Source organism: Carcharodon carcharias, chromosome 8 (genome assembly GCF_017639515.1).
Source record: "Carcharodon carcharias isolate sCarCar2 chromosome 8, sCarCar2.pri, whole genome shotgun sequence".
NCBI lineage: Eukaryota > Metazoa > Chordata > Chondrichthyes > Lamniformes > Lamnidae > Carcharodon > Carcharodon carcharias.
In genome coordinates, this window is record NC_054474.1 from 84,123,887 (window position 1) to 84,267,251 (window position 143,365).

Genomic DNA, 143,365 nt, shown 5'->3' on the forward strand with positions numbered 1-143,365 from the left:
TTAGAGGTGAATATGAAATTAGCTTAAAGATAGGAAGCAGTGGGTGATGTTCAGATGGGGAGATGTACTCAGTGGTGTACCTCGAGGATTGCTGCTGTTGACCTACATAAATGACAAACAAATCTCAAAATTCTATCCATTGCTTAGAAAGTGAACTTATGGCATTGTGAAAATAAAGAAGTCAATGTGTTTTAAATACTTGAAATGCATTTAGAATTGTGCCCAATAATTTTGAACATTGTAATCTTGGGTTGTTTCTATGTAGATTGTGAGCAGTGGTTTACTTCAGCTGAACCTGCGCTTTCAGCAGGGAAATAAATTGTCGCTGTAATATGATGCTCATGTGGTTTTGTTTGCAGCGGAATATGCTATATAAAGATTACCTTGACCAATACAAAACCATACTAAGCAGCAAACAAATTCCTCCATTTCTGTTTGCAATGAAGAAGCTCCATTCCTTTAAGCCAATTCTAGCAGTATGTCTAAATACACAAGTGACTTGCATTTATATAGAGATCACCACAGATTAGCATTATAAGTCTCTAATTGCCATTTGAAACTTGTTTTTAAAAAGAAACAGAAAATCCTTTGCAGATAATGTATAATAAAGTGTGTAAGTGGTATTTTTAAGACACTGGCACAGTTAAGTCATGAAATTAAACCATGAAGCTTCTGCGAGAGCTCTTGAGGATCTGTATCGGTTAGTGGTGCAATTACAATTAATTTCCTTTTAGAACAACAAACAAGTCCTCCAAAATAGCTTGTGTGATGCATGGCTACGGAAATGAGGATGCTGTGGTGTTATGGTGGATATCCTGTACTATATGCCCTGTTTGGTAGTGTTTGGTTCTATGGTACTGGTAGTAATGCCAGGGCTGACAAAATAATTGTACAACCAAGCCTTAGTTCTAACTTACCCAAACCCTGGTTTACTTGGCATGGATAACACATTGTCAGAAATCAAGACCTTGCTGCCTGACTCCTTACTTATAACTCCAACCACTCTTATGCCTCTTCTTCCACCAACCCTGTCTACAGTCTTATTGTAGTTCAGCTACTTAATGGATTAGCTCTTAATAAAAGCTTTGAACTGTTGCACAATACTCGACGTGTCCTGACTTGGGCCATTACTTTTCATAAGTAATGGTAAAGTAGTTTGTATATAAAATGTTGCTATGGACATTGATTCATAACTACTTATTTGTATAGAATGTTGCCGCTGGGTCTTCAGTAGTGGTTCCTGGTTTAACTTACTTCACAGTACTTCACAGTAAGTTCAGTCAACTTATGTAGGTGGGCTATTACAACTTGATCTTCCCATGCACCAGCTGCCCTTGTCCTTCCCTCAGTGAATTGCATCATCTCCCAAGTTCTCCAAATCATACACCATCCAACTTAGGAATATACCCCTGGCCCTTCATCGTAACATCACTTGGTCGAAATCCTGAAACTCGCTAGTTAACAGCAGTATTATGGGTGTACCTTCATTATCACCACCATCTTCTCATGGACCATTAAGGATAGGCAGTTAATACTGGCCTTGCCTTTGATGCCCACACCCTGAAGAATTTCTTTTAAAATACGATTCTTGGGATAATGATTCAGATTCCCAATCTCAACAACTTGCATTTATATAGCACGTTTAACATAGTAAAGCATCCCAAGGCACTTCACAGGAGCATTGACAAACAAAATATATCAAGCCACATAAGGAATTATTAGGGCAAATGATGTGTCAGCTGTTGCTCAGTTGGTAGCACTCTTGCCTCTGAGTCATAAGATATGGATTCAAGTCCATTCCAGTGCTGGAGCACAAAAATCAAGACTAATACTCTAGTGTGGTACTGAGGGAATGCTGCACTGCTAGTGATAATGACTTTAAACGAAGTCCCCATTTGCCTGCTGCAGTGGATCTAAAAGGACCCTTGGCACTATTTTGAAGAAGAGCAGGGGAGTTATCCCCAGTATCCTGGCCAATATTTATCTCTCAATCAATGTCACAAAGACAGATCATCATCTGATCGCAAACTGAGAATTAGCGCGATTAGGCCATTTGGCCCCTCAGTGGTCATTATCACATTGCTGCTTGTGGGAGTTTGATGCATATTTGCTGCTGCATTTCCTACCTTACAATGATAATGACAACGCTTCAAAAAGTACTTCTTTGGCTGTAAAGCACTTTGAGATGCCCAATGATTGTGAAAAGTGCTATATAACACAAGACTTCTTTTTCTATCCTTTTGATAACCAAAAGCTTGATCAAAGAGGTAGGTTGTAAAGAGCGGCTTAAAGAGGAAATGGAGGCAGAGTTTAGGGAGGGAATTCCAGAGCTTAAGAGTCTTGCCAGCTGAAGGTACCATTAAGACCAGGGAAGCTTCAGAGGTGTGAATTGTAGGAGTGCAGATATCTCTGAAGGTTGTACGGCTGGAGGAGATTGCAGAGAGGGGGAGTGGTGAGGACATCAAGAAATTTTAATTTTAAAATTAAGCTATTGCTTAACCAGGAGTCTCTGTATAATCATTGAAAAGGCTAATGGATGACCATCACACAAGCAACTTATTGTGATTATTCATTTTATGAAATGTTGCTGTTCTCTCAGAGTCTGAGTTGCTGTGGCAGCATGCATTTTTACATTTTGTAGTCTGGAGCTATGGACAATGATGATAGAGGCTCCAACTTTCTTTCCACATAGCTGACCAGGAACCTCTCCTGCTGTTACCGCCTGCCATTGGCTTGTGTTGGGTATGATTTTCAGGTGGATTATCAACCTGTTTGGCCATGTTATGAATGCACCTTCCTTGGCCATCAAGTCCTGAGGTGGGGCTTGAACCTGGAGCTTCTGGTTCAAAGGTAGGGATGCTACCCACTGCGCCACAAGACCACCTCATTATTAAATGGGAGATACTGAAAATGTAAAGTGTGCAGATGGGGATGCATATTAAAGGGGCAGCCTACTCACAAAAGTAGGAGCACCCTGGACTTCAGTGCATGAGGTGAAATGAATCAGGGCTCCAAGGGGACCGGGCCAACTTTGCCCTCTAATTTGAGAAAATGACTTGCACCTGGAAAATCTGCTGATTTGGTCCAGTGCAAAGGCATGCCACTACTTTTGGAGGAGGAAATGGAAATACCAGCATACCACAGCTCCTGTCTCCTAGCCTACATGTGGGCAGCCACTACTTGCATGTCTAATCATAGTGCTATGATCATCTGTGATTGAGGCTTGGTGCTCTCCCAGCTGGAAGTAGGTAAATGGCAAGTATTACCAATGGTGAGTAGCTGTAGCCAGAAGAACCATTCACATTCTTGTTGAAAGGAAGTGTGTACCCAGTCTATGTTTTTAAATTGAGATGAGTTTTCTCGTTCAGCCACATTATTAATTTTTTGAATATTTTTGTAATCTCTTTTTAATCTAATTTTATAAGTGGTTCTTTGCATGCTATTTCCACCCACCCTCTCTGATAATGCCAAATATATTTAAAAGTTACAAACAGGAAGCCAATGCCTCTCTGTTTCATGCACCCACTTCCCTTAATTAGAAGAGAACTTATTCTACTCGTCACTTTTTTTTTCCATTATCATAAATTTTGACTTGTATATTATGTAAGGTGCCAGAATTGCAGTATGAAAAGCCAGCAGCTTGGTGACAACTGAGCTGAAACCACAGGTCTTCAACGCTTGTGAGAAAGCGATGAGCTTCACTGGGTTATTCACAAACCCACAGACTTGAGTCTTCTGAGTTGAAGCTCACTTCCGAACCATTTTGTCATATGAGAGGCTGTGTTTAGGCAATTCTGTATGATCATATTGTATCATGATGGTATATTCAAAATTCTATTAATGAGAAGAAAACTTCTGTCTACGTAGATGTTGAGATCAGAATACCACCTGTATCGCTGGTCACACATGATGATTAATGTGCTGTGTTCCGTTATGTAAACAGCTTTGAACTAAACACAGGTTGTTTAAAAGATATCACATTCCTTCTCAAATCCCACCTTCTTCTTCCCTCCCACCACACCAAAAAAACCCGGTTTCTAATGTGTTATTATTATCCTGAGAGGTCTTGACAGGGTGGATGTGGAGAGTGTTTCCTCTTTTGGGAGAATCTAGAACTAAGGGTCATTGATTAAAAATAAAGGCTCGCCCATTTAAGACAGAGATTGGAGAATTTTTTCTGAGAGTTGTGAGTCTTTAGAACTCTTTCGCAAAAGGTGGTTGAGGCAGAGTCTTTGAATATCTTTAAGGTAGAAGTAGATAGATTCTTGATAAGCAAGGGGGTGAAAGGTTATTGGGGTGGACAGGAATGTGGAGTTGAGGTTAATCTTATGATCTTATTGAATGGTGGAGTGGGCTTGAGGGACCAAGTGGCCAACTTATGCTGCGAATTCGTATGTTTGTATTATTGTAGCTGAATCGGGGTGGAGACTTTTATTTTGAAGTATAAAAGATAAACTAAAAGCAATATTTTCTCTTTGTTGATTTTTTTTCATTTTAACTCTGACAAAACACCAAATCTGTGCCTAGTGCACAAAGCTTCAAATTGAAGCTAAGTCTTAATGCTGAACGTGAGTTGAAGTAGGGGAGCGCTGAATTATACAGGACTGAAAGGTGCTCAAGAGAAGAGGCATAGAGTTTGCTTGCAAAGGCACGTTCCTTTCAAAAACAGCTAAAAGATGGTCAAGAGGCAAAAGAAATTGGGAAACTGCATTTTTTTTGATTTGGACACCTTTTTAAAAAAAAACTTCAGGAATGCAGCCATCTGCTTAAAAAGCCCAAAATATTATTGTGTCTGTCCTGACTGGAACAGTTTATTTCAGTCTGAACCTGATCTGAACAAACATCACAAAATCCCTAAATAAATCAGAAGATAAACCTGGGAGATGGCTGGAAACAGTCATGATATGTGAAGGTTGGCCAATAATTGAAGGATACCAATCCAAAGAATGAAGACTGCACAAGGTGGATAATCTGTTTTCCCTATCATGGGAGTGAGTGGGAGGTGATTTGCTTCAACTGCTTTGCACAGTACTTGATTTAGTATCTAAGTTCTGATAAGGGCTTTGGCATTATTTAGCTTGGAAGAAACCAGATTCTTTCATAATTTTTGTGGTTGTGGTTCACTGTTCTTAAACTGCTGATTCAGTCTGCAATAATGACTCTAAAGACAAAATTACTTGTACTAATTATTCCAAAAATATACAAACAATTTTAGAACCTGGCCTGAATCTCAGTGTGACACGCTGGGCTGTAGTATGGCTTCTGTAGAGTAGACTTTCTTGTTTTTCTTGAGATATTAGAAAAGTGTCACCCTCTCATTAACCCATGGATGCTTTGAAATCTGGTGATGCACCAATGTGCAGAATTCAGCCCTCCTTTCAGAAACACAAGCTCATGATTCCACTTATTGCAAGGTGGGTGAATATGGTGGATAACTGGAACTTAGGTGTGCTTGTACTCTTACTGGCTCCTGTGATTTCCTGAAAGTTGCTGATTTTAGTTATGCCGGCAGGAAGGGGCAAATGGAAGAAGAAACTTGGGTGAATGCTGTGGTGAATGCCTTGATGCTGTATGTCTATAACTTGCACTTTGGACTGTGTGTGGCTCCGGAAGGAAAGGGAGAAAGTTAACTGATCCGCCTTTGGGCAGTGTGCCTGTTAATAAATACCATTGTTGTTCTTCATTCTTCCCTGAAGAATCCTCTGTCTTCGCTGCTGTTTCTGAATCAGCACTTTGACACTCTTGTATGAGGAAAAAATTTAGAAATGGTACTCTCACTCCGATGGGCCAGATCAATTTACTGTATTCTCTCTTTTGCATGCTCTCTCGCGTGCTGTCTCTCACACACATTCACACATACATATGTACGTTCTCATTTCATTCATGCTTTTTGGTTATTTTGAGTTGCTAAAAGAATTTACATTAAAGGATTAAATTCAAAGAGTCAGGAGCGGCCTTTCCTCAGTGAGCCATACGGTCTCAACTTGGCTCTGGTCTCTGAGTTTGATGCTAATCGAATGTCTTGACAGTAAAAGTACCACAGTTAGCTTCTGTCCCTAGTTTGGTAAGGAAAATTCTGCCAGGGTTTCCAATTTATTGCTCATCTCTAATTGTGCTTGAGAAGGTGGTGGTGAGACTCTTCCTTGAAGCGCTGCAGTCTATATGGCATAACTACACCCACAGCGCTGTTAGGGAGGGAGTTCCAGGATTTTGACCCAGTGATAATCATTCCAAATCAGGATGGCATGTGACTTGGAAGAGAACTTGAAGCTGCCCTTATTCTTCTCAGTGTAGAGGTTGCAGGTTTGACAGATGCTGTCGAAGGAGCCTTGGAGTTGCTGCCGTGCATTTTATAGATTTTGTTGATGGAGTATACTGCTGGCACTATGTTGGTGATGGAGGGAGCAAATGTTTAAAGTCGTGGATGGGGTGCCAATCGGGTGTGCTGCTTTGTCTTGGACAGTGTCGACCTTGAGTGTTGTTAAAGCTGCACTCGTCCAGGCAAGAGGCTGGATGTACCTGCTGATTCGTCCAGGCAAGAGGCTGGATGTATCTGCTGACTCGTGCTTTGCAGAATGTTGGACGGTCTCTGAGGAGTCAGAAGCTGAGTCCCTCAAAACAGCATTCCAATCCTCTGACCAGCTCTTGTAGCTAGTCCATTTAATGGTGACTTCCCAGGATGGCGATGGTAAATTCGTTGAATGTTGAGGGGAAAGTGGTTAGACTCTCTCATTTCATTGTCTGGCTCTGATGTAGTGCAAATGTTACTTGTTATTTATCAACCCAAGCCCGAATGTTGTCAAGTCTTGCTGCATGTGGGCACAGATGCTTCATTATGTGAGAAATTGCAAATGGAACTGAACTCTGCAATCATCAGCAAACATTCCCACTTAGGACCTTATGATGAAGGCAACCTCATTGATGAAGTATCTGAAGATGGTTGAGCTTAGGACAATGCGCTGAGGAACTCCTACAGCGATATCCTGGGGCTGAGATGATTGGCCTCCAACAACTGGGTATAATTCCAACCAGTGAAGAGTATTCCCCTAATTTCTGCTGACTTCAAATTTATGATGGCTCCTTGATGCCACACTTCGTCAAATATCAAATGCCATCTTGAGTCATGGGCAGTCATTGGCACCATACCTCACTTAGGCTGTGCCACTGGAATTCCTGTTCTAAACCTCTCCGTCTCTCAACTTCCCTTCTTCTTTAAGACACTCCTTAAAACTTATCTATTTGTCCAAGTTTTTGGTCATCTGTTCTAATGTCTCATTATGTAGGTCAGTGAGGAATTTTGTTTTATAATGTTCCTGTGAATCATCTTGGGAAATTTTATTATGTTAAAATACAAATTGATGTTGTTGAATTCAGCTCATTAGTCCATGTTTGGACCAAGGCTGGCATAAGGCCTGGAGCCTAGTAGTCCTGACGGAACCCAAACTTAGCAACTTTAAATCTGTGTCCTCTGGTTCTCAACCCTTCTGCAAATGGGAAAAGTTTCTCTCTAGTCTGTCTAAATCTCTCATGATTTTGGACGCCTCTATCAAATCTCCTTCCAACCTTCTCAGCTCTAAGGAAAATGGCCACTGCTTCTCCAATCTATCCAAATAACTCAAGTCTCCCATTCCTGGAGCCATTCCAGTAAATTTCTCCTGCACCCTCTCTAGAAACCTTTACATTCTTACCATTGGTTCAACACTCCATTTGTTGCCGAACCAGTTTTGTAAAAATTCATCATAACTCCCTTGCTTTTGTACTTTGCACCTCTATTTATAAAGTCTGGGATTCTATATGCTTTTTTAGGGGGAGGTGATGGTGTAGTGGTATTGTCGCTGGGCTAGTAATCCAGAGACCTGGGGTAATGCTCTGGCGACCCGGGTTTGAATCCCGCCCCAGCAGATGGTGGAATTTGAATTCAACAAAAATCTGGAATTAAAAGTCTAATGATGACCAAGAAACCATTGTCAATTGTTGCAACAACCCATCTGGTTCACTAATGTCCTTTAGGGAAGGAAATCTGTCGTCCTTACTTGGCCTGGCTTACACGCGACTCCAGGCCCACAGCAATGTGGTTGAATCTTAAATGCCCTCTGAGTGGCCTAGCGAGCCACTCAGTTGTAACAAACCGCTACTGACAGAAAAGACCACCCGACATTGCCCTTTGTCTTTTCCGGTGCCTAGGTCAATCTCAGCCCTGTTGACCCTGTAAAGTCCTCCTTACTAACATCTGGGGGCTAGTGCCAAAATTGGGAGAGCTGTCTCACAGACAAGTCAAGCAACAGCCTGACATAGTCATCCTCACAGAATCATACCTTACAGTCGGGAGAGAGTTGCTCAGAGAGTCCTCAACATTGACTCTGGAGCCCATGAAGTCTCATGGCATCAGGTCAAACATGGGCAAGGAAACCTCCTGCTGATTGCCACCAACGCCCTCCCTCAGCTGATGGATCAGTGCTCCTCCATGTTGAACATCACTTGGAGAAAGCACTGAGGGTGGCAAGGGGGCAGAATGTACTTGGCTAGGTAGCACCACTACTGATTGAGCTGGCTGAGTCCTAAATGATTAGCTGCTAGGCTGGGTCTGTGGCAGGTGGTGAGCGAACCAACAAGAGGGAAAAACATACTTGATCTCATCCTCACCAACCTGCCTGCCACAGATGCACCAGTCTGTGACAGTATCGGTAGGAGTGACCACCGCACTGTCATTGTGGAGACGAAATCCTGCCTTCACATTGAGGATACCTTGCATCGTGTTTTGTGGCACTACCACGGTGCTAAATGAGATAGATTTCGAACAGATCCAGCAGCTCAAGACTGGGCATCCATGAGGCACTGTGGGCCATCAGCAGCAGAATTGTACTCGAACGCAATCTGTAACCTCGTGGTCTGGCATATCCCTCACTGCCATCACAATCAAACCAGGGGATCAACCTTGGTTCAATGAAGAGTGCAGGAAGGCATGCCAGGAGCAACACTAGGCATACCAAAAAATTAGGTGTCAACCTGGTGAAGCTATGACACAGGACTACTTGTGTGCCAAACAGCATAAGCAACAAGTGATAGAGCTAAGCAATCCCACAACCAACAGATCAGGTCTAAGTTCTGCAGTCCTGCCACATCCAGTCATGAATGGTGGTGGACAATTAAACAACTCACTGGAGGAGGAGGCTCCACAAATATCCCCATCCTCAATGACGGAGGAGCCGTTAATGCAAAAGATAAGGCTGAAGCATACACAAAAATCTTCAGCCAGAAGTGCCAAGTGGATGAACCATCTCTGCCTCCTCCAGAGGTCCCCAGCATCACAGATGCCAGTCCACTCTTCAGCCAATTTGATTCACTCCATGTGATATCAAGAAACAGCTGAAGGCACTGGATACTGCAAAGGTTATGGGCCCTGATAATATTCTGGCAATAGCACTGAAGACTTGTGCTCCAGAACTTGCCGCGGCCCTAGCTAAGCTGTCCCAGCACAGCTACAACCCTGGCATCTACCCAGCTATGTGGAAAATTGCCCAGGTATGTCCTGTACACAAAAAGCAGGACAAATCCAACGTGGCCAATTACCGCCCCATCAGTCTACTCTCTATCATCAGTAAAGAAATGGATGGGGTCATCAACAATGCTATCAAGCGGCACTTGCTTAGCAATAACCTAATGATGCCCAGTTTTGGTTCCGCCAGGGCCACTCAGCTCCTGACCTCATTACAGCCTTGGTACAAAAGAGCTGAACTCCCGAGGTGAGGTGAGAGTGACTGGCCTTGACATCAAGGCAGCATTTGACCAAGTGTGGCATCAAGGAGCCCGAGCAAAACTGGAGTCATTGGGAATCAGGGGGAAGACTCTGCTGGTTGGAGTCATACCTAGCACAAAGGAAGATGGTTGTGATTGTTGGAGGTCAGTCATCTCAGCTCTAGGACGTCACTGCAGGAGTTCCTCGGGGTAGTGTCCTAGACCCAACCATCTTCAGCTACTTCATCAAAGACCTTCCTTCCATAATAAGGTCAGAAGTGGGGATAGTCGCTGATGATTGCACGATGTTCACCACTTGCAACTCCTCAGATACTGAAGCAGTCCAATATCCAAACTTGGGCTGAAAAGTGGCAAGTAATATTCGTGCAACACAAGTGTCAGGCAATGACCATCTCCAACAAGAGAGAATCCAACCATCGCCCCTTCATGTTCAGTGGCATTACCATCAGTGAATTCCCCCACTATCAACATCCTGGGGGTTACCATTGACCAAAAACTGAACTGGACTAGCCACAAATCTACTGTGGTTACAAGAATAGGTCAGAGGCTAGGAATCGTGCGACAAGTAACTCAACTCCTGACTCCCCAAAGCTGGTCCACCATCTACAAGGCACAAGTCAGGAGTGTGATGGAATACTCCCCACTTGCCTGGATGAGTGCAGCTCCCACAACACTGAAGAAGCTGGACACTGTCCAGGAAAAAGCAGTCTGCTTCATTGGCACCACATCCACAAACATTCTTTCCCTCCACTACCGACGCACAGTAGCAGCAGTGTATACCATCTACAAGATGCACTGCAGGAATTCACCAAGGTTCCTTAGACAGCACTTTCCAAACCCACGACCATCACCACCGAGAAGGACAAGGGCAGCAGGTGGATGGGAATGCCACCGCCTGGAAGTTCCCCTCCAAGTCACTCACCATCCTGACTTGGAAATATATCAATGTTCCTTCACTGTCGCTGGGTCTAAATCCTGGAACTCTCTTCCTAACAGCACCATGGGTGTACCTACACCATATGGTCTGCAGCGGTTCAAGAAGGCAGCTCACCACCACCTTTTCAAGGGCAACTAGGGATGGGCAATAAATGCTGGCCCAACCAGTGAAGCCCACATCCCATGAATGATTTTTTTAAAAAACTGCTTTCTCAATCTACCCTACCACCTTCATTGACTTGTTCACATATACCCCCACATCGGTCTGTTCCTGTATATAATGCGCTGTATAGCCAAATCAGTTATTAATATATATCATAAAAAGCTGTGGTTCTAGCACCGACCCCTGGGGGACCCCACTGCTTATTTATCCAGTCTGAAAACAACTGTCCGCCACTACCCTCTGTTTCCTGTCACCCAATTTTGTATCCAAGGTCCAGTTGTCTCTTTTATTCCATGGGCTTCAACTTTGTTGACAAGCCTGTTATATGGCGTTTTATCAAACGCTTTTGGAAGTCCACATCAACCACATTGCTCTCATCAACCGCTTTTGCCTCAGCAAAAAACTCAAGCTGGTTAACTACTATTTGCATTCAATGAATTCTTGCTGACCTCCATTAATCCACATTTGTCCCAGATTATCATTTCCAAAAGCCTTCCCAGGAACAAGGTTAAATTTGTAAAGTGTCTGTAGTTGCTGGATTTATTCTTATTCCCTTTTTTGGACAAGGGCATAACATTTCCAATTTTCCAATCCTCAGGCATTACTCTTGTAATTAAACAGGATTGGAAGATTATGGCCAGTACCTCTGCAATTTCCAACCTTCCCCCAGCAACCTTCCATGCACCCCATCTGGACCTAGTGACTTATCTACTTTTAAGTACAGGTAGTCTCTCTAATATCTCTTATCAATTTTTAGCCCATGCAGTATCTCAACTACCTCCTTGAACTTTGACTTTAGTAGCATGTTCCTTGGAAAAGACAGATGCGAAGCGCTCATTTATTATCTCAGCAATGCCTCCATGTGAAGGTCTTTTTGGCTCCTAATTAATTCACTCTCCTCTTACTAACCATCTCTTACCCGTATGCCTATTAATAGTTCTGTATCCCATGCACCCAGCTGTTCCTTGATGTCACATGGAACTGCATGAAAACTGGCTTCTTTGATGGTGGGCATCTCAGGTGGAGATAGATCATCCACTTGATACTTGAGACTGATGACAGTTGTAAATCTTTCAGTCTTGTCTACTGTACTCTGAACCCACCTGCCCCCACCACATCCTCATTGATTTCAATGAGGTTCCTCCTCAGATTACTTGGTTAATTGTCCACCATCATTCATGTCTGGATGTGGTATGGTTACAGACTTTGATCTGATGATTGTGGAATCACTTAGCTCTGTGCATAGCATGCTGCTTCTGCTGTTTAGCATCCATGTTGGCCTGTGTTGTAGCTTCATCTGGTTGGCACCTCATTTTTCAGTGTGCCTGGTGTAACTTCTGACATGATCTTCTGCACCCCCTGCATTAAACCAGGGTTGATTTACTGGCTTGATGATAAGGATAGAGTGAGGGCTATGCTGGGCCATGAGATTACAGATTGTGGTTGAATACAGTTCTACTATTGATAGTCCACAGTACCTCATGGCTGCCCAGATTTGAGCTTTTAGATCTATTGTTGGGTTAAAATCCAAAAGGACTGCCATTAGAGTGCAGGCAGATATAAAGTGAAATTTCAATTTCACTCCTCACAAGCTTTGGCTCATCACTCCATGTGAGGCTGTGGTAGTTAGCTCGGTGTAATTTGGGATTTTTTGATAGTATTTTGGTACTTGGTATTTGGCACTTTTTGGAAACTCTTTCCCAGTATTTTCCCCCCTCGTCCCCTGAAGCAATTGACTGGCTGGGTTGCAGAATCATAGGCACCAATAGTCCTCAATCTCTTACTCCAAGTTGCTATTGTGTGCAGACACTGAATGTCAGTGAACTGATTCATCATGAGCGATAGCACAACAAAACTTGTCCTCGCCTGATTTAGGCAAAGCACTCTCACAGGGCAACAATCAGAAGTGGTGAACTTGGCTATTCCATGATTTCCCATTCTGAGCTCTAGCACTAAATTGTAGCACTTCAGTTGGTGCATCCTGAATGAGATCAGCTATCACGGTCCAGTGATATCCAGCATGATCTTATTTTTTTTAACAGCCCAGGGGGTCTAGTATTTAGGTTGAGGAGTCGTTGGGAGAGATTGGATAAGCAATGGAACTGCTCTCAGGCTCTCATTTGGTCTGTTTTCCAATTGAAATGAAAAGCAATGTGACAACCAAACAGTCGGGATTGTTTGAGGACAAGATGCGGAGAAACAACAGGAGACTGTGCAGGGCTTCTCATGCCATCACAGCATTTGTGATAAATGGTAAAATGAACAGAAGAACTGGAAATGCATAGCATCAGTGAAGAGCAAAGACAAAGTGTGATGTTTTGACTGTGTAACCTTGAACAGTACACAGCTGTCAGAACATGCCTTTTGTCTTTATCGATACTGACTGACCTGTTACGTATTTCCAGCTTTCTTGTTTTTACATAAGACAACATCATCAGTAGTCTACCAGGTTTCACATTCTGGCTCAATTCTCTTTGCAAATTGCTGTGTCTTATGCTTCCCTTTCCAGATCTCCACATGATCTCCCATTCTTCAGGGAGTCCGGAAGCCTCGTTCTTTTTCTCTATCATTTTCTTACAGAGAATCTAAGATATATGGTCCTCATCTAGCCAACTTGATGGGGTGACCTCTACTGGCATTCAAATATAGCACTGTCCAGCTGAGCTACCCATAGCAGAAAACCCATGTTTACTGTGTTAAGTGCAATCTGCCCCACAAGCCTACTATACTTACCTCTCAAGTCAATCTGAGCATTGTATTTTCTATCTGAGGACCAGCAATTGAAGGACTATTTGAATGAAATCCATTATCATAGTTCCTGTCCGAGCACAAATCCAGAAAGGCCTGATGAGTGAGCAACTCTAGTTTTTGAAAGTTACTTTGCTGATCCTGGTTTAATATTCAACTGGCTGCACTGAAGAAAACAGGTTTCCTGACATCTTGTTTCAGTGATAGCTGTATGCGTTTTTTTTGGCAGCCCTTTCAGTTTGCCCACAATCAACATGCAGTGTGCACGCAACACACTGGACTAGTTACATAAGCTTTTGGTGCTGCTGGGCTGCTGCCATGGATGGAATATGCTTGAAAAATCAGGCAGCAAGTAACAATCTACTAGCCTCATTCTTCAAGGATATTTGGGACAGCACAGCTGTTTTAGTCTGTTACCAATGTACTGGCACCACAATAAAGGACTGATTGCAAAATGCCTATGCAGCCCCACAAATTTGCAGAAAGTAATTGATTCCTGTTTGTGGAAATTTGGATGCAAGTAGAAGATTACGCAAGTGGCTATCAGTGTGAATGCCTGTGGCATGTTAGTTTACTGAAACTATGTAGCACAAGTTTTCACTTATAGTGACCAAGGATCAAACTGAGGCATAACTTTGGGATGAATGACCTTGAGCCATTCTTTGGCCACCATTTTTATCTTCCATATACCACGTAGATTCATTAACAATGGCACCTTACCCAGCATGGGAAATCAAACCATTTCCCCCCATTGATGGTGTGCAGCGCATTGGTATTGCATTTGTAGCATATCATCCTTAATTCCCCAACTCCTTCACTCCATTAGGTAGAAGCCTCGGAAGCAATTAACTCCTTGGAGCAGATGTTCTCAGAAAGACCACTTGATCCTCATACATCACTTTGCACAGACAACAAAGGCTGGGCATCATTTAGACAGAGGATCCTCCATGACGTCCTGTTCCATTAAGCAATATGTCGACACATATGCAGTGGTTCAAGAAGGCAACTCACCACCACCTTCTCAAGGGCAACTAGGGATGGGCAATAAATGCTGGCCTAGCCAACAAAGCCCACATACCGTGAATGAATTTTTAAAAAAATTTCCCCAAACCAAATATTAAAATTTGCATGAAAGCTAGTTGTCTCCTCCTCAAATTCCTTTCATTCTGAACCCTTTTACTAATGATAATGGAAAATCTTCCACATGCTCACTTTCAAAAACCAAAATGCTGTTTAAAATCTCAAGCAGATAAAATTTTAACCTTTGAGCAGCTCAGCTAATTTGAATTGCTTACCACAAAGATCTTTGACAAACACTTCTGTTGTATTCAGCCTGTATATAAAGTTTCATTGAAATATTCTTCGTGTGTCTGTCTTTTCCCTCCTTTCCCTCCCCCTCCCCACCACCAAGACTCTTTCTTTCCATAGTTATCATTTCAGCATTGAACAACCCCTTTGTAATATAGGACACTAATTACAGATTTTTTTGATGCTGCTTTCTCTGGAGAAACAGCAGGCTAATTATCGGTCCCTCTCACTAAGAACATTGCTTTTGTAAAGCTTCGAGTATCTGCAGTCTTTTGGAGACATCTGCTTGCAATGCTTAAGTTGAAAAGCCTTATGAATTCAGCGAGTCTGTTTCTGCACCATGTGTAATTAGAATTTGAAAACTTGCCACAGAAGCAATGAGCCAAGAGATATTTCTACACAACGCAGGATTCCTCCTTGTGAACAGGTTCTGGGATCCTATTCAGATGCTTATTTATATTGTCGCAATCGGGCCTGAAGATATGCATTTTTCTTTATGTTCAATTTTACTTTCCATCTGGTCTTCATATACATAGGAATATTGACTGAAAGTGTTGGTACCCTTACTGTCTTACTATACCCCACTCGATGTTAATACTAAAACAGCTACGTTGAGTTTAAAGCTACTCTTCTCCTTTCAACCACAGTAATGTTTTGGGGCCATGAAAGTTGTAAAATGCGCATACTCTGATATCATTCTTTCTTCCTTGCCCAGTTTAAATCTTTTGAATCTAAAGGATCAGTCTTTTTTGATGATCTCATTTACAGTTTTCCCCAATTAACCAGGAGCAACCAGTGTTCTGCTGTGGAGAGATCATCAGCAGCCTACTCCCGTACTCTGCTTAAAGTTGAGGGGATAGCAGTTCCATTGGGAGGTGCTTCCCTTGCTATGATGCCAGTTACTTTGGATCTGCAGCCCTTGTTTTGAGAGAAGTCCTCCTTTTTAAGCATTACCCAATATGTGTTCAATTAGTTTAAAGGTGTGTATTTTGATATCAAAGAATAAATTGAAGGCTTGTGATCTCCTTAGTTTTCATCAGACTGGCAGGTTTAGATCTAGACTGTATCTAAAGACTCTGGGGAGAGCCTTTCCTCTGGGTGCCAGATGTTGTGATATTGTGCCATGTCATTTGGGGTTCCTTTACTGTGTAGCGGTATGTTTTGAATGTGCCATTCAAGTCCTGGAATTTGCCATGATCCCAAGTAAGATCTATCTGTGCACAAAATATGTGCACATCCAGACTTAGATAGTCATAAAACCATAGAAATTTCAGCACAGGAGGAGGTGATTAGTCCATTGTGTTGCTGCCAGTATGGATTTTCATAAATTTTCATACTGTTCAAAATTGGGATGGAAAATCATTTCTAATGTGAACATCAGTTAACCTGTTTCTTGTGACACATTCTGTGTGAATGTAAACCTCTGTATGCATTTTATTTAAACAGTTTCTAACCTTTACATGGTGGTTCAGACTAAGTGATTTTTCTGAAGTGAAACTACTTTATCTGTACTGCTGCAACCAGGTGGGCGATGTACCTGGAGGAAATTGTATCCCCTCTACAGCAAATGATTTCTATCTAAAAAGCAGCAACTGTCATGCAGATTTTCTCATCTCAAGGCAGTGCTTGACTGAATGTTTCGCCCTCCAGCACTCAAAGCATTCATTTTCATTATTTTTGAACGCTTTTATCTATAATTTTTTCCCCAATATGTATTTTTTAATGAGGTAATGGGAAGATGGTCTGTGCTGTCTAAATGCTTGTAGCATTTGAGTTTCAGATCAAACCCATGTATTAATTAATAGGTTATGTTCTGAATTTGCTTAGCTTCAGTTAGCAGGCTGAGCAATAGATGTTGTTAAATTGCACTGTTGCAACTCCTAACTGGAATGAGAGGGGGACATTGCCGTTAAAATCTATTTTGCATATTGTGATTTAATGTCAGCTTTCACCGTGGTAATGAACTTGTGTAAATGCCTGCCTGAAATAATCCTGTACTTGGCAAATGCGCATAATGTTATTAGATAGTGAAGGTTTCACAAAGCGTCCCCCACCCCCCACAACCACCATCTTGGAGCTTGTTAGCCCGGGATTTTTACAGATAAATGGACTCTGGTTGAGTAGAGAAGAGCTTTGCTACATCTCTAAGCGCTCAGTATGTGTGTGTGTAAAACCCTTGACCTTCTGAGTTGCAAAGAGCAGCCTTCTCCTCATGAGATCCATGGGAGCAATGACCCAGTCCCAGCCTGCTGTCAAACCACATTCAAAGGGTTCAAAGAGCTCATCAAAGCTCAGGCGCTGCTGGTTTGATGGTTTGAAGTGCAAATTTTTTTACGTTGTATTCAGGCTAACAGCCATGTTGCTGTAGCTGGGGGTCTCTGATTGAATGCTAACTATGCCTGGCAATTATTCGACAGGAGTACCAAAACATTGGAACCCTACACCAGTTGGCTATGTTGCCAAACGATTTACATGCTGCTTTCATTCTATGTTTGTGCATTACAGTGGGGGAGAATGAGGAGATGTAGGAGGTGGGGGTTGCAGCAAGAAAGCAATATCTTGTTCACTCATTTATTGTCTCCTTTCTTTTCTCTTGATCATTCGTTCTCTTTCTCGTTTTATTTATTTTTTTAGCCTATGCATTGCCATGTTAGGGATTGCCAAAGTTCAGAGATGGACTCTTCTTCGACATGTACCGGAGATACTAATCTTGCATTTCTATCTGCTGGACAAAATGGTGGGAAGGAGTAATAGTTGGAGTCGTTCCCTGTACTCCTGAGGCAGTTACAGATTAAAATTGTAAGGCAGTTAATAGAAAAAAGAAATACTTGCATTTTAAGGACATAGAGCACAGCCATTTAACCCCACAAACCTGTTCCACTATTCAATTAGATCATGGTTGATCTGTGGCCTAATTCCATTTACTTTCCTTTGCCCCACATCCCTTAATACTTCTAACAAATTATCAGTCTCATTTACCATTAACAATTGGTCTAACCGTTTGCAGAAAAGAGTTCCAAACTTCTAGCACCCTTCATTGTAGAAGTGTTTCCTAGTTTTACTCCCGAACAGCCTGGCCCTAATTTTTAGGTAGGCAGCATTGTAGGCAATCTTTATGTCATTGGCAACTTCGGATACGTGGTTTTCCATCCCATCATCCAAGTCATTAATAGATGACTAAGTAAGTCCCCAACACAGACCTTTGCGGGACACCAGTAGTCACATCCTGCCAATTAAAGTACCTGCCCATTGTCCCATAGAAACACAGAAAATAGGAGCAGGAGTAGGCCATTCGGCCCTTCGAGCATGCTCCACCATTCATTATGATCATGGCTGATCATCCAACTCGAAACGTCAACTCTTTTCTTCTCCGCCGATGCTGCCAGACCTGCTGAGTTTTTCCAGGTAATTCTGTTTTTGTTTTGGATTTCCAGCATCCGCAGTTTTTTTTTTGTTTTTATCAATAGCCTGCTCCCGCTTTCTCCCCATATCCTTTGATCCCTTTCTCCCCGGAGCTATATCTAATTCCTTCTTGAAAACATACAATGTTTTGGCCTCAACTACTTTCTGTGGTAGCGAATTCCACGGGCTCACCACTCTCTGGGTGAAGAAATGTCTCCTCATCTCAGTCCTAAATGGGCTACCCTGTATCCTCAGACTGTGATCCCTGGTTCTGGACTCCCACCATTGGGAACATCCTTCCTACATCTACCCTGTCTAGTCCTGTTAGAATTTTATAGGTTTCTTTGAGATCCCCCCTCATTCTTTTGAATTCCAGCAAATATAATCCTAACCGACTCAATCTCCCCTCATATGTCAGTCCTGCCATCCCAGGACCAATCTGGTAAACCTTCACTGCACTCCCTCTATGGCAAGAACATCCTTCCTCAGATAAGGAGACCAAAACTACACACACTATTCCAAGTATGGTCTCACCAAGGCCCTGTATAATTGCAGCAAGACATCCCTGCTCCTGTACTCAAATCCTCTTGCTATGAAGGCCAACATACCATTTGCCTTCTTTACCATCTGCTGTACCTGCATGCTTACCTTCAGCGACTGGTATGAGGATACCCAGATCTCATTGCACATTCCCCTCTCAATTTATAGCCATTCAGATAATAATCTGCCTCCCTGTTTTTGCTACCAAAGTGGATAACCTCACATTTATCCATATTATACTGCATCTGCTATGCATTTGCCCACTCACTCAGCTTGTCTAAATCGCACCGAAGCATCTCTGCTCCTCCTCACAGTTCACCCTCCCACCCAGTTTTGTGTCATCTTTTAGTTCTGTCATCAAAATCATTAATATATATTGTGAATAGCTGGGGTCCCAGCAACGATCCCTGCAATATCCCACTAGTCACTGCCTGCCATTTGGAAAAAGACCTGTTTATTCCTACTCTTTGTTTCCTGTCTGCCAACCAGTTTTCTATCCATCTCAAAAGACTACCCCCAATCCCATGCACTTTAATTTTACACACTAATCTCTTCCGTGGGACTTTGGCGAAAGCCTTCTGAAAGTCCAAATAAACCACATCCACTGACTCCCCCTCATCAACTCTACTAGTTACATTCTTTCAAAATTCAGTCGATTTGTCAAGCATGATTTCCCTTTCGTAAAGCCATGTTGACTCTGTCCGATTCTGCCACTGTTTTCCAAGTGCTCAGCTATTAAATCTTTTATAATGGACTGTAGAATTTTCCCCACTATTGAGGTCAGGCTGACTGGTCTATAATTCCCTGTTTTCTCTCTACCTCCCTTTTTAAATAGTGGGGTTACATTAGCTACCCTCCAATCTGTAGGAACTGTTCCAGAGTCTACAGAATCTCGGAAGATGACCACCAATGCATCCACTATTTCTAGGGCTACTTTCTTAAGCACTCTGGGATGTAGATTATCAGGCCTTGAGGATTTATCGGCCTGCAATCCCATCAATTTCTCCAACACCATTTCCCTACTAATACTGATTTCTTTCAGATCCTCCCTCTCACTAAACCCAGTGTTCCCCAACATTTCTGGTATGTTATTTATGTCCTCCTTTGTGAATACAGTTGGTCAGCCACTTCTTCATTCCCCATTATAAATTCCCCTGTTTCAGACTGTAAGGGACCTACATTTGTCTTCACCACTTATTTTTCTCTTCATATACCCATAGAAAATTTTACAGTCAGTTTTTATGTTCCCCACAAGCTTACTCTTGTACTCTATTTTCCCCTTCTTAATCAATCCCTTGGTCCTCCTTTGCTGAATTCTAAAGTGCTCCCAATCCTCAGGTCTGTTGTTTTTCTGGACAATTTGTATGCCTCTTCCTTGGATCTAATACTATCTCTAATTTCTCTTGCAAGCCCTGGTTTGGCTGCCTTTCCTATTTTACTTTTGCGCCCGACAGAAATAAACATTTGTTGCAGTTCACCCATGCGCTCTTTGAACTTTTGCCATTGCCTCCCCACCGTTATCCCTTTAAGTAACGTTTCCAATCCATCATAGCCAACTCGCGTCTCATACCATTGTAGTTTCCTTTATTAAGATTCAGGACCCTAGTCTCAGAATCAACTACGTCACTCTCCATCTTGATGAAGATGAAGAGTCCCTACTCTCTGTCTCCTGCTGTTCAGCCAAATTCCTAACAAGGTCAATAATTTCCTTTCAATTCCATGGTCTCTAACTTTGGCTCTTATGACGGACTGATTTATATAGCACCTTTCACTATCTCAGGGCTTCCCACAGTGCTTTACAGCCAATTAAGTACTTTATTTTGAAGAGTAGTCATTGGTGTATTGTCGGTAACCCAGCACCCAATCCTGCACACGGCAAGGACCCACAAACAACAATGAAATCTAGGTGTTGGTCAAGGGATAAACATTGGTCAGGACATCAGGAGAACTCCTGTGCTAATACAGGATGTCTACGTTTAAGGTTGTCCTGCGCAATGTTGTTTTGCATCAATTTCGCTGTCCACTTAAAACCCTGCATATGCATTACATTGCTGCTGTTTTGCATTAATGTAGCATACACCTGGACGTTCCTGCATAGCTCCTACATTGAGCCTGCAGAGTGCCAAAGCATTTTTTTATGTCCGCTCAAGAGGGCAGATGGAACCTCGATTTAATGATTTTCCCAAAAAGAGACACCTCCGACAGGGAAGGGAGTGCTGCATTGAATCACAGAATTGTTACAGCACAGAAGGAGGTCATTTGGTCCATCGTGTCTGCATAGGCTCCCTGAATGCCCAATTTACCTACTGCCGTTCCCCACCTTCTCTCCATAACACTGCGCATTCTTCCTTTTCAGATGACAATCTAACTTGCTTTTGAATGCCTCAGTTGAACTTGTCTCCACCATGCTCTCAGGCATTGCATTCCAGACCTTAGTGCAAGCTTGGATAATGCACTCAAGCCAGGTTGTATAAATTGAAAATGCCTTGCAGAGGGGGATTCACCTTCCAGTTTTTACTGCTCACACTGATATGTCATTGTGCATTGAACTTCCACATTATCTAGAAATGAAATAGTAGCAATGGAATTACTACAAGTACATCTTGGATAAATGTTCAAATAAAATGATCAGAGGAATAGGATTTAGCAATATCATTGTGCGCTCCATAAAGGTGCTTTGCAAGCCTCTTATTCAGGGAAGGATGTAGAAAAAGGGATGGGAGTTGCTGGTCATGGTGAAATGTATCTTTTACTGCAGATAGTTAAGAGAAAAATGACAGTGTGCTTCATCTTCAAAGAGGTTTGTTGTTGCAAAGACCTTTTCAAGACGATTGTCTTTTGAAATGATGGAACAGCTTAGAATGCCCCTGCATCAGGCAAATAGCAGGTGATGTAGTTTAGCAACATTTTTGCTTTTCAAGAAAACCAACCTTTGTCCCTGTCCTGATTAGGTACTAACCAGAGCATGTAAAACTCTTCCTTCACCATTTAGGATCGCATGGAAGTCCCTCTGTAATCTATTCTGATGTTATTTCAAAAGACAGTGGTCTTGAAAAGGACCTTGCCAGACAGCTTTGTGAAGATGAAAGGTGCTGTGCTATTTTTCTACTACTAGTAGTAGAAGTACTTACTACTTCTGCAGGTAGTAAACTGATGCATTTCAACATGACCAGCATCTCTCACCCTTATTCTACAGTAAGAAGGTTACCAAGCATCTTTGTGGAGAGCACACTGATGTTGCAAAATCCTATTGCTCTGATGTTGCTTGGACATTATAATCAACCTTTTTTTAAAATGGTTATTTTGTCTCCCTTGGTGTTGCAGGAAAATATCATGTCTGTTTTTCCAAAAAAAATCTATTCCTTAGCCCACTTGGTTTATTCCATTTTACCATTTACTGAATTCTTACTAATGTCAGCTGGATGAAGTGGCAATATGATGATGCCCATATTTTCCTCCACAGCTTTTATCTTAGCTATGTTGTTGTGATGATAGGTTGAGTAGAAGTCAGGTGCTTCTGTGCTTTCCCATGTTGAAGGAGAAATGAAGGCCTGATTCTGCCCCTTTTTTAAAAATGAAGAGAGCTGTTTTCATATCCCACAACATCCCTTACTACGAAGGTGATGCTTTATTCTGAAATACAACCACGGGCAATTAATGGGGGGAGCAACAGACTTAACATTTCGGTTTAATGACCTTGCTTCAGAGCTCTGGTGCAAGGCCCTAATTGTTGGGAGAATCGTCCCAGATTTGCACTAACTGGTGTAGTTGGCATAAAAAAAGGCTTTTTACTTGCCGGCTGCAATGGGCAGATTTTTGTGCCATTTCATTCCCTTCCTGCCTCATAAATTATGCAGTCATGGGAAACACACCGGATTGTTGATGGCCGGCCTCCAGTTTGCCCACCACGCTGTTACATCAGCACTTCCTCACTCTGGGCACCAATTTAAACTACAGCTGCATGTATGCTTCTCAATGCTTGCAGCCCAGGACTGTTCCAGTGAAGACATATTACCAAAAGCCAAGAAGCGTGCAACCCTCCGATTCAGTGACACATCCCTGTGCAGTGGAGCCCGCCGCGATGTCCTCTACCCCTGCTCTGACTGCAGGATGCATCAGTTTCACCGGCTTGGGAGGCAGTGGCCATGGCAAAGGTGATCAGTGCCAACACTGCACACAAGAGGTCGGCCATCCAGTACAGAAAAAGGATGAATGAGCTCATCTGTGCCATCAGGGTAAGTCAACCATCTCATCACACTCAACTTTCCCACTCACAAGCGCATCACACATTCACTAGCATGTCACTCACTGTCAGCTCAAGGGACATCACCACTTACTTCTCTGACACACACCCTCACATCTCCATCTGGCCTCAGCTCCTCTGGAGACTGCCACCTCAACCTGACCATGGCTCCCAATCAGCACACAAGTCTGGCATCCTCCTCATTTGTCCTGGCATGCGCCTTGCTCACACACTCCATCTGTCTTTATGCAGGACTAGATCGTGCACAATCAATGGGAGAGATTGCAGACTGGGGGTGGAGTGTCACACATCAAGGTCCTCACTGCGTTTGAGAGTCACGTGTTGGAGCTGATAAGAGACGGCGTGGACTGTTCCTGCAGCGACGGTGAGGTGGGCGGCAAGCATCCACGTGAGGATCCTGCACCACGTCATCCCTCTCGCAGCGCTACTTTTGAGTCCACTCCTGTGTTCAATGCGGCTGCCAAGCACTAACAATCTCCACTTTCACTCCTGGGCACATCCGCCTTCAATGACCTCCATCACCGTCATCCCCTTCGATGCCCTCATCGGAGGAGGTGTGCAGTTCTTCCATTTCCTCTTTAGCAAAGTCCTTCTCCCGTTGCAGCGCCAGGTTGTGTAGTTTGCAGCAAACTATTATGATGCATGGCACCTTCTGGGGACTGTATTGCAGTGCTCCACCAGACCTGTCAAGGCACAGGAACCTTGTTTGCAAATGCCTATTGTTTGCTTCACAAGTCTGGGTTGCGGCATGAACCTGATTATACTGTTGCTCAGCTGCAGCCTGAGGCCATCGCACGGGTATCATCAGCCATGTCCTCCGAGGGTAACCCTTGTCCCCAAGGAGCCAACCCTGCAGACTCTATGGACCCTGGAAGATGTCAGAGATCTGAGACCTGCTAAGGATGTAGGAGTCGTGGATGCTCCCTGGGAATCATGCGCAGGCAGGATGCATTTGTGGTGGTCGCGGACCAGCTGAACATTCAGCAAGTGGACGTTCTTGCAGTTGACATAGTTGACTGTTTGTTGCCACATGAGCACCACATGAGTGCAGTAAATGGCACCATGCACCTGTGGAAAACCTGAGATCTGTACAAATTCCAGCACTCTTAGTTCCTGGCTTTCCTGATCCTGGCAAAATGCACAAAATTCTGTGCCTTCATGAATATGGCATCCATGACCTCCTGGGTGCACTTGTGCATGAAGGCTTGCGAGATCCTGGAAGGAGCCACTGGCGTAAAAATTGAGCTTTGCAGTCACTTTCACGGCCACTGGCAGTGGATGCCCTCCATATCCCTGTGGTGCCAAATCCTGCAGCAGGTGGCAGATGTGACTGACCAGTTGCCTAGACATGCACAGTCTTCGGTGACACGGTTCTCAGTCATCTGCAGGAATGACAGGCATCATCTATAGACCCTGGTCTAGTGAAGCGCCTACGTGTGACGACTCTGTGGACCTTCTGCTGCATACGCAGCAGGCCCTGCCTCTCCTTCATCTTGTGGGTGGTGGTGCTCCCTTTCCTGAGCCTGGCACCTCTGCCGCACACTTCTTTTTCTCTGCTCCCTGTAAGCCCTGAGGAATACTGCTAAATCACCAGGCTCCATGTTCTTCATGTTCTGCTCCTGCAGGGATTAAAGAGAGAGATGCATGTGTCCTAAGGAGCCCTCTTGGTTAAGTCTGTAGGCCCCTCCATGCATGCCGGAGAGTGGCCACCACTTGGATGGCCAGTGTGTAGTGCGCTTCGTGGCTGTCTGAAACCCTGCCCATCTCTGACTCACTCGACTTGACCGATTGGCAGCAGCTTTGGCCACTGACCTGCATGCTATGCTCTCAGCTCAGGCACAGGCATTCTCCTAACCTGCACTGCAAGGCTGCACTGTTAGCTTGAATCATGAGGGTTACTGGTCCAAAGCTGAATAAAGACATTGCAAGGAGGTCTGGTTGCCTCCTCCAGTGACTGCGCCATGGCTACCTTTCACAAGGGCATTCTACAACTTGCCCAGTCGTCCAATTGTTCTGTCCCCTAAAATGCACATTAATTTGCAGTCTGTGCCCGAGGAGTGAAATGTTCTGGAGCATTTGGTGGCACATTTATGCTTTTGCATTGCTTGAGTGGGCAGAAAAGCTTCAGAGGCCCGACTCCACGCATGTCATTGGAGCTGCTGCTCAACAGCCTCAGCTGTGGAAGAATGCTTACTTTTTGACAAACGTTTTCCTTTACCCTCCCGCTCACCCGACCCCTCCCTCACCAAATCACAACCACCAGCATATGATCGTGCACTTCCTTCGGTCTGTGCTGCCTTGCCCCCTTCCCCGCGCCCCCCAGCCCCACCCACACCGGAGCCCCTGCTCTGGCACTGCACTGAAAGCCAGCTGGGAAAAAGTGACTTGCCTGTGCCCCGCCCACCCACACCGGGGGGTGCACAGTGCCTCTTGATGTCCAATGGGCGATTCTCGCAAGTGTTGTGCAAGGTTGTGTGCACTCACCACTGAATTCCCCTCGAATTTCAACTTGCCCCGTGCACACCTTTTAAAAACAGTCATGAATCATGCTGTTCTAAAGTCACGCTGACAGGGGCGGTAAATTTGACGTGGGGGGATAATTCCGGAGGCCACATTAATGGGATGCAAGTGCATTAAATTAAGTTCCCAATGTTGGACCGCTGTTGCCTGGCAAAGCAGACAATCACAAACTAGCTTCACGAAGGTGTAAAACCGATTTAAAGCCTTCTCGCCATATTGTCCGCTCACATGTGCCATGACACCTGCCGATTCTGGCTGTTAACTCTGTTTCACGCTCCACAGCTGCTACCTGACCTGAGTATTTCTAGAATTTTCTGTTTTTATTTCAGATTTCCAGCTTCTTTGCCCTTGTATGAGGTGCTAGTAGCCATCTTCAACCTTGTTTCAAGCAGAGCTTCAGCTCCTTTAAAGTAGACAGTGATTGTCAGGAATAATTTTGATTGTGGCGGTAGGGGAGGAAGATCCTTTGGGAATTCTGATTTGCTGTGTGTGCACCTTTTTCAGTAGAGGCTCTGGGACAGCAATCTGTAATGGATTCCCTGACTTTTGTCATCCCTATCCCAGTGGTGCTGAAGCGACTTACGCTCCACTCAACTTGGCTGAGATCTGTTCTACGTTAGCACAGGAACCAGGCCCATTTCTACTCTGCATTGTGTGGTTCTATTCACTGATTTCAATCCTAGTTTGTCATCTTGCTGTGTTCAGTGTTGGTCTGATCTGCTCCTGTTAATAGTTAACTGTTTGAAGAGTTAGCAGTGAGCACTTGGAGAAAGGAGAATACACAGTACCATTACTGTAACATGGACTGTGAGGTTCATTCCACCTGAAACTTCCCAAATTGGGCTTTGTAGAAAATACACCTAGTTTTACTGGCTGATATTGCTAATTCCCACATGCAGGAGAAAATCCCACACCAAGTGCCAAATGCTGCCCTGAGAAGCCCCACAAATCTCTCGATGTACTTGGGAGGTTTGTGCATCATTGTGGTTGGTTTGTCCAACAGCTGTGCAGGCAGACCTTTTTTTCCCCTTGCATAGCTACTGCACTATGAAGTCTGGAGTTTTGGTGTCAGGAACATCACAGGTGATTCACAATGGCTGGTAGCTACAAAATTAGCAGGTTAAAACACTTATTGCAGCCACAGCAAATGACGGCTGAACCATGACTTTGTTTTTTTAATCTTTCTCTGCTGCATTACCTTAATTGTCAATAATTCCATATCATTTCATTCCCATTCTAAACTATTTGGATATCCAATATCATGTAGTTTTGGGAATCCTCGGAACTCCTGTCAATCCATTTTTTTTGAAAAATATACTTTATTCATGAAATATCTGAAAGAACATTACGAAACATTTCAACATGGCCATCACAAGAAGTGCAATTATATTCAAGTTTTTCACATAGATCATGAGGTGCTTCAATACAATCAATGAGCATTATAGACATTTCAGCAAGGTCATTACAGACAGACCGTGATATTCAAGTTATCTATGTAGATCATGTTGCACCCTGAGAAGCTTCAATACAATTGTGATACATGTATTCACTGCATACATTCAATGTGAGTCATACAGCCCGAGGGGCCAATACAATTCCCAACCCTTCAGTGCCCTATGGCTGAAAGGTCTTAGACAGTGACCTTTCCCCATTGTGCCTTTGTGGCAACTGCCCCAAGCTTTAGTGCGTCCCTCAGCACATGGTCCCTGGACCTTGGAATGTGCCAGTCTGCAACACTCGGGGACAACTCTTTGCACTGGAAGACCAACAAGTTTCGGGCAAACCAGAGCACGTCATTCACCGAGTTGATGGTCCTCCAGTTGCAGTCGATGTTTGTCTCAGTGTGCGTCCTTGAGAACAGCCCATAGAGCACAGAGTCCTGTGTCACAGAACTGCTCGGGATGAACCTCAACAAAAACCAGTGCATCTTTCTCCAGACCTTCTTTGCAAAGACATATTTCACAAAAAGGTGAACAAGGGTCTCATCCCTACCACAGCCACCTCGAGGGCAACGTACAGAGAGGGTGAGACTCCTGGCATGTAGGAAAGTTCTGACCAGGAGGGCCTTTCTCACCACCAGCCAAGCTACATCTTGGCTTGTTGGAAAATTCTGGCGATGGGGCATTCTGCCAAGTGATTTTGTCAAAATCACAGTCTGCTCGGAGAGTTATCCGACAGGACCTTCATCTCCTTTTCCCACAGGGCTTCTAGGACGATAAGTGATGACCGCTGCCTGATGGACTTGTGGTCAAAGGCGTTTCTCTGCATAAATTTTTCCACAAGGGCTAGGTGGTACGGCATGGTCCAACTACTTGGAGCATTCCATGGCAGCACGACCAGACCCATCCTTTGCAACACGGGGGATAGGTAGAACCTCAGCACAGAGTGACACTTGGTCTTTGTGTACCAAGGGTCTCTTGATGCAGCCACACACAAGAGTGGCCATCAGGATGAAGGCAACGTTGGGCACGTTTTTTCTCCTTTTATCTAGAGGCTTGTACATCGTACCCCTGCGAACATGATCCATTTTCGGCCTCCAGATAAAGCGAAAGATGGCTCACGTGATCGCCACCGAGCAGGAGTGAGGAATGAGCCAGACCTACACCAGGTACAGCAACACAGAGTACCTCACACCTGATGACCAGATTCTTACCCACAATGGAGAGGGAGTGTCACTCCCACATGCCCACTTTCCTTTTCACCATAGCCACTTGCCCTTCCAATTTCTAACACATGCCCCAAACCATATCCCCAGCACCTTCAGGCAGTCTGACCCATCAATCCAATTGGCATACCAAGCTTTACGGAGTGAACCTAATGAATAAACATTGACTTTGATCAGCTTTTGTTATGTGCCCTCTGTGGGACCCCTGTGATAGTGCTCCTAGACCTGATTGAATTTGGGACGTGGTTCAGCTCAAAATGACCAACCATTCCGATTTTATTTCCCTTCAGAAGGCGATTCTGTCCGCAATATATTCAGCATTTCGATCTCTGATTTTATAGATTCAAACCTGACCTGGAGTTGTTTCAACTGGAGTTTCTTAACCTTGTTTGGGTCATTGGCTCAATCATGGGTCAGGAGGTTCAAAGCATACTGACCACACTCCTGCTGGGCCTAAATAAGTCACTATTTCTTTCAAGCTGTGTCAGTAGGAAGTGGTTTGGATTTTTATCCATTACAAACAAGGTTTGTCTTCCAAAGGCGCTTTTAATGTGCCCTAGTTTTGCACAAGCTCCAGACTTGCCTGCCAACTTTCAAAAAATACGTTCCTGTACATATTTCTTTTAAAATTGGCAGGAAAGGCTGATGGGATGGAAAAATGCTCACTAAAGCCCAGAGACGCTCCTCTCTTGCTCTACAGTAATATCATTGTCAGCCATCCCTCTTTGTGGTGTGTAACGGCAGTAGGGGTGGTTTCATTAGAGTTTTATTTCAATCTTCTTTCCTGAAAAGTTTCAATCCTGAAAGCTTCACTGAGCAAGCCGAAGGGCAGTTGCTATCAGTAGGAATGTTTTAATTTATTTCACCATTCCCTGCTTAATCTGATGGTAGCATCTGCTAAACTGAAGCCTATTTGTTGTTTTTGTTTTTGATGCTCTTTTTTTTTAAATACCATGTCCTACAGTAAAATATATCGCTGGGTTGAGCTGAGAGTGAAGTGGGTGGTGGAGGATTCAGGAGATGAGTTTTAAAAGCAGGCAGAGTAAACTATTCGGATCCGAGCCTGAAATTCCAATGTGCTAAACAGCTTCCTGTTAACTCCTATTTAATTTTTCTGCTTCAAGTACAGCATTTAAATGCAAAATCTCAATCCAGGCATAAAACACTTCCCAATTATTTGGTTATTAACGCTTGCCACATTAAAGGCCATCATCTTGCTGCCAGGCTTCACCTGGAGGCAGCTGCACATTTTCAGAAGCGAGGTTTTGTTCAGTGGTTTTCACTTGTTTCAGTGCAAGTTGAATTACTGAATTACGGAATGAATAGGCTGTCAGACAAAGATCTGTTAATTGGCACATTTAAATCTACACTTTATGGTAATCCTTAATAGACACAACTAGTTTAACAAGAACTGTACTTTGTGAATAAGGGTTCAGCTGCTTCTGTGCCCAGACGTGAACTTTCTCTCTTTTGGGTGGGAGGAGGATGAGGGGTGCAAGAAAACATCATCCTGATCACCTTTTAGGCCCTTCCTTTCATTATCTTTCTGTGTTGCTCTCATGCTCTCTCTCTTCTAGCACTTGTGTGCTCGCTCTCATTCTTCCCCCCCCGCCCCCGCCAATTCCCCCGCCTCTTAATTCTTTTTCTGTATTTTTTTATTCTCTGGATGCAGCCATCACTGGCAAGGCCAGCTTCTATTGCCCATCCTTGTTGCCCTTGAGAATGTGGGTGAATCCTCTTGAACTGCTGCAGTCTATGCAGTGAAGGTGCTCAGACAGTGTTGGTAAGTAGGGAGCCCTAGGACTTCACGTTTCAGAATTACTTTGGGCAGTTTTAATGCAGTTCCTAATAGGTGTGAGTTCACAACATAAATTACCAAAATTTGATCCATTTGGATGGCAGCTGCAGAACTGATGTCTCCCTAGAACAGAAGGGGGTTGCTCTTTGAGATAGTGGTTAAGGCATATTGTCAGGGAACCATAGAGGGAGCTTCACTCTGTACCTAACTAGCGTTGCGCCTATCCTGGAGTACTTGAAAGGCCAGTATGGTGGCAGCCGCTGCTGTACCTTATCTGGGAGCTTATCACTGAACATCACTGACATTCCTCATTGTGTGACGTGCACAGAAATTCAGCAGATACAAGCAATGAAAACTTTGAATGTTAGGTTGCGCAATAAACCCTTAATGTAAAGGGTTAACTTTCATAATTCAAATTGATGGCTCATGGGGTAGATTTTCTAATTAAATGTAATTCAGATTTGTGTTATTAACTCATGCACGAGCCATCTGTTCATTGATACAACCTGGTGTCCCTCCCATTCCACCTGCCCCCCCCCCCCCCCCCACGCCCCTTTCCAAAAAAGAATGGAGAACTCGTCGTCCAGTAGCACAGACATAGTGAAAAGTAGCAATGGCTAAACACCTTGGCACAATCACTGTGATCAACTAAGCAAAAATGGGGGCAGAAGGAGGGGGAATGGCAACAAAGAATGGCTCAGAACGCTGTTGCAAATCTACCAGGGTGATCCTGTAATCCACTTCCATAAACAATAAAATCACAAACAACCCTCCCTCTAGACCCACTCCCCCTCCACCCCCCCCCACCCCCCCAACCAAACAGGCTGCTAATTCTATACCAGCACAGAACCAATCGGGAAGTTGAAAGGGCTGTGAAGTGAGTGGTCATCCAGCAACTCTTTTTTCTCCCCAGTTGGTTGTGGCCCTTCATCAGGTTTAAGCAAGTTGAATGTGTATTCTAATTCTCATTCAATGCCTGTTCTAGTTTGCTTTTAAAGGTCTCTAAGTAATGCACAAGCATGGTCACACCTGTGTTAAATCAGCCCCTTGCTACAAGAGGAAGACCTGTCATCTCCAGCAGCTGTTAAACTTATTGTCTGTTTGTGGTCGTGACTGTCTGTTGCCTGCTTCTTTTGATGACTTGTGCATGCAGTTAGTATGAGCTGGATTTGGGGATGGGGGGTTGGTGGGGGGAATAGAGTGAAACGTGTGGTGGTTGAATCTCTGAATTGAAAGGCTGATCTCTGAGCTTGTGGTCAACCCAGCTTTTGCTCAAGTTTGCCACAAGCACTAAGCTTGTGACCAGTAAGATTGCTGCTGTCCGTGACATTGCTGGAGTTCAGTTGCTGCAGCCAACAGCATTTTGAGTGCTGTTCCATTGCAACTGGAGGGTAACTGCACACTGTGAAACGTATATTGGAACCTGGACCCTGTTGAATACTTCCTTGCTTTTACTTCAGTTTTTTTTTTGTCTCTTTTTCCTCTCCCTCCAATGCAGGGTATCCTCACTAATCTTCTCCTTAATGTACTTGCACGGCTGGGCTTGACAACCTTTTCTCCAGTAACTTTATAAACTCTTTCATACATATAGGCCAAACCCAGACTTCAGAAGCTGTGCACTGCATCAGACTGTTTTGTGTCTTTTTTTTTGTCTTTGCCCTTACTGGTGTTACAGAGGAAACTTCTATCATAACAGCCGGGATTGATTTGAATGCTGCTTCAGAGGAATGTTACATTTTGAATAGGGAGGAAGCTAGGTGAAACAGAGCTTTAAAGCCCAGCCCTTTCAATAGTTTAAAAAAACATTCTTTGTTTCTCATGCCAACCTCACTGAAAAGGAAAATTGTGAACATCATGGGCCTAGATCAATTATCAAGCCAACTCACAGGAAAGGCTCAGACAAGGAGCCAAATACAGTTGGACTTTGTTAAATGTTGCTTCAAAATTGTATGTCATTGCTCACAATAAGGTGAAGTCAATACCTATACGTGAGAAAGTGAACTAGTAACTAGTGGATAACTTGTGGTCAGCACTGTAGTTACAGAAGTTTGCAATGGATCCTGATGGCCGTGACCCATCCCTTACACTTGGTCAGATTCTATTGTGTCAAAAGTATTGAAAAGGAAAGGAAAATGGAAAAACTTGTATTGACCATAGCAGAAACCTCTCAAAACACTTGACCTACTATGAGTTACTTTGAAGTGTGTTATTGTGCAGCCAAGCCAAACACTATACTCATTTTAACTAGATTGTACTAGCAAAATTAGAAGATGATGTGTAATTTTGAGATTAGTCGAGCAGTGGGAGAACTCCCTGCACTTTCAATAGTGCCACAGTCTCAATTTGCATGCCACTCAACTATTAGAAATTACCTCTGGGACCTTAGTTCAATATCGCACCTTAGGGATAGTAGCTCCAACAATGCGCTACTTCCTCAGCACTGCCATGAGATATCCGCTTGTTGATGCATTCGACTCTTGACTTGGGGCTTGAACCTGCAACTTTCTGACTTGAGAATTGAGACTCAACCAACCAGAGAGAAAATGCAGAAATCCTGTATGTATTTTAAACCAAATTGCAATGTGACACAATGTGTGTTTCTCAGTCTTTATTGAAATAAATGTGTGAAGAGGTGGGTAACTAGTTAAGCACAGATGATGAGAACATGTTTTTTCCTGAATTAGCATGTTTTACATGTAAATGTTTCACTGTGGCTGCATTTGTAGTGTAATATTTCCTGTTAAATTACATAAGCTGTCAGTCTCTTAACTTTTTGTAAATCCAAACTGCCTAATGGACCATTTTATTTGCATGAGACTTTGCTCTGGAGTTGGATTTCCTCCCTCCCTGAACACTGTTTTCCTCTTTCTGATCAAATTTCTTTATATCTTCTAGCTATTGTAGGGAGTGTACAAGCTACCTTACACTGTGCACTGGGTGTGCCAGTTTGTCATATACTAAAAAGTCTGCAAATAAATATTTAATTTATAGTGTTTATTTCTCATTTAGTGGCTGTCCAAACTCAAAGCTGTTGGCTTTAGAAAGCAGTAGCACTGTGTGTGTGTCTGTGTGTGCAGTCACTTACTGTCATTGCTGGTTTCTGCTCAGTAAAGTACTGCTCTGAGATCTGATGTATATCTTAACAATTGTAATATTTAACTGTGACAAATGAGGACATATTATAATTAACATACAAGCTTATGAATTTGGGTGGGGGAGCAGAGAAAGATCTCTTTTAAGTGGTTGTCACTATTATGTCTGTTTTTCCTGTGATACAGGATTCAAAATGCCCAGTGGCGAAACATCGTGGGAAAGTGAATTCAGGGGAATCAGAGCAAGAATTCCCTTAAATAAACAGCATCTTGCACTGCAGAGTGTATTATACTTGTCTGGACATGCTGAGAAAATTGAACTAGCATTGCAGTGTAAAGAAAGCTGCTTTATTATGACAGTGTAATGGCTAAATATAAGTAGGACATGTTGCATCAACATGGTTTGTGAAGATTAAGTTATCAATCCAGACCATTTTGTGTTATGATGTCTCCTGTTCAGAACACGCTCAGTACTGGTTTTCTACCTAATGGCTTCTATGTTTTCCACAAAAAAACTGCACCACAAAATATATATATACAAAACAAATATGAAATTGGTGTGCAAAATTTCTTTCCGATCAAGCTATTTTCTTTTTTATAAACAGTTAGTTATGTACTTGCAGACTGAACCTGGGTTAGACCTATAGAGTAATATTTCATGGTAAAGGCTGAACAGGCTGCTGTAGCAAATGTTACATTATTTTGTGATCAACTCAACAATAACTTGCATTTATAAAGCACCTTTAATGTGGAGCCATCTGTAGGCATCTTGAAGCCAAAAATAGGTCAAGACAAAGAAGATATGTGAGGAGGGAGTGATCAAAAGCTTGGATGAAGAGCTGGGTTTAGAATAGGAGAGGATAATGGAAATACAGAAAGCTGTAGAGAGGGATAGTCAGAATATAGGACCTAGACACTTAAAGGCACAGCCACCAATGGCAACAGTTAGGGAGGGGGTATGCACAAAAGGTCAGTGTCAGAGAAGAACAGAAACATAGCAAGGGGTTAGATCATAAAGAGATTTAAACATCAGGATGAAATTTGAGGCTTTGGGGAAGCCAGAACCAACGCCAGCCAGAAATTCAGGAATTAATGTGGGATAAGATATAGGAAGGAGTGATTTGAATGAACTGAAGTTCACAGTGTATGATAGAATGGCCAGGAGAAAATTGGAATTGTTATTTCTGGTGACAATGACATGGATAGGAGTTTCAGCAGCAGACAAGCTGTGTTCATGTACTGTACTGTGGGCTTGTGTGGAATTCCAGTGTGCTGTGTTGGAGGTTGGCAGAAATATACATTCAACCTGCAGGTCCCCCACAGTGGTGGTCTTTTACCAGAGGCAGCTTCAAGCAGAGGCAAAGTGCTCCACCAACATGGTTTGAAGCAGAAACTGAGAATTATTGATTCCTTTGTATCACCCTACTATCAGCGCAGCGTGACACCAATTGAATGCTGGGGATCATGGCATCTGCCCACCCTTGTGGATAAAGGTTAACAGCCTAAGATGGTGATGTCTGATCTTTCCCTTTCCTGGTGAATCTGACCCATTTGCCTTGTTCTAAGCTGGTCTGGTGTTGTCCTTGGGTGATAGCCTTGAGCTATCATCCTTTAAAAATGTATTGGCATTAGTTCATTGTGCATTTTCTAAATACTCATGGTGTGTGAGTGAGAAAGGGAGGACAGACAGTGAAGATTTCAGTGGCATTGACAAGTTAACATGTTGCCCAAAACCGGACTTTTAAGAGGTCTGATAGCAAAAACTACCAGTCTGCTCCTCTCAGCCTCCATGTCCAATAGAAGTATTATTGTCAGCTTGCAGGCAGAACATCCCGACTGCTGACCTTTTCGCGATGACCATGCCCTTAATATTCGTGTAATCTTCCCCCACTCTCGTGTGCGTAGGCTATTGTTCTGTGTCACAACCTCCTCAACAGATCTGCCTCAGACAGCAGAGAAAGTTTAAAATTGCAATTGATCACTGTTGGTTAGAAAAGACTATTCCAGCTTCCATACAGCGAGTGAGAGGGACTTATTGATAGGATTATTGGTCCTATTGCTTTTTGTTTCCCTGTGAGGAAGTACCTGGCTGCCACTTGGCAGTTTATCCACAGTGGTGCCTTTGAAACCAGAAGCTCGCTGTGTAGGGAATCTCAGGCCTAAACTACAACGTCATGGCCAAGCTTGATTCCCTTCTCATCCAACATCCATGAATGCAGCAGCTACTGGAGAGGGATCCCTGGTTGTTATTTCTCTTCCCTGTCTCTTACTTTACCTCTTTAGCCCAGAGAGACTGCAGCCACTAATTGTTAGATGGACTGAGATTAGCTAACTATTGATAGTTTTCCTCATCTTGTGAAAGCAATCACGGCAGCAGATAAAACAGCTCTTTATTTAAAATGCATTACCCTGGGGCTGTAAATATTAAGCCTGCCCACAACGTATTAGTAGACACTGCATCATTATGATGAAGCTGTTCAAAATGCCAATGCTGTGCCCCATTGGTTACGTCCTTTGTCATGCAATGATAGCAGTTTCATGCTGTGACTGATGTTGAAACTGATACCCAAAGGTATCCATATGAATGGAAACTTTACCAACTATTCTTCATATTGTTGCAACAACTACTCCAGTGTTAAATCAACTGATACTAAAGGAGCTATAACCAGAAATTTTTGAAGGGCTGAAGACACCAGGCAGGAGAAGTGATGCCTCAAGGTACCTGTGGTGCTTAGTGGGGCCCTGGTCCAGGAGAGATACACCTTAATTTTGGAATTGTCGATTCTGGTGTCGCAGTCTGCCAAGATATTAGCATGTTCCAAGCTTTGGAGTCTGGGTGGTGAGACTGGGTTTGACACCAATCCTTAGCTGAGGCCTACACTTGCATGCTTAGGTGTAGCAAAAGTGGGGAACCCTTAATGGCCTTTTCTTTCTCTATCCTCTGAATGCTCAAGGGGTCCTGAGGCTAGCTGTAGTACACAAACTGCTGTCCTGTATGAGATCTACCAACTCCAGTATAGAATCAGTGGATGACTTGGAGATGGATCTAGCAACCAGCTATCGAGCCCTCCTTTCTCCTGCCCTCCTTAAGAATATGTGAGTGTTGCTAGGAATTGACTGTGCACTAGTATCTTAGTTCCCAATATACCTGCGATCTATTCAGCTCCAATACTTTGGTGTGGAGAGAAAATACTAGTACAGTGAATGGTGGTGGGCAGTTAAACAACTAATCAGAGGAGGAGGCTCCACAAATATCCTCATCCTCAATGATGGAGGAGTTCAGTATGTCAGTGTAAAAGACCAGGCTGAAGCATTTGCATTCATCTTCAGCCAGAGGTGCTGAGTGGATGATACATCTCATCTCCTGAGGTCCCCAGCATTACAGATGTCAGTCTCAGCCAATTCGATTCACTTCGTGTGATATCAAGAAACTGTTGAAGGCATGGGATACTGCAAAGACTATCAGCCCTGACAACATTGGCAGCAGGATGAAGACATGCTCCAGACTTAGCTGTGCCCCTAGCTTAGCTGTTCCAGTACAGCTACAACATTGGCATCTACACAACAGTGTGGAAACAAGATAAATTCAATCCGGCTAATTACTGCCCCATCAGTTTACTCTTAGTCATCAGCAAAACGATGGAAAGCGTCATTCACAGTGTTATCAAGTGGCACTTGCTCATCAGAAATTTGCTCACTGGCACTCAGCTTGGGCAACATCAGGGCCAGCTGACTCCTGACCTCATTACAATCCTAGTCCAAAAATGCACAAAAGAGCTGAATTCCAGAGGTGAGATGAGAGTGATTGCCCTTGACAACATGGCAGCAATTGATCAAGTGTAGCTTCAGGGAGCCTTATCAAAATTGAAGTTAATAGGAACCAGGGGAAATTTCTCTATTGATTGTCACCAAGCACAAAGGAAGATTGCTGTGGCTGTTGGATGTCAATCATCTCAGTTCCAAGACATCACCGCAGGAGTTCCTCAGGGTAGTGTCCTAGGCTCAGCCATCTTCAGCTGCTTCATCAGAGACCTTCCTTCCATCAAAAGGTCAGAAGTGGGGATGTTCACTGGGCAACGTCCAGTATCATTCACAACTCCTCAGATACTGAAACAGTTCGTGTCCATATGCAGCAGGACCTGGACAACACTTAAGCTTGGGCTGATAAGTGGCAAGTAACACTTGTGTCACACAAGAGCCAGACATGACTATCTCCAACAAGAGAGCATCTAACCGCCTCCCCATGACATTCAATGTCATTACCATCACTAAATCTCCCACCATCAACACCCTGGCTTTACCATTGATCAGAAACTTAACTGAAGCAGCCATATAAATACTGTGGCTACAAGAGCTCGTCAGAGGCTGGGAATTCTGTGGCAAGTAAATCACCTCCTGACTCTCGAGCCAGTTCACCACCTACAAGGTACAAGTCAGGAGTGTGATGGAATACTGTCCATTTTCCTGGATGAGTGCAGCTCCAACAATACTCCAGAATCTTTAAACAATCCAGGATTAAGCAGCCTGCTTGATCGATACCCCAACCACCACCTTACCACCATTGCACCATGTGTGCAGTGTGTACCATCTACAAGGTGCACTGCAGCAGCTCGCTAAGGCTCCTTCAACAGCATCTTTCAAACCCACAATCTCTACCATGCTGAAGGACAAAGGCAGCAGATGCAAGTTGCTCTCCAAGCATCCTGACTTGGAACTAAATCGCCGTTCCTTCGCTGCCACTGCATCAATATCTTGGAACTCCCTCCCTAACAACACTGTGGGAGTACCTAAAGCAGATGGATTTAGTGGTTCAGGAAGGCGGCTTACTGCCACCACCCCAAGGGCAATTAGAAATGGGGAACAAATGCTGGCCTTACCTGCAACATTCACATCCCATGAACAAGTTAAAAAAAGAAACTTTTTTTTCATTATTGACCTGTTGTTGGCTGGAATTAGAGGCTCTCGTTAACCAAAGCGGACTTGGTTTCTTTACTGATTTGCTGGGATGGATGCAGTACGCTGCTGAAGCTGTTTACTCAATGTTTTGTAGAAATGTCAAGCCAAGGAGGGCAATTATGGGCATTTGTGCAGGCTGAGGCTGATGCCCAAGCTGGGATTAGAGCAGAAGCTTGTTTTTATTTATGAGTGGTCAGGAAATGACTTTTTTTTTCTCTTCTCTTCCTAGTTCTGGGACCAATTGTGATAGTCAGCTTAATTCAGTGCTGACAGGGTTCAGTCCCAAGATCTTCCTGGTCATTTCACATAAAGGTGGACTGTTTATCTCTGGGCTATCGGGACAGGCTAAACAGAGCAGCATTGGATAGTGAAATACTGAGTCATACTCCATGTACTATAAAACCTAGTGTGCGCTATCTGGTATATTTCGAGCTTAGATGAAGGGTTGCTGATTTTAGCTTATTTGTGTGATTTGTATTTCCCACTGAAGTGCCATTTTCCTGTTCCTATCCTTGTCCTATCAAATACATTAGTTTTGACTGCTGTAATAGCCCACCCTTCCTGTTATGGGATGTAAATACAGGAACAGTAACTTCAAACACCACAGTGACCTCCATGCACATAGTCATTGGGCGGGCTTCCAGATAATCCATTGTTAGGATGCCTATTCTGAATGAGTGGGCGTCTGTTATGGACTGTAACAGTCCATAACAGACTTTGTGGATCATCTCCTAAACTGCTCAAGCTTTGCCCAAGAGGGTTTATGTAAAGGAAGACTTTCTTTTGACGGATTTTGGATGATAAAAGATGAAGGATGTCAGTGTTGGGAAACACAGCAGCTTTTCTGTTTTTAGCGCCCAGTCCTAGGTTGGGTACAACACAAGTCAGATGCGGAGTATAGTTTTTTTTGTGCTGTCCTGGCAACACAGGTTTGACATGGTTGGGGAGGTAGGGGCATAGTGGTATTGTCACTGGACTGATAATCCAGAAGACCAAGGGTAAAGCTTTGGTAGATGGTGGTATTTGAATTCAATTAAAAAAATCGAATTAAAGGTCTAATCATAACTACGAAACCATTGTCGATCGTTGTAAAAACCTATCTGGTTCACTAATGTCCTTTAGGGAAGGAAGTCTGCCGTCCTTACCTGGTCTGGCTTACATATGACTCCAGACCCAGAGCAATGTGGTTGACTCTTAAATGCCCTCTGAAGAAGGGCAATTAGGGATGGGCAATAAATGCTAGTCAGCAATGCCTACATCCCATGATCAAATTAAAAAAGATTAAAACCATTGAGCATTCCCAGATCAGCCATAGCACTGGTTTTATGTAAAGTCTCTCTTGGGTTAACCCAAGAAAGTAAAGTGGACCCTAGTCAGCTGTGCAAAACCTAGTCTGTGGCAGAGGAGGAATCCATGCCAATTAACATCTAGAGCATAGTTCACAGTTGTAATCTCAGGACATTTCATAGCAAATACAATCAAACTTGTGTATGCTTAAATCAGCCTATTGCCTGTGTGCATGTGTGTGAAATTGATGGTCTTTTGCTAACTCTACTAGGTGTGTGACATGGCCCAATCTCCTGTTCTAGTATAGAACCACAGAGAATGTTTTGTGATTATTTGGCTGATGGGGTCGAAGGTAAGGGCTGGTGAATGGTTCTACAACTCTCATCATATATGATCCATTATAATGCCAGATAAAATGGTCGAATGGGTAACCATCCATGTTCCATGTCATGTGCTCTCAATATAGTGTATTATGTTTTTTAAAAAATTTAGGCTTCATGTCTGCCTATCTAGTTGCAGCATTTCTGTAAAATGAAAACAGCAGGGAACTGATTTAGGTTCCGGTGTATTTTCACCTCTTGTTAGATTGCCTGGTTGTTTTTCAATTCCATTTTGAAGGTTCCCGTGATTGGTAGAAAACCAGCTGGAGGCAGATGTGTTTAGTTTACAAAAGAAAGCCTCTCCAGTTTGAAAAAAAACCCTGGAGATGAGCCAGTGCTGCTGCAAGGGGTCGCTGTGTATCTTTGTGTGGTTTAGTCTGATCTTGGGAGAGAGGGTTTAAAATAGCACATTCTATTAGTCAAGGTCCTGATAATCTTCAAAAATGGCTGCGTTTGAGGTTTCTCTGGAGTGCGGTGGTGCCTTTGGCGTTGAATTTCTGCTGTTATCACTTCCTGTTCAACTTGTGGAAGATTTAATCTGGTTATGCCTTTTATTGACCTCTGCTGGTATCAGAAGACTTATTTTTTGACAAGTATAACCTGTATTCTCTCATGTTTGTTGAGAATGTTGGCACAGTGGCTGTTTCTTTTTAAATAAGAGGCCAGTGCAATGTTCCATTAATTGAAGTGTGAGTTAGGGTACAGGTGGATTGATTTAAACGGGCACTATACCAAGTCAGTTGCAACAAAAATGGAGGGAAGTAGAAGGGATGTGTCTTTCGAATCAGTGTGAGAATCTACTGCCTTGTTGCCACGCGACCCATTTCCTCTCATTTCCTGACTGCCCGGTTAAATCATGTGGAATTGTGTGTTTTGTGCCTGTACTGGAGATTCGGGTAGAGTAAGGGATTGTAATGTTCCGTTGACATGCTCAGTGTGCCTCCTGTTACAAAAGTTATCCTTCCGCCTTCACATTGATCCATAAGTAGCAGAAATGCTCAACTATTCACCCTTGTTCAATCCATAGCAGTCTTACTCGGGTTGTTCCACAGCAAAGGTTAGTTTCTTTGGGAACAAGTTGCTTTGCGCTGCTGGACCTCTTTTTTTGCATATATATACTTTATTCATAAAAAATCTTCAACAACATTTCAAAATCACCGTCACAAAAATACAATCAGGTTCAACTTTTACAACATGTATCACAAGGTGTATCAGTACAAACAATGAATATTACAATCATTAGCAGACATTCATTTTGAGCTGTACATCCCGAGGGGCTCTACACAGTTCCCCGTCCCTCGGTGCACTGTGGCAAAAAGGTCTTAGGCAGCGACCCTTCCCCATTGCGCCTTTGTGGCAGCTGCCCCAAGCTTTAGTGCGTCCCTCAGCACATAGTCCTGGACTTTGGAATGTGCCTGTCTGCAACACTCGGTCGGGGATAACTCCTTGCGCTGGAAGACCAACAAGTTTCGGGGAGACCAAAGAGCGTCTTTCACCGAGTTGATGATCCTCCAGCTGCAGTTGATGTTTGTCCCTGGGAACAGCCTGTAGAACACAGAGTATCACAGAACTGCTCGGGATGAACCTCGACAGAAACCACTGCATCTCTCTCCAGACCTTCTTTGCAAAGGCACAATCTACAAGGAGGTGAACAACGGTCTCTTCCCCACCACAGCCACCTCGAGGGCGACGTGCCGAGGGAGTGAGACTCCTGGGCTGTAGGAAGGAGCTGACGGGGAGGGCCTTTCTCACCACCAGCCAAGCTACGTCTTGGTGCTTGTTGGAAAGTTCTGGCAATGAGGCATTCTGCCAAATGACTTTGACAGTCTGCTAGGGGAACCATCCCACAGGATCCACCCTCTCCTTTTCCCTCAGGGCCTCTAAGACGTTATGTGCCGACCACTGCCTGATGGACTTGTGGTCAAAGGTGTTTCTCTGCATAAATTTTTCCATGAGGGACAGGTGGTACGGCACGGTCCAACTACTTGGAGCATTCCACGGCAGCGTGACCAGACCCATCCTTCGCAACACCGGGGACAGGTAGAACCTCAGCACGTAGTGACACTTGGTGTTTGCGTACTGAGGGTCTACACACCGCTTGATGCAGCCACACACAAAGGTAGCCATCAGTATGAGGGTGATGTTGGGCAGGTTTTTTCCCTCTTTATCTAGAGGCTTGTACATCGCGTCCCTGTGGACACGATCCATTTTCGACCTCCAGACAAAGCGGAAGATGGCTCGGGTGATGGCCATCACGCAGGAGTGTGGAATGGGCCTGCTATTGGACCTCGTTCTTTCCTTCACTTTGGATTGGATTTTGTACCAGAGGGTACTAGGGCAAGGCATCTGGGGTTACAAGCTCCTGGTTACCCATTAAGGCAACCAATGTAAATTTGCTATTATGTGACTGGAACCACACCCTACAGCCAGTCCAGCACAGATCAAAGCTCCAGTGGCAACTGCAGGAAATCAGCATTCAAAGTACTGAGAGTCCAGTCACTATTCAATTTGTGGGGTTTTTCTTATTTTAACCCTTAATTGTTGCCTTTCCCTCTGTCTTTCTTGAAAGTGGTCTAGTATTTCGCCTAAATTGCTATTTTTCCCAGATGAGGATGCCTCGCTTGTCCCCCATGGGCAGAATCAGAATTGAGCCTGGGGCCATGCACAGCCGGTGTCCATGTGTGCAGGGGTCAGCAAATGAATGACCTTCAGGAGCAGATCCTTTCTAACGAGTCTGTAAAGCTGTGCTCAACCAGTTGAGGGGGTGGCAAGAAGGCGTCTTAAGTTTGCAAGGGCCAGCAGGCAGCTACAGGTCTCTCTTTCTCTCTGTCTGTCTGTCTCCAGTGACCTGAGCTGAGATTAGTTTCACTGCATAGTTACTCTTTCTGGGCTGGCAGCTCAAGCTGTGATGCGAGTGGTGCTTTCCAACCAAAGGTTCTGAGGGCTTCTGAATTTAAAATAAAAGGCATATATGTGAACTTAACAAAGCATCAAACTAGCTGCTCTTTGTATCACTAGACAGGCCATTAAGCTGTGGGAGAACCATTTGAGCCCCATCTTGTCCTCATCTAATATCCACATATGTACTTTTAGTAGTGATCACTGGATAGCATTAAGAGCCGCATTGTTCCCTAGCTCTGTAGTGCTGGGTCAGTTGCAACACTTGCTCTGCCTCCCCAGCTAAGGTGACCATGTTCAGTATAGACTGAGAGCACAGCCTCAGTTCACTGAATAAACTTGCTGAGCCACATGGTCAGAAAAAGTACAACTGATGATTTTCATGGATGACCACTTAATGCCCCTTGGCTCAGCTGTTTTAATGGCGGTGCTTATTTGAAATAGGTCTCTGTTAAAGTAATGGACGATACAATGCCATAAAGTATTGGTCCACTAATATTGGCAACCAAATACATTTCGGACTCTTGTTGTCTTATCTTAGGTTGGTGTTGGTGAGAGATGGGATTAGTGTGGTTGTGTTTCACAGTAATTGATTGGGGCATAAAACAAAAACAGAATTACCTGGAAAAACTCAGCAGGTCTGGCAGCATCGGCAGAGAAGAAAAGAGTTGACGTTTCGAGTCCTCATGACCCTTCGACAGAAAATATAACCAGCTTATATTTCAACTCTTTCTTGGACTCGAACTCAAGTTCTGTCGAAGGGTCATGAGGTCTCGAAACGTCAACTCTTCTTCTCCGCCGATGCTGCCAGACCTGCTGAGTTTTTCCAGGTAATTCTGTTTTTGTTTTGGATTTCCAGCATCCGCAGTTTTTTTGTTTTTATATTGATTGGGGCATGGTTATCTTAATGGTAGAGCTCCTGTGTAACAGTAAATATTTATAGAATAACAAATATATGATGGATGGTGCTGAGCCCAAGCTAAGGAGGACTTTCTGAGCAGTTACTTCCCTGTTAAGTAGATTTGCTGAAATAGGTAAAACTTTATCATGTACTATTCAGATGAGATAAAGAAATATGTTTTGTTTTGCGCTCTGGCAACCTTAGTTGGGTTCAGAGCACTGAAGGTTGTGGCTAATGCAAGCACTTCCTTCCAGAGTCCCAGTGTTGTATCATTGTGAACATTGAGAGTGTATGTCAGAAATTGGCAGCCGATAATCTGCAAAGCAGCAAATGCATTATGCTTGGGCCTACTGCTCTGCTCTGCTGAGGCTACAGGCTCCACCTGGGATTTGGGTTTATGTACTGACTGACTCCCACACTCTCAGTAACAGGTACTGGGTAACAATTAAGTGGAACCCGAGCAGATTTCCTCCTCCTAATACCCAGCATCACTGCAACACCCCAGCTGCTGGCTTGCCTGAGACCTGCACACTGCCATTTCCCATTAGGCCATATAGGAATATATGACTGGGCGCTACATGTGTGTTTTCCCTTCCTCACTCCCATTTCCTGTTAATCAGGTGCCTTTGGCAACCGTTCAGGTCAGTAGTTATTTCTTTGTTTATTCATATGTTAGTTACTGTGTTTTAAGGCATCCTGAATCTCTTGCATCTAGTTTCTTTTCCTGAGGTGTTCCCAATGTTTTATTGTGCAGTTCATGTGAGTGAGTGCAACACTCCCAAGATGTTTTGCTATGTAAAGGTGCTGTATAAATGCAGCTAGTTGTTGGTGAATATTGTTGGCGTGAAGACCCCAGCCCAACTAGCATAACTCAGCTGCTATAGGCAATGGACATGTCCACACAAACTAGCTTGTATATAATTTCAGACAGAGTTTTGTGAACTTTTTATTCCTAAATTAGTCTGCTTTCTAATGTTATTGAGTGGCCATCTTAGAATGGAAACTCCGAACATTTCTGTTATTCCAGTATGATTTGGCTGCAACACCACAGTAAGTTCTTGTTTAAATCACAAGAGTTGCCAGAAAATACTAAGGATTTACATTCTAGTGTTGGCTACGGTTTCAAAAAACCTTAGCTGGGTCCAAATTGAAATTCCCTACTCCTTGAACAGCCCAGTTTGAGTTGAAGGGGTGAGGTGAGAGCAGTTGAATTTCACTCATCCCAAGTCTAGACTCTTATACCACCATCTTCAATGGGGCTGCTTGTTCAGTGACCAGAATCCTTGTGCCTGACATGTTTAAATAGCAGCTTCTTGCCTGTAAACATAGTATTCCTAAGTGCATGACATGAAGCCTTTAAAAATGCTGACTTGGTTTCCCTGGATCAGTGGGCAAGTATCAGCCTCATGCTGCCAAAAACCAGGAAAACCCCTTTTGTCCATCGGCATTGTAACTCTGGGCATTATTCCCACACTTAGCCTCTCAATGACTCCACGTTTCAAAGCAGCTCTTTGCTCTCCCTGTAGGTAGTTTAATGGGAGTGTGCTGATAAATGGTTCCTTCGCAGCAGGGACAGGACAGCCTGAAACAATGCAACGGTTGGTGTTGTTAAAAATGGATGCAGGGCCTGCTCTTTGTTGAGGGACGTGAAGGGGTTGATTGCAGAATTTATTGGGGATATGGCGCTTGCATCATGTCATCCTTAACGCTGGGAATCCGTCACAATGTCTTTGTTAATGAGTGTGGATTTATGGCTTCCTTGGAGTTTTTATCTTCCTACAAAGCAGATATTTTTTCCCCCTTGCCTTCTCATTGCCTTGCCACTAATGTCTCTGCTTTTCTGAAAAAGCGACAAGATTTGCTTTTACATATTAATTTTGGGAAGAGCTGGTTTAAAAATGAACTATGTGGAAACAATAAGGTAACATCTGACCTGAGGATCATGGGGGTCGGGGGAGGGGAAGGGGCAGGTGGAAGATAATCTTTTTGTAACGCCACAGACATACCTAGGTAGGAGACTAATCTTTACTTACTTATTGGGCCCAGCATGATGGGGTAAGGGGGTTGGTGGAGAGAACCAGTTGGGAGAGGATTTAACTTGTCATCCATGGTAATCAGCTGCAGCCTGTGAAATTCCTCTTCTCTTGCAAAACTAAATGAGGTGATTACTATACTAAAGCAAAATGTGTATCCTTCTTTCCATTTCTCAAAAAAAAACTGGGATTTTTAAATAACATTTGGAGCTGTTGGTCATTCGCTCTCTCGCACAAATATGTTTGGGACTAATATATATATATATATATGAAGTCTTGAGATGCACTAAATTAATGCATGTTCCTTTAAGTGTCCATGTGCAGTATTATTACTCAGCCAGGAGGACTGCAGTCTGTCCTGCTCACAGTTCAGCTTCTCTTCAACCACTTATTATCAGAAGGTTTGTTTTACCCTTGCCTACTTTCTTCTGTATTACATTTTTTTAAAGAGACCTTGCCCCCTCCAGATGGCTTCAACAGGTTCATGCAGAGAGAAGCAATGTCATTGAAAGAAAGACTTGCATTTATAGAGCACCTTTCACAGCTCTGAGATTCTCAAAGTATAACCAATGAAGTAATTTTTTAAGTGTGTAATCGCTCCCCACACGCGCGCACGCACCCCCCCCCACCTTGCCCCCATCTCTGAGTTAGCTCAACTCTGCTAGTAAGCCTCTACATTTCCCCAACACTGCCGTAGGATACAGGGGTGGCTCGGTAGGAGGGAGGGTGGTATTTGTTATTGGTGAGCCCCCCCCCAACTAGAGATGTAGATGTTAACCTACATAAGTCACTGCATTTTATGGTAGTTAGTTGTATATGAAGTAGCTTAGTGCTTTCTGAGACACCTGATGAGGAACTTTGTAAACTCAAGACTCTCTTCCTTTGGGATTAAAATGGAAAATACTGGAAATACTCAGCAGGTCTGGCAGAATCTGTGGGGAGAGAAACAGCTGATATACCAGGACTGCAACCTCTCCTCAGAACCCTTTTCTTTTAGATGTTGGTTAAGGACTGGATCAGACTTCATTGTGTTCCCCTCTGTTGACAGACTATTTGGCCAAAATAAGATATGAAGTATGGTTGCTTGCAATTAGCATAAGGTGCCCATAAAACAGCACACCTTTATGAAAGGGGTGAAAATTTGAAGGAAAATGGAAAATTCCTTCATCCTACACCCCCTTATCATCCATCTCCTCTTCATCTAACTGGTCCCTGCTCCCATAGCCATTACGGTCACAGGTTGCCAGCCCCTCTTTCTGTACAGCACTACCCAGTGGGTGAATTGGCTATTGCAATGGTATAGTTATTTGGCACCACCCAGTGGTAGTGACTGGCTACTCAGTGATTTGTGCTTTGTTAACCTTTGACTCTCGTGTACACCTGAACAAAATTACCAGTCCTAGAATTCACTAGCGATATTTTCATCTCTGAAGGAATCTTCTATTTGATCTAGAAAATAGAATAATGCATAGCAGAATAACATGCTGTAAGTAACATGAGTATGTTACTATGACTTCCTTTTATCAGAAATTGAGATCTCTGTTAATTTTCCCTGATGATGAAGGTGATGTGGGTGTGAAAAATGAAATAACGCTCAGACTGGTGCAGAAGTAGAATGGCTCACAAAGTTTGACCTGTATGCTTCCCCGGTTCTGTTTTTGCCCACTCTTCTCTGTAAGACACTGTCTGTGTTGTGAAGATAAATCCTCTCTCAGCAATACTTAGCATAGTGTTATATTAAAGATCTGTCATAGAAGAAGCATAATGTACAGGACCCCAGCTGAGCTAGCTTCCTTATTAGAGGTCCTTCATTGTCCGCTCTTTGTGCAAGTGCAATGCAGCTTATTGATAAGTCGCTCCCCAGTGCATGTGTCTGTAACGGTGTAGCGAGGCACACAGGCCAGGAAGGTCACAGACTCAATCCCTGGACACTGCTGAGTGAGTTGATTTCAGCAGAAATAATGAGGGCACTTGTGTCCCTGGGCTGAGCGGAGGGGTGAGAAATGAGAATTAGTCAGGATTTCTTCTGATAATCCAGTAACGCCCCTCCTGGAAATACACATGTGGATATTGAATGAGAACAGAATTTGGTTAAAGCAATAGACTGTCAGACTCTTCAAATCTGGAAAGAGACCAGAAATGCCTGTGAAACTGCACCCTACAAGCATCCTTCAGCAGAGAGTGGCAGAAAATGTGGGAGTGGTGGGGTGGGTGGATTTGATGGAGAGATGGCTTGACCACTAGATGAATTCTTGATGGTACCTGGAATTCCCTACTTTTACATTACAGCTCAAGCTCAGCATAGACTCCCCCTCCCACCTCCCTTCCACCACCACCACACATCCACACACCCACCCACCCCCCAACCCCACAGAAGAAGATGAATATCACTTGCTGTACAGTCCAAATTTTAACATGGTTTTGGTCCGCTGGATTACTGCACCATAATTTAGAATGGTTGCTGCCATTAGCTTGTAAATTTACATTTAGACTCCTTGTTCCAATCAGGGTTCTCACTTTGTTTTCATTTGTTTACAGAGGAGAAATCTCAGCAGTCCTGCTTGCCTTGAGCTGGAGGAGAGGAAACCCTCAAAGGACCAGTCTCCCGTCCCCACTCCGGACACCGCAGCCTTCAAACTGGACTCGTCGCATAACTGCCCGGCAAGAAGCTGCCGGATTGAAACACTGAGTGAAAGTGACGAAGAGGAGGATCCCAAGAATTATTGTGACAGCACGGAAGCCATTCCATTCCAACGTACCTGTGAGGATCTGGATTTGGAAATGATTGAGGAAAACTGAGCCAACTCAGTTAAGCAAATATCAGGACAATTTTTTTTTAAACCCCATCGGATTACGCCTTAAAATGCATCCCATGTGCACAAAGTACAAGGGACACAAACTGTTATCCCTACCAGATTCCGTCTTTACACTACTTTCCCAGTTGCACAATTTTGTGGGGGCGGCATTTGTGCTGTGAGCGCCCTTACCCAGGACAGAGGGGTGAAGAGTTTAAATCTTGGCAGACAGATTGTGTCATTTCTTTTGCTCTCCGTTCTCCCTCCTGCTTGTCAAATGTTGAACTGTCTAGACTTCACTACACTCCGTAACTTGCTAAAGCCCATGTACATATTGTGCATCAGCAGTAAATGCCGTATGGCGTTTTCCTGGAACCAGTTGGGGGTGACAACCAAATGGTGCCTTCAGAAATGAATGAGTCAGAGAGGGACCGATGAGCAGAAGCAAAGGGCCCTTGACCTTCACAGACAATATTGTAGTTTTCAGGGGCCCTGAAATTGAGACCCCTGTCTCCAACTTCACGTTCTTTACAACTCAATGAGGCTATGATTATTAATAGGTTAGTTGGCTTCTCTTCCTTTCCTTTCTTCTCTCTTCCCCCAACAACCCCCCCGCACCACCACCACCAACCCCACCCCCCCCACCCCCCCAGCAGAAGGTGGAAGTGAAAAACGGAATAAAAAGCAGAATGCTATATCTGAGTAGATTTGGCCATTTACTGACTTTTGAAGGGTTTTAGTGCTTCCCAGCTGCACAAGACAGGAGTTGTGGTTTTATTTAATGTACTTGGCTGAGAAAATCTGCCAAGGTAAAATAATCATCCTGTGTACAGCGGCCTAGATCTCAGCTCAGCAAAGGAAAGCATGGGGGTGGAGGAGAGGGAGAAGCAAGTTGGACAAGAGCAGCCAATTGAGTTCACAGATGGTCTGGAAGATGTATAGTGATTGTGTGAGACGGTATCTGTTTTGTTATCTTGTGTAGACTGTACTTGAAGAGACTCTATATTTTTGTTGTATTTTAGCCCTTGCACCAAATTTCTGAACCAAGATCAAAGATTCGCAACTTCCTGCCAATTTCCTTGGTCCTCTTGAAGAGTTCCTAGTGTTTCTAATAAATTTAATCAAAGATTGTGATAATATAACGACCACCTGCTCTCTTTATTCATTGCCTTATAAATAAAAGAGAAACACTTTTTTTCGAATACTTTGCGTACTTGTGTTTTAAATTTGACCTCGGTGGATTGAACCTGTCGAGCAACATTGTGGCTAAGCAGCTGAGAATCCAGACCGTGTTCAGTTCTCATGATGTATTGGGTTAGCCAGGCAGTAGCAGGGGCAATGCAATTGGCTTCGGTGTCAATAGTCGGTGGGGTGGGGGGTGATGAAATTGCTCTGTCCCAGTGCCTTGAATGAAACTGTAAGGTGAGGACCGGATTAGACTCTGTTGGAATTGATCTATGATCAAATATTCTGCAGACACTCCTTGCAAGATATGTACATGAATAAAAACGACTTGGGCAGAGGAGAACCCCACCACAGCTCAGCCCAGCCTTCAGGGGAGAAATTGTGGGGCGGGTGGGTGAGAGTGCGTGGGGGATGGTGGGGAGAGAGATGAGCTCACAACATCAGCAACAGAAAGCAGCTGCCTCTCTTCACAGCTTGCTGAGTAATTAGTTTGGCCTGCCTTGACCCCATTTTAGTGTTCCATAAATATCCCTGTGGCCCAGTACACAATGAGCCTGTTGCATCTCACTAGGTATGACTGTTAATGGGGAGGTTACGCTGCAGCAATTAAACAGTCAAACATTTTCCAGAGGTTTTCCTTCTTGTATTTGCTCAAGTTTTGCTGACCATCTGAGGTTCGGCTACTTGAAGCAGTTTCTGGTGTGGTGGCACCACAATGAAAGGTTTTAATGATGCTCAGTTCAAATGTTACCACTGTGTCCAATAGAACCAACAACAAAAAAAATCGATATTTTCAATGGGACTGTCTGGGAAAACAGCTGTCATCACTTTGCAATAATTGGTCGGTTTTCCAGAAATTTTAATAGCCTGAATGTGGCTTTGAACATCCTTGGTTCCACTTGTGCTTTCTCGACTGGACTGAGACTTCCTGCCCTCTCCTCTCACCAGGCTGCTGACTCACGATGGCATATGGCAAAACGTACCCTGTTTGCTGTACACAGGTGTCCAGTCGCACAAACTTGGACCCGAATGTGGGTGAGCTAATCGACTGTCGGAGGCTGTAGGAGCCAAACCTAGTGTTCCCTGTGCGCCCACAAATGTTTCTAGAAGGAGTCATTTGATAGAAATAGTATGTGGAGACCCTGTGTGGCAAAGGAGGGGCTTTTACTCTTTTCCCTTCTAAGCAATAAAGTTTATTCTATCTGATGGTGGCTACCGGAGTTGTATTTGTGACTCAAACTGACTCATTCAGCTGCATTACCACCACATTGGGGCAGGGGTGAGCAAATAAAAGTCAACACTTTTATTAATGCAAACATCCAACAAAAGACACAGTCTGCCTCTTATTCTCCTATTACTCACAATGGCTGTAGCTTTCTGCTTGAAATCATTAGTCTCTCATCATGGATGACCTTCATTAATAAATAAGTCTGTTCTGCTATACCAACTGATATTCAAGTAATAATAACGTCATTAACATCCCAGTGTAAAGTTTTATTGATTTTATTTTTAAATTTACCTACAAATTGTTCTCATTTGAGACATGACAGTACATTTCAATTGTAAGTTCTGGTGGGAGCACTCTGCAGTTGTGTTTCTGAGAGTTGTAGGTATTGATTTGGTTTTGAACTTGGTCTTCTGGGAGTTTTAATGGGTAAAGGGTAGTGGAACAGTTGGGCATAGTGCATATTATAAATCTAAGATTAAAGTTGGAGTGATCTCGAGACTTATACCTCCATTTGGGTACTACTGCCAATTACAATGTGTCTATAAGACAGAAGCAGGCCTTTTGGTCCAACTTGTCCATGCCAGTGTTTACACTCCACGTGAACCACCCTTCTTCGTCTAACCTCATCAATATATCGTCCTTTTCATCTGCTCGTCCAGACTCCCGTGAATGCAGTTATGCTATTTTCCCCATTTACTCCCTGTGGTAGTGAGTTCCACATTCTCTCTAGGTTAAGGAAGTTTCTCCTGCATTTCCTATTAGGTTATTAGTGCCTTAAATTTATGGCCCCTGGTTCTGGTCTCATCTGCAACTGGAAACATCTTCTCTACCAAAACAATTTCATAATCTTGACCTATATCAGGTCATCCCTCAGTCTTTTTTCATGTGAAAAGATCCCCAGCCTGTTCAATCTTTCTTGATAGGTACATCTTGGTAGGAAGAATTAGGCGGTCAGCTTTAGTATCATTATCATGAATCTTTTCTGCACCTTCTCAAGTACCTCTATAATTTTCTCATAATATGGAGAGCAGAACTATTCAGTTTCCAAAATGTGGTTTGAATAAGGTTCAATACAAATTTAAATAACTTCCCTGCTTTCCAATTCTATCCCTCTAGAAATGAACCTCCTGGATGTGTTTGTGTTTTTATTACCTTATTAACTTGTATTGCTACTTTGTAATCTGTGTATTTGTACTTTTTTTTGCATTTAGATGCTTAATTTTTAAGGAGTATGTGAATGCCTAATTCTTCCTACCAAGATATATTGCCATGCACTTTTCTATACTGAAGTTCATTTGCCAGTTACACACCCATTTTTCAAGTTGATTAATGCCTTTCTGCATTTTGCCGCAGTCCTCTGTATTTAGTACACCCCCAAATTTGGTGTCATCCACAAATTTTGAAATCCTACTTCCCAATAGCCGAGTCCAAATAATTTATGTAAATGGTGAATAAGAGTGGTCCCAGTAATCAATCCTTGTGGAATGCCACTTCCCACCATTTGCCACTCTGAGCAACTACCTTTAGCCCCTTACTGTCTGCATTCTGCTTCGTAGCCAGCTTGCTATCCATTCTGCTACTTGTCCGTTGATGCCACATGCTTTGGGAAACAGTTTGAGTTTCACTCCTGTGTAAAGCAAACTGAACCCCTCAACTAGATTCCAGCCTGTAGCTCACCCCAGGTCTTCATTATTAAAAACCCTATATAAAAAGAGGAAGATTTGAATTTATATAATGCCTTTCATGACCTCGGGGCATCCTGAAATACTTTACAGCCAGTGAAATACTTCTTGAAGTGTAGTCAATGTTGTAATATAGGAACCCCTTAATTAGATTCCAGTCTGTAACTCACTCTTGGGTATTCATTCTTCTTTATATAAACCATCTGAATCATTCAAATAGATTCCAGCCTGAAACTCAGTCCAAGGCATTTGACTGGAGAGGATACTCCAATAACGTCTGGCTCATAAGTACGGATTGTGTACACACAAACATGCACTTCCTTCTTGGATGATGGTGGGCAGCCGAAACACTGGATTATTTTCCCCTCCTCTAGCCCATGATTGATGAGGCTAGCTGGAGCTTCCCCATTTTACTACCAGGTGGAAATAAGCTGAGAAGGAGCCCACAGCCCGTGTCGATCCAAAGAAAATGGAGTCAACTTCTCTTAATTTTTCAAGAACACGTTGCGCCCGTTGCTTCAGTGGCATTCAGTCATTTTCGGGTTGATTTCAGTTTGCCTTCTCCACTGTAGGGCCATGACAGGACCTACACTTACTATCAGCAGATGTAGGTCCTGCTGTACTTAACGGGGGTACCAAGTGCAAAATTTCCCCTCAGGAATGCCCCTAACTGGCTGTGCAATGAAGTGCCTTCTCCCACCACAGCAATTTGGTTAGCATAGTTAATGTGTGGTGAAAAGCCATAAGATCTGGATTGCTCTCCAAATTACATCCCACAGAGTTGGACTGAGTTGCAGAAACATTAACCAACATTTCCCCTCCCCTCACCAGCCACCAAGATCATGCAATTTTGGAGCTCATGTATTGCAGGCTGGAACACTTGTTCTCATAACAGCAAATTGTTTGACTTCATTGTGACCCCACCTTAGTATTAAAATACTGGCATTCTGTGCATTTCCTGCTAGACCCTTGAAGAGAAAGACATACTTTATAGGCTGTCCTTTGGAGTTCCCAGTATTTCAGATTTACAGGGATTTTTAAAAGCTGTTTATCCGTCTTGAGGTTATGCCATTATCCATTCAGTTTTATCATATGCTCCATGATTAAATTAGCTCTTCACATCGTTGAGAGTATCTCAGCTGTTTCTGCTTGTCCCAATGCACCACAGATGTTCCAGCTACTTGCTCCCTTTGCATTGAAGACAGAATTGGACTGATATTATTATTACAGCTGACCATAAGACATAGGAGTGGAAGTAGGCCATTTGGCCCATCAAATCTGCTTTGCCATTCAATGAGATCATGGCTGATCTGATAATCCTTAACTCCACTTTCCAGCCTTTTCCCCATAACCCATGATTCCCTTACTGATTAAAAATCTGTCTATCTCAGCCTTGAATATACTTAACAACCCAGCCTCTACAGCCCTCTGTGGTAAAGAATTCCACAGATTCACCACCCTCTGAGAGAAGAAATTCCTCCTCATCTCTGTCTTAAATGGGTGACCCCTTACTCTGAGATTATGCCCTCTGGTCCTACCCACAAAGGGAAACAACCTCTCAGCATCTCCACTGCCAAGCCCCCTAAATATCATATGTTTCAATAAGGTCACCTCTCATTCTCCTAAACTCCAATGAGTACAGGCCCAACCTACTCAGCCTCTCCTCATAAGAAAATCCCTCCATACCTGGGATCAACCTAGTGTACCTTATCTAGACTGCCTCCAATGCCAGTATATTGTTCCTTAGACAAGAGGACCAAAAATGTTCATAGTATTCTATGTGTGTCTAACTAATGCCTTGTATAGTTTTAGCAAGACTTACCTATTTTTATACTTCATTCCCTTTGAAATAAAGACCAACATTCCATTTGCCTTCCCTATTACCCGCTGAACTTGTAGGTCAGCTTTTTGGGATTCATGCACAAGGGCTCCCAAATCCCTCTGCGCTACAGCTTTCTGCAGTCTTTCTCTATTTAAATAATATTCAGCTCCTCTATTCTTCCTACCAAAATGCATAACTTCACATTTACCACATTATATTCCATCTGCCAAGTTTTTTGCTCACTCACTTAACTTGTCCATATCCCTCTGTAGACTCTTTGTGTCTTCCTCACCACTTGCCTTCCCACCTATTAGGCTTGGCAGCTGAAAGCATAGCCACCAATGGTGGAGCGATGAAATGGGAATGCGCAAGACGCCAAAATCAGAGGAGTGCAGAGATCCTGGAGGGTTGTAGGGAGGGAGAATGCTACAGAGACGGGAAATTAACATAAAGTTCTCTCAAACTGCACATCATGAAAGAACAGCAGGCACCAAAAATGGGAAACAGGGAAAGTAGAGAGTTTTGGACAGCAATCAAAATTCAGAACTTAGAGAATAAATTTTTCCAAGATAATTTTTGAAATGATGAAAGGAATTTGCATTTATATAGCACCTTTCACAACCTCAGAGGTAGTAATCTTCTTTGGGTCCTATGTATTTATAAAGTATTCTGCAGCAACACCACAGGGAACAGATATTCAAATCTATTTTGTCCTGTCCTTTTTCCATTTTCTTTACTACAATAGTGATTTCTCGAAGAAACATCCAGCAGGTTGCAGTACTGAAGGAGCGGTGCACTAAGATCTGTCAGATGAGATGTTAAACCCAGGCACTGTCTGCTTTGTGGATGAAAAAGGTCCCATAGCCATATTTCAAAGAAAAGCAGTGTCCCAGTGTCCAGTGTCCCAGGCAATATTTATCCAACACCTAAAAACAGACATTATCTGGTCATTATCTCATTGTTGTTTGTGGGAGATCACTGTGTTCAAATTGGCTACACTTCAAAAGTTCTTCTTGATGGTAAAGCACTTTGGGACATCCTGAGGTAGTGAAAGGTGTTATATAAATACAAATTCATTACTGCGTTTTGTGTTCTTGGCCAAGGCAGCAGCTGGGGTGGGTTAATAAAAACAAAATGCTGGAAACACTCAACAGATCTGGCAGCATCTGTGGAGAGAGAAACAGAGTTAACGTTTCAGGTCGGTGACTTCTCAGTGTTTCTATTTCAGATTTCTGGCATCGACTGTATTTTGCTTCGGGTTTTGGTTGTTACAAATGGTCTCAATAGAGTTAGAGAAAATTAGTCTAAGATCTTTCTACTCTCAGATTTACAGCAACTGGGAAGAAGTGTTTGTACTCTGCTTGTCACTGGAATAGGAAAATTCTCAGTGTCCACCTACTGATGTTGATTTCTGACCAGAAAATTGCAAGTTCAGCTCCTGGTACAAATGCCACTCAGACTATAAGTGATTCAGAAGAAAGGAGAAGGGTTTAAAACATAATCAAATTCACAACCAATCTTGCTCAGGAAGGTTCGAGTAGTTTATGTAACATGCCAGTACATGAAATAAGCAAGTGTGGATTCGTGTCCATCTGGGAAGGTGAAGAGTCAGAATGTGATCACTGTTACTGCAAGATGAAACATGTGTTTTTATTTCTCCAGTGGGATGCTCTGCTATTTCCCATGATGGTGAATTACTCAACGTGCAGTGAGCTCAGTCATTAACTGAGTACATTGGTGCCATTCAGTGCCTTAGTCATTGATGTAACTCCACATCAATGACATGGAATGCACTGTCATTGTCTCTAACTCCTTCAAAAAAAACCTTACGTTTATAAGTTGCCTTTGACATAATAAAATATCCCAAGGCGCTTCACAAGAATGTTATCAAGCAAAATTGATATTGAACAACCTAAGGAGTTATTAGGACAGGTGACAAAAAACTTGGTCAAAGAGGCAAGTTTTAAGGATCATCCTAAAGGATAGAGGCAGAAAGCTTTGGAGGTCCGAGGCAGCTGAAGGCATGGTTGCCAATGGCAGAGTAATTAAAATTAGGAATACTCTAGAGGACAGAACTGGAGGAATACAGAAAAGTCTGAGGATTGTAGAGCTGGTAGAGCTTACAGATATAGGGAGGGAGCAATACAGGGAGGATCCTCCAAATTAGAGTGAGGATGGGATAGAAATTCCATAAACGCAAAAGTAACTTGGAAAAACATATCATAAAGTAGGCTCAGATGAAAAAGAATTAAGCCCAATCATGCCATCCTTCCCAAATCCCAACCCTACCATCTTCCTTTTACCATATCTAATTCTTTCCTAAATAAGTCCAATGTCTTGGCCTCAACGACCCAATAGTAAATCTACAGCAGGGATCTTAAAACTGTAATCATGCCTTTGGGTTCAGATGTCTGTTTAAGTGAGTTGAGTAGGTTGTATTTGTTGATAGGAGTAAACTTAAAGGGTAAATAATGTGTGTTTATTCCAGATTTAATTTCCTTAATTTGTTTTACTTGTTGGGCAAGATTCAGCAAGTCTTGGGCTGGATGCCACATGGTAGGGAAAGTATTCACTTTGTGCAGAGGAATAATAAACTGATGTTGTCAATCTCCCGCTAGCTGCAACCCCCACACTGGCATACCAGACTCATCCAAAATTTCTTATCAAGTAACCTCGCCTCCTCTGAGAAAAACATGAGGTGTCATGATGGCCCAGGGGAATGATTGCAACCTGTAGTGTTGAAAAGCTGATAGATCCAGATTCAACAGTTGCTTTCAAAAGGCAATTGGAAAATACTTGTGGTTGTGGGGGGTGGTGGTCAGGGGGAGGGCAAGGGAGGGTTGGGGATAAAAAATCTGCAGAGCTGCTTGGAAAGACAAAGAGAATGAGATAATTGGATAGCTCTTTCAAAGAGCTGGCATGGCACTGTGGACTGAATGGCCTTCTATGCTGTATGATTCTGAGTTGGCCAATTAAAGCAGGGCATCCCATTTGCCTCAGCACCCCAGGTTAAAAAGTTGGGGAAAGAATCAGCAGAGATTCCTGGCATTGATTGTTAGCTCGTTATCGTACTATGGGGATCAGGTGAGTTCCAAGGTCAGGCCAGCCTGGTAAGAGCAGCAGATGATAACTGCCCAACCCCCAAGAGAAGATGTAAGCCAACTTTAGAATCAGATCGCAACCTTTAAGAGAAGCGGGTTACAGGGAGAAAATTGAAATGACACATAGAACAGCGGAATAAATAAAAAGGAACAACACTGAGAGCAAGAAAAATTCAAAGAAAATGGTTAAAGCTGGAAATCTTAAAAAAAGTCTGCTCTTGCATACAGTACTTCCGCGTTTGAACTGATAGGAAACGTTATGGGAATCATATGTAAACAGTGCAAATATGGTTATTGTTAAACTGTAGGCCACACAACCTAAGATCTACCATTCTGGGGCATGAAGGATGCACCCTGCTCTTGCAGAGTTCAGTACAACAAGTGTAAGAGAAACAGCAATTATCTCTAACCCATCAGCAAGCATCACATTAATACAAGCCACACACACATGAACAGAGAGACACAGATGCACACACACTGTTAGGGGTGTTTGGCACTGGGACCTTATGCTCTGAATGATTTGCTGTTATATATTACTATCTGCGCAGGCTTGTTTCTGTTCTATGTGATATGTCTTACGTGTATCTTTATACACGTTTTAATTATGCTTGGTTACTTGGCTGTAAGCTTGCCATATTGTCTCTTTTATCAATTTGCTGTAATGGATTGAGGTACCTCTGATCCACCCAATTCTCTCTCAATAAATGTAGATGCCTATCAATCTGTTTAAAACACTGTAATTATGTATTACACAGAACTGCCATGTCTACTCTCACAACTCTGTGAGGCCGGCCTGCTGGTGCTCTTAGGTATCTGAAGCATGCACTGTACAGTAATCACTGCCTTGCTGAAGTTTTGAATACTTTGAAGCTGAATTGTTGCCAGCCCCCAGGAATGTGTTAGATGTTTTCCAATACCAACTTGCACTAAGTCATCTCGGCCTCTCAATGATGCAGCGTGTGTGTTAGTGTTGTAAACAGGGCAATTTTGACCAATTTAAGAGACAACTTTGGACTTCCACAAGTTGAATAGACCAGCATCAGAAAGTACAGCCATTTTTGAAGGGTGAACTCTGTAATTTCAATGTGAATAATAGTTGCACGGCTGCATAAACGGTTGTTTTTGTATTAAGTATTTTTCACTATATTTATGAGGTGTTTAATAGTAGATATAGTTTACTTGTTTAATATTCTATTATTATTACACATATAAAAATCTTACATCAAATTCATAACCTTCAAATTTCAAGTATTATACAATACTTCAAATGCCTCACTTTATTCTAGATGTAAAGCAATCATAAAAAAGAGGCATTTCATGCTCAGCTTTTATGACTTACAGCCTGAAACTCACAAGTAACATAAATTTCTTGGATTCCCACAGGGATTGCTTGAACACTAGCCTTAAAGGGACAGGCAGCTCAGAACCTAAATACCACAGCCGTGCTCCTAATCCTAATCCCAGACTGTTCGTGCGAAATGCCATGGGTGAGCTACTAGTTTAAGCCTGATTTGTACTGAAATTAGTTCCATGCATTGAAAGCTCAAATAAGTTAAATAGTTTAACAAATATCTCTTGACCTGTGCGCCTAGCTCTTGAGATATTAGTGAGGCCAGCAAGCTTGCATTTATTGCCCACTCCTATCTGTTCTAAAAATATGCTGGTGGGGCTTCTTCTTGAAGCTAAATTAATGGTTTTTCAGGCTGTGCCTTCTCTTGAGTTTTGATTAGTTTCAATATTCTGCAGATCTAAATGTTTTAGTATATACAAACTCTACACCTGGCAGTTGGCCTATTTCTCCCTGGTTTTCTCCCCTACTATGCTGATGTTAACACTCCTGCATCCACTGGCGCCTGCAGTCCTCCAGTTCAATAGCCGTTCTTCATATATGAGTATGGACAGTGAGTCTCTGGGGCCCAGTGTGGGGGAAGGGTGAGGCTGGGGCCAGGGACAGGGCGGGGGGTGGGTGTGTGGTTTGCTGTTTGATTGTGTAAGCCATCACTACTAGCCTGGTTCTATTTTTGCCTGAATTTCATCCATACGCACATTCCAGACTCACTGAGCATCAAACAGGAATGAAGGCCTTGGTAGTTTTTCCATCTCCCTAGCCAACAGTCTGCTAAAACCAGTCAGATCTCAAATCTAAAAACAAAAAAACTGCGGATGCTGGAAATCCAAAACAAAAACAGAATTACCTGGAAAAACTCAGCAGGTCTGGCAGCATCGGCGGAGAAGAAAAGAGTTGACGTTTCGAGTCCTCATGACCCTTCCACAGAACTGTTCTGTGGAAGGGTCACGAGGACTCGAAACGTCAACTCTTTTCTTCTCCGCCGATGCTGCCAGACCTGCTGAGTTTTTCCAGGTAATTCTGTTTTTGTTTCAGATCTCAAATCTTCTGGGCTATGCAGCTAAGTGCCACACAATATTCTGTGATTCTGGGAGTTGATGACTAATTTTTAAAAATATATTTGTTCATGGGTTGTGGGCTTCGCTGGCTGGGCCAGCATTTTATTGCCCATCCCTAATTGCCCTTGAGAAGGTGGTGGTGAGCTGCCTTCTTGAACCGCTGCAGTCCCTGCAGTGTAGGTACACCCATAGTGCTGTTAGGGAGGGAGTTCCAGGATTTTGACCCAGCGGCAGTGAAGGAACAGTGATATATTTCCCACTCACCATTCTGACTTGGAAATATATCGCTGTTCCTACACTGTCTCCACCTATCACTGGCCTTCTGTCCAGCTTCACCTGTTCCCCTTAATCAGTATATATTTCACCACATCTCTACCTCCCTTTAGATCTGAAGAGTCATACGGACTCAAAACGTTATCTTTGTCTCTCTCTCCACAGACGCTGTCAGACCTGCTGAGTTTTTCCAGCATTTTTTGTTTTTGTTTCGTATCATGTGTAAGTGTCAATGTAATGTGTAACAGAACCAGTTCAAACAGGTCCTTTTTGTGTACAAGGCAGCATGACAAGTTAAAGATAAAGAGTTCTGCTTTTTCTAAGCTTAAAGTGTGATTATTAGCAACACCTGGGAACCGAAAACACATAGCAAATACAAGTGTATGGAAAATACAAGTTCTTTCCAAAGTGAAGTATTTGATCTTTGTGCTCAATTAATGAGATGAAGCCTCCAGTTGCTCAGTGGTGAAGTGTAGCTGTCAGGAACAGGGAAATGACCAAGTCCACCTCTCCCCTCCCCAACTCTGGGCATCCATACTGTAGCGCCGACTGAGATCAACCAGCAGAGCACAGACCAGAGTTGGAATTTTGGACCATTCTTGTCACTATAGGTTCAGCTACTTGCTGAACAAATTCACAAGCCCCTCGAGGACTTTCATACATGAAGATCACAGAAGAAAGCAGGTTCTGTCCTATTGGTAAGAATGAACACCCAGTCAGGCAAGGAATAGTTTGTGTCACTTGGAGGGCGGAAATGGGGAAGAAAAACTATTTTAAAAATGGAAAGTAAATGTTAATTGTTCGAGGAACCATGACCAAAGCAAGGAAATCTCAGCTCAGCCTCTTCCTCTAGTTCTCATCATATTCTCTGTGATCATGAAAACTCATTTTTCTTGACTAAAGAATTAGTCGACAGAATGTGAACTGCGGTGACAGCAGGATGTTTTCACAAAATGCTCTTGAGAAACCGAACAGGAAAAATCCTTTACAAACCGCACCCCACCCACCCCCCGTCCCAACCCCCACCGCCACCCACCCAAAGCCATTGAGAGCTGGAAAGTCCCAGTTTATTTGTGTTTATTTGATCAGCAGGTTAGCTGACCTCAGCAGTTGAAATGCCACAATTAGCCTCAGTCCTGCTCGGGTGGGAAAGAGAGAAAAATACACATAGGCACGATCCCATTGCTGATTTCTCCAATAGTCCTTGCTGATTGTGTAGGGTAACATTAGCTGAAATTACTCACTGAGGCTGTGGCCCCACTTCAAGTGGCCCAAACCTGACACCTATCCTGCTGCTGGTAACATTCCAGATGAGCACAATGTCCCTGCCCTGCCCTCCGTCCCATCACCACCTACCCTCCCACACACCCCCCTCCCCCAATCCCGCCAACAAACCCCTTGCTGCTTGCCATGCCTGTTCCTGGGGCATTGTGTAAAATTCTGGCCATTGTATTCAAATGTACTACCTGCATGACTGGGGAGTGAGTCAATGCCTGGTTGCAATTTGGGAGAAGGCCTTAGGTTTATTCATGCATGGGGATCATGCAGTTCAATTTTCAGATACTGCTGGAGTCTCTTGCTGCGACATTTGAGAAGCTGGAAAATGCAGACATTGCTCTGCCCCAGCAAATAATTGACACAGTCTAACATGATTCCAGTTCTTTTGATCTTTTTTAAGCTGTGTTGTGCTCATTGAAGATTCTTTTTGCACTTAATTGCACTTATATTTTCTGGCTCCATTTTTCTAGAGTACATTAAAAAAACGTTTGCTGTTTTCACTTTGCATTTTTTGGCTGCTTTTTAATTCATTTATTTTTCCAAATTGCAACATTTCAGAGCAGCTAAATCAATTTCAGCGTGCTAAAGTGTGACTACTGCCTTCCTTTGGTAAAAGCAAAAAGTTGCAGATGTTGGAAAAACTCAGCAGGTCTAACAGCTTCTGTGGAGAGAAAAACAGAGTCAACGTTTCGAGTCCGTATGACTCTTCTTCAGAGCTAAAGAAAAGTAAAATGTGATGAAATTTATACTGTTTTGGGGGGGTGGGGGTGGGGGTGGAGCAGGTGAAGCTGGATAGAAGGCCAGCGATAGGTGGAGGCAAAGGAGAGATTGACAAAGATATCAAGAACAACATAACAAGGGGGTGTTAATGGTAGTGGGAAGGGCTAAAGGAGATGCTGATAGGGGCATAAAGGTAAGAAAGCAGAATGTGATAATAGCAGGACAAGGGTAAGCATTCTGAAAAGAACAACATGAACAAGTGACAGATGGCCCTTGTGGGATTGGGGTGGGGAGAGGGGGCTGTGGTGGGGATAAAACAATGAATAAATGAATAAAAATGAAAATAATTAAAAATAAAAATGTGGATAAAAATAAAAAATAAAAATTAAGAAATAAAAATGAATATGGAAAAAGGGATTTAAAAAAAGGGTGAGGATAGAGGAGGCAGTTCATGGTCTGAAGTTGTTGAACTCAATATTAAGTCTGGAAGTCTGTAATGTGCTTAATCGGAAGATGAGGTGCTATTCCTCCAGTTTGTGTTGAGCTTCACTGGGACATTGCAGCAGGCCAAGGATGGACATGTGGGCATGAAAGCAGGGTGGTGTGTTGAAATGGCAAGCAACAAGAAGGTCTGGGTCATGGTTGTGGACAGACCGGAGATGTTCCGCCAAGCAGTCACCCAGTCTGCATTTGGTCTCTCCAATGTAGAGGAGACTATATTAGGAGCAGCAAGTGCAGTAGACCAAATTGAAGGAAGTGCAAGTGAAGCACTGCTTCACCTGAAAAGTGTTTAGGTCCTTGGATGGTGAGGAGGGAAGAGGTAAAGGGGCAGGTGTTGCACCTTCTGTGATTGCATGGGAAGGTGTCATGGGAGGGGGATGAGGTTTTGGGAGTTATGGAGGAGTGGACCAGTGTCTCCCAGAGGGAACAGTCCCCACCAAATGCCAACAGGGGGCAGTGGTAAGGGGAAGATGTGTTTGGTGGTGGCATCATACTGGAGCTGGTAGAAATGGCGGAGGATGATCCTTTGAATGCAGAGGCTGGTGGGGTGAAAAGTGAGGACAAGGGGGATCTATCATGCCTCTGGAAGGTGTGATGGCAGAGGCGCGGGAGATGGATCGGACACGGTTGAGGGTCCTGTCAACCACAGTGGGTGGGAAACCTTGGTTAAGAAAGAAGGAAGACATATCAGAAGCGCCGTTTTGGAAAGTGGTATCATTGGAACAGATGTGACAGAGGTGAAGGAACTGAGAGAATGGGAAGGGGTGGAGGGTCCTGAATGGGCGTTGGTGTCGATGAGTTGTTGGAGCTTGCATTTCTTAGCACCTGAAAGAAAGAGAGAAAGTTTCTTGTTAAGGCGTCGGATGGGATGCAAAATAAAATGAAACTGGGGACAAGGACAGCTTTGAGATAGAGTGAGTGGTGCTGTTGGAGGGAGAGGTCAAGTGTGTTCATATGGGGGCATGTGGCACTGAGTGTGGATCTCAGGAGGTGGCAAGAACAGCACCCCTTTTTCCATATTCATTTTTATTTTTTAATTTTTATTTTTTATCCACTTATTTTAATTTTTTATTTATTTTCATTTTTGTTCATTTATTCATTGCTTTAGCCCCAATCTTTTTTTGATCTTTTTTCCTCATCACAGTCCCCTCCCCCCACTCCATCCCCACAAGAGCCATCTGTCACTTGTTCATGTTGTTCTTTTCAGAGTGCTTACTCTTGTCCTGCTATTATCACATTCTGCTTTCTTACCTTAATGCCACTGTCAGCACCTCCTTTAGCCCTTGAGTTCATGACGTCTTTGTCAATCTCTCCTTTGCCCCCACCTATCGCTGGCCTTCTATCCAGCTTCACCTGCTCCACTCCCCAACCAAACAATATAAATTTCATTATGTTTTACTTCTCTTTAGCTCTGAAGAAGTCATATGGACTTGCAACGTTAACTCTGTTTTTCTCTCCACAAATGCTTTTAGACCTGCTGAGATTTTCCAGCATTTTCTGCCATTCCTTTGGTGCTTGCTCTTGCCCTCAAGAAGGGCGAGAAGGGGATGAAAAAGCATTCATACGCACAGAGCACCATCTTGTACAGGCAAAATCAAATTGAGATGTCGGATGTTGAAGCAACACAGGCATAACGAGTGACTGTGTGGCATGTAGTTAGGGGGCGGGGAGAAATTTGTTTGCGTAGCACCGCTTAGACAGTGTTGATTCCCGGGGGGCAGGCAGAGACCACAACCCCCACAGGTTTCTTCCTTGATATTTATGAGGAATGCTACACAGATGCCGCAGGTAGTGGCTCCCAGGTAATCAATGTAAAAGCAGTGCTAGACAAATAAATTTCTCCCCAGGTTGTTTCATATGTCTTGAGATGCAGTGGTGGGAGTGTGTAAGGCTTTCAGCTGGATGTTGCGTCTTAAAGGTGTGCCCTATTGAGGCTGGCTAGGGTGAGCAGCAAATGTGGAGCAGATTTACAGGCAACACTATGCAGCATGAAATCAGTGATCATCCATCTGATTGATATGTTCATACTGTCTTCCAGTCTTATCTTGCCAGATTGTTTAAGGTGTGCCGTCTTCCTCCGCTTCTGCTTCCAGGTAAGATTCTGTCATAAACAGTGCTGTGGGGAGGGTGAGCTGAACTGCCAAACGGGTTCACACTCCTCTCACCTACCTCATGTAGCAGCATGTACAGAGAGGTCAGATATTTTACCAGTCTGTCATTTGCCCACAGAGTCCATTTTGTACCTTCACACATTGTTTCACCTAATTTATGTCTGGAACTTTCTTCATCCCTCAACCTCAGTCATGACAAATGCTGGCAAATATTTTATTTAATTTTGAAGCTCTACAGACGGTATTTGTTCTCGTATGCAGCACTTAGCTTTAACTGTCTACATTACCTCCCCAAATTAGGGTGCCTTTTGCAGAAGCCCAAAGCTATGTGAGTAGCAATGAGTAGTTATTCAAATGAACCACACAGTCATTACAGCACAGAAGGAAGCCATTTGACCCATTGACTCAATGCCTGCTCTCAGCAGAGTAATCTAGTCAGTCCAGTTCCCCTGCTCTATATCCATTGCCTGCAAGCTTGTTTCCTTCAGGAGCCCAAACAATTTCCTTTTGGAGCTGGCAGCAGAAACTGAGGGCATTGCACTGTTGGCCAGCTTTGCAGCTGAACAGAAGCAGAGAATTTGCCTTCATATGGGAACACAACTAGCTTTTATAATCTCCAACAACCACTCCCTCCCCAATCCTACCATCCTTTCCACCACAGTTGAGCAGCTTACTGATATCACTGTCCTGGGTGGGAATGAGATGTGAAGGAGGTCACTTACGTGAGGTATTGGAGGGCTGCCAACATTTATGAAGCTGTATTCGGGCAAAAGTCAGATCCTTCAGAACTAGAGAGCAAATAACTGAGGAAGGAAGGGAGAAAAAATGGGAACATTGAGAAATTGTTGTGTTTATGGATCACCAGAACTCTGAGCTCACATTTCAACAGAAAGGACTTGGCTGGGAGGTAGTGAGGAAAGAACTGCATAGGCTTGACTTCTTTTTCATTTCTTTGATATTTACACTGAATATCTCACTTCAAAACCAGTCAAACCTGTAACAGAGGCAAACAGCAGGAGCTGCCCACTCAGTCTTCCTGCATTCCCCATCACGCTGGCAGGGGCTTCCAACATCTGAGGTGAGAAATGGATAAATGCTGCTTTCTTTCAGCCACTTTCAATGTAAACACCAGCCTGATCATGATAAACACACAGATCTGTCTGCCAAGAAATGCTTTGCGTGGATTGAGGTTTCTGTATAAAAAGGCCAGTTGGTGATGTTTGTACCTCAGTCATTCATTCTTAAACTGAGTCTAGCAATAGAACATAGTCAGGATTGAAACTGAGCCAGCAGATTAACCCATTACCATAGAGTGATATAGCACAGAAGGAAGCCATGTGAATCAGCAACTTACATGTACTTTGTTCAATTTGGTATACTATATTCGCTGCTCACAATGTGGTCTTCTCTACACTGCGTGACCATTTTGCGCAATACCTCAGTTCAGTTTGCAGTTGTCTATCTTGCTTCCATTCTGACCTTCCTGTCCTTGGCCTACTGCAGTGCTCCACTAAAGCTCAATGCAAGCTTAAGGAACAGCACCTCATTTTTCAATGGGGCATTTTACAGACTTCTGGACTCAACATTGAGTTCAACAGCTTAAATCATAACCTGCACCCCTGTGTTGTTTTATATTTCTTTACTAGTTCAATTTTTTTCTCTTTTTTTCTTAATCCCTTTACTTTGCATTCAAATGGTTGCTATTCTGACATTCACACCTCGTCTGGATACATCTTTAATTTCTTTACTGCCCCATTACCTTTGTGTCTTTGTCTTTTAATCTGCTCCACCATGAACATTCCCTTTTGTTATTCCCACCCTTTACCCATTCACTTGTTCAAAATCTTTTATATTTCTAACTTTTCTCAGTTCTGATGGAAGGTTACAGACCTGAAACATTGGATGGAATCTTGTGGCATCAGGGGTCTCACCTGCCAGCTGGAGAGCCAGTGCGAGTCCCACACTGCCTCTCTTCGGGAAGGCCGGACAAACCACATGCCAATCAGGCAGTGGCAAGGCCACAGGTGGCCCTCCCCCTGGAATCAAGACCCTGGGAGTGGAAGTCTTGCCTAATGAGATCTGCCGGCCAATCAGAGGCAAGCAGTTCTTATACTCAGCTGTGTCACTGTGGAGGCCGTGGCTGCTGCATGGCAACAGGCCGCATGCTGCTGGGTTAATAATAGTGGAGGCAGGGTGAGGCCCTTAAGTGGTCACTAATTAGCCAGTTCAGGGCCTCAATTGGCGGCGGGATGGGAAGACCAACCACATGTCTTCCTGCCCAGAACTTAATTTTGGTGGAGGCAGGGAAGGCTGCGGGGTTCCAGTATGCAACCATCCTGTCTAACTAAATGCCCTTCCAACCTCCAAGTCCATGTCACCAGCAATTCCAGCCATTAGCTCTGTTTTTCTGTCTCCACAGATGCTGCCTGACCTGTTGAGTAGTTCCAGCATTTTCTGTTTTTACAATAGAAACAGGCTGTTTGGCACAACATGCCACCTCTTTGATAGAGCTTTACAATTAGTCTCACTCACAAGAACACAGGAAATAGGAACAGGAGCCTACTCCGCCATTCAGTATGATCATGCCTGATCTTGGATTTCATTTCAATTTCTTGCCCAGTCCACATATCCCTTGATTCCCTGAGAGACCAAAAATCTGTCTATCTCAGCCTTAAATGTATTCAATGATGGAGCATCCACAACCCTCTGGGCTGGAGAATTCCAAAGATTCACAGCCCTTTGAGTGAAGTAGCTTCTCCTCATCAGAGTCCTAAATGATCATTCCTGATCCTGAGACTGTGCCCCATGTTTTAGATTCCCTGACCAATGGAAACAATCTCTCAGTATCCACCCTATCAAACCCCTTCAGAATCTTGTATGTTTCAATGACAAACTATCCCTGCCCTATTCTTTCCCACAGCCATATATTTTTTTTTCCTTTTCAAGTATTTATCCAATTCCTGAGCATAACAATTCACTACTATAAACATTTTTTCCTCATGCCACCTACGAATTTGGCCCCTCGAGCCTGCTCCGCCATTCATTAAGATCATGGCTGATCCATTTGTGTTTTGAATTCCACATTCCCATCTACCCCAATAACCTTTGATTCTCTTGCCCAACAAGAAGTTATCTAACTCTGCCTTAAAAATATTCAATGACCTCCGCCTCCACCGCCTTCTGAGGTAGAAAGTTCCAAAGTCACACAACCCTCTGAGAGAAAACATTTCTCCTCATCTCTGTCCTCAAAAGGGCAACCCCCACTTTTAAAACAGTGTCCCCTAATTCTGGACTCACCCACAAGAGGAAACATCCTTTCCACGTCCGCCTTTTCAATACCGTTCAGGATCTCATATACTTCAATCAAGTCACCCCTCACTTTTCTAAACTCCTTTCTGTCTAACCTTTCCTCATAAGATAACCCACTCATTTCAGTTATCAATCTAGTAAACCTCCTCTGCAATGCCTCCAATGCATATATATCCTTCCTTAAATAAGGAGACCAAAACTACACACAATATCGAGATATGGTCTCACCAATGCCCTTTATAGCTGAAGTAGAACATCCTTACTGCTATGTACAATTCCTCTCATAATAAAGGATAGCATTCCATTAGCCTTCTTAATTATTTTCTATAACTGCATGCTAACTTTTTGTGACTCATGCACTAGAACACCTAGATCCCTCTGCAGCTCGAAATTCGGCAGCCATTCTCCATTTAAGTAATACTCTGCTTTTTTATTCTACCTGCCAGAGTGAAACAACTTCACATTTTCCTACATTATACTCCATCCATCAGATATTTTGTCCACTCACTCAGCCTATCTTTATCTGTCTGCAACCCTTTTACGTCCTCTTCACAACATACTTTCCTACCATCGTTGTATCATCTGCAAATTTAGCTATCATGCCTTCACTCCCCTCATTTAAGTCATTGATATAAATTGTAAAAAGTTGAAGCTCCAGCACAGACCCCTGTGGGACTCCACTCATCACATCCTGCCAATCAGAAAAAGACCCATTTATGCATACTCTCTGTTTTCTGCCAGCCAGCCAATCTTCTATCCATATTATCCCTTACACCATGAGCTTTTATCTTCTGCAAATAATCTTTGATATGGCACCTTATCAAATGCCTTCTGGAAATCCAAATATAGCACTTCTACAGGCTCCCCTTTATCCACAGTGCATGTTACTCCTTCAAAGAACTCCAATAAATTGGCTTAACATGATTTCCTTTTCTCAAAACCATGCTGACTCTTCCAGATTTCCTTGAGTTTCTCTAAGTGCCCAGCTATAATCTCCTTAATGATCAATTCTAACAACTTCCCCATGACAGATGTCAAGCTAACTGGCCGATATTTTCCTGTTTTCTGCTTCCCTCCCTTCTTGAATAGAGGGGTTATATTTGCTACTTTCCAGTCTGATGGAACCTTTCCAGAATCTAATGAATTTTGGAAAATTAACACCAATGCATCTACTGCCACATTAGCCATCTCTTTTAAAACTCTAAGATTAAGTCCATCAGGACTGAGGACTTGTCAGCCCACAGCTTCAGTTTGCTCAGTACCGCTTCCCCAGTGATTATAATTTTACCAAGTTACCCTCTCCCTTCCACCTCCTGACTTACAGGAATGTTTCTTGTATCCTCTATCGTGACGACAGAAGCAAAATATTTGTTCATTTCATCCACCATTTCCTTATTATCTACTATTAGCTCCCCATTCTCACTCTCTTGAGGACCAACACTCACTTTACCTACTATTTTCCTTTTTAAATATCTGTAGAAGCTTTTGCTATCTGTTTTTACATTTCTAGCTAGCATCCCTTCATACTTTAATTTCTTTCTCTTGATTAACCTTTTAGTCATTCTCTGCCATTCTTTATATTCTAACCAATCATCGATCTGCCACTCATCTTTGTGCAGTTATATGCTTTTTTCTTAAGTTTGACACTTTCCTTAACTTCTTTAGTTATCCATGGATGGTGGTTCCACCATTTTAGAATTTTCTTTATAGTAGGAAGATTCTGAGTACTCTGAATTATCCCCTTAAAATGTCTGCCACTGTCTGCATCTCTATTGACCTATCTCCTAGCCTAGTATCCCAGTTCACTTCAGCTAGCTCAACTTTCATGCCCACATCGTTGCCCTTATTTAGGTTTCAAATATTATTCTTAGACCCACTCTCTGACCTATCAAACTGGATGTAAAGTTCAATTATATTATGGTTGCTGCTACATAGGGGTGCCTTCATGTTAAGATCATTAATTAATCCTGTCACATTACACAGTACCAAGCCTAATATAACCAGCTCTCTGGCTGTTCCAAAATGTGTTGCTCTAAGAAACTATCTCAATAGCATTCTATGAACTCCTCATCCAGGCTACTACTGCCAGTCTGATTTTTCCAGTTTATATGCAGATTAAAATCATCTATGATTATTGCCATCCCTTTCTTACAAGCACCCAATTTTTCTACCTATATACTTTTTCCTAAATCATGTTTACTGTTAGGGAGCCTGTAAGACCACTCCCACTAGTGACTTCTTTCCCCTACTATTCCTCATCTCCACCCAAACTGCTTCTATATCCTGATCTCCTGAACCAAGGTCATCTCTAACTATTGCACAAATGCCATCCTTGATCAACAGTGCTAGCCCTCCACCTTTACCTAGCTTTCTAGCTTTCCTGAGTGTCATATACCCCTCAATATTCAGGACCCAATCCTTGCTGTCCTGCAGCCATGTCTTCGTAATGGTCATCAGATCATATTTATTTACTTCAATGTGCGCAATCAATTCATTTACTTTGTTCTGAATGTTACATGCATTCAGATACAGAGCCTTTAGATTTTTTTGTTATCTTTGTAACAGCTAGTCTTGACTATTGATGTATTCTTAGGTTTTATCTCATTGTCCCTTCCTGCTAATCTCTGACCCTCATTTCTCATATTACTATTATGGTCTCCTGCCTTGAATCTACCCCTTGATTTGCTACATCAGCTCAAGCTTGATCCCTCACCTGCCTTGTTGAGTTTAAAGCCCTCTCTACTTCCCTCATTATTCAATTTGCAAGAACACCCGTCTCAGCACAGTTCAGGTGTAGACCATCCCAACAGTACAGCCTCATTTTCCCCAGTACTGTTGCCAATGACCCACAAACCAGAACCCACTTCTCTCACACCAGTCTTTGAGCCACACAGACATCTATATAATCTTAATTGCCCTCTGCCAATTTGCACATGTCTCAGGTATAATCCAGAGATTATTACCTTTGATGTTCTGGTTCTTAATTTGGTACCTAGCTTCTCATAATGACTATGCAGAACCTCCTTCCTTGTCCTGCCTATGTCATTAGTACCTACATGGACCACAACAACTGGATCCTCCCCATCCCACTGCAAGTTCCTTTTCAGTCCTGAGCGGATGTCCTGAACCCTGGCACCAGGCAGGCAACACAGCCTTCTGGACTCTCGCTTTTTGCTGCAGAGAACAGTGTCACTCCTCCTCACTATACTGTCCCCTACTACCACTACATTCCTGTTTGCTCCCTCTGAATAGCTTCCTGTACCACGTTTCCATGGCCAGCCTGCTCATCCACCTTGCAGACCTTACTTTTGTCCACACAGTTTGTGAGCACCTCAAACCCTGTTTAGTAATTGCAAAGTTTGAAGCTCCTCCACTACAGTCTGCTAGGTCCCATTACCTGTCTCACTCATGGTCACTTTTGGTTCTTTTGCCAATTGCCTTAACTCTGTGTCCTCTGTTACTGACCCAGCTGCTAGTGGAAACAGTTTCTCCTCATTTATGCTACCAAAACCTCTCATGCTTATGAACAACTTTATCAGATCTGCCCTCAACCTTCTCTGTACCAAGGAAAACAATCCCAGTTTCTCTGGTCTTTCCACATAATTGAAGTCTTTCATCCCTAGTACAATTCCATCTGTAACCAAGCCTGTTTGACCCTCTTGGTAATAAATGTTATTTTGCTGGCTTCATTATTACGTTGAAAGGAATTGCTAGAGTAGATACCGATAAACTCTTCTCTCTGGTGGGGAAATGAAGAACGAGAAGGCCACAATCTTATTGTCAGAGCTAGGTCATTTTAGGAAATCAAAAGATAATATAAATTTGTATTTCTCTGTCACAAAAGGATGTGGAAGTTAGGACAAGTGAAGGTTTCAAGACTGAGATTGATAGATTTTTTTTTGGATCAGGGTGTCAGTGGATATGGAGCTAAGGCAGTTAAATGAAGTTGACGTACAATTCAGCCATGATCTAGTTCAAGATGGAGTAGGATCACGGGGCTGAATGGCCTTTCTCCTGTTTCCATATGCCTATTAAGTTACATTTGTCTTGTATTCAAGCAAAACAACTAATTAAGTCTATTGATGGTTATATGAAAATAAATTCAATGATTTTGAATCACATTTGTAGCTAATAAATACATGCACCTAGGCCACACTCATCTCAGGTTCAAATGCAGGTTCAGTCTTGAATTAACTGCTCTCAGCTGGGCTGGTGATAGAGGTGCTTTACTTGGTCTGTGCTGGTTTAGGGAGGACAAGATCAGCCAAGGTTCCCATTTGTGATTGCTACGTTGTGGCTTCCTTTGAAAATGTTGTGTGTCCAGTGGATGGGGCCAGGATTCTGCTCAGTGGTGTTCACTTTACCAGGAATAGACTACTGACACCCAATGTGAAGAATGGCAGTTATGATGAGGTATGAGAGAGTGACTGGTACCCCAGCAAAGAGTCAAAAGGGAGAGAAGAGGAGAATTATTAGTGAGCGAAGAATAAAATATCTCAGTTAAATCAAAACTCCAGGTCCAAGTGTAGGGAAACAAAGCAAAATATCACACATGCTGGAAACCTGAAATCAAAACAGAAAATACCGGAAACACTCAGCAGGTCAGACGGCATCTGTGAAGAAAGAAAGGCAGGGTTAATGTTTCAAGTTGATGACCCTTTGTGAAAAGGTTAAGCAGTTCTGACAAAGAATCATAGAACTAAAATGTTAACCCTGCCTTTCCTCTCTACACCTGACCTGCTGAGTGTTTGCAATATTTTCTTTTATTTTATATTTTTAGCATCCGAGATATTCTGCCCTCTTTTGCGCTTAAGCACACTTGGGCCTAGAGTTTTCTCAGTGGTGGACTTGAAGTGTATTAGGATGGTAGCCAGGCTAGGCGATGGTGTGGTGAATCTCTTCTCTGCCAGTGTGTCAGGGAGAATCCCTTGTCTGCCGGTACGCCTTTGTTCTGACCTGTCAAACAGTTTGATTAAAGTATTCCTGCCAGATTCCTGGCTTGATCCCAGGGGGAATCTGCTTCAGTAGCAGTGGAATATGGCGGGGAAGGGGTAATTGTTGTGACTGTTGCCTCAGATTTTATGGCCAGTGGTACTGACTGGGAAAAGAAACATGTTTTAAAGGTATTTCAGAAATCCTATGTTGCCCAGTGCAGTTAATTTCCTTCCAAGTGATCATTCTGCAGTTGTTCACACTTCACTCGATCACTCTGCCGTTGAGTTCTCAGCAATTGATCGCACTGCAGTTGATTGCTCTGTAATTGATCGTATTACACTTGTTCATTCTGCAACTGATCACTCTGTAATTGATCACTGCAATTGATTTCCCTGCAATGTATTACTCTTCAGTTGATCGCTCTGCAGTTGATATCTCTGCAGTTGATTGATCTGCAGTCGATTGCTTTGCAGTCAATTTCACTACAGTTGATTACTCTGCTGTTGGTTTGCTCTGCAATGGATATCACAATTGATTTCTCTGTAATTGATTGCAACTGACTATCCTCCAGCTGATCACTCTCCAATTGATCTCTCTGCAGTTGATCACTCTACAGTTGATTGCAAATGATCGCTCTCCAATTGATATCTAAAGTTTTTCTCTTAGTAATTAATCTATTGACAATTGATCACTCTGCATTTCATCAATGTTGATGATCTCTCTGTAGTTGATCACTCTACCATTGATTTAACTGCAATTAATCATTCTGCAGTTGATCCTGATCACTCTGTGATTGATCACTCTGCAATTGATTTGTATGCAGTTGAATGCTCTGCAATTGGTCTCTATATAGTTTGATCACCCTCCAGTAGATCACTCCCAAATGGATCTCTCTGCAGTTTGAATTATCTCTCCTCTAACCACCTACTTAACACTTTCAACACAATGATGTTCTTGATGCCCAGTGGTTGCTAAGGTGTTAATTCCGGGACATATGTCAAATGTTGGGAAATCACAAAAATGGCAGAGAATAAACCTGGCAGTCCAAGGAACCACTCCCTGTCACAAATCCTGCTCCAGTCCACTCCAAAATACATGGAAACAAAGAGGAACATCCAGTCCTTGAAATCTGTTTAATTCCTTCCCACATTTAGACAAGCACTTAGTGACAAATATAATCTGCTACAGATGATAGTGCTGTGACTAACAGAACCATTGTCCTTCCTCATCAGTCTCTTGAATATAATTACAGGGGAGTTTTTGAATTGCAAAGCAACATATGATTTTTACAGTTTAACCATAATGACTAAATTCTATAGTTTACTACTTCAAAGACGTGGCTGGCACAAGGCAGCTGCCTTAATCACACATATAGTGAGGAAATGAGAACCTGCAGGAAAATGGTGTGACATATTTGTCAGACTACACGAAAAAGCAAGATGCTGGTCCACTTCACAGCATTCACAGTTATTGAATGTCCACTTAGAACTAATTCATTGCCCAGCATCTAGCAGAATGAACAGGAATGTAGAAGAGAAGAAAAATAACTAGAGTATTGAATGAGTTTTAATTTTACAGCTATGTAGCTACGCAGTTTAGCTGGGAATACTTAACTGTCCTTGTAGAAAACCTAGTACAGAACTGTCAGCATAAAGATTCTCTAGAGGTGCTATAAAGAGCAACATTTGCACAACACACACAGAACATGACTCAATCAGGAACAGAGGTAAGAGAAAGAAACAAACACAAGAGGCAGAGATCCAGGGTAGATTGGGGTAGGGATGGTGGAAGGGGGTGTAGGTGGGGGGTGATAAAAGAGGAAGACCTGGGATTAAGAGCATTTCAGCACTGTGGCTCCACACAAGCAAATTGAGCTTAAATTTATGGAGCTTGAACAATTTTGTTTTCTGAACCTTCATTTATAGAATGGAAACATAGAATGGCTACAGTGCAGAAGGAGGCCATTCAGCCTGTTTGTCTGTGCCAGCCCTCTGCAAGATCAAATCACCTAGTGCCACTGCCCTGCCTTTTCCCCATACCCCTGCAATTTTTTTCTATTCAGATAATGATCCAATTCTCTTTTGAAAGCCACAATCGAATCTGCCTCCAGATTCAGGCAGTGCACTCCAACTCCTAACCTCTTGCTGCATAAAAAAGGATTTTCCTCATACCACCTTTTGCCATTCCCCTTAAATCTGCTTCTCGTTCCTTCTGCCAAAGGGAACAGTTTCTCCCTTTCTACTCTGTCCAGATCCCTCATGATTTTGAATGCCTCTTGCAAATCTCCTCTCAACCTTCTCAAGGAGGATAGCCCCATTAATAACTCACTCTCAGTACCTCTAAAACCATCTGAACCTCCTCAACTAGACTCCAGTCTGGAGCTCCCTCCTGGATATTGTTATACTCTACAAACCACCTGCCCTTCAATTAGTTTCCAGCCTGAAATGCATTTGCAGCTATCCGTTGTACTGTATATAGCTAACTGATGTTCTCAGCATTGTTCTGGGGTGCACATTTCTACATGCCCCTCGATAAATTCTTGCTTGTGATTGATATCAGAATCGGGCCCATTGATCTACCCAGCCCCTTACAAGCCACTGTCACTCCTTGTTCACCTTCATTAGGAATGATCAGTTTGAGAAGGGAGCAGCTACCCTGGTCTGGTATGTACTGATGAGAGGTGGCACCCATTGGAATCACACCCCAGCAGGAGTCACTGCCTTCAGGAAAACAAAGTCGAAATAAGAAGCGTTGAGCAGAAAGAACGATATTAGAGAGTTAATGAGGGAGTTGACTTGTGTCTCAGTAAATGTCTGAACCCAGTGTCAGTTGGTTTCTTCCAAGTTAGGACTATGACTCCCTGTAGAGCTGAATAGAAAACACTAGAATATTCAGAGGGGGGAATAAAGCAAAGTGATTATTTTCAGTGATGAGCCACATTGAGTATTTCATAGCAGACAATGATGAGACAGTATTCACCTCAAGTTGACTTCAGTCTAAAGATATCCCAGTACAATCATGGGCCTAGTTTCAGTCACTCACATGCGGGTATCAATTACACCAAGAAATCTCTTGTTAGCTGCTCTGACCTCAGTACGACCCCTGCGCATATTATCTGTATGACAGGAGATAGGCTCTGTGTACTACTGTACTTCATACACAGACAAACACACACATGCAAACCAAAAGGAGGAAACAGAACTTTTTTTATCTGGGGGCCCGTAACAGTGCAAATTCAGCCCTATTCAGAGTTGTGTTCTGTGGCGTGTTTAATAAGCAGCATGACACAATAGGTCAGGAAACTGGATTTTCTGTCAATTCAGGATAGCAGAAGAAAGGGTTGTTCAGAGGATAATGCAGCTTCTGATCTAAATGCACCGTGGGTGGAAAGAAATGTTGGCAGCACACTACGCGAGAGTTACTGCAGTCTGTTTAACTCCCACTGCATGAGATCCTACAGGTTTAACCAGCTAAAGCTCAGCATTTGCCTCAGTCACTCAAGTTAAGGCCTTTACCGGATTGGATGAAGTGGATATGTTTATCATTGCTCAATTACTTTTTAAAAAAAAAATCCAATTTTCTTTTCTTCTCTTGTCTCTTGCTGAGTTCCATGTATATGGGTACTGATTTCTACTCTCCAATTAGCTGTCTTCATGAGTGAGCCTAGACAACCCTATCACGGCCAAGACCAATCGAGCTGTCATCCAACATTAACACAGGCACTTGCAGTAGGATTATTGATTGGCGATCAGGAGTGAGAACCTCAGCTGTTTTATTGTCCCCCTCCTTAATTCAGGGATTCCGAGGCTAATTATAGCATACCGCCTGCTCGCTTTTCTGCCACCATTTTCAGTTACTGGTTGTCAATGAGATGTCATTACTGTCTTGCTGCTGTCATGTTTGTGAAGTCACTGGCTACAACTGAATTCATTCCCCACAGCTGAAATGAAGGCCCCATTTATATCTAATCTCTCTCTCGCTGAACTTACTGCACTCCATTCTCTCAGGTCCAACCCTGACATCGTCATCAAACCCGCCGACAAGGGTGGTGCTGTTGTTGTCTGGCGCACTGACCTATACCTCGCGGATGCTGAGCGTCAACTCACAGATACTTCCTCCTACCTCTCCCTGGACCATGACCCCACCACTGAACATCAAGCCATTGTTTCCAGGACTGTCACTGACCTCATCTCCTCTGGGGATCTTCTTCCCACAGCTTCCAACCTGATAGTCGCCCAACCTCGGACAGCCCGCTTCCTCCTCCTACCCAAAATCCACAAACAGAACTGTCCCGGTAGACCGATCGTGTCAGCTTGCTCCTGCCCCACAGAACTCATCTTTCATTATCTTGACTCCCTTCTCTCTCCCCTTGTCTAGTCCCTTCCCACCTACATCCGTGATTCCTCTGACACCTTACGTCACATCAACAATTTCCAGTTCCCTGGCCCCAACCGCTTCCTCTTCACCATGGATGTCCAATCCCTCTACACCTCCATCCCCCACCTGGATGGTCTAAGGGCCCTTAGCTTCTTCCTCGAACAGAGGCCCAAACAATCCCCATCTACCACTACTCTCCTCCGTCTGGCTGAACTTGTTCTCACACTGAACAATTTCTCCTTCAACTCCTCTCACTTCCTCCAAATAAAAGGTGTGGCTATGGGTACCCGCATGGGCCCCAGCTATGCCTGTCTCTTTATGGGGTATGTGGAACGTTCCTTGTTCCAGTCCTACTCCGGCCCCCTTCCACAACTCTTTCTCCGGTACATCGATGATTACTTTGGTGCTGCTTCGTGCTCTCGTCGGACTTGGAAAAATTTATTAATTTTACTTCCAATCTCCACCCATCCATCATTTTCACATGGTCCATCTCTGACACTTCCCTTCCCTTCCTTGACCTAGCTGTCTCAATCTCTGGTGATAGACTGTCCACCAATATCCATTACAAGCCTACCGACTCCCACAGCTACCTTGACTACAGCTCCTCACACCCTGCTTCCTGTAAGGACTCCATCCCATTCTCTCAGTTCCTTCGCCTCCGTCGCATCTGTTCCGATGATGCTACCTTCAAAAACAGTTCCTCTGACATGTCCTCCTTCTTCCTTAACCGAGGTTTTCCACCCACGGTCGTTGACAGGGCCCTCAACCGTGTCCGGCCCATCTCCCGCGCATCCACCCTCACGCCTTCTCCTCCCTCCCAGAAACATGATAGGGTCCCCCTTGTTCTCACTTATCACCCCACCAGCCTTCGCATTCAAAGGATCATCCTCCGCCATTTCCGCCAACTCCAGCATGATGCCACTACCAAACACATCTTCCCTTCACCCCCACTGTCAGCATTCCATAGGGATCGTTCCCTCCAGGACACCCTGGTCCACTCCTCCATCACCCCCTACTCCCCAACCCCCACCTATGGCACCACCCCATGCCCACGCAAAAGATGTAACACCTGCCCCTTCACTTCCTCTCTCCTCACCGTCCAAGGGCCCAAACACTCCTTTCAAGTGAAGCAACATTTACTTGCATTTACCCCAACTTAGTCTACTGCATTCGTTGCTCCCAATGCGGTCTCCTCTACATTGGAGAGACCAAACGTAAACTGGGCGACCGCTTTGCAGAACACCTGCGGTCTGTCCGCAAGAATGACCCAAACCTCCCTGTCGCATGCCATTTCAACACCCCACCCTGCCCTCTTGCCCACATGTCTGTCCTTGGCTTGCTGCATTGTTCCAGTGAAGCCCAACGCAAACTGGAGGGACAACACCTCATCTACCGACTAGGCACTTTACAGCCTTCCGGACTGAATATTGAATTCAACAACTTTAGGTCCTGACCTCCCTCCTGCATCCCCAACCCCCTTCTGTTTCTTCCCCCTTCCTTTCGTTTTTTTCCAATAAATTATATAGATTTTTCTTTTTCCCTCCTATTTTCATTATTTTTAAATATTTTTAAATCTTTTATGCTCCCCCCACTCCCATCAGAGCTATACCTTGAGTGCCCTACCATCCATTCTTAATTAGCACATTCGTTTAGATAATATCACCAACTTCGACACCTATGTGTTCTTTTGTTCTGCCGTCTGTGACATCTTTTGATGATCTGCTTCTATCACTGCTTTTGCCTACAACCACACCACCCCCCTCCACTTCTCTCCCTCCACCCAACCGCCCCGCCCCCCCCACCTTAAACCAGTTTATATTTCAACCCTTCCTGGGATTCACCCAGTTCTGTCGAAGGGTCATGAGGACTCGAAATGTCAACTCTTTTCTTCTCCGCCGATGCTGCCAGACCTGCTGAGTTTTTCCAGGTAATTCTGTTTTTGTTTTGGATTTCCAGCATCCGCAGTTTTTTGTTTTTAGCCCCATTTATAGCCTTTGTGGTAGTGAAGCCTACATTGCAGCAAAACTGTATGGTCTCTTTCAGTAGTGAACGAGTCCGGGGGTAATGCCCCATTACCACATTTGAACCCCTGCACTGACAATGCATGATTTGATGTGTTGGATGCAACTGATCGGAGCCATCCCAAGAAACCATGTAAATGTGAAGATGGCTGCCCCTTCTGCTGACTTTCATATGTTGTTTGACTGTATTGTATCACTGAAGAAGAAATTCTACCCTTCTCCCAGGACAATTCTGACCAACTTGTTTTGCTGTCTAAATTTCTTCTGTCTTCTCATCTCCCAGAGGCACTGATACCTTGCTATGCTATGTCTCCAATGGCTCCATGATCCATTATTCATGTGTGAGTCAGCCATCTGGAACTAAGCTTGCTTCTGTCTTCAGCACACTGTCCAGTAGGAGTTACTGGTCAGAGATCAAGGGCTGAATTTTTGGGCCACATTGAGACTAGGAATGGAAGCCGACAGGGCCTGGGAATACTGGCGCTGGCTAGTATACTAATTTTTTGACACCATTCCCAGCACTGGTCAGTTTTACAGCGGCAGGCTTGGGGCCACCTGTCCCCACGGGGCGGCTGGCTTGTTAAGAGCCTTGTTAATTCCAATTAAAGGAGGCCAAATTGAAAATCCCACTCAGTCTCCAGTTTCCTGAACTGGCGGAGGAGGGGTTGGGGTTGGGGGAGTGCAGTTAAACTGCCTGGAGGCAGGCATCTGGCAGCAGGCCTCTATAGGCCAGTGTGCCAGGCAGGCTTAGAGACCCTCCCTGCTCGCCTGAATGTGAGAGCAGCCACAGGCCACCCTCTAGAGGGATTCCTTCCCACCCTTCCCCTTCCCTTACCTGTGCATGTAAGGTATGTCATTTTGAGGAAAGGACAGGACATGCACAAGTCTTCTGTTATATAAAGTAATTGATCTTTCACTAGAATCGGAAACACATATGTGATGTTCAACCGCTAAACAACAAAAGCTCTTTAAAAGAAACTCCAGCTACTTAGAAATAGCTGAGATCATTCAGTCTGCAATTGTGATTGCTTCTAAATTTCAGGCTGCAACTCAGTGATAAGCTTTTATTTTAGAATGTGTTACAGTTGAAACAAAGTACAGTATGACACTTTGAAGGGCAACATCTAATGGGATGCACAAACCAGATTTAAGGCAGGTGGCTAGATTACATGTCAACCTTTAATCCTGGGTTTAAACACACACACGCATATTGCCCAGTAAAGCAGAGCATTGCAGCTTTAAAACCCAGCACATGTATCTGATTAAAAAGCCACAGGTGTGTAGGAGATGAGTGAATCCACTCTGCCCCAAGCAGTCGCCTTACAGGAGGAAGAAAAATAGCAGCTCCCTCTCTCTGTGGCTAGTGGTTAGCACAATTTAAAAAGCAAATAAACATAATGTAGCCTGTATTGTTTACGTTTAGATTTAAATTGAATCAATGCAAAACTAAGCCCATGATTAACACAAATTAATCATCCTAAAGTGATAGTGTAAATGCTAGATACCTCAAAGAAATGGGGGAGCACTGAAATATACAGCAAGGCTGTCAATATATATAGAGGGGAATGAATAATGCTTCCAATGTAGAAGATTCAACAGAACTGATACTCCTTTATAACACTGAACCCTTTCCTTCATTCACCCACAGTTCCATTAATGGGGCTTACTTATCTGCACTTCCTGCCCTCACAACCTCTCCATGACTGAAGCATTAACCTGTCCTTTCTCTTTCTGGTGCTAATGGACGTGCTGTTTATTTCCAGCTTTCCCTGTGTTTTTTTTTACTTTAAAGCAATGAATTAACCTGGCATTACTAAAGAAAACCGGTCATGTACACAGCAACAACTTTTTGTTGGAGGCAGCTAAGGGAAAGTTTTCTGCAGTGTAATCTTCATGCTAATCAAATTCCTTGCTTGTCATTTCAGCAAATGTGATATTAGGCAGTGGTGTAGTGGGAAATTTTGAGGTGCACAAGAAAATGTGTTGCCCAAATCATTTCTAAATCGACGATTATTATGTTTTCCTATGTATTAATTGTTTGAGCCTCAAATTTCAGTAAAACTTTCTTTTTAAGTGGAAAATATTAGTGCCAATAGGCATTTTATTTTGAATCATTGGGTATTTTGAATCATTAGGCTTTAGCTTAGCTAGAAGTTCATTATGCAACAGTTTAATTATTTAATTCAAGCCTATTAAACATGAATTACAGAAAACTTTACTCACAAGAAATGGGACAAAACTGGGTAAATAGTGTTAAGTTACAGATCAGTCATAATTTAGTTGAATGGCAGAACAAGCTCAAGGGGTTGAATGGCCTACTCTTGTTCCTATGCTCCTATCTAGATGTTAATGAATGGGGTTTGGCACATGCGTGCAAGCATTCATGCATCAAGCTCTTTCTCCAGTCGGTTCGAACTGGTCTAGAGCTCAAAGAACTATTAGTCAGCTAAGTTAATGACTTGCATAGTTCCGCTCTGATTTCCTAAGGCATTTGAAGTTAACTGTTATCAGGTCCAGTAACTTGATCAATCTTCAATGCTTCAAACCAAGCTAACGCCACGTATGAATTTCACTTAAAGCGTCAATATCTAAAGTATTTGCACCTACCACTGCATCATCATCAATTGTGAAAATGAATACAACATACATATTTAGCATTCCGTCATATCCTACTCCTCAATCCTAACCACCATGCTAAATCTTTCAAAGATCATATGTGGCTTTTCTGGCCTCTTATAGAACTTATTGAGCTTTACCATGGAAATGCCATCTGATCAGTTTTTTTTTTCCCCCAATCCATTTTGACATTCAATTGTGGCTTTAGTTAACTTTAGCTGTATCTGATACCTTTACATACAATCTGGCCATTGTTTATTTACTTTTGAAGCTATTTTCCCTATGTACCTTCACTGTGTTATGACCCATCCCCAGGTGAGGTACCTCAAAATTGTTGATCCAGGCGAGACCCTTCAATATGTCACCGTCTGGATGGGACACCCCCAAATTGTTATGCCCCAGATGAGGAGGGATGAACTGGCTCCCTGTCTTTATTCAGCACTCCCCTCTGTTGGTCGCAAAAAGATTTAATCTAAGAAGGACCCCTTTTGCGGATACATTTTTCCCAGACCCAATCGTTCTGGTTTTGAAGGAGCCAATTTAAGAGTAAGTTTATTAACCACTAAAGCAAGAAAGGATAAAACACATGCATATATGGTCATACAGGTTAAAAGTAAGAATTTAGCTTAAAGTAAGTGAATAAAAAATACATACATATACATATAAAGGCATACGGAGCAGTCCTTGACTTGTAGGGAATAGGTGATTGAACGGTGCCGCTGTTGCGATTCAAGATTCAAGATTCAAAATTCCAGTAGAATTCGAGATTCGAGATTCAAGATTTGAGATTCCAGTAGAATTGACTTCGGGAGGCGAATAGTCGGTTTCGAGGTTCTTGTAGAGTTAAATTCGGTAGAGAGGGAGAGAGATTGGGTTGCCTGCAAAATGGCGATTTGCATGGGTACTGTGTGTGTTTGTTACTTCTGAGTAAAACTTGCAGCACTTGCTCTTTCTCAGAACACGCACCAACAGACAGACACCGAGGCAGCTTTTCAGCTCACTTTAAACCCTTCTTCGTATATTCCAAGTGGGAAGCGAATTCAGAAATCTGTGTGGATATTGCCCACAGGATTTCTTGATAAGGTGACACTCATCTCCCATAATGTCCCATTGTCTCTACCAGAGGGAGCAATTAGTTTCTGGATGTCTTTAGAAGTACCGCGTCTGGCAACAGGATGGGGTTTCATTACCTCTTAGGGAGTCACCCTGCAGCATTCCAGTTTGTGGCTTGTGTGCATTTTTTAAAAACTCAGGCCTTATTTTTAAAGTCCAATATTTCTGGACATGTTTTTTCCTTCATTATCATGACAGTTAAGGCATTTAGATTTCAACTTAACATATACTCCCCTACTTATGAAAAGGACATAACAATATTTTCTGACAATATATTTAAATAACTTTAGTTTTCTTCTGTATTACTTACTTCCATCAACCAGCACATCCCAATCTCCCTTTCTGAAACCTTTCTTTATACCTGAAAATTGAGCCTGTTCTTATAGCAGGTACTAATTTGGCTGCAGCAGTAATTTTCGCAACCAAATGAAATCTGATGATACAATGACTATTGCTATGAATTGTGGGGTTGTTAGGACATGGAATGTTCCCACCAGAAACAGTGGCAGGAATAGAATCCATCATACATTTCATATCTGAAATAAAAAAATAGAGGAGTATAGGGAATAGGACGATGTGGATTTTTCTTTCTGAGAGCTGTGCAGTTATAATGATAGGTCAAGTGGTTTTCTTCTATGCTGTGAAATTCTACGGTTCCCACATGGAAATTGGATACCATCTCAGGAGAACTGCTCCTGGTTAAATCCATTACTTCCCAACATGTTGGGTAAGGAAGAAATTCTTGCCTGCATCTACAATGATCTTTTCCCTACTATCCTATCTATTAAATAAGGCAACATGCACTAATTTTAAAAATTCATTCACGGAATGTGGGCGCAGCTGGTTAGGTCAGCATTTAGTGCCCATCCCAAATTGCCCTTGAGAAGGTGGTGGTGAGCTACCTTCTTGAACCACTGCAGTTCCTGTGGTATAGGTACACCCAGTGCTGTTAGGGAGGGAGTTCCAGGATTTTGACCCAGTGACATTGAAGGAACGGCGATATATTTCCAAGTCAGGATGGTGAGTAGCTTGGAGAGGAACTTCCAGGTGGTGGTGTTCCCATGTATCTGCTGCCCCTGTCCTTCTAGATGGTAGCGGTTGTGGGTTTGGAAGGTGCTGCCTAAGGAGCCTTGGTGAGTTTCTGCAGTGCATCTTGTAGATGGTACACATTGCTGTCACTGTTTGTCGCTGGTGCAGGGAGTGAATGTTTGTTGATGGGGTGCCAATCAAGCAGGCTGCTTTGTCCTGGATAGTGTCAAGCTTCTTCAGTGTTGTCGGAGCTGCATTCATCCAGGCAAGTGGGGAGTATTCAATCACACTCCTGACTTGTGCCTTGTAGATGGTGGACAGGCTTTGGTGAGTCAGGAGTGAGTTGCTTGCTGCAAAATTTGCAGCCTCTGACCTACTCTTGTAGCCACAGTACTTATGTGTTTTTGTTTTAGGTATTTAGCCTTTTTGTTTTAGTTATTGTGGTTGTGCTTCAGATAGGCTAAATGAACTGATTGACAAAACTTCTGGGGTCTAAAGAAACCTCTATATTCCCAGAGAATTTGGCTTTACATGATTCAAGTCTTAATAAGTCTTGATCCTTACAAAATATTTGTCAGGTTGGGAAGCCTAAAGTGGTCGCGGCCCTGGTGCTGAGATTCTATTATATAGACCATTACCTGATTCACTCCTGCTTGCGATAACACAAAGGAAGAAAGGACATTAATCGAAAAGCAGAATACATTGTTCTTTCTGAGGGAATGCAGGCTTGAAGTGGACTGACTTGGCCTCACCTCAGGGCTAGGGTGAGGGATTTACCTGCCGAATGGGCTTCTCTCTCCCAGTGAGCTGGTGGCGCACCCCTGTATGCCACATCATATTGCGAGGGCGGCTGCCCCTTGAATACTTCCAGTAGCTAACTGCATTGCAATGCCAGTTGGTGCTCTTCGGGTGGAGGCCGCTGTCAGGATCTGCTCATTCCTGAAGGAGCTGGCCCATTTCCTGGAAAAAAGCGGGTCTCACACACACACACAAACCCACACACACATGCATACTCACTCCCACACACACAATCTCACTCACTCCCACACATACTCACACTCTTTCTCTCTCACTCTCACGCACACTCGTTCCCTCACTCCCATACATGCACACTCTCTCTTTCGCACACTCACTCACTCACACACATGCACTCTCTTTCACGCTCACTTTCACTCCCACATACTCTCTCGCTCACTCCACACATTCACTCCCTCTCACTCCCACACACTCACTGTCTCTCACTCCCACAAACTCACTCTCTCTCATTAGCTCCCATATACTTACTCTGTCTCTCTCACTCCCACACTCTTTCTCACACTCCCACACAGTTACTCTCTCTCACTAGCTCCCACACACTCACTCCCTCTCTCACACTCCCACACATGCACTCTCTCTCACTCCCACACACACACTCTCTCACTCCCACACATGCATTCTCTCTCACTAGCTCTCACAAACTCACGCTCTTTATCTCACTCCTACGCACTCACTCTGTCTCACTTCCACACACTCAGTCTCTCTCTCACTTACATATTTACTCTCTCTGTCTCACTCCCACACACTCAGTCTCTCTCACACTCCCACACACACATTCATTCTCTCTCACTCGCACAAAGTCACTCTCTCTCTCACTCCCATACACTCACACTCTCACTCCCACACATTCACTCTCTCTCACACTCCCACACACGCACTCATTCTCTCTCACTCCATATACTCACACTCTCTCTCTCACTCCCACACTCTCTGTCACTCCCAAACACTCACTCTCTCTCACTCTCACACTCACTCTGACATATTCACTCTCCCTGTCTCACTCCCACACACTCACTCTCTCTCTCACTCCCACACACTCACTCTCTCACTCCCACACACGCACACACACACACACACTCTCACTCCCACACACGCACTCTCTCTCACTAGCTCTCTCACACACACTCTCTCTCACACTCCCACACACACATTCTCTCACTCCCACACACACACTCTCTCTCACTAGCTCCCACACTTACTCTCTCTCACTCCCACACATACACTCGCTCACTCCCACACACTCACTCTCTCACTAGCTCCCACACACTCACTCTCTTTTTCTCACTCCTACGCACTCACTCTCTCTCTCTCACTCCCACACACTCACTCTCTCTCTCACTCCCACACTCACTCTCTCACACTCCCACACACTCACTCTTTCACACTCCCACACACTCACTCTCATACCCTCATACTCTCTCTCCCACACACTCACTCTCTCTCTCACTCCCATACCCTCATACTCTCTCTCTTACACACTCACTCTCTCTCACTCTCCCACACTCACTCTCTCTCACTCCCACACACACACTTGCTCACTCCCACACACTCACTTTCTCACTAGCTCCCACACACTCACTCTTTTTCTCACTCCTACGCACTCACTTTCTCTCTCACTCCCACACACTTAGTCTCTCTCTCTCACTCTTACATATTCACTCTCTCTCTCACTCCACACACTCACTCTCTCACACTCCCACACACTCACAGTATGTCTCTCACTCCCAAACTCACTCTCTCTCACACTCCCACACACGCACTCACTCTCTCTCTCACTCCCACACACACTCTCCCTCACGAGCTCCCACACCCACTCTCTCTCACACTCCCACATACACATTCTCTCACACTCCCACACATGCAGTCTCTCTCACTAGCTCCCATACACTTATTCTCCCTCTCACTCCCACACACACTCGCTCACTCCCACACACTCACTATCTTTATCTGACTCCCACATACTCACTCGCACATATTCACTCTCCCTGTCTCACTCTCACACGCTCACTCTCTCTGACTCACTCCCACACACTCACTCTCACACACTCACTCTCTCTAATTCCCACACACTCACTCTGTCACTCTCACGTATTCACTCTCTCTCTCTCTCACTCCCACACACTCACTCTCTCTCTCTCTCTCTCACTCCCACACACTCACTCTCTCATTACCACGCACTCACTTTCTCTCTTAATCCCACACACTCACTCTCTCTCACACACACATGGCAGTCAACCTCTTCCTCCCATGTTCCCCTCTCCACTGACCTGGGGCTCTGCCCTGCAATGTCTTACTCCCAGGCCTCGCAGCCAGCCTCTCCTCCCCAGGGCCCTGGGCCTCCACTACCCCACACTCTGCTACCAGGCCCTCTTAGGAGATGGCAGTGCACTATTCCAATGTGCTCCAGCAACACTCTACGCCTGATATTTGGCAAAATAACCCTCAGGCAGAAAACAGAAATATCCCATTTTACAGTGCATAAGGCAAGGGCAACATTATAGCCCCGTTACGCTGCATACTTTCACATTGTTTTGAAGTGGTTTTGCTTTCTCATTGATCTGTAAGTTGAGTGTGAAACTGTCAAACTGACAATCAATTTTAACAAACAGCAGGGTTCCACCTGCAAGAGGTCGTTTTCTCTATATTGGGCTCACATTGCCTTCAGTACAGATGCAGAGTGAAGTTTATAAAGATTCTAGGCACTCCTTTTTAACGTTTTAGTTGGTACAAATATGGCTGCTTTAACCATGTGACCTATACATGTCCAAAGACCTTTTGCAAATAAGGTAGTGGGTTGGGCCGATACACATGCTGTGTTGTGGCCTTTCACACTTTGAGTGTTTTGAGATGAGGGACCATAATAATGAGTACTCTCTCTCTCTTGCTCTACAAATGAGACTCATTTCATATTCATCTAACATTAGCTTCATTAACAAATAATTTGTTTTAATCAATCTGAAGGATATTAGTGCTAGCAAATGACAGGGTCAGTATCAGGCACTTCCATGTCAGGTGTATTACAGCTGGATGTTAAGGCAAATTCCTCTGCTTGGATCCAGCAACATGCCTCAGCCCTAACCTCAGAAAAGCACAGCTTTATCTGTTTGGAGAAATGCCAATAGGCACTGTTGCCTACTGCGTACTTTGGCTTGCCATAGTCATGTGATCTCTGATTTATTTCTTTGTGATTTAAGGATTCAGACAGAAGCCATTTTACCCACCATATGGAACATGGTGTCAGGAGTGTGCAACTGAATTTGAGTGTATTTTGATAGCTGTAAGACAACCAGCCAGCTACCATTAGAAACAGCAGAGAATAATTAAAACTTCAGTCTGTACCTTTGCACAGGACGTTGACTGCTGGGTGAGTCAGTATGGCTTTGAACATTTAAATACCAGCTCCTATGGAGATGAAGGTAGATTTGAGAATGAATTGGAAATTCTTCCAGTCTCAATGGCAGAACTATGAAATCGTCACAGGGTTAAACAAGAAACCTGAACAAATAAGAGAAGCAATTCTGTTATTAGTGCTGGGGAAAGAGTGCTACAAGCTGTATTGCACTCTAGACCTCACTGAAGAGTGGACAAGCCAGTTTTGTGAAGTTTTGGAGGTTCTGGAGGGTTTTTGAACCGTCTGCCATTGTTATTTATGAACATCATGTGTTCAACACCAGAGCTCGGGAAGAGGGGGAGAATATTGGTCTGTATGTGACTGCACTGAGGTGTCTAGATGAATCTTGTGAGTTTGAACAACTGAAGGATCTGATCAGAGATAGGAATATCTTAGGAACAAGAGATCCTGCCATGAGAGCATGTCTACTGAGAGAAGAGAAACTTACTCTCAAGAAAGCTACAGGCATATGCAAAATCTCTGAAGTGGTCAATCCTCAGCTGAAGAGTAGTATTGGGAGATAAAAACAAAAATATATTTCAACTCTTTCTTGGACTCGAACTCAAGTTCTGTCGAAGGGTCATGAGGACTCGAAACATCAACTCTTTTCTTCTCCGCCGATGCTGCCAGACCTGCTGAGTTTTTCCAGGTAATTCTGTTTTTGAGTAGTATTGGGAGAACTGATGAGGCTTTTCACTCTGCTGGTAGGCAGTTCAGGCCTTCCAAGCACAAGACAATGGAGAAAAGGAATAGCTATTTATAGAAGGGCCAGCAGAAAGTTCAATGTCAGAGTACAGGATGTAAATATTGTGGAGGACAGCACACAAGGAAAGGAAGCATGTCCAGCATAGGAAAAGCAGTGTTCTAACTGCAAGAAGCTGAATCACTTTGCACGCAAGTGTTTTGCTGGAAAGAAGAAAAGCAAGCCTATAAAGATATTTGCTGGAACGATGTCGGACGATGATTCTGACAAATCACTGTACACTCTAAAACAGGTTGGTGCCCTCAAGTCTCAAGGTAAAAAATCGCATCAAGTTAATATGAAGTGTCAGATAGACATTGGTATTACGTGCAACATCAAGAGCTTTACAGACGTGTGTGATTTGCTAAAGATGGTGACCCGAAAATGAAGCATCAAAGGTAAAGTTGAGGCTATATGATGGAACAATGCTCACCCCAAGAGGACAAACCAAGCTGAGAGTCCAATGCACTAGGAAGAAAAAAGATCTGCAGTTCCAGATAGGAGACATGAAACAAAATCCCCTCATCTCACTTGAAACAAGTCAAAACCTTGGATTGGTAACCCTCCATGTACCAGAAGAGGTTAGCTGTGTTGATGGACTACTGGGGATCGAGAGACCCTTGGACACTTATAGACAAATGCAGGCTGATAGGCCCATAGAGCAGAATTTATTATCCTCCCCCAAGGCGATTTTGGTGGAAACGGGCATTTAATGTGGCGAGGGGTTGAGCGGGGAGGCTGGTGGGGATCACGTCATCTGCCACCTTCCTGCCTCTGCCCCGATTAAGTTCGGGGTGGGAAGGCTGGTGAATGACTTTCCTACCCTGATGCTAATTGAAGCCCTAATGCCCATTAAAGGGCCTAAGAGGCGGATGGCGGACTTGCCATACAGGAAGCCTGAAAAGCAAACACTACTGGGGTTGACTAAAGGCCTCTGGTCCCTCGTTGTCAGGCACTTGGTGCCTGATCGAAGAACAAGGCAGTGGAAAGGGGCCATCCAGCTGAGATCCACACCCCTGCCCTTGCTGCTGACCACAATGCCCCCTTCACTGCGACCCCCACTCCACAAACCCCAACACTCCATCTCTCACTGTAATAGAGATGGGTAAAGACAAAGCCGCAAAGGGATTCAACTTTAGATTTGTGGAGTTGGGGGACTGGCATGACAAGTGACAAAGGCATGGATAAGGGTTTCAGTACTGAATAGGTTGAGTCAGTGGTAAAGGTGAGAAGAAGTCCAAGTAGGTGGATTTTATGGCAGCAAATGTATCACATCTGAAGCTGAGCTCAGGGTCAAATTGGATGCTGAAAACCTGAGATAATGTCCAGGAAGGGGAATGGAATCAGCACAGGAGCCAGAAACAATAGCCTGGGCTCCCCAGTGTTTAAATGAAGGAAGCTGCATCTCATCTAGGACTAATATCAGAGCAGCACTCTGACAACTTAAGAGCAGTGAGAGGTGGTGAAGAATTAGAGTCAGGTCATCAGTGTACTAAGGGAAGTTGTAGATGATATCACTAAGCAATAATTTGCAGATGAGAAACAGGCCTGTGATAGCTCCTTGGAGTGAAATGGAGTAACAATGGGCTTGGCCCTCAGCGATCCTGGGCATCTGGTGGGTATATTACCGGCAGCAGCCACTGCCTCTGCAATGCCAAGCAATGCACAGCTGCCAGTCTCGGGACAGCAGCTCTCGGGGTTAAGATTTCCTTCCCCCAGATGTCCTTAATCCTGGGGTAGGTCTGCTGCTGCCCAGTTGATTGCCTGATTGGCACTCTGTTCAGCTGGCCTTCCTGAAAGTAGGCGATGGGAGGATCTCGCTGCCTCTCCAGCCGGTGGGCAAGACCCCAGTTGCCTACATTAAATTCTTTCTATAGATGCTGATAGAGCCACAGACGCAGGTCAAAGCACCAATGCAGATAGTGATAATCATTCCCAGAGCATCTCCTGCAATGACTTCTCTTCTCACCCCTATATTGTTACTCCATTTCACTCCAAGGAGCTATCACAGGCCTTACTCTTTCTCATCTACAAATTATTGCTTAGCTATGTCATCTACAGCTTCCCTTAGTACACTGATGACCTGACTCTAATTCTCCACCACCTCTCACTGCCCTTGAGTTGTCAGAGTGCTGCGCTGACATTAGTCCCAAATGAGATGCAGCTTCCTTCATTTAAACACTGGGAAGCCTAGGCTATTGTTTCTGGCTCCTGTGCTAATTCCATTCCTCTTCCTGGACATTGTCTCAGGTTTTCAGCATCCAATTCAACCCTGAGCTCAGCTTCAGATGTGATACACTCGCTGTCATAAAATCCATCTCCTTGGACGTCTGCTCACCTTTACCAACTGCCTCAGCCTATTCAGTGCTGAAACCCTTATCCATGCCTTTGTTACTAGTCATGCCAGTCCCCCAACTCCACAAATCTAAAAGTAAATCCCTTTGTGGCCTTGTCTTTACCCATCTCCATTACATACTCCAACTCCATAAGCCCCCCAACCTCTGAACTCTCTGTTCTTCCAAATCTGTTTTATGAGCTTCCCCCACTTCACTTAATTCTCTCTTGCTCTATCATTTGCAATTGTGCCTTCAGCCATATAGGGCCCTATTCTGGAATTCCCTACCTGAACCTAACCTCTCCAATTTGGCTAAGGTTTTGGTCACCCTTGCTAATATCTACCCTTTAGTTTGACAATCATTTATTTTTAATTCTGTCTCTATGAAGTACCTTGCTATATATTTCTACATTAAAGGCACAATATAAAAGCAAATTGTTGTAATCCAGGTTGATAGTTCTGTGGACTACAGAGAGAACATTGAATTGTTGCAGATGCTGTCTATAGGAAGAGATCTTATACCAATACTCCTTGTGTATGTTCAGGTGAACATAAAAGACCCTAGGGCATTTTTCTTTTCAAAGAAAAGTTGGGAATTCTTCCTGTGTCCTGGCCAACATCCATCCCCCAATCAAACCAAATAAAATGGTCCTTCATCACATTGTTGTGTATGAGAGCTAGTTATGTCTTAATTGCTGCAAATGCCGACAGCAGTGACTGTAATTCAAAAGCAATTTGTTTGCTGCGAAACACTTTGGACATCCAGAGGATGTGAAACTTGCCGTATAAATGCAAGTTCCTGCTTTTCAATGCTCAAAGCACCAGAATATATCTATGGAGCTATCCGGTCTGCAAAGACCATCTCACATTTGCCATGACCTTCAGATGTCACAAGTCATTAACCATAGATAATACCTTCATTACTTCTTTTGGAAGCGCCTCAATCACTGCGTACAGAATGAATTATTTTTGACACAGTCGCCTCTTTTATATAAGCAATCATGGCAGCCATTTTGTGAACAGCAAGATCCCAATAACTGAGATGAAGGACGAGTTAATCTGCTTTTGAAGGCATTAGGGAAGCAATAGCCTGGGTTGTGGGCACTTTCTCTGAAACAGCTTAACTTGCATTAATAATTGTATTCAGAAACTGTTTCCAAGAAGGATAGCTGAACAGGGTGTGCTGTTCATAATGCCATTTATATGAGGTAACAGCAGCGCCTCAGGTTCTTATGTAATCATTCAGGTTTAGCACAGACTTGTTCCAGTATCTCTATTTACTGTGCTTGCTGAAGAAAGATGCTTATTATTCACAGTTTTAACTCTGAGAGTACCCATCTCCCTTCCTCCTCCTCCCCAAACCACCAGAGAGATGGGCTCTAACAGTTTCCTCCTCTGCAAAAAAGCCACAGGGCAATTTTACAATTAAGTGTTATGGACAGAAGACTTACAGCTTGGGAAAGTGTAGACATGCTGTTCACCATTTTCTGTCCTTGCCAATCACATAAACAAGACCCATTGATTGACAATCTTCATTAGGCATGATCTTGGTCTTTGATGCAATTGTATGTATCTGTATAAAACAAGTCAACATAATCTTAAAATTAGGGCCTGTCCATTCAAGAATGAAAGCAGGAAGAACATTTTCACATAAGGGATAGTAGATTAAATTTAATTAATTAAAAATGGCCCAGGACACTGAATGGCCTACTCCTATTTCTATTGTTCCTATGTGAACACATCATGTGTGTGTGTGTGTGTGTGTGTGTACACGTACCTGTGAGTATGCATGCATGTCTGTTGGTATCTGTTTCTGCATGCCTATGTATGTTGATGTCCATATGTGCACATATGTGTAGTGCATCCATGCATGCTGGTGTGTGTACATGCTTTATTAAATGCCCATGTCCTTTAGCACCCAAACACAACAGGTAAGATGACTTGTGAGGGTCTTCAGTAGGTGAAAGGAAGTGGTTGTAACTCCATTGTGCCACTTGATCTTGAAGGAAATGTTTTTAAACACCACACTGCCTTTTCACTGAGATATACTGGAACTGGAACACAACAGGAATTTTATCTGTTGAAAGCTTTAGTAGGCCAGACTTATTAGCTATCTTAGCCAAACATCTAAGCTTCCAGAAATTTATTCTTCTGGCGCTGAGATTGGGCTTACACCTACTAGGAAGGAGTTTTCAACAGCTTGTTATTATTTTGAGTAATTCAGCAAAATTGCTCAGCCTGGCGCTATTTGCAACCACAGCGTTAAACTGCCAATTCCTCGTTCAAAAAAAATTGCATGTCAATCAATACCCCCAAAATACATAAAAGACAGCTTATGATGCTATTACTGCAATGCTACCTGTCTTGACAGAACATTGGGTAACTGGTACCTAGCTGTCAGCAATATTGTGGTGTAATATTGTGGTGTACTGAAGTCACCAAGCGTTACAGCATTGAGATATGGTTCAATATGTTAAGAACATTACTCGATATGATATTAAGATATGTAGAGCAGAAAGTTCCAGGTTCAATCCTGTGACTGTGCTTAGTTGGCTGATTCTAGCCTGGACAACTTTAGGAGCATGGCAGCTGGCCTTCCAATCTTGTGGCCTGGTAATGAATATCAGGGAAGGTTTCTATTCATGACTATTATCCAGTGATACCTGCTGGAAAAATCATGTGTGTGGATATCAGGTCAACACAAAGGCCAAGAGTTTCTGCTTTCAGTGATTTAGGTGCACTGTGCTCAAAATTGTGCTAGTTTTCGGTAGTTTTTTATGTGCAAGTTTCCATTCAAACTCATTTGCATATCAAAAATGACCTGTTGGTTGACATAGTGAAGAGTTTCCCGCCTCATGAAAGCATAGTCCCAGCATGATGAGCAGTTTGGAAAACAATGTCCTGATCCATCATTAGAGGGCCTGAATGGTCCATCTCTTGCAATTCCAAAGCCATGTTTTTCTCTGCAATTGAATTAATCATCTGCCGCACAGTCATACTGTAGCTCTGGTAGGTTCACATTTCTGAGCATTCACCCCGTCATCACAAACAATGAGTTCAGAGAAGATGACACCAATAATCTATTCAGGGATGCAGAGTGGCAAGACAGTCAAGGCATTTGAACCTCATTTGGGTAGTTATCAACATATTTTAACAAATGGACTTAGTTTGCTCAAGCTAGTTTCTCATGTGCGTGATCTTCCTATAGAAAGTCCATTGTCAACTACCTCTAGACACCATGAACATTCCCTCCCCCACCCCTCAAAAAAGGCTTCAGATGGTTTGTTTTTCTCCCATTACCCCCATACTCTGAAGGCACTGACTCTTGTTGGAGTAGGTTTGCAAATTTGTCAGCACCTCACCTGATTGGCCATTCTTCACTCTTAGTCTTTGACTGTACAACCGAGTTTCTGAATCAAGGAACTCTTTCAAAAAACTGATAGAAGCTGGGATTTTGATAGTCTGCATGGCTCAGTCCAGACTGGACAAGCATCTACCTCTGAGCCTTCGGAGGTTCCTCAGGAGTTCTGGGACCTGACAGGGTGACAGAGTTAAATTAACACACAATGTATGTAAATAAAAGTAATGGGTTTAAAAAAATGCCGAGAAGGATTTGGTCTAAATGTATTTTGTGATCGTATTTGAGCAGCACATTGTCTAAAAGTGTATGCATGTAATTAATACAGTTCCTCACACTATCAAGCTGAGTAACTCCTCCCAGCCAGCTATGTGTTGGAACATAGGAACAGGAGGAAGCCATTCAGGCCCTCCTGCTCTGCCGTTCAATTAGATCATAGCTGATCTGTATCTTACCTCCATTTACCCATCTTGGTTCCATGTCCTTTCCAAACCATTCTGCAGTAGGCAACTGTACCACTTGCATTTCAACCACCTGGACAAACCAAAGCGTGACTAATGGGTAACAGGGGTATTTGCTGAGGACATGGCTCATGATTCTGGGGCACAGCAGTATGCATATAATGAAAGCCATGCTGCCACATGACTTGTGATAGAGCAAACCATTGGCTTGCTGAAACACACTCTGCTACCTGGACTGCTCTAGAGGAGCCTGCAGTACTCAGCAGAGCTGGTATCAAGATTTGCCATGGCCTACTGCATGCCTCACAACCTCCCCATTATGAGGGCACAACCCTTGGCACCAGCTAAATGATAAGCAGCTGAGGAGAAGGAAGATAATCTGAAGGAGGAGGAAGAGGAAAAAGATGGGAATAGGTAACCTAGGCATTCCTTTTCCACCCAGAAGGTCTGTGAACAACTCATCCAACTGTGATATCACTTATTGGAACCCCAGTCCGTCATTCAGCAACAGTTACTTTCAACATCTTACCTTCATTTTGTCACTGACCATTACAGCATCTGCTTAGCTATAGAAAGAGGGAAAGAGAGAAGGAAGAATAGAAACATAGAAAATTTGTGGCACAGAGAAAGGTCATTTCAGCCCATCCTGTTGGTGCTGGCTGAAAAAGAGTTTCCAGCCTAATCCAATTTTCCAGCCCTTGGTCTGTATGCCTGTAGGTTACAACACTTCAAGTACATATCCAAGTGTTTTTTAAATGTGATAAGGGTTTCTGCCTCTACCACCCTTTCAGGCTGAGAGTTCCAGAGTCCTACCACACTCTGGATGAAAAACTATCTCCTCAACTCCCCTCTAATTCTTCTACCAACCACTTGAAATCTATTCCTGCTTTCTACCCTTAATGTCCCCATTAGCTCATCCTTTAGATAATAACACCACCGTCAACACCCCTTTGTCCTTTTGTCTATGACATCTTTGGCAATCTTTTCTTGGTCTCCACCTATCGCTGGCCCCCTATTGAGCTCTACCTGTCCCACCCACCACCCTTCTACCAGCTTATATTTTATCTCATTTGTACATGTCTTAGTTCTGATGAAGGGTCATACGGACTCAAAACGTCAACTGTATCCCTCTCCCCAGATGCTGTCAGACCTGCTGAGTTTTTCCAGGTATTTTTGTTTTTGTTCTGAAATCTATTCCCCCTGGTTATTGACTCTCTGCTAAGGGAAATAGGTCTTTCCTATATGCACTGATCAAGGCCCCTCATAATTTTATACACCTCAGTTTAAAAAAAAATTTTTTTCATGGGATGCGGGTGTCTCTGGCGAGGGTGGCATTTGTTGCCCATCCCTAATTGCCCTTGAGCTGAATGGTTTGTGAGGCCATTTCAGAGGACAGTTAAGAGCCAACCACGTTGCTGTGGGCCTGAAGTCACAGATTTGCCAGAGCAGGTAAGAATGGCAGATTTTCTTCCCTAGCATTAGTGACAATCAATGATAGTTTCATGGTCACCATTACTGACATTAGCTTTCATTTCTAGATTTATTAACAGAATTTAAATTCCACCAACTGCCATTTGAACCCATGTCCCCAACGCATTAACCTGGGCCTCTGGATTACTAGTCCAGCAACATTACTACTACACCACCATCTTCCCTGTAAATTAAATCACCACGGCTCCTCTGTTCCAAAGAAAACAACTCCAGTCTATCCAATCTTTCCTCATAGCTAAAATTCGCAATTTCTGGCAACTCCTTGTAAATCTCCTCTGTGCCCTCTCCAGTGTGATCATATCCTTCCTGTAATGTAGTGCAGATCTGTATGCAGTACTCTAGCTGCATTTTAACTAGTGTTTTATAAAGTCCTCGCATAATCTCCATGCTCTTATATTCTATGTCTCAGCTAATAAAGGAAAGTGACCTCTTAACCACCTTAACTACCTGTCCTGCTACATTCAGGGATCTATGGGCATGCACCCTAAGATCCCTGTGCATAAAATTATGAGGGGCCTCTGTTTCTCCAAGCATCTCAGTATCTTACCATTTATTCTCTGGATTGAATTCCATTTGCCACTTTTTTGTGTGCTTGGCCAGTCTATTGATATCTTCTTGGAGACTACAGCTTCCTTCCTCCCTATCAACTGCACTGCCATTTTTTTAACACCTGCAGCGTTCTTAATCATGCCCTCTATATTGAAGTCTAAATCATTGATATTGATTTTACCATGCAAACTAAGAGCTCATGGTGTAGGGGTAACATATTAGCATGGATAGAGGATTAGTTAGCTAACATGAAGCAGAGAGTAGGGATAAATGGGTCTTTTTAAGTTGGCAAGGTGTGACAAGTGGTGTGCCACCAGGATCAGTGCTGGGGCCTCAACTATTTACAATCTTTCAATGACTTGGGTGAAGGGACCAAAGGTATAGTTGCTAAATTTGGTGATGACACCAAGATAGGTAAGATAGTTAAGAAATCAGGCGTCTGCAAAGGGACTTAGATAGGTGAAGTGAGTGGGAAAAAATTGGCAGATGGACTCTAATGTGGGAAAATGGGAACTTGTGTACTTTGGCAGGAAGAATAGAAAAGCAGCATATTATCTAAATGGAGAGAGACTGCAGAACTCTGAGGTACAGAGGGATCTGGGTGTCCGAGTACATGAATCAAGAAAAGTTGATATGCAAGTGCAGCTAGTGATTTGGAAGGTAAATGGAATGTTGTTTATTGCAAGAGGAATGGATTATAAAAGTAGGGATGTTTTGTTAAAGTTGTACAGGACATTGGTGATTCCACATCTAGAGTTCTGTGTATCGTTTTGGTCTCCTTCTTTAAAAAAGGACACACATGCATTAGAAGCCATTCAGAGAAGGCTCACCGGACTGATACCCAGAATGGGGGGGTTATTTTATAAGGAAAGGTTGGAGGGCTGGGCCTGCATCCATTGGAGTTTAGAAGAATGAGAGGCAATCTGACTGAAACATACAAGATCCTGAGGGGATAAAAGCAAAATACTGCGGATGCTGGAAATCTGAAATAAAAATGGAAAATGCTGGAAAAACTCAGCAGATCTGACAGCATCTATGAAGTGAGAAACTGAATTAACATTTGAGTCTGCATGACTCTTCTTCAGAGCCTTCTTCAGATCCTGAGGGGGCTTGACAGGGCGGATGCTGAAAGTATGTTTCCCCTTTTGGGAGAGACCAGAACTAAAATTGTTAAAAAATAAGGGGTCTCCCATTTAAAACAGAGATGAGGAGCATTTTTTTCTCTCAGAGGGTCATGAATCTTTGGAACTCTCTTCCCCAGAGACCGGTGGAAGCAGGGCCATTGAATATCTTTAAAGCAGTGATAGAAAGATTTTTGACTAACAAGGGAGTCAAAGGTTATTAAGGGGTGGGGGGTGAATGGTAGGCAGAATGTGGAGGCCACAATCAGATCAACTGTGAGTTTATTGAATGGCGGCGGCTCGAGGTGCCTATTGGCCTACTCCTCTTAATTTGCATGTTTGTATATAATTATTTTATATATATATGAAAAGTAAGGGACCTAGTACTGAGCCCTGCAAGCCCCATAGGAAACAGCCTTCCAGGCCCAAAATATTGTCAACCATTACCCTCTGCTTCTTGCTACTGAGCCAATTTTGGATCCACTTTTCCTTGGATCCCATAGGCTTTTACTTTTGTGGTCAGTTGGCCATATGGTACCTTGTCAAAAGCCTAATTAAGTGCCTTAGTTACATCAAACATGTGACACTTATCAACCCTTGTTGTTAGTTCCTCAAAAAATACAATCAAGTCAGTCAGGCATGACCTTCCTTTAACAAATCCATGCTGACTGCTTGGTTTATCTGAGTCTTTCTAAATGATGATTTATACTGAACCTTAGAATTTTTTTTCCAATAATTTGTCCACAACTGAGTTCACAATGCAAAAATAAAAGACAACACAAAACATTCCAAACCAAATATATAAATCAAACCATTGCACACTGCATACAAATGTAAACTAATAATCCCTGTTAACTCCATTAGTCCCTGTCTTCCATGTCTCTTGCCTGACCTAAATAGTGCTACCCCAGTAGGGAGTCTGCAGGTGGCCTTGGAGGACACCCTAGAGCAGTTCTGGGCCTAGAAGACCAGGCTGCAGATTACAACATCTCAGCAGGAGCAGCAGCAGTTTTGGCTGGCTGACTGTCAAACAGCAGCTTGGGCACTGGTGGACTGGTGGGGTGGGAGGCTGAATGTTGTAATCCAGAGAGGGAACTGCAGATTTGTACTCCATGTACCAAATGTCAGTCTCTTGGGACGATGTCTCAGCAATCCTAGTATTCTGCAGGGGCGCAGATCACTGGACTGCTGTGAGAACATGCAAGCCCCTTTGAGTGTTGGCATTCACAGCCATGTTGGCAGAAGTCTGAGATTGTGTGACTTCAGTCTGAACTTCCACTACAGTGCCCAGACATTGTGCCTTGTTACAATGGAAACTGAGACATCAGCTATCAGATGCTACATCATAGTCAGGTCCCCACAAGTGTGCTCATGGAGTTGGTGACTACATCCATGTTGAAAAGGATGGGCCCCAAGCTCAGTGCAAAGCACTGTATAAAATTGATGCGGACTCCTCCATGCTCCTTAGCTTTGCACACAAGCTTTCTGATGGGCCCGCTAATGTACCAAGCATTTCAATGTGTGTACCCATTAGCCTTCTGCTTTAGCACACCACAACTGCAGTGCTCGTCTCAGTCATTTGCAGCCACGTTGGCCAGTCTTGACCATTGCCTCACCATATGTAGATCCCACCTCTATGCTATCCTCTAAATTACACGCAGTGTCATCACCTTGGCAGGTGACTGCAAGTGTTAAACTGAGTGAAAGTGTTTCTTTTTCATCGAAGTCTTGTTATTCTTCTGCCACTTGTTCTTCCATCACTGCCTCGCCGTGTAGCAGTTCTTGGGTATCTGAAAGGAGAAAGGCACAAGGGTAATGTTGTGAAGTGGGGGAGTGTTATGATCAGGTGAGAAGGGGTTGGATTGCTCCCCTCTTTCCCCTCTCCTCATTTGACCACAACATTTGACCACAGCATTTTTTTTCAAAACTGATATATTTGCCAGTTCCGTAAGTGTTTAACTGTTTATTATATGACCATAAAAGACACGATCAGGCAGGTTTTCTTGAGTTCTTAGAAAGAAAAGAGGATAGTTTTTCTTGTACTTAATCCTATCTAAGTAAACTAATAAAAGTACTCTGACTTTCCCTATGACACACACTCGAAGTTCACACGCACAATTATATAGTGGGGAGGTAGATTAAATAATTTAGAGTCCAGTAAAATTAAAGGGGTATACAGCTCTTGAAGGTTGGTGACTCGGCTGGCTTTAGGTTTAACTCAGTGGTCTTGCTGCTTTCACTCAGTGGTCCTACTGCTTTTGGCATTGAGGAGGTTTAAAGTTGTAGACAGACAATTTATTTGTTTTTCTGGAGACAGCAGCGTTGGGTTGAGTTCTTTTCAAAATCTCTGTCTGCAGTGCCTGGGTAGTCAAAATTTACAGACAGGGTTCAAAACTTGCCAGTTGGATGGGGAGAAAGAAAGAGTGAGGGAAGGAACCCACTCAGGGCCTTGTTCTTCTTAGTTGCTTGTCCTGTTCTGCAGAGAATCGCTCTCCTTTTTTCCTACCCCACGATTTCATTGGCTTGAAAGTAGAACGCAATACATTCCATATATTGAGACCAGTCATCTGTGGCTGGTTCACAGGGATTGATTCTGCCAGTTGTGGCATCTTGGATGAGTATATCTTTCTTTCTTTTTAATTATCTTAAGTACCCACAATCACTGGGTGAGGGATAGCACCGGACCTGATTTATCCTCATTGCCAATTTGTTATAGAGTTGATTTTTCAGGCAACTTTCCTTGGTGCAAACATTGAACTTTATTTACAAGTCAGCAGCAGCAACTACATGTTTGTACCTAACTCTATAACTAAAGAAGAACTCTCCCTCGAGGTTCCTCGCACTGCTAACTCATTGGCTTACACAGATCATGTGATCTTACAACACAGGATTATTCTGGGTTCCCCAGTACATCTTTGAAGTACTCCCCACTTTCGCGCCCTGGAGCTTGGAAGTTACAGGCCATTAATTTATCTTTCTTAGGTCCAAAGTGGATGACCTAATTCCCCACCTTAAACTCTGTCTGCCATGGTTTTGCTCAGTTACTTAAACTGTCTGTGGCACTTTGTAACCTTCTCCTGCCACCTACTCTACTAACCATGCCATCTAACTTGGTGTCATCAGGAAGCTTGGATATACAGCTCTCCATTCCTTCATCTAAGTCATTGATAAATAAAGTAAAAAGATGAGGCCCCAAGACACCAAAGATCCCATCCTGCCCATTGGAGTACAAACCGATTACCTCCACCCTTTGTCTCCTATCATCAATCCAATTGCTTAACCATGTCACAAGGTTGCCTCAAATTTTATGTGCTTTCCATTTTTGTTAACAGTTTCCTGTGTTACTGACTGTATCTCTACTAATATTAATCCAGCTCCCTCACTGCGAGGCTCAATGATTCTTCCTAACCAGCATCTTGTGTAATTGACTATATCTATTGATGTTAATCCAGGTGCCTCACAAAATCTTGCTTAGTTACTGCTCCCAAGCATGAAATTCATCAGAACAAGCTCTTAAAAAAAACAGAAACAGCAACAGAAATGCACCATAAAATTGAAGTTTCCTTTTGCAACAGTTTGGTTTTCAAAGAGGTCCCAGTGGTGAGGTTAGCTGTAAGCTCTTTGAGTAGCACAGAGCTACGTTTGTGCTCCTGCACTCATTATACTACTGTAACTTTCCATCTTACACCAGATTGTAGGGAAAGGCCAGCTGGAGGAGAGGTCAGACTACAAGAACTGTAGATCATTCCTTTCTTTATTAATCTTTTGACAGTTGGCAAACGTTAAAAAAAAATGTCTTGGACTTTTTTTTTGTTTCCAAGCTGGAGAACTGGAGGAGAGTTTTAAGTGCTTGAGACTCTTCCTGGAGATTGGCAAGTACAGGCCATACCATTGAGCTGACTCTATCTGCACATGCAGAATTACTTAGAAAGCAACTGGACACTGTGAAAATGGAAGCATTAACCTTCTACACCCTGGTCCAACTAGAACTACACAGAATCCTCACATACAACAACTTTTATGGCTGATGGTGAAAGGCTGAAAGAAAACTTAGATTTAATTTGTTTTGTTTTCAGTTTTCTCCCCTTCTCCAGCACCTGATGGAGACTGTTCTATAGACACTGACAGACCTTTGCCCAAGTGGTCATTCGTTTTATACGAACCCTACTAATGAAGCTATTCAACAATGGCACTGAAGTGCAGACAGTATGTCTCAACCAAATAGCATTGTCTGACACCCATGCCTCTGCCCCAGTTTCATCAGGGAGTCACTGATTCCTGTTATGACACAGCAGTTGGATAAAGGCTGTGTTGTTTAAATCACAGGGGGAGACTTGAATAACTGTCATAACCTATATTTTCAATTGGTATGTTTGAGATGCAGTCTGAATTCAGGAAAAAAAACCACCAAGCCTCAAGAGGTTTTTTTATATGAAACTAAATTAAATATTTATTAATTTAACAACTAATTAAACACATACACATGTCTACAAATTACTACCATAATAACGTTTAAACAAATCCCCAAATTAATCACCCACAGATAAATCTTCACCAAGGCAACAATAACCCATAGACTTTAAACAGACACCAGGCAAAGCACATTTGGCCATACGGATTCAAAATGAGGTTCCTTTCAATTTAGTTCCTTTGCAGACCCAGATGTAGGCTTACAGGCTGGTTAGATCTTAAATGCCTCTGACAAACTCCTTTCTGTTTATACCTAGCTTCCCCTTTGAATGTAAATTTTCCATTGTATTACTATTTTTAAAATTTTACTTCTAACAATAATCCTTGCATTCCACTAATTTTATTAGTAATATAAACACAGCGCTTGGTTTCTCCCAGCTAAGTGCAAGATTTTACCCATTCCTTTGAATAGTTTATTCAACAAATGCAAATTTACAGTTAACATTTTTTGTGAAATTCAGCCCATAGACACACACATAGACACAGACCCTACTACAATTCCAATTTAACAATAATTTCCAATAACACTATATACATTAATATCTTTTCATGACATTTCTCAACCAGGAGCCATCCCTTGACTTAGCCTAGGATTACTCAGGCTGATAGTTGCACCTCTACTATTTCCAGGGCTGAAAGGCGCTCAGAGTAGTCTTTAGGTGAAAATCTGGGTTAGACAATGATTAAAGGTCTAAGGGAACATGGCTTGATGAGGTTCCCACTAGGACATGAGCAGTTAATAAATCAATGTGTCGTGCAGTGAGCTGGCAAGCCTGAGAATGGCAAATTCTTCATCTTGAACCTGTCTGTAGGATTGAAACTGGCTTTCATTTCATGCCCCATGCTCTCTTTCTAGCAGTCACATAAAGAGAGCCAGAAGAGAAGGATACTTGCTACCTTTGGACACAGATGATTCAAATTTTGGAGGTGAGGGATTATATCGAACACAACTAAATTAGAATTCAGGCTCAAATCATAAATTTCAGAATCCCTAAACTCCAGGTTCAGATTTTATTTGTTTTTCCCCACCCAGGATACTGGCAAGGACAATTTGGATACAATATTTAGCTAATGTACCCATATCCTCTCCATCACAAAGATCAGTCTACTTTCGCTTCTGTAGCATTGTCCATATATGTCCCTCGTCAGTTCATCTGATGTTGAAACCCTCATCCATGACTTTGACACATCCAGGTTTGAGTACTTCTATAAAAACAAAAAAACTGCGGATGCTGGAAATCCAAAACAAAAACAGAATTACCTGGAAAAACTCAGCAGGTCTGGCAGCATCGGCGGAGAAGAAAAGAGTTGACGTTTCGAGTCCTCATGACCCTTCGACAGAACTTGAGTTCGAGTCCAGGAAAGAGCTGAAATATAAGCTGGTTTAAGGTGTGTGTGTGGGGGGCGGAGAGATAGAGAGACAGAGAGGTGGAGGGGGTTGGTGTGGTTGTAGCGACAAACAAGCAGTGATAGAAGCAGATCATCAAAAGATGTCAACAACAATAGTACAATAGAACACATAGGTGTTAAAGTTAAAGTTGGTGATATTATCTAAACGAATGTGCTAATTAAGAATGGATGGTAGGGCACTCAAGGTATAGCTCTAGTGGGTTTTTTTTTATTTTATATAATGGAAATAGGTGGGAAAAGGAAAATCTTTATAATTTATTGGGAAAAAAAAGAAGGGGGAAACAGAAAGGGGGTGGGGATGGGGGAGGGGACTCACGACCTAAAGTTGTTGAATTCAATATTCAGTCCGGAAGGCTGTAAAGTCCCTAGTCGGAAGATGAGGTGTTGTTCCTCCAGTTTGCGTTGGGCTTCACTGGAACAATGCAGCAAGCCAAGGACAGACATGTGGGCAAGAGAGCAGGGTGGAGTGTTAAAATGGCAAGCGACAGGGAGGTTTGGGTCATTCTTGCGGACAGACCGCAGGTGTTCTGCAAAGCGGTCGCCCAGTTTACGTTTGGTCTCTCCAATGTAGAGGAGACCACATTGGGAGCAACGAATGCAGTAGACTAAGTTGGGGGAAATGCAAGTGAAATGCTGCTTCACTTGAAAGGAGTGTTTAGGTCCTTGGACGGTGAGGAGAGAGGAAGTGAAGGGGCAGGTGTTGCATCTTTTGCGTGGGCAAGGGGTTGTGCCATAGGAGGGGGTTGAGGAGTAGGGGGTGATGGAGGAGTGGACCAGGGTGTCCCGGAGGGAGCGATCCCTACGGAATGCCGATAAGGGGGGTGAAGGGAAGATGTGTTTGGTAGTGGCATCATGCTGGAGTTGGCGGAAATGGCGGAGGATGATCCTTTGAATGCGGAGGCTGGTGGGGTGATAAGTGAGGACAAGGGGGACCCTATCATGTTTCTGGGAGGGAGGAGAAGGAGTGAGGGCGGATGCGCGGGAGATGGGCCGGACACGGTTGAGGGCCCTGTCAACGACCGTGGGTGGAAAACCTCGGTTAAGGAAGAAGGAGGACATGTCAGAGGAACTGTTTTTGAATGTAGCATCATCGGAACAGATGCGACGGAGGCGAAGGAACTGAGAGAATGGGATGGAGTCCTTACAGGAAGTGGGGTGTGAGGAGCTGTAGTCGAGATAGCTGTGGGTGTCGGTGGGTTTGTAATGGATATTGGTGGACAGTCTATCACCAGAGATTGAGACAGAGAGGTCAAGGAAGGGAAGGGAAGTGTCAGAGATGGACCACGTGAAAATGATGGAGGGGTGGAGATTGGAAGCAAAATTAATAAATTTTTCCAAGTCCTGACGAGAGCATGAAGCAGCACCAAAGTAATCATCGATGTACCGGAGAAAGAGTTGTGGAAGGGGGCCGGAGTAGGACTGCAACAAGGAATGTTCCACATTCCCTCTACACCTCCATCCCCCACCAGGATGGTCTGAGGGCCCTTAGCTTCTTCCTCGAACAGAGGCCCGAACAATCCCCATCCACCACTACTCTCCTCCGTCTGGCTGAACTTGTTCTCACGCTGAACAATTTCTCCTTCAACTCCTCTCACTTCCTCCAAATAAAAGGTGTGGCTATGGGTACCCGCATGGGCCCCAGCTATGCCTGTCTCTTTATGGGGTATGTGGAACATTCCTTGTTGCAGTCCTACTCCGGCCCCCTTCCACAACTCTTTCTCCGGTACATCGATGATTACTTTGGTGCTGCTTCATGCTCTCGTCAGGACTTGGAAAAATTTATTAATTTTGCTTCCAATCTCCACCCCTCCATCATTTTCACGTGGTCCATCTCTGACACTTCCCTTCCCTTCCTTGACCTCTCTGTCTCAATCTCTGGTGATAGACTGTCCACCAATATCCATTACAAACCCACCGACACTCACAGCTATCTCGACTACAGCTCCTCACACCCCACTTCCTGTAAGGACTCCATCCCATTCTCTCAGTTCCTTCGCCTCCGTCGCATCTGTTCCGATGATGCTACATTCAAAAACAGTTCCTCTGACATGTCCTCCTTCTTCCTTAACCGAGGTTTTCCACCCACGGTCGTTGACAGGGCCCTCAACCGTGTCCGGCCCATCTCCCGCACATCCGCCCTCACTCCTTCTCCTCCCTCCCAGAAACATGATAGGGTCCCCCTTGTCCTCACTTATCACCCCACCAGCCTCCGCATTCAAAGGATCATCCTCCGCCATTTCCGCCAACTCCAGCATGATGCCACTACCAAACACATCTTCCCTTCACCCCCCTTATCGGCATTCCGTAGGGATCGCTCCCTCCGGGACACCCTGGTCCACTCCTCCATCACCCCCTACTCCTCAACCCCCTCCTATGGCACAACCCCTTGCCCACGCAAAAGATGCAACACCTGCCCCTTCACTTCCTCTCTCCTCACCGTCCAAGGACCCAAACACTCCTTTCAAGTGAAGCAGCATTTCACTTGCATTTCCCCCAACTTAGTCTACTGCATTCGTTGCTCCCAATGTGGTCTCCTCTACATTGGAGAGACCAAACGTAAACTGGGCGACCGCTTTGCAGAACACCTGCGGTCTGTCCGCAAGAATGACCCAAACCTCCCTGTCGCTTGCCATTTTAACACTCCACCCTGCTCTCTTGCCCACATGTCTGTCCTTGGCTTGCTGCATTGTTCCAGTGAAGCCCAACGCAAACTGGAGGAACAACACCTCATCTTCCGACTAGGGACTTTACAGCCTTCCGGACTGAATATTGAATTCAACAACTTTAGGTCGTGAGTCCCCTCCCCCATCCCCACCCCCTTTCTGTTTCCCCCTTCTTTTTTTTCCCAATAAATTATAAAGATTTTCCTTTTCCCACCTATTTCCATTATATAAAATAAAAAAAAAACCCACTAGAGCTATACCTTGAGTGCCCTACCATCCATTCTTAATTAGCACATTCGTTTAGATAATATCACCAACTTTAACTTTAACACCTATGTGTTCTATTGTACTATTGTTGTTGACATCTTTTGATGATCTGCTTCTATCACTGCTTGTTTGTCGCTACAACCACACCAACCCCCTCCACCTCTCTGTCTCTCTATCTCTCCGCCCCCCACACACACACCTTAAACCAGCTTATATTTCAGCTCTTTCCTGGACTCGAACTCAAGTTCTGTCGAAGGGTCATGAGGACTCGAAACGTCAACTCTTTTCTTCTCCGCCGATGCTGCCAGACCTGCTGAGTTTTTCCAGGTAATTCTGTTTTTGTTTTGGATTTCCAGCATCCGCAGTTTTTTTGTTTTTATCTCTGTGTTTAATTGACTGCCACTGCTCTTCAAGAAATGCCTACCTCCTTGAAGAAGTTCTGTTCCTCTCTGCGACAAGATTTCCGGATTTCTCTGTTGCCTTGTTCACCTTCATTGCTTTCCATTTCTCTCCTAGTGTTTGACAAGGTGTTTACTAAAACCCGCTTTCACAGCCATATCTCCTTTCTCAGTGACTGTCTCCGTCTCCGACTTACCCCACATGGATTTCAACTGAAATTCCACCCCTCATGTTTCGAACCCACCCAGGATTACAGGTATCTCCGGGACATAAAACGTTTCTCGGACTGCTGTTCCCGTCACATTCTGAAATCCACTCTCAGTGCCATGCGCCGCCATATGAACACACTCGACCTCTCCCTCCAGCAGCACCGCCGTACCCTTTTTCAAAGCTGCGCGTGCCCCCAGTTTCATTTTATTCTTCGGCTCATCCGACGCCTCAACAAGAAACTTTTTCTGTTTCTCTCAAGTGCTAAGGAACGCAAGCTCCAACAACTCATCGACACCAACACCCATCTAGGACCCTCCACCCCGGCCTGTCCCTCCGTCCCCACCCCATCTTCCAATCCCAGCCCCAGCCGTGTATTCACTATACCCCCTGACCTTCCCCTCTCCGATGCTCAACGTTCAGTGCTCAGCAAAGGACTTAGTTTCATACCCTTACGCCCTCACCTCAATGAATTTCGGGCTCGGCATGATACTGAACTCTTCTTCCGCCGTCTTCGTCTCCGGGCTCACTTCTTTGGGCAGGAGTCCTCTCCCAGTTCAACGGATCCTTTTACCCATCTTCAATATTCTCCCTCCACCTGGACCCCTCCCTCTGGATTCTTACCTTCTCTCGATCTTTTCATTGAGAACTGTCGGCGCGACATTAGTCGTCTCAATTTCTCTGCTCCTCTCACCCATTCTAACCTGTCTCTCTCTGAACTTACTGCACTCCATTCTCTCAGGTCCAACCCTGACATTGTCATCAAACCCGCTGACAAGGGTGGTGCTGTTGTTGTCTGGCGCACTGACCTCTACCACGCGGAGGCTGAGCGTCAACTCGCAGACACTTCCTCCTACCTCTCCCTGGACCATGACCCCACCACTGAACATCAAGCCACTGTTTCCAGGACTGTCACTGACCTCATCTCCTCTGGGGATCTCCCTCCCACAGCTTCCAACCTGATAGTTGCCCAACCTCGGACGGCCCGCTTCTATCTCCTACCCAAAATCCACAAACAGAACTGCCCCGGTAGACCGATCGTCTCAGCTTGCTCCTGCCCCACAGAACTCATTTCTCGTTATCTTGACTCCCTTCTCTCTCCCCTTGTCCAGTCCCTTCCCACCTACATCCGTGATTCCTCTGACACCTTACGTCACATCAACAATTTCCAGTTCCCTGGCCCCTACCGCTTCCTCTTCACCATGGACGTCCAATCCCTCTACACCTCCATCCCCCACCAGGATGGTCTGAGGGCCCTTAGCTTCTTCCTCGAACAGAGGCCCGAACAATCCCCATCCACCACTACTCTCCTCCGTCTGGCTGAACTTGTTCTCACGCTGAACAATTTCTCCTTCAACTCCTCTCACTTCCTCCAAATAAAAGGTGTGGCTATGGGTACCCGCATGGGCCCCAGCTATGCCTGTCTCTTTATGGGGTATGTGGAACATTCCTTGTTGCAGTCCTACTCCGGCCCCCTTCCACAACTCTTTCTCCGGTACATCGATGATTACTTTGGTGCTGCTTCATGCTCTCGTCAGGACTTGGAAAAATTTATTAATTTTGCTTCCAATCTCCACCCCTCCATCATTTTCACGTGGTCCATCTCTGACACTTCCCTTCCCTTCCTTGACCTCTCTGTCTCAATCTCTGGTGATAGACTGTCCACCAATATCCATTACAAACCCACCGACACCCACAGCTATCTCGACTACAGCTCCTCACACCCCACTTCCTGTAAGGACTCCATCCCATTCTCTCAGTTCCTTCGCCTCCGTCGCATCTGTTCCGATGATGCTACATTCAAAAACAGTTCCTCTGACATGTCCTCCTTCTTCCTTAACCGAGGTTTTCCACCCACGGTCGTTGACAGGGCCCTCAACCGTGTCCGGCCCATCTCCCGCGCATCCGCCCTCACTCCTTCTCCTCCCTCCCAGAAACATGATAGGGTCCCCCTTGTCCTCACTTATCACCCCACCAGCCTCCGCATTCAAAGGATCATCCTCCGCCATTTCCGCCAACTCCAGCATGATGCCACTACCAAACACATCTTCCCTTCACCCCCCTTATCGGCATTCCGTAGGGATCGCTCCCTCCGGGACACCCTGGTCCACTCCTCCATCACCCCCTACTCCTCAACCCCCTCCTATGGCACAACCCCTTGCCCACGCAAAAGATGCAACACCTGCCCCTTCACTTCCTCTCTCCTCACCGTCCAAGGACCCAAACACTCCTTTCAAGTGAAGCAGCATTTCACTTGCATTTCCCCCAACTTAGTCTACTGCATTCGTTGCTCCCAATGTGGTCTCCTCTACATTGGAGAGACCAAACGTAAACTGGGCGACCGCTTTGCAGAACACCTGCGGTCTGTCCGCAAGAATGACCCAAACCTCCCTGTCGCTTGCCATTTTAACACTCCACCCTGCTCTCTTGCCCACATGTCTGTCCTTGGCTTGCTGCATTGTTCCAGTGAAGCCCAACGCAAACTGGAGGAACAACACCTCATCTTCCGACTAGGGACTTTACAGCCTTCCGGACTGAATATTGAATTCAACAACTTTAGGTCGTGAGTCCCCTCCCCCATCCCCACCCCCTTTCTGTTTCCCCCTTCTTTTTTTTCCCAATAAATTATAAAGATTTTCCTTTTCCCACCTATTTCCATTATATAAAATAAAAAAAAAAACCCACTAGAGCTATACCTTGAGTGCCCTACCATCCATTCTTAATTAGCACATTCGTTTAGATAATATCACCAACTTTAACTTTAACACCTATGTGTTCTATTGTACTATTGTTGTTGACATCTTTTGATGATCTGCTTCTATCACTGCTTGTTTGTCGCTACAACCACACCAACCCCCTCCACCTCTCTGTCTCTCTATCTCTCCGCCCCCCCACACACACACCTTAAACCAGCTTATATTTCAGCTCTTTCCTGGACTCGAACTCAAGTTCTGTCGAAGGGTCATGAGGACTCGAAACGTCAACTCTTTTCTTCTCCGCCGATGCTGCCAGACCTGCTGAGTTTTTCCAGGTAATTCTGTTTTTGTTTTGAGTACTTCTATGTTCGCTTGACCAACCTCCCATCCTCTACTTTCCAACAACTCCCCACACTTATCAACATTGTCCTTGCTGAGATTTGATTGGCTAAATGGCTTCCATCTGTGACATAAAGAAAAGGTGGTGGAAGCAGTCTTTGAATATTTTTAAGGCAGAGGTGGATAGATTCTCAGTAAGCAAGGGGGTGATAGATTATCGGGGTTAGGTGGGACATAGATTTCAGGTTACTATCAGATCAGCCATGATCTTATTAAATGGTGGAGCAGGCTCGAGGGGCTGAATGGCCTACTCCTGCTCCTTGTTCATATGTTCTTTGACCTATATTGAATCCCACTCCCTCAAATTTACAATTCTCATTGTGTATAAATCCATTCATGGTCTCACCTTTTCATTTCTCTGTGACCTCCTTCAGCCCTACAATTTGCACCACCCCCCACCTCCACCATCTCCCCTCTCATCACACACACACACACACAACACCAACCCCCGCCACCCCCCCCCACCCCCCACCCCCACCACCACTCTGCCCGGCATGTGTATATCCTCTCCCTTTGTGTTTTCACCACTTATGCCCCATGCTCTGGAATTACCTCCGTAAACCTCTCAGCCTCTTCACATCCAACTCTTCCTTTAAGACCCTCTTTAAAATCTAGCTCTTTGGTCAGATTATTGGTCACCCTCCTAAGTTGGCTCCTTTCCATTTTTGTCCTATCCCGCTCTGTGAAACACCTTTTCCAATGTTAAAGTTGTTATATCAATGCAAGTTGTTGGTGATTGAACAGGTACTCCTAAAACCCAGTCAGGTGTTTCTGAACCATGTCACAGGCCCTGAAAAACTATATGCCTTTTCCCTGTGTATGTTTCTCTATTTTCCCTGTATTTTTCTCTGTATGAGCACTTGTGCAAAGGCAGCAGGAAAAAAAGCTGTTTCTAAACTCCTTTGTCATTATTCTGTTCACACAAGATTTCTTAAAACCTCATGTTTTATTTATTTGTCTGGCCATTTATTTCATCTTTGCTTTGTGTTAACTGGCTGCCATAATTTGCCTTTGTCACTGTGACCATGCTTCAAACGCAACAATCGAGTGAAGCACTTCTAATGTCCTAAGGTGACAGGCACTTTAAAGTTATTTCCTTCCATTCACTTTGTTGCTTCCACTTTCTTACTGCTACTTTCTCTTTCTGTCTCTTGTTTTTGCTAATCCATATTTCTTTACTTTCTTCATGTTCATTTCTCGATTTCCTTCTATGCTTCCCTTCTCTCCTCACTCCCAAGGTCTTATAGTCCTAGGCTGCAAGGTGAGTGTAGCACAACTGGATTTATCATCAGAAGCCTTGAATAGTTTAAGTGGGGCACCTTTCATTTTTCCTGCTTGTTCAAAAAATCATTACATTGTACAGTCTCAGAAATTTCCTACCCAAGTCCCTATTTGTGAGGGGCAGTGGTGTAGTGGTAATGTTATCAGATTAGGCCAAGGCTAATGTTCTGGGAAAATGAGTTCAAATTCCACAGCAGCAATTAATTAATTAAAACTGAGCCACAGTGACGGTGACCAGGAGACTACTGGATTGTCATAAAAAACTCACGAAGTTCACTAATGTCCTTTTGGGGAAAGAAATCTGCCATCCACATCTGGTCTGGCCTATATGTGACTCTAGGCTCACAGCAATTTGTTTGACCCTTAACTGCCCTCTGAAATGCTCTAACAAGTCACTCAGTCTTACCCAATCTCCACAGAAAAGTTAAAAAGAAATAAAACTGGACAGAGCACCTGGTATCAACCTAGGCACCAGAAATGGCAACGGCATACCTTCCTAGTGATCCTGAAAGTCCTCCTCACTAACATCTGGGGTCTGTGCCAAAATTGGGAGAGCTATCCCACAGACTAGTCAAGTAATAGCCTGACATAATCATGCTCACCGAATAATATCTTACAGCCAATGTCACAGATACCACATCACCATCCCTGGGTATGTCCTCTACCACTGGAAGTACAGACCCACAGAGCTGGCAACACAGTGGGATGTGTTTGGAGGGAGTTGCCCTGGAAGTGCACAACATTGACTCCAGACCCCATGAAGTTTATTGGCATCAGGTCAAACATGGGCAAGGAAACCTCCTGCTGATTACCACCTACTACCCCACCACTGAGCTGATGAATCAGTATTCCTCCATGTTGAACACCAGTTGGAAGAACCACTGAGATTAGAAAGTGTACAGAATGCACGCTGGATGGGGGACTTCAATCCATCACCAAGAAGAGCTCTGTAGCACCAATAGTGACTGAGCTGGCTGAATCCTGAAGGACATATTCTGTGACAGATGGTGAGAGCATCAACACAAGAGAAAAATCAACTTGATCTTGCCACAGATGCATCTGCCCATAACAGAATCAGTAGACCTGGGTAGACCTTGCGGAGACAAAACCCCATCTTCACACTGAGGACATCGTCCACCATGTCGTGTGGCACTACCACTGTGCTAAATGGGATAGATTCAGAACAGATCAAGCAGCTCACAACTGAACATCCATGAAGCATTATGGGCCATCACCAGCATTAAAAATATATTCAACCACAATCTGTAACCTCATAATCCATGGCATATCCCTCACTTCATCATTACCATCAAGCCATGGGATCATCCCTGGTTCAATGAGGAGAATAGGAGGGCATGCCAGGAGCAGCACCAGGCATACCTAAAAATGAGGTGTCAACTGGTGAAACTAAAACATAGAGCTACATGTATACTAACCAGTGGAAATGACATGCGATAGACAGAGCTGAACAATCCCAAAACCAATGGATCAGATTAAAGCTCTGCAGTCCTGTCACATCCAATTGTGAATGGTGGTGAACAATTAAACAACTAACAAGAGAAGGTGGCTCCACAAACATCCCCATTCTCAATGATGGAGGAGCTCAGCATATCAGTGCAGAAGACAAGGCTGAGGCATTTGCAAACATTTTCAGCCAGAAGTGCTGAGTGGATGATACATCTTGGCTTCCCAAGGTCCCCACCTTCAACAATGTCAGTCTTCAGCCAATTCAATTCATTACACATGATATCAAGAAATGATTGAAGGCACTAGATAACGCAAAGGCTAAAGCTCTGAAAACATGCCGGCAGTAGTACTGAAGACTTATGCTCTAGATAGCTATGCCCCAGTACAGTTACAACACTGGCATCTATCTGGCAATGTTGAAAATTGACCAGGTATGTTCTGTCCATAACGAACAGAACAAATCCAATTTGGCCAATTACTCCCCCATTAGACTACTCTTGATCATCAATGTGATGGAAAGTATCATCGGCAATGGTATCACACAGCTCTTACTCAGCAATAACCTGCTCAATGATGCTCGGTTTGAGTTCACTCGGCTCCATTCCTCATTATAGCCTTTGTTTAAATATGGACAAAAGAGTTGAATTCCAAAAGTGAAGTAAGAGTAAGTGCCCTTGACATCAAGGCAGCATATGACCAAGTGTGGCATTAAGGAGCTTGAACAAAATTCAAAGGGAATCAGTGGGAAAGCTCTGCACTGGTTGGAATCATAGCTAGCACACAGGATGACGGTTGTGGTTGTTGGAGACCAATCATCTCAATCTCAAAACGTCTTTGCAGGAGTTCCTCGCAGTAGACCCAACCATCTCAAGCTGCTTCACCAATGACCTTCCCTCTGTCATAAGATCAGAAGTGAAGATATTAGCTGATGATTGCACAATGTTCAGGACCATTCACAAGTCCTCAAATACTGAAGCAGTCCATGTTGTCATGTTCCAGTATGTTATGAATTTTCAATCAATACTTTAAAAGTTCGAATATAAACAGACTATTAAAATGGCTGCTATAAATCATGTGATCTTTAGCATTTTGAGCTCTGAGTCTCAAGTCCTGAGCCTCAAGTAAATAACTAATTAAATATGGACAGTCACAGCCGTCCAGGGAATTCACACATCCCTTTGTTTAAGGATGGACCATCAACAAAAGAACTAAAGAATTTCAGCCGCCTGTCTTTCTGTTTCAGCATGGACAAAAGAAACATCAAAACTCAGTGTGTTTAGATGAATGTAATGAATTCCATTGATCTTCCATTGTATTGTGATGAACCCTCATCCAAACTAGACTGGGTGAATTTCAAAGTGTCAAAGGACAACACAAGATGCGTAATAAGTACATCATTCCTTTTCGGATAAAGGGCTTTGAACTTGTACAAGTCACATGGTGAGGAAGCCATTTTGTTGTCTGCTTTTAAAATAACAGCAGGAAGCTGTTCAGCAGAGTTCCATCAGAAAGCCATGAAACCAGCTGTTAGTCATCCAAGCAACCAAGGTAATAAACAGCGATGCCTTGTAAATAGGAGAAGAACTCTCGCACAACCTGTTCTGAGTTTAAGTTCACTAGTTCCCTGAGAACTAATCTCCTGGAAATTTGACTACCAGAAGCCTCATAACTTACTGAGAATCCTTCACTTTACAAGACATTCACTTCAACTAAAGCATCAACTCATCTAAGAAGCACAGGCCACAAAAGAGACAGACAATCATAAATCGTGATTGTATTGTTTTAATTTCATCTGTACCTAATCTTTGAGTGTGTGATTGTGTGATAGTGTGTATAAGTTTAAGTGAGTGAGATGTTGCAATTTAAACATCCAGGGCAAATGTGTGATAATAAATAACTTTATTTATTTTAAAACTCACAGAAAGCTTGCAGTTGGGATTAGCTCCTGATTCTCGGAACCTTGTCAACCATCTACAAGGCACAAGTCAGGAATATGATGGAATACTCTCCACTTGGATGTGTGCAGCTCCAACAACACTCAAGAAGCTCGGCACCATTCAAGAGCAACCCGCTTGATCGGCACTCCATCCACCACCCTGAGCATTCACTATGCTGAGGTGCACAGATGCTGAGAGTCTTATTCTCATCATGGGGGAATCTAGAACTAGGGGTCCCCATTTAAGATAAAAATAAGAAGGACTTTTTTTCTCTCAGAGGGTTGTTAATCTTTGGAATTCTCTTCCCCAGGAAACAGTGTAGGCTGGGTCATCGAATATATTCAAGGCTGAGTTAAACATATTTTTGATCTACAAGGGAATCAAGGGTTTTGGGGGGCCAGCAGGAAAGTGGAATTAAGGCCACAATCAGATCAGCCATGATCTAATTAAATGGCAGAGCAGAGTTGAGGAGCCAAATTGCCTACTCCTGCTGCTATATGTTCTTATGTTCAGTCTCTCCAACACTGGCACATAGTGCCTACAGTGTGTATCTTATACAAGATTCATTTCAGCAACTCACCAGGCCTCCTTCGACAGCACCTTCCAAACCCCCATAGGAACACCACCACCTGCAATTTCCTCTCCAGGCCACATGCCATCCTGATTGTGAAATATTTTGCTTCACTGTCACTGGGTCAAAAACCTGGAAGTCCCTTCCTAACATCACTGTGGGTGTACCTACACCACATGGACTGCAGCAGTTCAAGAAGGTGGCTCACCACCACTTCTCAAGAGCAATTAGATGAGCATGACAAATGCTGGCCCTGCCAGTCTGACTCACGTTCCTTGAAAGAATAAACAAAAATTCCCATTGGGAAAGTGTTGTGGAACATTATTTTAGATAGAAGCATCCATTGTACAATAAACATAGGAACACAGGTACAGAGTGAGATACTGAGCCCTCAAGCCTGCTCTGCCATTCAAGGAGATCATGGCTGATATGTGACCTAACATAACCCACCTTTTCCTTAATCCCTTTGGTTAAGAAAAATCTATCAAATCTGATTTTAAATTGGCAATTGACTCAGCCTCAGCTGTTGTTTGCAGAAGAGAGCTCCAAACATCTATAATCATTTGTATATAGAAGTGTATCCTAACTAGCCTAGATAATAAGTTTTAATGGAGTGGGTCAGTTGGAGAGAACATAAAAGTAATGAAGATATTCCCAGGATCGGGGAGGAGGAAAGATTGTTCATAAATATCATCAAGAAAGGGAAACAAGGTTGAACTGGCCATATTCTAAGGCATGAAAACTTGCTGAAGGAGGCGAGTGAAGGAAGATTAAAGGAATGTAGATGAAGATGGAGAAAGAGAACGATGATGTTATACAACTTGAAATTGATAATGGGCAACTCCTGTGAGCAACTAAAGAGGAAATTACAAGACTGTGAGGTGTGGAGAAATGAGCAGAAGACCAGCTCTTCAGGATGTCACAACTCCTATTACTATATCCACTCCATATGTTGTGGCTGACATTTGATTTTGTGGATTGATCCACTCTGTGTTTTGTGGCTGACACCAGCACAGTCTAATCAAGGGCTCCATGATACAGCAATGACAACAGGAGAGGGAAAGTCAGTGTCAGAGATGAAGTGCCAAAAATATACCAGACCAGCAAGAACTCTGCCAGGCAGGCTGTGAAGGTGGTTGGAACTGTTTTCCGCCATGTGTAATGGAAAACTAATAGTCCCTGGGAGTCAATTCAATCTAGCGCATCTCACAGGGCTGCTCCTTTCCATTCCAGTAAAATAACAGGTGCCCTGAGTCTCTTTTCACTGGAATAACTTCTTTATGTGCGAGCCAAGATAATGAGTGTTAATGGGTCATTTAACTGTGGATTATCTTAATTCAACATGCACATATACACACTTTCCACTAGGGGTCACTATTGGTGATAAGGAGTAAGAAGCCTTGCTGATTTTCCCCTCTCCACATCAGGAATCAGCTTACTCAGCAGCTGCTCTGTACAATTCAACTGCTCAGTACCTTTAACAACTGAACCATTGAGGAAGCTACAGTTTTCAGTCCTTTTAAAATAAGCATTAGGTTTGATCCAGGAATGTGGTTCTCTGAATGTTATTTTATTTGCATGGGAAGGACTTGCTGTGTGCGACACACTCAATTGGGTTGACACAGAGGGCCTATTAGTTTCCCTGTCAGGTGCTTAAACATTATTCACACGCCCTTACACAAAATTGGAACAATGCTGGCAATTGTTCGAGCCAACTGGTGCTAGCCAGAAACCTGACTCACAATGTAAACACACAAGAAGCGTTGCTGCTTTCACACAAATGGATAATATTTTTGCATACCCTTTCAAAGGGATGGGCAGTAAGAGCTCTCTATATTTCCCTTCTATTTTTAATGAATTCATAAATACTTTCACTGGCAATGTACATAACAATTCATTAAAACTAACAGATGAGGGAAAGTTACAGAATTGACTTGCAGGAGAAATCAACTTGAGCAAAAATTGCCAAGAAGGTCCAACAAAGGGTGAGGGGGAGGTGGTTGGGTGAGGTGCAGATTAAAGAGACAGTAAAACATTGACCTTCCCTGTCTTTGTAATCTCCTTCAACTGCCTCAGAACTCTGTATTCCTCTATTGTATCTTGAACATTCCCCAGTCCCTTTACATTGGTAGCCATATTTTCAGTTGCCTAGCATAATCTCTGAATGACCCTTTCTAAACCTTGCCACCTCTCCACCCAACTCTCCTCTTTTGACCACCTGTCCTAATGTCTCCTTCTTTGGATCGATGTTGATTTCTTTCGACCGACTACACCCTTATGAAACCTGTGGGACATTTCACTATATGTTATAGGAAATAGAGAAGTGCAATTTGTTGTCATTGTAAAATGAGACATATAATAGCATTATCCCTCACTGAAATGTTATGGGAAGAGAGAGGCATTTGGAGGACAGATTAATGTGTTCTGCTACTTGGCGGGTTTAGGAAGATCTTTCTGTAGAAGTCCTACTTCTTAGAGATGAAGGTATAAATGGCTGTTACCTGTTGCAACATCTGCCACCTTTGGTGGTCTGATGGCCAATGTCTGAATTTACCTGTACTGGGATTGTGGGAAGAGGAACCAAAATCATAAGTAAAAAAAGGCAACTGATTACAAACCATGAACATTTAATTTGGGGGAGGGGAAAGGAAGATGTTAGTTTAGAGGAAGCCTCTACAAGGGACTGTGACTGCCTATCGTTCTTTCATGAAGAGTGAATAGGTCTCTAGCTAGGGGCTTGTGTTGCCTTCCTCTCAGCCATATAAGACTCGCACAATTAAATTAAAAGGTATCTGCATTTTAAATGGAAACAAGGTCTTGCAGGTAATGCCAGTGAGTGTGTAGGTAAATAATTATATTAGTCTCACTGGTTAGGCCACACCTAGAGTAATGCATCCAGTTCTGGTCGCCACACTTCAGGAAAGATGAAAGGGTTGTTCAGAGGACACAGAGCAGATTTACCAGAATTTGTGCCAAGGATGAGGGATCTTAGCTACAATGTTAGGTTGGAGAAGCTCGGGTTATTCTCCTTGGAACAAAGGAGATTGAGGGGAGTTTTGATAGAGATAAAAAACATGATGACAGGTTTAGATAAGCTCGACAAAGAAAAACTGTTCCTATTAGTTGATGGTACAAGAACAGGGAGACACATGTTTAGGTTTTGGGCAAGAAATGCAGAGGGGATTTGAAGAAGAACCTTTTTACACAGCAAATGGTAATGACCTGGAACTCAATGCCCACGAGGTTGGTGACTGCGGAGACGATGACTGATTTCCAAAGGAAATTGGATAGGCACTTGAGGGAAATAAACATGCAAGGCTACAGGAATAGGGCAGGGGAATAGGACTGACTGGATCGCTCTACAGAGAGCCAGCATGGACTTGATGGAACAAATAGCCTCCTAATGACTCTATGATTATACCCAGTTCCATGAAGCTATTTGCAGCATGACTTCTTTTTTTGTAAAGCTGTTGCAAAACCTCAGCAAATTGAAGTACAAATGGAAGTGGCTGCCAGAAAAGAGTTCTCCAGATCGATCCCCTGAATGCCCAGTGTTTAAAGGATCCAGCGAGTGAGACACTAATTCATGCAGATCAGAGAGAGCCTGGTTTGAGCCTGACACATGCTGAGTCAGTTGATCCATTAATGCTCATGATACTCTAGGATTATACTGAACTTAAGTCCAAGAGCTCAAATGATGTACCTGATACCAATGGAGTAAAAGTTCACAGCACTGGGCAACAATAACTTTTAATGTCTTGGGCTCTGAAGCCTCCAGAATCTGAATTACATCAACATCAGCTGTGAGGTTAGAAATTGTACTCAGAGTACTACTACAACTTGGCTTCTTTGGATGTGGACTGTCTAGGAGCAGAAGTAGGGATCTTTGTCCTAGAAATTGCCCCGATCCAGCATCCCAACTATGAAGGATGACCTTGACTTGACACAGCATGGGTGTGATGCATAGTGCAAATGCTCAGAAAGCCAAAAGATGACATTTTGATAAATCAGCCTGAGTAGTAAAGTGGAGTGTTAATATCTAAGCAGCTGAACAGTGAACACTGAATGGCTTGAATTATTTCTGGGAAAGCAGCCTTCAAAGGTTGCCCCTTGTGGCTGCTGTGGGCAGCTGGTGGTAAATGTGCTTGGCATTTTAATGGAACATACAATAAACATTTGTGTGCAACCGACCAATGGAGGAATCTGTAATGGACTCAGCAAACACACAGCTAGTCAAATGTGAGGTTAATAATTTAATTGATTTCCCCTCCCTGTAACCTTCTGCAGTCCTACAACCTTCCCAGAACTCTGTGCTCCTCAGTTTCTGACCTCCTGTGCATCCTCCACTTCTTTTGCCCCACCATTGGCAGTTGAGCCTTCAGCCCTCTAGGTCCTATACATTGGAATTTCTTCCCTTGACCTCTTCACCTCCAACCAACCTTTTTGATCAAGTTTTTAGTCATTTGTGCTATGTCACCTCTTTGACTCGGTATCATTTTTTTCTGTTATTATACCCCAGAGCACCTTGGGACATCTGACTGTGACAAAGGTACTACTTAAATACAAGTTGTGTTGTTTGTTCAAATATTAGCAGCTCAGACTCTTGCATCATGTGTTTAGCAGTAGTTTAATTTTCTGTTGACTTCTATTTCCCTAGTTGTTGAAGCATCAATTCCTGACTGGGATACAATTCAAGAGGCAGTGAGAGTCCATGTGGCCACAATTCAATCATGAGTCTTCAGTCCCTGACCTTGGGAGTCCTTAAAGCAGAGCCCAACCTTGTCCTCAACGCAGTGTCCACTAACACACAATTCCATCTTGGACCACTGGATAATGAGCAGGATTAGGAAAGCTGAGGTGACCAGAGCTAATGAGAACTGCAGTCATGACTGTTCCACTGCCTTTGTTGAGATAAGTTCTGGAATTGAGCTGGGGGACTTTCCTGATTCAGATATGCACTGGATAAACACACAAGGAGCCATGGGAGGAGCTCCAAGGCAATTTTGAATAAATGTATCACTGTACCTGATACATTAAAGTGCCTGAATTCTGCACAGAGTTTCCAGTGTTCCCACTCAGTTTCCCTCACTCTTGTTTAATGTGATTGAGTAGTCAATGTGGAACATATAATTTATGAGTTAAATAATCGCCACCAATGCTTAGCAGTCTGTTCCCAGGCCTTATGAAAGGCAGCAGTTTCACTCTAACATTCCCAACATGCTGATGGGATCGCAGCAGCAAACACATCCTGATCTCACCTCACCTCTAGAATTCAGCTGTTTTGTCCATTTGGGCCAGCTACTTCTGCAGCAGAAGTCTTCAGCACTAGGGCCAGGATATTTTGGAGGGCCATAGCCTTTGCTGTATCCAGTGCTTCCAGTCATTTCTTGATACCACCTGGAGTGAATCTAATTGGCTGAAGATTGGCATCCATGAGGCTGGGGACCTCAGAAGAAGGTCAAATGCATCACCTACTTGAGATTTCTGGTTGCAGATGGTTGCATACATGTCAGCCTTATCTTTTACACTCACATGCTGGGCTCTGCCATCATTGAGGCTGGAAATGTTCATTGGGTCTCCTCCTCCCATTCATTGTTTAATTGTACACCACCATTCACAACTAGATGTGGTAGAACTGCAGGTCTTTGATCTGAACTATTGATTGTGGGATTGCTTTACTCTGTCCATAGCTGTGGCTTTTGCTGTTCAGTATGCATGTAGTTCTGTATTGTAGCTTCACCAATTGCGACTACATTTTTAGATATGCCTGGCACTGCTCCTGACATGCACTCCTACACTCCTCAGTGAACCAGGGTTGGTTCCCTGGTTTAATGGTAATAGTAGAGTGGGGGATATGCCAAGCTGAGTGGTTGCAGATTATGATTGAATACAATTCTGCTGCTGATGATGGCCCACAGCACCTCACGGAATCCAGTTTTGAGCTGCTGAATCTGTTCTGAATTTATCCTATTTCAACACAGTGATAGTGCCGCAGAACACCATAGAGGGTATCCTTGGTGTGAAGATGGGACTTGATCTCCACCAGGACTGTGCGATGGCCACTCTTACATATAGTGTCATGGGCAGATGCTTCTGCGCCAGGTAGATTGGTGAGGATGAAAATAGATCTTTACCTTGTATGGATTCTCTCACTACCTGGCAATATGTCCTTTATGACTCAGCCAGTTTGGTCAGTAATGCTGCTACCAAATCCCTCGGTGATGGGCATTGAAGTCCCCCAAAGTACATTCTGTGCTCTACACAAGTGGTGTCCAACATGGACACATAGAGGACATCAACTGAGGGAGGACAGTAGATGGTAATTGGAATGAGGTTTCTTTGGTCAGTTTTGACATGTTGCAATGGTGTTCAGAGTCAATGTTGAGTCCCAGGCCACACCCTCCCAACTGTTTGCCACTGTGCTGCCACTTCTGGTGGGTCTGTCCTGCCAGTGGAACAGGACATACCCAGGGATGGTGATGGTGGTGTGTGGGACATTGGCTGTAAGGTATGATTCCATGAGTATGACTATGTCAAACTATTGCTGTACTAGTCTGTGGGACAAGACCTGAGATGTTAGTGAGGGGGACTTTGCAGTGACGACAGGGCTGGGTGTGCCTTTGCTCTTTCCGATTCCAGGTGGCTTTATTTTTATTAGATATTTTCATAGAGGGTTGTTACAGCTGTGTAGTTTGCAAGGCCATTTCAGAGGACAGTTAAAAGTCAACCACATGAGTCTGGACTGATTGCAGAACTTGTCCTTTTCCCTAGAATGCAAGTAAACCCCTTCTATATCGGCAGGGAAGGCCAAGGGCAAAAAGATTTAGAAGAAAATACCAAACAGTGCAGGGGCTAGGACACAACACTGTTTCACTCCATTCTTCACCCTGAAACTGTCAGAAGTGGAGCCATCAAACTGTGCAGTACAGTGCACGTTGTCATGGAAGGAGCAGATGAGACTGAGGAGACTGTGGCTGTGGGTCTAGAGGCACATTTGATCAGGCCAGGTGAGGACAACAGGTTTTCTTCCCTAAAGGGGACAGTAGTTGTTATGACAGGCTGAGTTGTTTAAATCCCAGGGAAACTTGAACACCTGTAACCTATATTTTCAATCCGAATGTTTGAGATGCAGCTCTGAATTCAGAAATGAAACCACTAAGCCTCAAGAAGTTTTTTAATATAAACTAAGTTAAACATTTATTAATTTAACAAGAAATAAGCATATACACATGTCTACAAATTACTACCATGATAACTTTTAAACAAATTCCCAAATTAATCACTCCCAGGTAAATCTTCAACAAGGCAACAATAACCCAAAGACTTTAAACAGACACCAGGCAAAGCACAGTTGACCTTACAAATTCAAAATGAAGTCCCTTGCAATTTTGTTCCTTTACAGACACAGTTGTAGGGTTTACAGGCTGCTTAGATCTTACATGACTCTGACCTGCACATACAAAACTCCTTTCTGTTTATACCTAGCCTTCCCTTTGAATGTAAATTCTCATTGTATCACTAGGTCTTTGAATTTCATCTCTCCTAACTATAAAACCCTTTCACAGTACCAATTTTATTAGTAATATAAACACAGTGCTTTGTCTCCTAGCTAGGTGCAAGATTTTACCCCCTTCTTTTGAATGTTTTATTTCACCAATGCAAATGTACTCTTTACCTTCCAGCCTTATGTTCATCCAATTAACATCTCAAACTACTACACATTAAAATCACCCAGACTAGCTGGCTTTAATACAGTTAAGCCACATACAGACACAGATCTACTACAAGTCCAATTTAAAAATAATTTCCAATAACATTATACACGTTAATATCTCTTCATGACATCCCCCTCTCTATCGAAAAATGAACTGTCATAATTTTAAAAGACGGCTTCATTTTTTAATAACCCATCTCACACTATTTCCTATACTTATTACACTACTACATTACCATTTGCATGCATTAACATAACTTATATACACAAGTCCTAGGTATCAACAGGAATCACTCCAATTCAGTGTCCAGGTTTTTTCAAAAGATGTCCAAATTTCCTTTAAGCTTCAAACTCTTGATAACGCATTTGTGAAAATATATTCTACACCAGCAACATGTATAATCCGTAGATTAAATGGTTGTAATAATGGACTCCACCTGAAAAGTCTTGCACTTTTGTCTCAAAATTTGTCCAAAAACTTCAAAGGATTATGGTCTGTATAAACAATCGTTTCTGTTGAATTGTTTGCAACATAAATTTCAAAATGCTGCTATGCTAACACCAAACCCAAGGTCTCTTTTTCAATCATTGAATATCTTATCTGTTGTATATTCAGTTTCCATCAAAAATACCCTGTAGGTTTTTCAATTACAGTGTCATCTTCTTGTAACAATACGGCCCCAATGCTTATCGCTTGCGTCAATGGCCAACTTAAATTGCTTGGCATAAGTGGGTACTGCTAAAACTGGTGTTGGAGTCAATGCAGTTTTTAAACTATCGAATGACTTCTGACACTCCAGTGGGTCACCATTGAAACTTCTTGTTCTTTTTTAATAGTTCAGACAGTGGAGCAATCACATGGCTAAAATTTAGTACAAGTTTCCAGTAAAACCCATTCATGCCCAGAAATCTCGAAACTTGTTTTGTGGTAGGCACAGGGAAATCTACGATAGCCTTGACTTTCGCATCCCTCAAAGCCACCTTACCATCTCCATAGATGCGTAACTTGCACTTTTACAAATTCACTTTTAGCCAAGTTAATCACCAAATTAGCTTCTTGTAATCAAAAAATAATTCTTCCAGATGCTGTAAATGCTCCTCCTACATCTGACTGAAACTGTCAGATCATCAACATTAACAACACACTTACTTAGACCTGCAATTACTTTGTTTGACAGTCTTTGAAATGTTGCAGGTACATGCTCCATACCAAATAACATGACTTTAAATTGATATAGTCCACCTGGCATTACAAAAGCTGATATCTCCTTTGCTCTCTCCGACAACGGTACCTGCCAATATCCTTTTAGCAAGTCAATCTTGGTGATAAATTTGGATTGTCCCACTTTCTCAATGCAATCTTCCAACTATGGTATAGGATTTGAATTCGCTTTGGTCACCACATTCACCTTTCGGTAGTCCACACGTGTTATGACTGAAGCAGTTGGTAAAGCAGAGTTATTTAAAAGAAATCCCACAGGGAAACTTTAAACAACTGTCATAACCAATAATTTTAAGTGTTATGTTTGAGATGTGACTCTAAACGCAGGAATCAGACCACTCTTCTCGAGGTTTTACATTAAACTAAATGAAACATTTTATTAACTTACACATGTTAAAATATATGTACACATGGCTACAAATTACTACTATAACAACTTTTAACAAATTCCCAAACTAATTTCCATTAAGGCAACAGTAACCTATAGACTTAACCAAACACCAGGCAAAGCATTTTCACCTTACAAATTCAAAATGAAGTTCTTTTCACTGTGTAACCAGTTGGAGGCTTGCAGCTGCCTTTTGATTTTACATTGCTCTGCCTACACACCCGAAAACTACTGAAGTTATATCTACCAGCCCCGTTGAATATTAATTATCACTGTATCAACAACCTCTTTGAACTTCACCTTCTAACAATGAAACCCCTTTCATAATACCAATTTTATTAATAATATAAACATATTGCTTGGTAGTTGCTAGAAAGGCGTCAATTTTCACCCCACTTCTTGAATGCTGTATTCAAAAATTGCAAATGCACGCTACCTCTCTTACATATCAAAACTAGTACATATCAAAGCACCCAGACTAGCTAGCTTTAATCCAATTAAGACATACCTGCAGACTAAACCTCTATTTTAAAAGAAAAATATTTTCCAAAATATTATGTACATTAATAGCTTCATGACACAAGTATGACAGGTTCTATAGAATTTGACTACACCCCTATGCAATCCTGGCCAAAAAAAACCTCTGTATCTTTTCCTGTGTTTTCCTAATTCCTAAATGTCCTCCCATTGAAATTTCATGAGCAATCCTCAGAATCTCATTTCTATACCCTAAAGGGATAACAATCTAATGCACCTCACTCCAGCTTTCATTTGCTGAGGCATGATCCGGCCTCCATTTTCTCATTAATAACATACTGGAATACATTTTGCTTCTGTTTCTGAATAAGCTTTCTGATATAACTGCTTTAATTGCAACTCATTTTTCTGTAACTCCACTAACCTCCTAGAGTTAAACACTTCAGCTGAATTATCCTGTAGTCTTTCCCCCTGAACAATGTTATCAAACACAGTGCTTGCTAATTGCATTTCAACACTTTCTTCTTGCCTTTGAGCTGCCTGCCCTTCTTGCCTTCTTTCAACCTGTGTGCCTGAGACCGCGTTATCACACAATCTGGAAACAATCTAGGATGCTCCTTCTGTAACACCTCTATTGAAAACACTTCTACAGGCTGCTCAACTACCCTAGGCATCACCAACATTTGTGACCCAACAATATCATTACCCAGAATAAAATGAACCCCTGCAATGGGCAATTTTTCCACTACTCCAACAATAACTTCACTATACTTCCAACTGCTCTTTAATTTTACCTTCTACAATGGAATGGATTTAGCATCTCCATGAACCCCACCTGCTCCTGCAATACTCCCTCTGAACAACAAATATCACTACCCACAACATTAAGGATTGACTAGATTTATACAGCACAGAGACAGGCTCTTTGGCCTATCTAGCTCCTGTGTCTCTTAAAATTTTAATATCTTTCCCTACTCCACCCTCTACACATGTAAAGACTTTCCCTTTACAAACGGTCTTTAAACATTTCTGCAACCTGCTCCTCAGAATTCTCTTGGGTAAACTGTGAATACATTCCCAATTCTTTACCTTTCACTGATTCTCTCTGTTTTACCCGTATATAAACCATTGGCTTTTCCTGCATCTGAACCTCAGAAGCCACAGTACTTTTACTTCCAGAACTTCTCTGTATCCCAATAATTCCAACAGATTTTCCTTGCAATTTCCAACACTCTGACTTCATGTGTCCCACTTTATTACAATGAAAATGCATCAGGTTTTGAATGTCACTTCCACCCTCAGCATCTTCCTTTTTATTTTGAGGAAAAACTTCCTCGGAATGCCCAGCCATTCCTTTTCTTCCCTGACTACCCACTTTCCTTTCACTTTTCCACTTTCTATCCTTTTCCGATTTAAAAGGGTGATGAAAAAAAGATTTAGCTCCAGAAACTAACTCATAATCATCAGCTATCTCTGCTGTTTGTCTTACAGTATGAACCCTCTCTTCCTCCACGAGTTCTCATTACCAAAGGGATTGAGTCTTTAACTTCTTCCAAAAGAATTACTTCCCTAAGATCTGCATATGTTGTCTCTATTTTTAACGCCTGTATCCACTGATCAAAATTGCTTTGTTTTACTCCAACTCACTATAAGTTTTCCCAGGCTGTTTTCTCATATTCCTAAATTTCTGCCTGCATGCTTTAAAACCAAATCATATGCACTCAAAATAGCCTTTTTCACCACATCATAATTCAGCGATACTTCTTCAGACAGTGAAGCATATACCTCATGTGCTCTACCCAGCAACTTAGAGTGTAACAATAACATCCAGTACTCCAGTGGCCATTTCATTTGTTTAGCTAGCTCCTCAAATATCTACGCTTCAATATATTTTTCCTCAAACTTTGGAAGAGCTTGTACAAATTTAAACATCTCCCCACTGGGTATTAGGTTGCGTTTTATTATCATCAGAACTCTACTCAAAATCTGAGGTCTCTTTTTTAACTTCCAGCCTTTTAAGCTGATATTCTCTGTCTCTTTCTTTAGTTCTCTCTTCCATTGCTAACTTTTCCCTCTGGAGATCAAGTTTTCGCATTTCTATTTGTTTTTTTTTTCAAAGAAGAGTACACTACAGGAACAGGCCCTTCTGCCCTCCAAGCCTGCGCCGGTCATATTGCCCGTCAACTAAAACATTTTGCACTTCCGGGGTCAGTATCCCTCTATTTCCATCCTATTCATGTATTTGTCAAGCTCCTCTTAAACACCACTATCGTTCCTGCTTCCACCACCTCCTCTGGCAGCGAATTCCAGACTCTCACTACCCTCTGCATAAAAAACATGCCCCCCACATCTCCTCTATAGTTTTCTCCTCTCACCTTAACTCTATGTCCCCTAGTAATTGACTCTTCCACCCTGGGAAAAAGCTTCTGACTATCTACTCTGTCCATGCCACTCATAATTTTGTAAACTTCTATCAAGTTGCCCCTCAATCTCCATCGCTCTAGTGAGAATAATCTGAGTTTCTCCAACCTCTCTTCATAGCTGATAACCTCCAGACAATTTCTTTTCCCTATCTTTTTCTGCTGCCTCTAGTTTCAGTTTTTTCATCTCCTTTGCTTGTTCAAGTTCAAGCTTCTTCATTTCAAACTGAAGTGGCACTACCTCCAGCTGTGACTCACTAGTGTCAAGCATCACTTCCAACTTCAAATGCTGCGCTATCACTTCAATTATATCTGCTTCCCTAGCCCCGCAGGTAACCACAATTTTAGCTTATCTGCCAACTCTGTTATCCTTGGATATTTTTTGTAACCCAATCAGAGTTATATCTTCTACTCCCAGGCAAGTCTTAGCAATTGCCAAAGCCATCACCACTTAAAAAAAAATACCTCACCGAGTCCTGAATTCAAAGTGCTTCTCATACTTGTAACCATAAGATTCATCAATTCCAAACTAATTAAGGAATTACCCAAGGGCCACCAATTTTTATGACGCAGCAGTTGGTAAAGGCTGAATTGTTTAAATCCCAGAGGGAAACTTGAACACCTGTCATAACCTATATTTTCAATTGGTACGTTTGAGATGCAGCTCTGAATTCAGAAATCAAACCACCAAACCTTGAGGTTTTTTTTATATGAACTAAGTTAAACATTTATTAATTTAACAAGAAATTAAGCACATACACATGTCTACAAATTATGACCATAATAACTTTCGTACAAATCCCCAAATTAATCACTCCCAGGTAAATCTTCACCAAGGTAACAATAACCCATGGGGTGAAATTTTACGGCAGTGGGATTTTACGGTCCTGCCGAAGACAATGAGGTTTAGAATGTCTTGTCGGATTTTACGGCCTCGTCCCCGCTGAAACGGGGCCGTAAAATTCTGCCCATAGACTTTAAACAGACACCAGGCAAAGCACAGTTGACCATACAAATTAAAAATGAGGTCCCTTGCAATTTGTTTCCTTTGCACACACAGTTGTAGGGTTTACAGGCTGCTTAAATCTTACATCCTCTGACCTGCACATACAGAACTCTTTTCTGTTTATACCTCGCCTTCCCCTTGAATGTAAATTCTCATTGCATCACTAGGTCTTTGAACTCCACCTCTTCTAACAATAAAACCCCTTTCATAGTACCAATTTTATTGGTAATATAAACACAGTGCTTGGTGTCTCCAAGCAAGGTGCAAGATTTTACTCCCTTCTTTTGAATGGTTTATTCAACAAATGCAAATGTACTCTTTACCTTTCAGCCTTACGTTTATCCAATTAACATCTCAAACTACTATAAATCAAAGTGCCCAGGCTAGCTGGCTTTAATCCAATTAAGCCACATTCAGATACAGACCCTACTATAAGTCCAATTTAAAAATAATTTCCAACATTATACACTTTAATTATGTGTCATTAGTAAACCAGATTTTTAAAAAGACAACAATCCTGTGGGCACATGCTCACTATTACATATTCTAGTCTTTTATTCCAGATTTATTTAGTTAACTGAATTTAAATTCGCCAGATGCATTGATGGGATTTGAACTCATGTCTCCAGGTCATTCATCTAGGCTTCCTAGATTACTTGTCCAGTAATATAACCAATATGCTAATGTTCTAGGAGAGCTAGACACTAGAATGTTCTCCTGATGGAAGTAAGTACATTGAAGCAATTAGTCTCCAGGGTATTCTGAAAAGATTTTGGGGAAAATTGGCTGCTCACCAAAGTTCCTCAGTCTCATCTGCTCTTTGGGTGATCCATTGGGTGTCTCCCAGGCCTGTAACTCTTTCGAGTACAAACCCACTTCCATCTGTTTCAGATGAAGTTACATTGTTTCATAGTTTGCCATTGTGAGATTTGAACTCTTGATACTCTTTTGAGTAAACCTGTTTCCATCTGTTTCAGATGAAGTTACATTGTTTCATAGTTTGCCATTGTGAGATTTGAACTCTTGATCTTGGGGTTACAAACCCAGTACCATAACCACTTGGCTATTTAGGCCAAGCCCCCCCAGGCCTGTAACTTGTCCCCATTTACTATTGTCAATGTCTTATCAATTACATCGTTAAGGTTTGTTAATGTTAATTACATTGTAAAGGGAAACAGGTAATGGGTGTTTGAACATCTATAAATAGGGGACAGCTGGAACACTGGAGGGATGTTAGGAGTGTTGACACTGAACAAATAAACTCTCTCAGCGAGGAGAGGCTCCGTGTCTTAGGACAGAATTTCCCGGTCAGCGTGCGGAGCCGACATGCCGACACGTAAAATGATGCACAAAAACATTGGGCATTCATCCTAACGTCATCGCATGCCATCGCGACATTTTGTTCAGCAGGCACGCGCTGGAGTTGGCTGCGTGCAGCCAAAATGTAAACAGCCTTTTAAAGCCATTAAGAAATCAATTGAGCTAGTTGAGAATGCTGCCCGTCCAACCTTAAGGTTGGCGGGCAGGCAGAAAGCCCAAGCAGCCTTCGCATTTTTCAGGAAACCTCATCCACGAGCAGGATGGGGTTTCCTGAAGTTTTTATTAAAGAAATAAATTAATTTTCATAAATATAAAAACATGTCCCCACTTATGTGACACAGTCACATGAGGGAACATGTTTAAATAAATTTTTAAATCAATTCTTTAGTTATTTTAATATCCATTCAATCTCTCTGAGGCAGCTCCATGCCTCAGGGAGATTGCTGTGCTCTTTCGCGTGCATGCTGGCCCCAACCCTCCCTCCTCCCCCTGCCCGCACAGGTAGCACTGAGCGCTACCGGCCGAGTATTACGAGTAGGTGGGCCTTTATTGGTTCCAATCGGCTCCGTGCCTGCCCCCGCCCTCTCCTGCCTAGCCCACACGCCATAAGAAAACTCCTTGCCTTATGATTTCACAACTATAAGCTCCCAGAAAACATGGGCATGAGACAGGATGTCACATCTATGCTCCAGATCAAACAAAATAACACCCTGCTGGAAGTGGTCAACAAATTCTGTTCCCTTGGATCCAAGGTGACAGACAATCTGTCTCTTGATGCAGAACTCAATACACGCATAGGGAAAGCCCCACCACTTTTGTCTGACTCATGAATCGTACATGGAATAACATCAGGCTGGCCCTTAGGAACAAGCTGATGGTTTATGAGGCCTGTGTTCTCAGCACCTTTCTGTTTGGTTGTGAAACATGGTTACAGCTTTCAAGAAAAGGAACTCAACAGCTTTCAACTTCACTATTTGCAGTACATTCTGCGCATCCTGTGGAAATGCGAAGATCATGAATGTGACAATCCTCTCAAAGGCAAATCTGCCAAGTATAATGGCTGTCATCAAACTGAGGCTGCTTAGCTAGGGTTGCAAAACGTGATTAAATTTATTCCTGGCGGTTTCATCAAATGACTTGCCCCATGCTCCAGCTAACACATCCATCGTTGTGATGTACTGCATTCCTATGCTAATTGGATAGCAAAAAGACTTATTACTCAATTGGATGATGCTTGACTGTCATCCAAACAGCCTTTCTTTTCCCATTTTCAATATTTTTGTATCTGCTAAAGAGAAATGTTCAAAGGAAATTTAGATGAAACAATATTTTTTAATGTCCCGATGATTTTTTTTCCAGGGTTGCACACAACAGTGTCCTGGAGATTGATCTTCAATTCCTGGAGACTCCAGGAGGGTTGGCAACCTTAGACTTCCCTAGGTTTGGGCACTTTCGCAGGATGGAAGACCCAAGGATTTTCTGTATGGTGAGGTAGCCGGAACCAGACAACTGGCAGGATGCTCAAAGCTCTGCTTCAGGATGCTTGCGAGTGTGACTTGAAGGCCCTAAATATCAATTCTCACATCTGGGAGACACTAGCTGATGACAGAAGAAAATAACGACATCACTTGTTGGCCAGCATGTACCAACATGGTGATCAGTGACTACAGCAGCTTGGCAACAGGTACCAACACAAAGAACAACAATCCACAAGCACACTTGATAACCACTTCATATGTGGGACTTATGGCAGAACCTGCGTCTCACAGATTGGTCTCTTCAGCCTCAGCAAAAGTGCACCATTTCAATCCAGCCCATACCCAACAAATTTAATTTGCTGCATGTGCATTATCTTACGCTGATGGAAGGATCACAATGACAATGATTGTTCCTGCAGCATTAATCACTGGATGTCCCCATGATGGGAGTAAGCATATTGAAGCAATTAGACTCCAAGGTATGTATTTTTTGATTTTATCAATCTCTGATGGAAGATGTGGAGGATCTGGAAATGAGAACAGCAGCAGGTTATTATCATGAGTGTTTATTCGGACATAACCATGGCAACAAGCCTTCAAAAACGAGCTGGGCCGATTCTAGGCTGGGGTAGAGATCACATATACAAATAGTATGTGGTTTAACAAATGCATAGTCAATGTGATGGCCTGGATGGATTTTGACTGCCAGCGGGCATTGGAGGGGAATTTTCCCCCTTTTTGGTCTGTTTTTATATTCTGTTTCTTTTACTTCACCTGGGAGATTATATGGGATTGACAGGGAGGCAGCATGGGAAGAGTATAGGTGTCATGAGAATGGGGCAGGGCTGATGGACCAGTCAAATGGCCTGCCATTTTTGTATGTTTATAAAGATAAAGGGCACCACATTAAGAAAATGATTGAATATGGGACCTCCTTGATACTTTGGTTGTGGGCTAACCTTGTTACTGAATTTTGCTTTTATCCTGTTGAAAAAATCAGAGACTGTTGAATAGGGTCAAACTGATGTATTTATTTAATACTTAATATTTATTTAATATTCAATATTTATTTTAAGACAAGTGATCTTGCCAAAAAAGAAAGCACGTTTGCTTATGCAACCTGCAATATATACATTGATTCAGACTCTGATCGCTCCTGCCCGGTTGAAAGTTAGGGTGTATGAAGAACCTCTGAGCCCAAAATCATTCGTTCCTATGGAAAGATTCAAGGACACAAAGGGATGATAACAATGTTTTCCACTTCAGGGCAGAACTAAGAAAACTCCTGAAATACGTGACTTTGCTGGATCTTTCAATGATGCAACAACAGAACAATCTCGAAACCATCCTATTCAGTTGTTATCACTCGAACATTTGTGTTTGCTCAACAGTGTGGTCGGATTTCTCAGTTATGCCATCATGCTCCATGCAGTCTAATTCTGCTTATATCCTTTTCTTGAAAGCATAGGAAACATTCTGGACTTAATTTGTTTTTCATGTTACCTGGATACCTTTCGTTTAACCAAGTTTCAGAATGATTAATGACCTGTTCTCTTCCAAGAGTATGTCCACAGGTTTTTGACCTTTTTCATTCTGGCCCAGTTTATTAACCAGTTTTTAGATACCGGATGGTTTGCCAACAATCAGTGATACTGGTCTTGATAAGGTTAAACATGTAAGATCCTGAGGGTTCTTGACAGGGTCGATGTGGAGAGGATGTTTCCTCTTGTGGGAGAATCTAGAACTAAGGGCTACTGTTTAAAAATAAGGGGTCACCCATTTAGGACAGAGATGAGGAGAATTTATTTCTCTCAGAGGGTTGTGAGTCTTTGGAATTCTTCCTAAAAAGACGGTGGAAGCAGAATCTTTGAATATTTTTAAGGCAGAGGTAGATAGATTCTTGATAAGCAAGGGGGTGCAAGGTTATTAGGGCCAGGCAGGAATGTGTAGTTGAGGTTACAATCAGATCAGCCATGATCTTATAGAATGGCGGAGCAGGGTGGAAGGGCCAAGTAGCCTACTCCTGCTCCTAATTCTTAAGCTCATATAATGAGACCAAACTAATGGCAAGATCTCTGGACCCGTCACCAGAACTATCCAGGGGTTCAGACTGGCTTTTTAAAAAAAAAAATCTGTGGCCTATGACAACGTTTATCAACACTTCGGGTTTTAATATGGAAAATCAGGAGTGGAGAGAACTTTCTGGTTCAATTCCTGGTTTGTGGTGAGTTTGTGAATCCCAGCAGAACGATTGGCCTCAGCAGCACTAGGCTAGGAAAGAGAAAATCAGTCAGGGCTCCTGATCATTATCCAGTGATCTCTGCTGGAAGTCTGCAAGGCTGGATATTGGATAAGCGTAGGATCATGCTCAGCTGTGAAGCACCTGTCGCCAAACAGCCTGTCAACATTCAGTATGAATAATGAGCACCCTTTAAGTTACTAACAAGAGATAAACTACATGGGTGATGGGTGGGTGCTGAAGAGTAGAAATCAAAAGTGAAGATTGTGAAGAAAAATTATGTCACACGTTACTGCACAGCTGGGACTGGGATGTTACTGGTTCCTTCAGTAAGGCTGCAAGTAACCCGTTGTTAGACTAGGTTTTGAACCAATATCTGCCAATATCCAAAATATGAAGAAGCTGTTTACAAAAAAAGAAAGTCCATTCTTTTCCACTTCTCTGAGGTATGATATCAATTGAGATTATTAATCTTTTTCCTCAAGCAAAGCAAACCTCAGAAATAACACATGATACCATCATTATCTTCTCAAACATGCACCCACCACCCAGCCTCTTCCTCTCTCTTGATCTTGATTTGGCTTGACCACAGAAACTCTGCTCTTCAAACTGTTTGAGAGGTGATGATGGCTGCAATAGAATATCAGCTGAGAATATGAGGCCCTCTTGTGTTCAAACTGCAAATTACATTGAGGATAACTTTGTGCCAGAATAAACAAGCATGAAGTCCAATAATTGTCAAACCATTTATTCCATCGCTCGTTTCTTTTTGATACAAACAATTAAATGATTTGTATATATAATACAAACATAGGAATTAGGAGCAGTAGTAGGCCATACAGCCCTTCAAGCCCTCTCCACCATTTGGTAAGATCATGGCCGATGTGCTTATGACCTCAGCTCTACTTTCCTGTCTACCCCCTGTACCCTTTGATTCCCCTGTCAATCAAGAATCTATTTAACTCAGCCTTAAAAATATTCAATGACTCTGCCTCCACTGCTCTTTGGAGAAGAGAATTCCACTTACTAACAGCCCTCTGAAAAAAAAAAATTTCCTCATCTCAGTCTTAAATGGGAGACATCTAATTTTTAAACTGTGTCCCCTAATTCTAGTCTCTCCCACAAGGGGGAAACATCCTTTCAGTATCCATCCTGTCAAGTAACCCGCAGGATCACATCTCATTCTTCTAAACTCCATTGGATACAGGCCCAGTCTGTCCAGCCTTTCCTCATAAAATAACCCCTTCATCCCAGGAATCTAATGCAATTATATCCTATCTTAGGTAAGGAGACCCAAACTGTACAGAGTATTCCAATCATGGTCTCACCAACTGTAGAAATGTAGCAAAATTTCCCTAGTTTATTTTAGGATATTGTATAGATTTTTCAATGCACATAATTTCAAGCACTTTAATAGGTGTGATTAGCACCTACCCAGTAGTAACAGTTTTAAAAAAAGCATTCTCTGCAATGCATCTTTATTTAGTTTTCTTCCCTCCTTTCTTGAAGACACTGCCTCATGTTGGGACTCACAGATGCTGACCGCCTGCTAGTAGTTTGTCTAAATTCATGAGCCTAAGCACTCACCAATTGACTTGAGAGAGCATTACAATAGAGCCTGATCATGCCCTTGCACTTCCAGCAGAGGTCAATGGAGCTCTGGCTAAGTGGGTTATTGCACCAGTCACTTGTGGTTATCAAGCCACAGAGGGGCCCCGTTCTGAATCTGTAATCTACGTTACTTCGGCTATTTTCAGCCACGATAGCAGAAGGGCTACTAAATTGAAAACCAATATCCACAGACTAAGGAGGGAAGAAAATGAATCTAGGTTCCCACTTTTGATGGCTGTCCTGTGACCCCTGTTGGAAAGTGTGCATATACAGATGGCAGGTGAGGACAAGATCAGTTTTAGTTGTGCTGCCCCACTTGGTAGATTGCCTATTTGAGCAAGGCTAGTAATGCAAGAAATGCATCCTAACCACCTTCATGAGAGAATAGGGGAATACAGTAAAATAATAACATTTAAAAAGAAGCATAATCATCTCCAAGCTCAAATATATTATTATAGACACAAGTTTAATGGAATTGGAGGATACAGGAGACAGTGAACAAGGATATTGGGGATATACTCCACTTGGCATGAGGAGGTTTTGTGGCGTCCTCAAGGATCCGAACTGGGGACATAGCTTTTCACTATAATAATAAATGGCTTGGATGAAGATATCAAGAGCCATAAATGTAAGTTTCCTGATGACACCCAGTTAGGTGGTGCTGTAGATAGTAGAGATGGAAGCAGAAAGTTGTGCAAAGGTGTTGATGCATTAAGTGTGTGGGTAAAATTATAGCAAATGGAGTTCAATGTGGGAAAGTATGAAGTCATCCACCATGGATCTAAGAAAGATCGATCAGAGCATTTTCTAAATTGTGAGAAGCAAGAACTGTGGATGAATAGATAGATTTAGGGGTCCAATTATAGAAATTGCAAAAAGCTAGTGGACAGGTAAAAAATTAATTTAATAGGCTAATGAAATGTTTGCTTTTCTCAGTCTGGAATACAAAGGCGTGGAAGTTTTGTTAAAGCTGTGCAAAGCTCTGGTTTTATCCCATCTGGAATACCTAGCTCAGTTCTGGTTACTGTCCCTCAGGGAGGATATATTGCCTTGGGAGGGATTGTGGAACAGATTCACCAGAATGATACTGGGGCTCAAAAAGTTAAATTATAAGTAACAGTTGCATAGGCAAGGGGTGATCTGATTGAGATGTTCGAGTTAATTAAAGGATTTGATAGGGTAGCTCGAGAGAAATTATCTCTGCCAGAAAGCTGTTAAGACTAGGTCAATCGAAAAGATCAAGACTGGAATCAAAAGATTTTTGTTGCACAAAGGTATTAAGGATTTTTGAACCAAAGCAGATAATTGGAATTTAGGTACAGATCAATTATAATCTAACTGAATGGTGGAACAGACAGGGCTGAATTCTCTACTCCTCTTCCTTAGTTTCAAGGTTTGCCATTGACATTCCCTCTAGGGTGCATAGGAGCGAGGTCACACAGCAATCAGGAATGGGCCACACAGGGAACAAACAGGCCTTGCACAGGCAATGTTCCCTTCAAGATACGTGCAAGTGCAGCCATGTATCAATCTGAAAGGGACCACAAAGTGTAATAAGCTGACTGCACGCAGCAGTTAGTGGGAACCTTGCCAAATATAGTGTAATTTTAAATAGGATTATTTTGTTGCAGCTTGCCTGATAAAGGGAGCTGACAAGCATCTGTAACGTGGAAAGCATCTCTACATGCAGAGGTGGTCATCAGTGACTATAACCCTCAATTATTTTGGTTTCCTGGACCTTGCTTGATTGCATCTGAGGATCAGAAGACAATTTGCTAAGAGTTTTTTTCCCCTAAATTGATGCATGTTTCTTTGCCTCTGCCAGGAGATGGCAGCATGGGGAAGGGATGGTGGGGATAGCGGGGTCATAGAAATAATCCCATCTGGAATGAGGCAAACCTCATGGACGTGCTGCTCCTTTACTTACCTGTTTAATATGTATGTACCTTTGTGTGTTGTAGGTATGAGGTATTCCACTCAGTTCCCCCAATTTAACCATCTTCTGCATGGACTCCAGCACTTAAGGTTCGCTAAGCTTTACATTTGAGATCAGTCTCTCATTTGTTCCTGTACCTTCTCCAATACCTAGGCATGTTTCTTATGACATGGTAAATAGCTCCAGCAAATTTCCTGTACATTTATTAAACCCAGTAATCAATTTTTAAAAAATGATTGCATTGCCATATTGTCTAGACATTGACAGTCCATCCCTAAAAGGCTGAGAAATTATTCAGGTGGCATTCTAGGTTTCCCTGTATTAATTCGGTTTCATCTAATTTTATAATTATAACATGTTTTGACAACCTACATTATTTTACATTTATATTGGCGTCAAACTTCATTTTTGTCCTTTATCTGCGCAATTGCATAACAGATTTATTTCTTTATGGCATCCTGTCTCTACTGCTCTATCTATGTTAATGTTAACAGGAGTTTTTAACCACCTTAATTTGGTTTCATTTGCAAGTTATTAATGTTTATTAGAAAGAGGAGTCCAAGCAACAATCCCTGCAGTTTCTATAACTACATTACTCACCCAGTCTAGTATTAAACTCGAGTATTATGTTTTTGATCTTTCAACCAACTTCCTATTCTCTTGCAAGTTTTATCTAAGTTCCTCTGACTTTTAGTTCATTTGAAGTCTTTCAGAAAGGCATATAAAATGAGTGGGTGTAAGTTAGAGGTGATGATGAGGAAGAAAACTTGAGCAGTGATCATCAACCACTCCCTCAAAGTTTCAGTGCAGTGTGAGGAAGCAACAACCATGACAAATTGAGTCTTGTACTGCATTGCAAGACTAGGACCACAATGAAAGAGTCAAATAAATATTTGGCGTGACTTCCTTTCCATTATTATGTTCAGTTTTAGTTATGTGCATCTCAGGAAGGATATTGTGGCTGGGCAACAAGGATGATATTTAGCCTGAAAGCACTGCACTGTAAAGATAAACTTAATACCTGGGATATGCACACCTTGGAGAAACAGAGACCTAGAGCGGATATGATGTACATAATTAAGGTTATTGAAGGCATGGATATAAAAGAAAGAAAGACTTGCATCTGCATAGCACTGTTCACAAAAGAAAGATGACATAAAGGCATCATTTGACCAAGTGTGGCATCAAAGACCCCTATTAAAATTGAAGTTAATGGGAATCATGGAAAAATCTCCACTGGTAGGAGTCATACCTAGCATAAAGGGAAGATGGTTGTTGGAGGCCAATCATCACAACCCTAGGACATTGATGCAGGAGTTCCTCAAGGTAGTGTCCTTGGTCCAATTGTCTTCAGCTGCTTCATCAATGACGTTTCCTCCATCATAAAGTCAGAAAAAGTATTCATATGAACATACGAAATAGATGCAGGAGTAGGCCATTTGGCCCTTGAGCCCGCTCTTTAATAAGGTAATGGCTGATCTCATTGTAACCTCAACTCCACATTCCCACCTAGCTGATAACCTTTCACCCCCTTGCTTATCAAGAACCTATCTACTTTTGCCTTAAAAATATTCAAAGGCTCTGCTTCCACTGCCTTTTTGAGGAAGTGAGTTCCAAAGACTCATGACCCTCTGAAAGAACAAAATTCTCCTCATGTCTGTCTAAAATGGGCAACCCCGTATTTTTAAACAGTGACCCCTAGTTCTAGATTCTCCCACAAGAGAAAACATCCTCTTCACATCCACCTTGTCAAGTCTCTTCAGGATCTTATAGGTTTCAATCAAGTCACCTCCTACTCTTCAAAACTCCAGTGGACACAAGCATAGCGTGTCCAACCTTTCACATAAGACAACCTGCATATTCTAAGTATTGGTGTATTAAACTTCCTCTGAAATGCTTCCAATATATTTACATCCTTCCTTAAATACGAAGACCAATACTATACACAATAGTTTAGATGTGGCCTCACCAATGCCCTATGTAACTGAAGCATTACCTCTCTACTTTTGTATACAATTCCCCTCACAATAGACAATAACATTCTATTAGCTTTCCTCATTACTTGCTGTACTGCATACTAACTTTTGCGATTCATGCACCAGGACACCTACATCCCTCAGCATCTCGCGATTCTACATTCGTGCCACACAAGTGCCAGACAATGACCATCTCCAACAAGAGAGAATCTAATCAACTCCCTTTGGCATTCAATAGCTTTAGCATTACTTCATTCTCCACCATCAATATTCTGAGGGTTACCATTGATTAGGAACTACTAGGCTAGCCACATACATACTGTGGCTACAAGGCTGGTCAGCACCTGGGTATTCTGCAGTAAGTGATTCACCTCCTGACTCTCCAAAGTCTGTCCACCATCTTAAAGCACAAGTCAGGAGTGTGATTGAATACTCTCCACTTGCCTGATAAGTTCAGCTTCACCAATGCCAGAAGCTTGACATCATCCAAGACAAAACAGCCCATCATTTAATCCCTCCACCATCGGCACACCGTGGTGGCTGCATGCACCACTACATGATGCAGTTCAGCAACTCACCAAGGCAACTTTGACAACACCTTCAAAGCCCGTGTACCACACAATGACCATCCCCAACAAGGGAGAATGTAATCCTCAACCCTGGACATTCAATGGCATTACCCTTGCTGAAAACAGGCCATCAACATTTTTGGAGTCACCATTAACCAGAAACTTAACTGGACCAGCCATATAAATACTGTGGCTACAACAGGTCAGAGGCTGGGAATTCTGCAATGAGTAACTCACCTCCTGACTCCCCAAAGCCTCTCCACCATCTAAAAGGTACAAGTCAGGAGTCTAATGGAATAATTCCCACTTGCCTGGATGAGTGCAATTCCAATAACACTCAAGAATCTCAACACCATCCAGGACAAAGCAGCCCTCTTGATCCTCCATATTAAAGAGAGAAAGCTGCAGGGAGCAGACTTAAAGAAAAATAATCTTGTGAAAAGCGAGAAGATCCAAGGAGACAGCCAAAGGTCTGTAAATCTTCACAATGGGCATGTGAAGCAGTGGTGTTCTGTTGACATGGCTGAGTATCTAAGACAGAGTGCGTGGAAGGCAAAGCTCAAGTGCACGTGGTGATCCAGGGGAGAGGAACATCGGAAGGAGAGATCAAAATCCTGGAGGTGGACCCTCATGGAAAGCATCTGAGAGAAAGTCAGTTGCTCCCAGAGAAGCATCTGGGAAAAGAATCCAAAGCGAGAGTGGAGATTGGAAACCCTTGTGTGAAAGATGGAGTTCAGTGAGATTGATTGGCTCACAGTGTGACAAGCATCTGGGGGGAGCTGATGAGAGATTCATAGCATCTGTTTGGGATTGCATCTGTCACTTTGTTTCAGAGTGTGGTGTGCCTGATCACAGGTTGCCTATTGGTTTACATGGACTGTGTACTTACTGTGAACATTAGAGTATAAGATAGCTTGTGACTTATGTTATCCTTATGAATCTGTATTTATCTGTAAAAGGTATTGTTGTGGATGAAGGAGTATTGTAATATAGTTCATCTTTTCTTGATTAATAAATGTTTTATTCTTTTGTTAAAAGTTCATCAGCTAACTCCTGTGATTCTGTTCAGTAGCTGCCCTTCACATTTCCAAACAAAAAAATAAAAGTTAGGCTCTATCAAGCCAGGTTCCACCCTGGGGTCTGACTTGTCCAGTAGTAACATCAGCTGGGATCATAACAAAGTGGGAACTCGTCCAGGAATTTCGTAATAAGCTGGGATCTCTTGTGGAATTGGAAATCCTTGACTTTGCGAATCCTTAAAAAACGAGTACATGGAGATACTAGACATAGGAATTGGAGTTGCTGTTGTCACAACCCACTGGGGATAGTGCGCTGTAATATCAAGCCCCACTATTCTCCAAGCCGTGACAAATGTGAAAAGGTTGATCAAACCACCAGATAGCCCCAATTCTACCTAACTGTTTAATTTAGGTTAACAGAATATGAGCACCAGGTTTGTAAACTTAAAAAGTAAATAACTGTTTATTGAACAAACTGCCGTTAACCAGTGGCAAAAGAAAGAAATACGAACTGTTCATTTCTAACTCTATAACCTAAACTCTACCCCTTCTTAAATCCCTATACACACATACAAGACACATTAGACACACAAAATCGTGGATTTTAAGAGTAGGATAAAACAGTTCAATAGCACCAATTCCGGAGTACAGGATTCGATAGGTTGATTTTGATCAAATTCTTCCAAATTCCTTTCTGTTCTTGTTGATGACACAAGGTTGTCTTCCAGCACTTTCAGTATTTAGTTCACTGATTGAGCACTTGCCTTTCAATGTCTCTAACAGTGATTTTTCCTCTTTGCCTCTTGACAGGAGTTTTCAGAGAGAGAGCAGGTTATAGAGATATGGGGAGAAAAAAAAACTGCTAGCTATTATTGTGGAATTACCAGAATCTTCCACACACAGGAGAAAGAGGTTTTAGGTCTTGTTCCTTTCAGGCTAGGAGCTATTCCACTGCACTGCTTCTCACATGACACCTGGTCACCTGGTCAGGAGCCAATTAAAACGTTGTTGCCAGGCAGCTTCCTTGGTGTAGGATTCCTTTCCAACACCATCCTGTCTTTCATGGCACATTCTATTCCAGGATTGCAACATTGTATATATCTCTCATCCTGCTCCAGTGGACACGTATTTCAAGCTGCAGCCACTGTAATTCCAAACCACAGTCCAACAGAAATAAAAAGCTATGTTCCTTACACTGTGAGATATATGATACTGGTTGGAATTCGAAATGGCTTTGGCTGTTGCTAAGACATTTCTGGTAGTGGAAGGTGTAACTGTGGAGTATTTGAAATCTTTGACTCAGGCTTATCTGAGAGAGATAGCAGGTGAAGTGCAGGTAGGAATAAATGCAAAGTTTTGTAAGGCTGATATAGATATAGCACTTACTTGGCATTTAAAATTATAGGGAGAGATGCCTGAAACTAGTGTGTCAGCTGAAGGTAGGAAGACTTCAGTTGCAGATGAAGCAGCTTGATATAGAAAGAGATAGGGAAAGGCAGAAACTTGAATTGGAAGAAAAAGAAAGAGAAATGAAAGAACTTGAAAAAGGACAAATTAAAGGAAATAGAAATAAAAAAGCATGCCTGGGAAAAAGAGGAGCAGGAGAAAGAAGAGATTGCAAGAGATAGGAATGTGAAAGTTTGAACTTCGACTTCAAAGAGAGAAATTAGCAAGTGAGGAGAGAAGCAAAGACATGCGAACTTCAGAGAGAGAAAGAAGCCAGGCAGTATGAATTGCCTAAAGTGAAGCTTAGAATAGAGGAGAGAGAGTGATTCAGACGGTGAATTTGATTCCTTTGAGGAATTTGATT

The 143,365-nt window shown here is 43.1% G+C and overlaps 1 protein-coding gene and 1 long non-coding RNA gene across 4 annotated transcripts in view; both read left to right on the forward strand.

Annotated features, from left to right (window-relative positions):
• Nucleotides 1–50,833, forward strand: part of LOC121280718 (protein FAM53A-like) — a 146,147-nt gene extending 95,314 nt beyond the window's left edge. For all 3 annotated transcript variants that reach the window (XM_041192836.1, XM_041192838.1, XM_041192837.1), the window contains one exon: nt 48,186–50,833. In XM_041192836.1, the coding sequence (XP_041048770.1) occupies nt 48,186–48,446 (261 nt within the window). In that variant the 3' untranslated portion in view covers nt 48,447–50,833. The remainder of the gene's footprint in view (nt 1–48,185) is intronic.
• Nucleotides 50,834–58,895: 8,062 nt separating this feature from the next.
• Nucleotides 58,896–121,234, forward strand: LOC121280803. The gene is made up of 3 exons (XR_005943711.1): nt 58,896–58,947; nt 103,740–103,810; nt 120,838–121,234. It is a non-coding gene; the product is annotated as an uncharacterized LOC121280803 (long non-coding RNA).
• The last annotated feature ends 22,131 nt before the right edge of the window (nt 121,235–143,365 follow it).